General features: G+C 38.6%; 7 protein-coding genes and 1 long non-coding RNA gene across 18 annotated transcripts in view; 3 read left to right on the top strand and 5 right to left on the bottom strand.

The window, feature by feature from the left end:
• itgb2 (integrin, beta 2) overlaps nucleotides 1-21,730 on the top strand; it is a 27,695-nt gene extending 5,965 nt beyond the window's left edge. Inside the window, exons 3-16 of the mRNA XM_067516388.1 lie at nucleotides 123-220; nucleotides 4,492-4,693; nucleotides 4,955-5,125; nucleotides 7,646-7,887; nucleotides 9,687-9,845; nucleotides 12,788-12,883; nucleotides 12,988-13,077; nucleotides 13,780-13,917; nucleotides 14,308-14,501; nucleotides 15,070-15,293; nucleotides 15,498-15,717; nucleotides 15,854-16,068; nucleotides 18,577-18,743; nucleotides 20,475-21,730. Coding sequence (XP_067372489.1) covers nucleotides 123-220; nucleotides 4,492-4,693; nucleotides 4,955-5,125; nucleotides 7,646-7,887; nucleotides 9,687-9,845; nucleotides 12,788-12,883; nucleotides 12,988-13,077; nucleotides 13,780-13,917; nucleotides 14,308-14,501; nucleotides 15,070-15,293; nucleotides 15,498-15,717; nucleotides 15,854-16,068; nucleotides 18,577-18,743; nucleotides 20,475-20,540 — 2,282 coding nt within the window. The 3' untranslated portion in view covers nucleotides 20,541-21,730. The remainder of the gene's footprint in view (nucleotides 1-122; nucleotides 221-4,491; nucleotides 4,694-4,954; nucleotides 5,126-7,645; nucleotides 7,888-9,686; nucleotides 9,846-12,787; nucleotides 12,884-12,987; nucleotides 13,078-13,779; nucleotides 13,918-14,307; nucleotides 14,502-15,069; nucleotides 15,294-15,497; nucleotides 15,718-15,853; nucleotides 16,069-18,576; nucleotides 18,744-20,474) is intronic.
• Nucleotides 21,731-26,606: 4,876 nt separating this feature from the next.
• Nucleotides 26,607-55,420, bottom strand: ubxn4 (UBX domain protein 4). Of its 3 annotated transcripts, none has more exons than XM_067516392.1 (13): nucleotides 55,264-55,420; nucleotides 54,678-54,780; nucleotides 52,881-52,909; nucleotides 52,467-52,585; nucleotides 49,778-49,916; nucleotides 45,686-45,785; nucleotides 44,960-45,014; nucleotides 40,495-40,659; nucleotides 33,122-33,246; nucleotides 31,400-31,502; nucleotides 29,299-29,430; nucleotides 28,868-29,079; nucleotides 26,607-27,339 (listed from the first exon to the last, which is right to left on the bottom strand). In XM_067516392.1, the coding sequence occupies exons 1-13, from the start codon at nucleotides 55,343-55,345 to the stop codon at nucleotides 27,201-27,203; spliced, it is 1,503 nt and encodes a 500-aa protein (XP_067372493.1). In that variant the 5' UTR covers nucleotides 55,346-55,420; the 3' UTR covers nucleotides 26,607-27,200. The 3 variants fall into 3 exon arrangements, with proteins under 3 accessions (XP_067372493.1, XP_067372491.1, XP_067372492.1); XM_067516390.1 differs by having other exon boundaries at nucleotides 28,868-29,082; nucleotides 55,264-55,419; XM_067516391.1 differs by having other exon boundaries at nucleotides 28,868-29,082; nucleotides 45,686-45,782; nucleotides 55,264-55,419.
• Nucleotides 55,421-57,006: 1,586 nt separating this feature from the next.
• On the bottom strand, nucleotides 57,007-62,110 carry LOC137133140 (uncharacterized). Its single transcript, XR_010915210.1, has 3 exons — nucleotides 61,780-62,110; nucleotides 59,066-59,199; nucleotides 57,007-58,319 (listed from the first exon to the last, which is right to left on the bottom strand). It is a non-coding gene; the product is annotated as an uncharacterized lncRNA (long non-coding RNA).
• A 31-nt stretch (nucleotides 62,111-62,141) lies between these two features.
• Nucleotides 62,142-76,294, top strand: nmi (N-myc (and STAT) interactor). The gene is made up of 10 exons (XM_067516393.1): nucleotides 62,142-62,439; nucleotides 62,519-62,560; nucleotides 62,643-62,690; nucleotides 64,386-64,544; nucleotides 64,654-64,770; nucleotides 64,935-65,097; nucleotides 65,333-65,439; nucleotides 72,438-72,624; nucleotides 75,117-75,220; nucleotides 75,507-76,294. Exons 2-10 carry the CDS (start codon nucleotides 62,522-62,524, stop codon nucleotides 75,696-75,698), a joined length of 1,116 nt encoding a protein of 371 aa, XP_067372494.1. The 5' UTR covers nucleotides 62,142-62,439; nucleotides 62,519-62,521; the 3' UTR covers nucleotides 75,699-76,294.
• A 12,056-nt stretch (nucleotides 76,295-88,350) lies between these two features.
• On the bottom strand, nucleotides 88,351-100,513 carry mmadhcb (metabolism of cobalamin associated Db). Of its 4 annotated transcripts, none has more exons than XM_067514770.1 (9): nucleotides 97,812-100,513; nucleotides 97,619-97,660; nucleotides 97,184-97,233; nucleotides 95,868-96,018; nucleotides 95,505-95,725; nucleotides 92,908-93,016; nucleotides 92,296-92,426; nucleotides 90,853-90,939; nucleotides 88,351-88,646 (listed from the first exon to the last, which is right to left on the bottom strand). In XM_067514770.1, exons 3-9 carry the CDS (start codon nucleotides 97,190-97,192, stop codon nucleotides 88,452-88,454), a joined length of 903 nt encoding a protein of 300 aa, XP_067370871.1. In that variant the 5' UTR covers nucleotides 97,193-97,233; nucleotides 97,619-97,660; nucleotides 97,812-100,513; the 3' UTR covers nucleotides 88,351-88,451. The 4 variants fall into 4 exon arrangements, with proteins under 4 accessions (XP_067370871.1, XP_067370873.1, XP_067370870.1 ...); XM_067514772.1 differs by having other exon boundaries at nucleotides 95,868-95,978; XM_067514769.1 differs by lacking the exon at nucleotides 97,812-100,513 and having other exon boundaries at nucleotides 97,619-97,805.
• A 390-nt stretch (nucleotides 100,514-100,903) lies between these two features.
• Nucleotides 100,904-108,789, bottom strand: LOC137132412 (acyl-CoA-binding protein-like). Of its 2 annotated transcripts, none has more exons than XM_067514779.1 (4): nucleotides 108,654-108,789; nucleotides 102,767-102,884; nucleotides 102,132-102,194; nucleotides 100,904-101,180 (listed from the first exon to the last, which is right to left on the bottom strand). In XM_067514779.1, the coding sequence occupies exons 1-4, from the start codon at nucleotides 108,666-108,668 to the stop codon at nucleotides 101,107-101,109; spliced, it is 270 nt and encodes an 89-aa protein (XP_067370880.1). In that variant the 5' UTR covers nucleotides 108,669-108,789; the 3' UTR covers nucleotides 100,904-101,106. The 2 variants fall into 2 exon arrangements, with proteins under 2 accessions (XP_067370880.1, XP_067370881.1); XM_067514780.1 differs by lacking the exon at nucleotides 108,654-108,789 and adding an exon at nucleotides 107,968-108,086.
• A 5,757-nt stretch (nucleotides 108,790-114,546) lies between these two features.
• On the bottom strand, nucleotides 114,547-122,761 carry c9h2orf76 (chromosome 9 C2orf76 homolog). 5 transcript variants are annotated; one of them, XM_067514773.1, is made up of 5 exons: nucleotides 122,487-122,745; nucleotides 122,338-122,388; nucleotides 121,331-121,368; nucleotides 117,093-117,174; nucleotides 114,547-115,984 (listed from the first exon to the last, which is right to left on the bottom strand). In XM_067514773.1, the coding sequence occupies exons 1-5, from the start codon at nucleotides 122,614-122,616 to the stop codon at nucleotides 115,887-115,889; spliced, it is 399 nt and encodes a 132-aa protein (XP_067370874.1). In that variant the 5' UTR covers nucleotides 122,617-122,745; the 3' UTR covers nucleotides 114,547-115,886. The 5 variants fall into 5 exon arrangements, with proteins under 5 accessions (XP_067370874.1, XP_067370879.1, XP_067370876.1 ...); XM_067514778.1 differs by having other exon boundaries at nucleotides 114,547-115,417; nucleotides 117,097-117,174; nucleotides 122,487-122,742; XM_067514775.1 differs by having other exon boundaries at nucleotides 114,547-115,417; nucleotides 122,487-122,739.
• An 8,221-nt stretch (nucleotides 122,762-130,982) lies between these two features.
• On the top strand, nucleotides 130,983-133,858 carry LOC137133556 (complement C1q-like protein 2). The gene is made up of 2 exons (XM_067517279.1): nucleotides 130,983-131,894; nucleotides 132,229-133,858. The coding sequence occupies exons 1-2, from the start codon at nucleotides 131,313-131,315 to the stop codon at nucleotides 132,406-132,408; spliced, it is 762 nt and encodes a 253-aa protein (XP_067373380.1). The 5' UTR covers nucleotides 130,983-131,312; the 3' UTR covers nucleotides 132,409-133,858.
• The last annotated feature ends 10,321 nt before the right edge of the window (nucleotides 133,859-144,179 follow it).

The following is a 144,179-nucleotide window of genomic DNA, read 5'->3' as shown; positions in this document are numbered from 1 at the left end:
TGCTAGATGCATCCAGATGTTCGAATTAAGTCAGACATTTCAATATTTTAAAGATATCAGTTTTTAAATTATATTTTTACTGATATTTTTTGAGACTTTGTTGCATGGACATTTCTTTGCAGGATTGTGCCAACAAGAGGAAGGATGCTCAAAGTCTGTGATCGAGTCCTGTGATGACTGTATCAAATCTGGGCCATACTGTATGTGGTGTAAACAGCTGGTAAGGAAAAAACTTAATGCAACATGCATTATATACACCAGGTCCCTACGTAATGAAAGTAGGGACCTGGTGCATATACGAAACAAAGTTGCTTTGTTGTAAATAAGTTGCCCTTCAATATCAGTGGGAAAAAAAATCTGGCAAGTTGTGTTCTATATGTAATAATTCTGAAAACCTGTACATAGCCATAGTACATAGGAGGACTGTTGCCTACCTTTGTGAGTACAGCTGTATTCTGGCAGTTTGCTGGCTTGAGACTGAGCAAATCTTGCACTGAGCCACTAGAAAACTGTATTTATCATTATTAGGTTTTTAAAATAATTACAGTTTTCCAGATAGGGTACCTTTTTTCATGTGGAAATAACCTGCATTTTCTCCTTTGTGTTTATGGTCACACACAGCACAGAAGCTGCATTTGCTGGTCTGATAATGTTATACTCCTGCAGTGCTGTCAGAGTAGACATTGTGTTAACGTTACATTAAATATACTGAAGCTCTGCACTTATATAGTGCTTTTCTACCTATTGGCTCTCCATTGTCCTGTTTCACATTCTCCTTACCTTAATCTGAATTTAATCAGAACCTGTTTGCTGAGGCTGCACCTAGGGATGTACACATCCCTACCAGGATGACTAGGCTGCGTAACAGTGGCTGTGGCTCAGGTAGTAGTCATCCAGTAGGGTTGGTGGTTTAACCCCACAGCTTTTCTTGTCATATGTCAAAGGTTCACTGGGGAAGACACTTAGAGTGGGTCCTTGCTCGGCAACTGCACTGGTGTTTAAAAGAGTAAATGAGAAAAAACATTGTAAAGCAGGTTGGGTACCAATCTTGTAGAAAGGTGTAATGTAAGTTGTAGACCATTCCCCATTTATTAAATCTTGTCACAATAAGTCCAACTGCTTCACCCCAAATCCTTCATGTTTACTACTGTAATAAGAATAAATTTCATTAGACAAACAAATATCCTCTCATACCCCTTTTCCCTACATTACTGTGGTGCTGAAAAGGCAGCAGGTGCCAGGTCCAAATGTAAGGCCATTTCATTAAGTTCATCTGTCTCCTTTTCTTATGTTATAGTAAACTACTGGAACACATCTATCCCGTTTATGAGCTGCAGTATTATAGGAAATGAAGGGATTCCTGTGCATTAGGTGTTTGATTAATAGTTAAACATTGATTGTTGAACTTAACTAGAGGTCAGGGCAGAGCACTCTGGGCCCTTCTCAGGCACAATATGGCTTGGCCTATGATCGGGTGTAAGTACAATATAAGAGTAGGAAATGGCACGTAACTCATCAAAAAAGTTTCAGAGTGATGTATTTTTGGTCTCACCTTAGCACAAGTAAGAACAATTTATTTGTAAAGTAATCACTACAGTCTCAAGTAAAAATTAGGAGAGTTCCAGGGGTGTCCTAACTGCTAAATAGCTACTAAGAAATGGCATTTAGACAGTGATAAAAAAATTTTTGGGGGGTGGTCCCTTAGTACCTCATCAGTAACCAAAAGGCTTTACAATTGCTTCACATACATACACTAATGACGTATGTGAGCGAATCTTGCACTGAGCCACTAGACAGCTGACATGCAAAATGTCTGACCTACCAGGAGCAACTTGGGGTTCAGTGTCTTACCCACTTCAACATTGGACAGGATAATCTGGGAATTAAATTACCAAACCCAGCATCACCGGAAAACCTAAGTGAAAATTCCTTCATTTCTATTGCAGTTAAAAGAACATAACATAGTTCCCTTAATGAATGGGTTAGGTTAAAAGGTTTATAGAAATAGTGACAATCAATCATTTCTTCTTCTCCTTCTGATGCGATTTACTGGTACAGCTGGTAGAGGGAAAGGGGCATGTTTAGTGTGAAGGCTGCAGATGAACTCTACCAGACAAATCAGGCTAAATGTTAGTATATCATACGATTTGTTATTTGCAGCTTTGAGAAAAAAAAAAGAAATCACACAATTAGTACCTCTCCCCTTATATTTAACTTACATACTGACAGACATGACCTTTAAGTATGATCCACATATTTTCAATTGAGGTCGGTAATTTGTCCTCGCTAGTGTGGAGAGCTGCTTCTAGCTTAAAAGATGGCTAAGACCCAGAAAACACCCAGTATGTAGTATCTGAGTTTAGAAAAGTTACTGAAGAAAGCACTGGGAGACTACAATACAAAATAAAGTATGTGTTACAAATTGCTTCTCATTTTTACATAAACACAAAGTAATCAAAAGATACAAATTAGGCTGGTTAAACATGACTAACTAATTACTAATTAACTAACTAACTAATTACTTAAAATTACCCCGATGCTAAAATACATCACACGTCACACATACACCCCCTGACAAAATCAGGAGAATGTCAGAATTCCAGCGCATGCCTGAAAGGGGCTTTATACAGTTTGGGTCTTCTTCTTCCATACTTTGGAAAGTGTCTACAGTTCCCAATAATTTGTAAAGATGTACAATTGTTTAACTGATCATTTTGGAATCTACAGTTGTTTAAGAATGGCCCCAAGAGACATCCCAAACTGCTGGTTGGACTTTCCCATTGTGCTGTGTGTTCTCTGTTCTGTCAAACCTTTTTCATGTTGCCTCGGAGAAGTCGTTAAAAGGAAGTTATGATGCCTTGGGCTTTCCAAATTAAAAGACATTTTGAGCAAATGTTGGTATCAGAAACCCTACAATAACTTAAAAGTTGTGGAACAAATTATTTTGGTGTTTTCATCTAATGTTGCAAGTTATACAATCATTCTGCCAGTGGTGAGAAGAGTACAAAATTATTATACTGTGGTATAAGTAACTTTAATCTGCTAAAATTGTATTTAAGTACAAAATTACTTTAATTAAGTAAAGTTATTTGGGCAGCTGTGGCAGCTGTGGCGCAGGAAGGTAGAGCGGTTGTCCACCAATCTCACAGTTGTTGGTTCAATTCCCGGGTCCTCTGGTCACAACTTAGTTGCTCCCGGTGAGTGTTGGCCAGCTCCATAGAAGCTCCCCCAACAGTGTGTGATTGTGAGTGTGAGTGGGTGAATAAGAAGCTGTGTAAAGTGCTTTGACTGCCAATTGGTAGCAAAGCGTTATATAAGTGCAGAATGTAATTTTTCAGACAATGCTCTCATGGAAGGAGCACTTATATAACATATAATTTCTATGTTCAGATCATAGATTTTTGTTCCTTTCGGTCAGCTTACTTACTTACAAGATTACTCACGTAATGGTTATAGCAGGAAATATTCGATTGTATTGGAATGGTGATTCCCATCTGCCAGTAGGTATAAAGATACCTACACAGCTGTACATCCATCAGGTCGGAGGTCTGGTAAATGCAGGATTAGTCTCTTAATGTAGCTTATGCTTATAAGCAAAACTAGAGACATAACATTTGTTAGACCACCAGGTTTACAAATCTACAAAACATTACTTTGCTGCCAATACCCTGTGCCCCTGAATCAACATCACAAAAGCAAAAAACCCTAAACTCTAAAATATGAAAGATCAGTGGTCACAGTTAACTTATATTATTTTAAGGGATGAAAACTGATGAAAATTAAAACTTTAGGCTAATTTACAGATCTCGACTGGTCATAAGTCACAGACTCCCAGTGGCCATGAGTGTCACGCCACTTCACCTCCATGGTCTATTTCCATCAAGCCAGGTCCACCTCCAGAACCTCCACACGTTACAATACACCACCATGTGGATTACCTGAACAAGCTGTTCCTCCCACACCAGGCCCTGCCCACAGCTCGGCCAACATGCTTACCCTAGGTCACACCAAAGCTCAGAGATCGATCGACACCCTGTCTGCTTGTGTTCACCAGCTGGTCAATGACAATGCAGCCACAGCCTCTGTTCACATGCTCTTCACTAGTCTTGTTCATGTTTATCCCCTAGCCCATGTCTCGGTCCACACGTTTAGATTCCTCATTTCATTTTCTAGTTCATGTATCCGCCCTGTAATATTCATCCCCTGATATATGTATCACTGCTCATGTTATAGTCTGCATTTTACTAGTCTTGTTCATGTTTATCCTCTAATTTACGTACCCCTGCTAATGATTATATAAATATTATATTATTATGTTTTTACTTCAGTTAATCAACCCAGTAATCTGTTATCTCTACCATCTATAGAGAAGGCCAGTATTGTCATTATAGTCCCATCCATGATGAATCTGTATGATTAACGGCTGTATTTATGTGGAATAAAATACAACCTGTATCTATTTTAATACATTTTTGCCTTCCTTTTTTACAGAATTTTACCAAAGCAGGTGAGCAGGAAGCAGCACGCTGTGACACCCAGGCTCAGTTGATAAAAAGAGGCTGCGAGGGAGAAGAAATCATCTCAACAAGAAATGAAATGCATACTGAGGAAGACAATCCTCTATCCAATGCATTTAACCAGCAGGAGCCCATCCAGCTGAGTCCACAGAAAATTAGGCTGACACTGCGTCCTGGTTAGTGGAATCGTTTATTGATTACTTTTGCCAACTAAAGCAATGCAGTATCCAGATGCCAGAGCAGTTTTGCTCTTAGGTCACTATCTGGATTTGGGATTAAGAGCCCAAGCTTTATCTAGTATCTAGGCATATTTCAAACCCATCATGTTCTAGTTGGGAGGTAATAGTGCTAACCACTTTATCATAATGAAAATTGTAATATTTATTTTTTTCTTCTTTCTTTTTATGGCTTTGTCTCTATGTTTACATTTTTTGCAGGCCTTCCAATGACATTCCCTGTTTCATTTAGAAGAGTTCAGGGTTATCCAGTTGATCTCTACTATCTGATGGACCTGTCTTACTCCATGAAAGATGACTTAGAAAATGTCAAAGATCTGGGACAAGAACTTTTTGCAGCTCTGAAAAAAATCACTGATTATGCTAAAATAGGTAATGGTATTGAAATCTTAATCTGATCATCATCTAAAATAAGTATAGACATAATTTGGAATGTCTTCAGAATACAGCCAAAATTTACACTTTAATAAATATTTTCTAATATATGCATTAATATTAATAATCTAATATATTAAATATATAAAATACCTACAGTACTGGTTACAAATACTATATACTTATCACAGAAAAGAAAGGATGAGAAAATGATTGTTTTTAAGAGAATGATTCAAAAGATTACACAAATATTTTTCAAACAAACGTATTAATGTAATTATTACTAAGGTGGCACTAATTATTAAGGTGGTAGTAGTTTTATTTGTTCACAATAGAGAAAAGTGAAATTGGATGACATTATCTTCTTTTTGTTTCGGCTAATCCCTTCCAAGGGTTGCCACTGTGACCTCACCTTCCCCCATCCAACCCTTTTCTGTGTGCATCCTCTTCTCTCACACCAACCAACTTCATGTCCTATATCACTGCATCCATAAATCTCATCTTTGGTCTTCCTCTAGACCAACTCCATGACAGCTCCAAGCTCATCATCCTTCTATCGATATTTATATTCACATTCTTTCCTCTGAAAATGTCCAAACCAAATGAATCTGGCCCCTCTGACTTTATCTCCAAAACATCTAAAGCTGTCACTCTAATGTACTCATTTGTGATCCTATCCATCCTTAATTCCAACGAAAACCTCAACATCTTAAGCTCTGATACATCTCCTGTCTTTTCTTCAGTGCCACTGTCTCCAAGTCGTACAACATCGCTGGTCTCACCAATGTCTTGAACACCTTTCCTTTCATTCTCGCTGATACTCTTTTATCCCACAACACGGCTGACACTTTTTCTTACCCATTAAAACCTACTTGCATACTCCTCCTTATCTCTTTTCCACGCTCACCTTTGCTCTTAACCATTGACCCTAAGTACCTGTGCTCCCTGTAACCTTACTGTTTCACTTGGGTCCCTCTCATTCACACACATAATTTGTGTCTTTCTGCGGCTAACCTTAATTCCTATGCTTTACAGAGCATACCTCCACTGGCTCCCTTCTATGATAAAGATCACAATCTCATCTGCAAGCATCATATTCCTAACCTTATTTATCAGCTTGTCCATCACCAGGGCAAACAGGAAGGTGCTCAGAGCTGATCCTTGATGCAGACCCACCTCAACCTTGAACTCTTTCACACATACAGCACACCTCACCAATGTCTTACAGATTTTTTTCTGCCACTCCTCATACAATACCACAGCTCCTCTCTCGGCACCCTGTCATACGCTTTTTCTAAATCTACGAAGACACAATGCAACTCCCTATGACCTTCTCTGTACTTCTCCATCAGCATCCTCAAAGCAAATACTGCATCTGTTGGACTCTTTCTAGGCATTAAAACATATTGCTGCACACAAATGCTCACCTCTGGCATTAGCCGAGCTTCCACTACTCTTCCACAGAACTTCACTGTGTGGCTCATCAGCTTTATCCCTCTGTAGTTGCCACAGCTCTGCACATCTCCATTGTTTTTAAAAAATCGGCGTGGGTACACTTGTCCTCTATTCCTCTGGGACTTTCTGGCTCTCCAAGATCTTGGTAAACTAAATAGTCAGAAACTTTACTGCCACCTCTCCTAAACACTTCCATATCCTTAACGGTATGTCATGAAGATCAACTGCTTTTCCACTCTTCATCCTCTACAACACCCTCTTACTTATCTTTGCTACCTCCTGTTCCACACCTGTAACATTTTCTAGTCTTCCTTCTCTTTAATTTTCCTCATTCATCAACTCTTCAAAGTACTCCTTTAATCTTAGCACTTAGCACCTGTCAATAGATTTCCATCCTTATCTTTAAGGACTAACCTGCTGCACATCCTTCCCATCTCTATCTTTTTGTCTCACCAACCTGTACAAATCCACCTCTCCCTCTTTAGTGTCCAACCTATCATACAAGTCATCATATGCTCTTTGTTTGGCCTTTGCTACCTCTACCTTCACCTTATGGTGTCTACTCTCTTCAGTTCTCTCAGTGTCAAATGTCTTAGCTAATCTCTTTCTCTGTATAGACTCCTGGACTTCCTTGTTCCACCACAATCTCTTGTCCACTGACACACCAAGTACCCTCCTATCTGTCTTCTTGATCACATTAGCTGTAGTTGTACAGTCAGCTGTTGCAGATTGATCACAGTGTGACAGGCAGTTTTACGTAAACTCTGCTTCCTGAGTTAAACAACAAACATCTGTTGCAATATGCAGAACCTTCAGTATTTTCCATATCACTCTCTTAGAGTTCAGTGACCACTTAGAATTAGAGACTCTTCACTAGCCTGTCTTAGACATAATACATGCTGAGAAATCAGGCAGTTGTAAGTCTTACATGCCATAAAAAAAATTATTATCTGGTGATAGTTGATTCTGCCATTTGTTTTTACATATTTATAAATTTCAGTGGTCTGAAATGCTTGATTAAGTGCTTAACTTTGAAAGTAATAGCAATTTCTATAAAAACAGGGTTTGGTGCCTTTGTTGATAAGACAGTCCTTCCTTATACTAACACCAACAAGGAGAAACTGCAGAAGCCATGTGATGAGAATGACCAGCAGTGTCAGGCTGCCTTTGGCTATAGACATGTACTCAGTATGACACCAAAGGAGGTTGAGTACAAAGAAAAGGTGACAGCACAGTACATTTCTGGTAACTTGGATCCACCAGAAGGAAGTCTTGACGCCATGATGCAGGCTGCTGTATGTGGGGTGAGAAGTGTTTATTAAAAAATTATCAAATCGAAAGCCTAGTATCTGAAGGCAAATGTAGTACTTTAGTAATTCTAATACTGTCACAATTCTCATCTCAGACTTTGTTTTTGCATTAAGTTCTTGCCTTCTCTTCATAGTATCATGGTACATTTGCTATAGTACTATACTGAACTGCAGATTTTTTTTTTCAAATGCAGAGGCTTAATATAATATATAAATCAGTTACTAAATCATTGTGATTATATATAACATTATTACATTTGACTAATTTCAGTAGGCTACAGAAGTGCACTCATAAGAATTTGGTTTGTGATTAGATGCCAGTAGGAAAAGCTGTGTCTCTCTCTCACACACACACTAACACACAAACACAATGCAGGGACACAGACCAAAACTTGCAAGACATCGTTCTTTGACAGCTGTATCGATTTTTTAACAGAATGTACTTTGAACCTGTTGTTTTTATGTGATGCAGATGTATCTCTTACTCATGTTTTGATTTTCCATTATAAATCAGTTAATGTGCACCCCTAGTTTTTACACATGCGCAGCCCTCAGTCTGCCTCACACACCTAAAATCACCTTTAGCTCCAACCTACAACTTTGTATTCACTCCTACGTCTGTGATTTGTTAATCAGGGACCCTTAAAAGTAAGTAGTTTAGATAACAGATGGAAGAATGAATGTCATTACTTGTTAGCAAATATAGTAAATATTGATATGACTCATCATGTTTTAAATGAGTTGAAGACCGTATCATTGAGTGGATTATCTATGTACCTGGAGTCCCTCTGTTGTCCTAACTACGCAGTTGACCAAGTAATTAATAAATAAGACAAAATCTAGGCAAGCTATAAAAATTTTAATGGATAAATAAATCAGCATATAGGAATTATAAGCATTATTGTCATTCTATATCTTTTTTTATCCTATATGATAGACATAACAACAACAGGATTCAACAACACATGTATTTCTTTCATTATTATTTCATACAGTATTTACCACATTTAGAGTCATTATTGCACAACACAATTTAAGATGGTGGCCTGGTAGCTTAATAGGTAGGGCGTCATGTTGGGATGCAGAAGTCTGCAGAACAAATCCCTGCCACCTGGTGCATACCAGGTGTGTCCTTGAGTAAGACACTCAGTGCTAGCTTCCTGGGTGCAGCTTGTGGCTGATATTGACAACAACTTTAAATGGAAACTAGAACAGCCATAGTAACCAACTCAAAGCAGGAGCCAAATGTGCCCACAGCACTGCCCTTCTCTCATGGTGCTGTCTGTTTATCCTTACACTACATTAGCAATCAAAAATCAATTTAGCACTCAGATTATGTAAACAGAAGAAGGTTTATATTGAACAGCACACTTGCTTCAAACATCAATATCTGCTTATGGCAGTTTAAATTGTTGCTTTATGGTTTGCTTACAAAAGTCAAAGCTTCGTTAATGTGAAGCACCGATGTCTTGTTTAAATATGAAAAAATGGTTTCTTAATAGGCAATGAGGGCATTTTTCTGTTAAAATTAAAAACACAATCTCTGCCTATCCCTAAGCAAATATTCTGGTAAACTAAACCTAGTAGGTGGGACACAGGTCATTAACGGTCTCCAGATTTTGAACTTATAAATGTCTTACAGCAAAAGATGACAATCTACTAGCAATTGTATTTTTAATCAAAAGTTTTTTGTGAAGCGTGTTACTTAGATATAAAAGTATTTTACATGATAGCACTTTTTAGCCAAAACGTTTTTTATGATTAAATGGCCATTAACACATATTGTTGACTAGGACAAAATAGGTTGGAGGAATAGCAGCACTCGACTGATTGTGCTGGCCACTGATGCTGGATTCCACATGGCTGGGGATGGAAAGTTGGCTGGCATACTGGAACCCAATGATGAAAAGTGTCACATGGAGGAAAACCTTTATACCAAGAGCACTGACATGGTATGTGAAGAATCGTATGAAGGAATCAACCAGTAATATGGATTTGGCAAATTATAGCAAACTACAGCACATTACATGGATTTTCTGTCTTTTAAAGAGCAGCTGAATATGTCAGAGTCATATCTGAATGAGCACCCTGGTCACCTTTCCATTAAAAGTACAGTGGCAATCTACTAGGTTGAACTTAATATTTACAAAATGCGTCACTTTTACCACAACAAACTTCTTAAACTTGTGCACTTGCATTAAAGTGAGCCTATTTTTGCTTTTCACTTGCATTGCAAGTTGTTCACTTGCAACAACACCATAATAATAACAATAATAATAATAATAATAAAGAAATTAACATAACAGTAAAAGATGAAAAGATTTTGTGGAGTGAAAAGGGTGGGCTGTGAGTATATAGTACTGAATAGTTGAAACTGTGAATGTGTATGGACAACGATAAATAGAGCTGCACAGAGGAGATGGGTTGAGTCTTGGGTAATCTTGGTTCTGGGGACTACAAAGCTACTTTCGTTTTTTTTAAGGTGTTTTTGAAATGGGTGAAAGGGATTAGACATGTCCTTTGTATAGGCAAACTTTTGGTAATCTAACAATTATCTACTCCAGAGATTGTTGTATGATGAACACTGAACATTGTTTGAAATCCACATTTCTAAACTGAGCCGATAACGGAGTAATCCTACAATACACATTTACGAATGGTAATTTCACAAATACATTTACAATGTGTAAATGTGTTTGTGAAAATTCAATTCCACTGAACAAGGTAAGAAACTGCGTGCCTCCACACCTACACACTGAACCTTTCACTTCTACCTTGTTGTGGTCCCCGATACCTTGTAGTCTGTTCTTTCTGTCAGCTCTAATACCTGAACTTAAATCTGTAATAGCTGTATCTTGTTGACCCTAGAGGTGCAAATACAGCTACAGTGAGGGTGGAGTGGTGGACAAAAGGTTCTTTCCTGACATCGCACTACATGCTGCATGCCATCTGTGTTTGGAGTATGATGATACAAAACCATATATATCATCAAATTACCTATTAAAAAGCAGAAAAATGACAAGTTGTACAGCAAGTAGTGTGATAATATCTGACATAAATTACACGTTTTGGAAATGTTTACTTTTCATTTTAAATTTGGCTCATGTTCTATTCACTATCATTATCTAGGCAGGGTTTACTGTATGGCTTCTACTGCAACCAGATAGCAGGCACCTCTTTGGCTCTCCCTATCTGGCTCTCTGCCTCTCTCTCTCACCTGCCCAGTCTTCCCTGTTTCTCACACCCACAGGTGTTCCGTGTCGTTTTATTGCTCTTCCTCATTTCTGCACCCGCTCAACTGTTGTTTATCCTTTTGATAAGATCTCTACTTAAAGTTCCCCGCAACATACACTTCCTGTGATTACCCATGAATTCTCTGTTTTCTCTGCCTGCTTTCAGCTATTTAACTTTGTTTTCTTTGTTTTCTGAACGTTTGGTTTATGGTTTTCACCTTGTTTAATTTGTTCATCCCGGTCCTTTTATGTTAATGCATCTGCCTCCATTCTTGGTTTTGCCCATGTATATTTTAACCTCTTTTTTAGTTATTTTTAGTTATCCTTGTCGTGTGCTCCTTAATTTGGTGCCTCTAACCCTTATTTAATTCCCTGTCCCTACCTTTACTTGGGTAAACTCTAACATACAGACCTTGCAGTCTATGATTTAGACTGAAAGAAGTAGTCTACATCAGGTCCATATTGTACTTTGATACCACATTTTCAATTTTAGCAATATGTTGTTCCAGAATGTTTACAGTGGGGCCTGGTAGACAGGGATGCCTGGTGGATGAGTGGTAGAGCAGTGGGATGGGATGCACAAGACCATGGGTTTGAATCCTGCCCTGCCCAGCCCCGAGGTCCACCCCGGTGTCAGACCCAAACCTGGATAAAAAATGGGAGGGTTGCAGCAGGAAAGGCATCCAGCGAAAAAACTCATGCCAAATCAAAGTGCGGAACAGCTTCTGCTGTGGCAACCCCTGAAGGAACAAGCCAAAAGCCATGTTGATCTAGCTCCATAATGTTAGAGCAACAAATGTTTGTCCAGGAACCCTATATTGGTCTAAACCTAAGATTAAGATTTTCAGCCTCTACCTGCCTAAACTATAAAAAGGCCAAAGTCAACTGTAAGCGTTGCAAGGATTAAATAATTCAGAAAGGAGTAGCCTGAAGATTATGCAAGTTAGAAGCACCAAACTTCCAACTTCACTCCACTAAATCAGCCATGCTTTTTATTTAAAATGGATTAAGAAAGAATTACAACAACTCATTGACAACTCAACTTTGACAATTTAAAAGTACGTGCTTTTATCCAAAGCACTTTACTATGTTGCTTTTTATTCACCCATTCACATGCACACTCACCAATACTTGTGGCTGCCAGGCAAGGTGCTCACCTGACCCACCAGGAGCCAGTTGGGGTTCAGTGTCTTGCCCAAGGTCACTTTGACATATAGCCAGGAGGGCACGGGAATTGAACCATTGACCCTCTATGGACGATCCTCCTTGAGCTAGCCCAATGCAACGGTATAGAGGAAAAACTCCCCTTAACAGAAGAAACCTCCAGCAGAACTAGGCTCAGGCTGGGTGGCCATCTGCCTTTAACAGTTGGGGTATGTGGAAAGTGGAGAGAGAAAAGAAATAATTAACTGATGAGATTATTCAAAAGCCTCAAGAGAATAATACCACTCGGACATTTGCATTCTTGCATACACACCCTGTGGACAAAGAAAGGGGCTCTAATACTGACCTACTAGGTGTGACCTAGTAGGATTACTGTCAATACCTTTACAGAAACATGACATGGGTGCTCATTCAGACATTTAGTGAACCCTCAGAATATTGGAAAACAGTACATGCCTGAAAGGAGCTTAATTATATTCTGTAATGGCTGTGTGCAGGACTACCCATCTGTTGGACAGCTAGCTGTGCAGTTGGAAAAAAACAATATTCAGCCAATATTTGCAGTAACAAAAAATGTGGAAAATGTGTACAAGGTAAACTAACTTTTAACTTTTGTTTTGCTAATCTATAAAGCATATATTTTTACTTATGCATTATGACTTCTATATTCTTTTAATTTCACCTAATTTTTGCCCAGCAACTATCTAAAATGATTCCAAAATCAGAGGTTGGAGTTCTGTCGTCAGATTCTAAAAATGTTGTTCAGTTGATTGAAGATGCTTATAATGTAAGTATGCTATTATTATTCTTTTGAGAGCAGGTATTGTAACACTTTAGATTACAGCCTGGGACTTATACATAAGAAGGGTAGAGGGGTAAGAGGCTCCACTTTAAATTACAGCTCTCATTTGTTGTACCAACTATATAAGAACCGTTAACCAAGCGATTTATATATATTAATTTTGGGGAAAATAAACAGCAATTATGCTTTCATTTGCATGGAAAACCAAATTAAATCAGTTGAACTTTAGTGTTTTTAATACCTTATTGATAAGCAATTAATATCACATGATAGGTGTAGGTTAGCGCTTTATTAAATATAAACCCCTGTAATTTAAAGTGGAGCCTTTTACCTTCTTCCTATCAGTAGTTTCACAGTAGTTACACAGTACGTATTTTCACCTATAATCAAATTAGTTAATAAGTACCCCTCAACTACAAAATACTTAAACTGTAGGTATTTTTCTTATTCTGATCTTGTTACCCGGGTATTCCCCAAAGTTTGCTCATTGTTATCAGAAAACAACAAATATATATCCATAGGTAATGTACACCATTGTTACTAAAAAGTTCCTTTAAAAAGTTACTAAAAAGTACACAGTATGTTCACTGTACTTACCCTGTATTCTAAAGCCTTAATGCATGTACAATCATATTTCATGATTTTTCTGCTGTTTTACACTGTTCTCAAATGTATAATCTATAACAGAAGTTGTCCTCCAAAGTAACTGTGACCCATGACAATCTCCCTGATAATGTGAGAGTTGTCTACACCCCTATATGTAAAGAAGCAGGACCAGCAGGAGGCAGCGAAGGGGTTTGTGACAATGTCCTTGTGGGACAAATGGTCAGTTATTTTTCTAATTTAAAAAAGCTTTCTGTTTAATAGTCACATATTAAGTGCATTGAGTTCTTGTTACATTGTTGGATACATATTAAAAAAATCCCATCACTTCATCAATGAAAGTCATGTCAGTGGAAGTTCGGATTACCAAAAATAGATACATAACAAAAAGCAGTTGTAGCCACCATAGAATAATTTCATATACATACTAGTATATAGACATTATTATTACATTAAGAACTGTTTAAAAACTTAACTTTTTGTTATAAATTAGCGGGTGAATGAAGTGAATATTACATTTATATTATTAGATGAAAATGTTAAGTTTTCTGAACTTTAAACTTAATACTTGACACCTCCATTTAACCTTCTAATCCTAACTGCCATCCCCAGATATCTTTTAATGTAACAGTAACAGCACACTCATGTATGAAAGACAAATCTTTTACTATCAAACCACTGGGCATCAAAGATACATTGACAGTAACCTTATCTACAAACTGTGAGTGTGAATGCGGAGACCCAGAGGACAACAAAAACCACCAACACTGCAAAGACAAGGGCAAAGTCAGCTGTGGTATTTGCAAGTAAGATTTACTACTTACACAATGAATATTTTTATTCTTTTTTGTATTTTCTTTTTACAAATAATACCAATACAAATAATACAAGCACCAGAGGGATTCTGTTTGGTTGTAGTAAATGTGAGAAAAGGGGGTAGGGGACAGGATAAGTGGGATTAGCCTGCACACAGTGATCTCTGTCCTTTAAATGATAAACGGTCTGCACTTATATAGATCGCTTTTTACATATATTTCTCATTTACCCATTTGCACTCACAATCACACACCAATTAAATAACTACTGCATAGCAGCTCCCCCAGAAAATCGAAAGGTATTATCCTTACTTCAAAACTATTTAAAAAGACAAAATGAGATTTCAGTTTTATTTTCAAGTTGTATGTGCTGGAGCCAGATAGGTTTAGGCTAGTTTGGAGCACTATGTACACATTGTTTGTGTGGAAATCTTTAAAGTGGGGTTTGGTTCAAAATCTATTGTCTATTAAAAATTGCTAGGTAGAGACAGATGATGCAAAATAAATCTAAATCTTTTCCAAATTTTTAAGTTTAATGAGCCTTTCTCTCTTTATTCAGGTGCCATGATGGCTTTGTCGGTCAATTCTGTGAGTGTTCCAAAGAAGAGCGCTCCCTGAGAGCATCCTGTCAGAGGCAGAATGGCACAGAGTGTGAGGGGCGAGGAGACTGTGTGTGTGGCAGGTGTAAATGCCACAAAACAGATAGTGGAAGCAGTTACCATGGTGACTTTTGCGAGTGTGACGATGAACACTGTGAGAAGTCTCAGAACAAACTGTGTGGAGGTAGAGCTTTCTAATTGCAATTATTTCTCACCACAAGATATAACATACTCATTGAATGCATTTTCTGCCCTACAACTCTATGATAAAATAATACAAGCAACAGGGACATTCATTAGTAAATGTGAGAAAAGGGGTGGGGGCAGCATAAGTTGATTAGCACAAATGCGAGTACTGACTGTCCTAACTATTCTTTACAACTTCCAGGGAATGGTAGGTGCAATTGTGGCAAATGTGAATGCAATCCAGGCTTTGAGGGCTCAGCTTGTCAATGCATAGTGTCTGAGGAGGGCTGTCGTACCATTAACAACACTGTGTGCCACGGCAGAGGGACCTGCAAGTGTAATCGCTGTGAATGCAATGAGGGATACCAGCGTCCACAATGCAAGACTTGTCTTGGTTGCCCTGATCCATGCCAGACCAAACTGTAAGGAGTCCAAACTTACACTACACCTATATTCTAATTATATTTAATTAGTTCCTCTTCCTTAGTAGTTCCTCTTCCGGTCTGCGACCTTAAGATGTGAGTCCAAAGTATTAACTTTTATTTATTGTGTTTTCAGGAACTGCATTGAATGCCTAGGATTTAACTCAGGTCCCTATAAAAAAAACTGTAGCGAGACCTGCAGCAAAAGCATTTATTATGAAATGGTAGACCAGATGACAATATCAACCAAAGTATGCCAGCAGAAAGACTCAGAGAGCTGCTGGATCAAATTTGCCCTGGAACAGCTGGTTGGAAAGGATAACTACAGGGCTCAAATTCTGAAACAGAGAGGTAAGATGATGATGAAATATGCACACTTTAGTCTACCATGGTGCCGGCACAGATGTTTCAGTACACTATGCCAGCCACTTGGCTATGGTTATAGGTATTTATGTTAGTATCTTGCACACTGCTGTTGTGTGCTCGATTGTCTCAGGGGCATCTTTGCACAGCCTGCCCCTAGAGTCCTGGTAGACCCCAGCCTCAACCGCCCAAGGGCCTGAGCCCCTTCTTCTATCTGAAGGTGGTACATGCCGAGTAAGGGTATGTCCTTCCATAACGAATTCTGCTCTTTTTTCCCTTGCTTCTTTGGTTTCTGCTGCCTGAGGTATTCCCTAAGCATGTCATCACGTGGGGCTATCTTCCTGATGTATTCATGGATCTTGGTTGTTTCAACCTGGATAGTGGCTCTGATGCTCACTAATCCTCGGCCTCCTTCCTTACGCTTAGTGTACAGTTTCAGGATGCTGAATTTGCAGCTTATTATCTTTTCTCAGCTTATCTTTTGGACAGCTTATTATGCCAGCGGGGTACCTAATGACCTGTAACCAGTGCTTATTGGCATCACCTCATGTTTGTCACTTAGAAAAGAAATTGTGGTACACAGTAGATTTCAAAAAGGCTTGCCGATGGATACACATTATAGTTTTTTCTTTGGACTGGAGCCAAAGAATGGGAAGAGGAGGAAAATGTCTGCTGACATTCGAAGGTTTGCAGCTTGTTTTTAGGCAATCTTTTTAGGTCAGTACACCTTAACGTTTCTGAACTCTTTTTTGCTGATCTGCCAAAGATCTCAGAGGCCAATGCAGAGCTGGAAGCTGAGATATCTACAGAAGAACTGATTGCTTCAGTTTTTGGTCTGCAGAGTGGTTAATCTTCAGGCATTCATGGCCTGTCAAGTTTTATAAGTTCTTCTGGGCGTCAATAGGTGAAGATTTTTGGTTAGTCCTTATTGACAGCCTGAGAAAGGGTCCACTGTCTCGGAATTGTAGGAGAGCTGTTCTTACCTTCTCCCTAAGAAGGGGTGAGTTTCTTGATATAAGGAATTGGTGGCGCTTGTCTCCTCTGGACCAATTATAAACTCCTGTCCAAGGTTTTGGCAAATAGGGTGAGGTAAGTGATAGGGCAGCTCACGACAGACCTACTGTGTACCTGGCTTAATAACAGACAATATACTGTATCTCTGATTTGGTATGTTGTGGATCTCTTTAGTGCATTGGGGTTAGTGGTGGTTGTTGTTTAATTTCCATAGACCAAGAGTTGACAGAGTTGAACATTTGTACCTAAGAATTAAAGCTCTGGTAGTGGGAGATATAACAGACAGACAACTCAGCCTGCCTGCTGGGCTTTCTTGGAAAAGAGCAGGATAAAACTATCTTGGGGAGTAGCTAGAAGATCCTACCACAGTGTCAAATAAACTAGGAGGAAAACGGTAGTATTCTACCTATTTACACTGCTTCTCATTCAACCATTTGCACTCACAATCATAGACACACCAATGGTGAAGCAACACTCACCAGGAACAACTTAAACTGGGGCTAAGTGTCTTACTTAGAAACACTGGTGGACAACTGCTCTACGCACCACAGTCACCCACAGGGTGTTTTAGCTAAGATTGAAGGAAAACGTACAAAATGAAAATCCATTTTGTCTAGTGTGTCTTTTAGAGGACATGTTTTAATAATAAATAATCTCATTGCATCTATGTTGTCTTAATTGTGTGGTTCCTTTCGTCCATCGATCCCACAGTTGTTGGTTTGATCCCCAGCTTCTCTGGTCACATGTCGAAGTGTCCTTGAGCAAAACACTGAAGCCCAACTTAGTTTCTCCTGGTGAGTGCATAGCAGCTCCCCAATAGGTGTGTGAATGTGAGGGCAAATGGGTGAATGAGAAGCAGTCTAAAGCGCTTCGAGTACCAAAAGGTAGTGCAGGCCATTTACCATTATGGTTTGCATTTTAAAACTGTCAGTGGACTGAGACCCTCAGTAATAAAAACATGTTGTCAACTCACAATAGGTCATGTGGTATACCTGTGTGGACCCAAGCTGGAGGATGTTTGCGCTCTAAGCTCTATGGTATCTGGTATGCTCAGCAAGGCTTCTCTCCAAACAGCTTCGAGTGTAGAAAGAGCAACGCAGAACCTTCTGGTTGCTTTTTGCACGGCCTCTGTTTTACCCAAGGATTTAGATCCTTTTCTCTTAACCTGAAGGATTACACTGCTTCTCATGCACCCGGTCATAATCATAATCACACACACACAGATGGGGGAGCTGGCACTTGGCAGCAGCTGGATTACACTCACTGGGAGCAACTAAATTGGGGTTCAGTGTCTTGCTCAAGGACACTCTGATATATGATCAGAGGACCCAGGGATTGAACCAACAACTGCGGGATTGGTGGATGACCACTCTACCTCCTGCGCTGACTGTAGGGTTTTGAAAAAGGGTTTAGAAAATTTAATCCCCCCTCTCTCTTAACATTTTATAAATGTATAAATGATTCTGTGAATTGTGTTTTCAGACTGTCCCGAACCACCAAGCGTCATAGCTATTATTGGAGGCTCTATTGCATCTGTGGCTCTCATTGGCATCATACTGCTAATGCTCATCAAGCTACTTATCCATATAAAGGACCTGAAAGAGTTCAGGAAGTTTGAAAATGAAAAAAAGAAATCCAAGTGGGCAGAGGTGAGATGATTTTAATATTACTGGAAACAATAATAAACAATGTAGATGTGTTTTTGTTATCTTTTTTGTTACCTTCAGTTTTTTTAAGCATTGTGCAAAGTAGCATTCTGACCTTTATTTGAATGGAAAGCTGCTTATGAAAAACAATTAGATCAATATAAATAGTGAGTGTGTACAGTATATCTATCCACTACACAGTGATCAGCATTTACAAAGGTAGTCTTAATAATGTCATGGAGAACAAAAGGTAGCATGACCACCTTAGCAGTCTATGGCTGCACAACCCCCATATGCACTAAAATATGATTCACTGTAATTAAGCTGTATAGTATAAAAATACCTGATTGATATAAACTACTTCTCTATGTCAGCTCAGGGTAAAAGCATGAGCCTCTAAGAACACTATGGACATTTTCAATCTATTTGTCTGTTGTTGTTTTTTTGCAGTGGCAACACTGGTATCTAGTATGTAGCCACATGATGGCAATGTTTATGACTGACCAATGTGAAGTGATTCATGTCTGTTTAGGTTTCACTTTTCACACAATAATATGATGATTATAATGATTATATTAACAATATTAGTACAATATGTAGCACCACCATAACTATCTATATAAAGATCAGGGTTGCAACTTTAGAGATTTTAATATATTGTGACCAGGGTGACACCATTTCCTGTTTAAGAAAAGGAGCAGACCTTTGGAGATAATGCCTCATATCTTCTCTTCTCCATCAGTCTCTGTTGTTAATATATCTATATCTTTTCCCTCTTTGTTATTTGTACAGTATAAAGTATTGGTATTGGTATTAGCAATACCAGCTTAAGTTTTATTCGGTATTGGATCAGGAAGGAATATAGCACGTCACTAATTCCCCGCTCACTGATCTGATGCATAAGCAAATTACCACACTCTCTGCTGCTCTGAGGAAGTGGCACAAATCCCAAACCCTCTGCTCGAGCTGAATTTCAAAGCCCACGTGTCTTTCGCTCACAGCACCACTAACACAAAAACAGAAGAAGGTTAGACCGTAGAAGGCTGTTGTCCACTTTCAGTTCATCCCTCCCCCTTAAACACCTGTCACCGAATATGACTTTGCCATTTTCTTCACTTAAGAGGTGGCAGCTTCCAGCTTTTGCCACAAGATGAGACACCCTGACCATTTCAATAAAACACTGTATCACTCTCCTTGTTTTCTACCCCGGATGAAAGCTAGACATCCATCCCCTCTACAACGTGTACATGTGGTCATAGATGTGGTCAACATCTCCTCTATTTCTCAAGCATGCAGATTTCTTTCTTTCTTTTCTTTCTTTCCAATCTTTCCTTTTTTCTGGTGCTTTATCCTTGTGAAACTGAAATATCTTGTACTTGATTTAAAACACTTAAGTGTCTTGAAACATTGAATATTACTTAATCTTGTTATGCTTTATTATTTAAGCTGGTTCCAGAATATATTACTGAATAAGTCACAAACACTTTGGTTTATCTTTTTAAATTTAAATCTTAAATTTAACTACGATGAAAATGGAAGCGATTGAACTAATGTGTTACTGATTGGTATATCTGTACAATTTTAGTAATACAATTTGTTCAGGAACTCTAGAAATGTGGCTTTCATGGTACAAATAGTTCCTTTGTTTTATGTCTATGTCAGGTAATGTCTTACATAAAAAAAAAAACATTGTAGATGGACACTAACAAATTACTGGGTTTCCTCTATTACCAGGCTGATAACCCACTGTTTCAGAATGCCACCACAACTGTGGCCAACCCAACCTTCACTGGAGAGTAATGAACACACCTGCAAAGCACAGTGCTAACACATCTCCTATGTATCTATTTTATATTTGCTGATACAGTATTTCATTCATAATGATCAAGTTATTTGAAATAATTTGCATTCACGGTTATATTGCTTACTTTCTTTTTAATTAATTAATCGCACATACTGTCTACACATGATTGCAATTGCATTTTTTTCACTGTCATCATGTTGTCTTGTCTAACCATTATGGACACTTATGGAGAATAAGACCTGTCCTTTGCTCACTGTTTTATTACTAACAGAAAATACACTGTGATGTAGTTTAGCCTCTAATATATACAGTAGCAGAGTTGATAGTTATACAGTATGCACTGGATTGCCAGACTATAACAATACTGTATGTAATTTCATTAATTTCATTACATTCAGTACTATGCCAGTACGTGTACAGACCCCTTCACAGTTTGTGTTGTAAATGTAATTTGAAATGAATGTGAGTTGTCGTCTCTGGAGGGACTGGCGACCTATTGAGCCTCTCACTGACAGCTACTAAAGGATGTCAAAATACTTGCCTTTAGAAGTATTTAGGCTTAAACCATTTTGTACAAGCACATTTGGCAGCGGTTACAGTTTCAAAGCTCACCAGACATAGTGCTTGGTGTACTTCCATAGGAGTTTACATTACTTTTGGTGTCATCTTCCTTCATAAATGTCACTTCGCAAACTTCCATCAGGCTGTGGTTTCTGTCTGTCAATGAGTCCTAACACTCTTGTAAACTTGTGATTGATATTTAATAAATTAGCAAATTTGTTGTCTTGTATACATTTCAAATTAAATTTATAACAAAAAGTTGAAGGGGTATAAATAATTTACAAAGTGATTATAGAAACTTTCAATGTAAAAGATGAGAACATACAAAACAAGTTGTGGTTCATATCGTTAGTGATACATAGATATAGTAGTTTGTCAGTAGTATATCCAGGCAACTGACAGCAGTAAATTGCATTTTCAAGCTCTTTTTAGATTTGTTTTTCGATCTCTATAGGAAAATATATTGTTCAGCTTCACTATGTTCTAACACTGTACATATATGAATGCTTTTTGTTAAGAAGTGCTCTCTGACACTTGCATCTGCCAGTAATATCAACAAGCATATTTTGCTGAATTAATTCTATACAATTATGTACAGTTTGATTAAATATAATGTGTAACATCATTATGTTAGTTTTAGTTTCTAAATTTGCATTACCTTACCGTGAAACCCCATGTAGGGAATGGAAACTTAAAATTTTGCATAATTTACTACAACATTTTAAATACATAGACCATTTTTGATATTTTTTGATGATGAAGTAATATTTGTATCAGCTGAATGTATATTCAAAGTTCATTTCAAAAATTTGTATTCCATATTGAATGAAATTACTTTGTCTAGAAAAAAGCATTTCCAAAACAAATAAAAATTCAATTCTAAATTCAATAATTTTCCAATCAATGCTGAAACTATCTTGATGAACCTGTTTTATCTGAGATGGCAAAGATGTTCATTTTCCAAATGTTCATAAAAAGCTGAATATTCTAAAAAGTAGGAGAAAGGTAACATTGAAGCACATGTATTTTAAAATATCCAAAATTTGCCTGCAAGTGCTGTAACATGAAATTTAAAATCCTGAAAATTGTAGAAGATAACAATTAAGTGTGAGACTTAAGTAAAGTAGCTAGGTTTGTTAGAATTTGTGTAGAATTAATAACTCCAACTAATCTGAAAGAAAATCCTGTTTAAATTTGGATTCTAACAATCTGTCTGATCAGGACAACATTTAGAATTGAGGCCAGACAGTTCAGTCTTGGTTTCATCAGATCAGACAATCTTGTTCCTCAATGTGAGGAACTGAGTAAGAAGTCACTGAGTAGAGGCTTCCATCCAGCCACTTTGCCATAAAGCCCAGATTGTTCGAGGGCAGCAGTGATTGTTGTCCTTCTGGAACTTTGTCCAATTTCCACACAGGATCTCTGGGGTGACCATCGGGTTCTTCTGGTTAATGGTTTGCTCTTATATAGTGCTTTTCTACCTTATTGGTACTCAAAGCACTTTATACTGATTCTCATTCACCCATTCACACACACGCACACACAGTTCTGCCATACAGCTGCCCTACACTTACCGGAAGCAACCAAGTTGGGGTTCAGTTACTTACTCGAAGACACTTGTCACACAAGATGTGACCGTGGAGCTGGGAATCGAAGCAATGTCCCTGGGATTGGTGAAAAACTGCTCTACCTCGTGAGCCACAGTTGCTCTTCTACCCTGATTACGCAGTTTGGCTGGGTAACCACCTATTGGTAGAGTCCTGGAGGTCACTACATTCTTTGGAACCTGCATACATTTTTTGTAGCCTTCTCCATATCTGTGACTTGCAATAATCTTGTTTCTGAACTCTGTAGGCAGTCATTTTGAACTCATGGCTGTTGCTCAGTATGCATCGTCAGCTGTGCAGCCTTCTAAAGAGAGTTGTGTGCCTTTCAAAATAATGTCCAAACAATTTATTTTACAACTGGGAAACTACAGACAAGGTGAAGATACATCTCAGCAATGGTCAAGAGAACTAGGAGTTACCTGAGCTAAATTTCAAGTGTTGTTGCAAAGTATCTGAATACATACAGTTTTCAGTTTTTCATAAGGGGTAGTGAGTGTAGATCAATGAGATAAAAAAGAATTTGAATGTTATAACAACTTATGAGCATGTCTAATTGTGTGCAGTCTTTGGCTATGCTGCCTAACAGCTTAGTAAGGGCTTGTCTTTTAATAGTAACCATAATTTCAGTCAAGTTCATAAACACTGACAGACAATTCTCAAGATAAGTCAAAGCTTGAAACTGTTGAAGCTAAAGGCACTCTCTTTGACTAAGCAGAGTTAGCCATTTCCACCCGTGGTATGATTGATGAGTTTTGTTTATGAATAAATGTAATAGGCTGTAGCTCAGTTGGTAGAGCATAAACAATGAACTCCAGATTGACAAAATACTGAAACCCCTTTAGTAGTAGCATCATACAGTATGGCTATTTCACTGTAGGTTACCTGGCTACTAAGTAATTAATCTAAAAGGCTAGTGGAAAAGTGAAAGTAAGCATGAAAGAAAATATACAGTGATAAGGCACAACATTAGGTACACCTCTTTAGCTACTGTATTGGAACGCAATACTTACTTTCTACTTTAACAAGGTTAGATTTTCTCAGTTCTTGGGTTGAAACTGTCAGAACGGTTTTAATTCTACTATATGCTTATTATGGAGGTCAAAGTGGTGGTTCCAATTTATTTTGGCTGCCATATTTAAAATTGAAGAGGGGTCCAAAACATAAGAACCCAGTATGTAGTGAAACATAAGGCATTGAGATATAAAATATAATAATACATTGTAAGGATCAACATCTAAATGTTGTAATACAGCACGGTAGTGGCTAGTGCTGCTTGGAGGTTGAAGGTTCGCATTACAGACTGACAGTGGCCTTTCTTTGTGAAGTTTGCATGTAGTCTTTGTGTTTGCAGTCCAAAGACATGCACGTTAGATTAAATGGTGACTGGTGACCCATAAGTGTGAATGTGAGTGGTGAAAAGTTTTATGTATGTGAATGTCTCTATGTGATAGTGGCCTGTCGAGGATGTGTCCTTCCTTTTGCTCTGACAGCTGGGATAGGCTCCAGCACCCATGCAACACAACACAGGATAACCCATTAGAGGAAATCACTTATGGAAACTATTTTATTATTCACATACATATACTATACACTATTATGCACATTTTTTTTTTGTCCTTTCGGCTTATCCCATGAGTTCATATTATTTCATGAAATTTGGAACATACTGATGACACAGTACTGTATTGCTGCTCTTCTTTACTCGCCGAGGCCGTAGTTTTTACAGGCTGCTAATAATATTGTTCAGTCTCATCTGCAGACACTGAAATTGAATTTAAATGGAAATAAATCCAAAGTTATGGTATTTTCACGCTCGTGTGATTTACATGAGAATACCCCACTAATAACAACTGCCCAAGGGAAACCGATTTTTCAGTTAAAAGTATGTGGGCTTTTTACTTGATCAGGAGTTTTTTTTTTTTTGAAGCACACATTACCAAATTGGTTATCAAATTGAGGGTGAAGCTCATGCTTTACTATCATAACAAATCCTGCGTCTCTGTCAGAGCACGTAAATATCTTGTATCGGTTACCTTTGCTTGATTATGTTGATGTGCTATACATGAGTGCCTCAACCAAAGGTCCTCTGAATACAGTCTATCACAATGCCTTAAGGTTTATTATGAGTCGTAATTGCATAACACATCACTGTATGCCAAAGCTGAGTAGCTTTCTTTGAGCATACGAAGGTTTACCCACTGTATTATGCCGACTTATAAGGCTTGTGTTGGCTTGGTTCCATTATTTTTATGCTCCCTTCTACAAAGAACCAAAAGCCATTATGCTTTACATTTGTGTGACATTTATCAACTCACTGTTCCTCAAGTGCGGATGGAAGCATGCATTCAGTTTTGCTGCCCCCCTCTGGTTTGAATAATCATCAAACAGAGCTAAAGATAGAACAACTCATTTCACTTGAAGCCTTCTGCTCATTCCTAATCACCAAACAATGAGAGTCCATTGGACAGTGCTTGCGTTTTTAACTTGTTACCTTGTCCAAAACTACTGCTTTTTGTAATAACAAACTGTATGCAATATCTAAATTATTATTTTAACCGTTGTGAAATGTCAATTGACTGCTCACTATTGATTAAATTAATTATTGTACATTATATAGGGAGTAGGAAATGAGTGAATAGGGAGTGATTTCGGACACAGACCTAGTGTCCACATTTCTTCCATTCTGGATTATGGTCTTGAAAGTAAGTACTGGTATCCCCAAATGCAATGAAATATTCTTATATCCCTCTCCAGCTTGATAAATGTTTAACAGTTTAATTTTGAGGTCTTTTGAAAGGTATTTTCCAAATCCCATTGTTTGTGTTGCTCTCAGGAAACCACTTGAGACTGTCCTTGGGGATCTACCCACTGCTAAATTAAAATCCAAGTTCAGTTTAACACACCTAAAACATCGTGAGACATTTATTATCTTTTATTGCCTCTTTCCCATTGACAGCTGGAATAGGCCCCTAAGACCCTGAACAGAATAGGCAGAGTACACCCTGGACAGGTCACCAGACTATCTCTGTACCAACACAGACTGACAACCATCATCACTCAAATTCACACATATAGCAAATTTAGAGTCATGTATGTCTTTGGACTCTGGGTGGAAACTGAAATACATGAAGAAAACTCACAAAAGAATCGGGAAGAACATGCCAACCTTACACAGTACGGGTGCAAACAGCGGGTAGATTTGTACTGAGAACCTTCTAGCTGTGAGGTGGCAGCGCTAACCACTTCACCACCATGCTGCCCTGATATTACATATCAAAGATTACCTAGGTTTATCAAGAGGGATACAATCTTTTGACTTATTTTACCAAACTTTTCAATATTTTACTATAATAATCATAATCTTTAACTACTGTTGTTACTTTTGATGAAGAAAGATTTGTTCTAGCTAAATGTGCAATATGTTATAGGAAAAAGATTTACATGCCTTTTCCATGGAAGATGCAAAAATCTTCACAACTTCTTTTATTCATCCTTGGCAAATGACTAAGTAGGTAGGTATATTGTGATATACTTTGTTCATTATACTGAGGCCTTACTAAGATGTTCATTATTACACATTTGTTGAATTATTACATTGGTACACAAGGGATTATAATCTTAGGTTTTTATGTCAGTTTCAATCATACATTTATTAAGGGGGTGTGGTCTTGTGCTTGTTCTGCAATGCAGTTTTTAGGTGGTCAGACCATCATTTGGGTGACTAGGAGCACCTGGGCCTTGTACTTATGTTTTTCATAATACAACACTTCTGCCTGGTCATATTTTTTTTTTATCTTATTTTGTATATATTTCATTTTTTCTTCGCTGTGGGTGTATGTGCATCTGTCTATTAGGAGAAGTGGCAACAGTGGGAAATCTACAATCCTCTGCAAGCAGTTTGATAACATTTTAATATTTTATTTAATACATTTAAAACAAAAACATTTGTTAGATGACAATCCAGAGAAGACACTGGCAACAAGCCAAAATCTTCAAAAGAGAAACATTTTCAGAATGCTGAGAGCCCATAGCGTAATATAAATCCAAGCTCAGATTGCAACATTTTCAGGTTCAATGTCTTCTATTTGCTCATTTCCAAAAAGTTTGATGTCAAAGACAATTTACAATTGTCTGACAGCAGTAATGAAGAATTTTTAAATGTTATTTAAAAGTATTATTAATTATTAGTATCATGAGCATAAACCGAAAGATAGGGAGGTGGTATAGCCTTTTACAGTCTTTCAACCTGTTGCAATCTCAGCCTAGGTTAGAAGACACAATCATGTAATTGCCACTAAAACCCTAAGGTCAAACCCAAAGAAGGTTTTATTGATTATCTCACCATGCAGGTGAGGTGCAGGGCATAAGCCTGGGACACAATAAGACAAAGAGAAAACAAAAGAATCAACAGAAGTGGAGCAAAAACCTTTAACTGGTCAGGCTTAACTAATTCACAGCAGGAGAGCTAGAGGAGGTGCTGTCACTGAATTACATCTGCTGGGTCGAGTTCCCATTCCAGGTGTTGTTGTCATCCTCACTGTCTTCCTGAGTCCTCAGCCTGCAGATTTTACCCTCTTTCTTGAAGTCCTCCGGCCGCTTCTCCAGAGTTTTCTTGGAGAGAGGTTCTCTAAATGAATACCAGAATTCAGCATAACATAACCAAACAACAAACAAACAACTACAAAAAAAGTGATTTTGTTGCATATAATCTGCAACTGGTTTCTGCATTAACAGAGCTAAGATTATCAGGGACCCTTAACAATGATCTCACTGTAGATTTTCCCTCCTGCCTGAAGAAAAGCCTATACGCCATATGCAACAGGATGCTAAACAGACAATACTGTCCAGAATCATCAATGGATTGTGCTACCTTTCATTTGCTGGCAAGACATTTGCACCTCTTTATTAGACACTTACACCTCTTTATTCAACACCCAATAATTTAAATTGTTATTGATATGTCTGCAATGTGAAGTTGTTAGTTATGATAGTTATTTATTCCTATTTATTGTAAATTGTTTTTTGAGTTAACAATAAAAAGACACAGAAAGCTAGCAGCTAACCAGGGTCCTTCTAGGTGTTAGGTGGCAGAGCTAACCACATCGTCCCACTCAATATCTCCCTACATAAATAACAGACAGTCACTTAGTGAAGTTTAAACAGAATCAAGAGTACACACTGATCATTGATTCTCTGTCGCCCTCTCATATGTGATTTCCTGATCATTATAGGGAGACAAGGGTTTGTGTCTCAGGCAGAAGGTCCAACACAACTTGCTCAAATTAACCAGTTGGTATACCTTACAGCCAGGTTTAATTTTAGTGGTTCTAACAATCATTGTTTATCTACAATGCGCTGTGGTTAACACTTGGATAACAAGGTGGATAAGGGACTACAGGGAATGCCGACATATTTTCATTTGCTTCTTACTCCATTGGAAACACTTTAACACGATGCTGTCCCTATATTCTCTTACTGTGTAAACAAGCAGCAATCCTTCCTATATTTTATGGCTTAATGCAGGAGCAACTGCAAAATCTATGCCCTACATATCAGGCCTACATACAAAGTCAATTCCAGTGATGCGCCCAAATAACTTCTAAAATGGAATGTTTGTTCAAATATTAATATGAATAGTACAGGTAATGTTATCACTAGAATTCTGTAAAGACCAACTCAAAGGTGCATGACGAAATTGACACGTTTGCATCACTGAATTCAGAGAGCACTTTAACCAATAAGTACTGACACAGAAACAACCTGCATCAGGTGACATACCCAACACTGGCTAAAAATAGGAAGCTGCTTGCTGAATGAGTTGGACACTGTTATTTTGTTGTAATAAATAATTTGAGTTTACCATAACAAGCTTTTAACCTAGTCACATAATACTGTGTCCATTTGTCTTATTAACACACCAGTTTTTACTCAAGAGTTCAGCGCTGAAACCTCTCATTGCAACAATTTTTTATTTACTCATTTGCTCAATGCTTCCTTCTCTACAACATGCATATATGTTCTTCATGCACAGAGCCACTTTAGACAGTTTCTATTAAAAAACAAACAAACAAATGCCATTCACGTAAAAATCTTTTCATCCATGCTCTGGCTGATGAGTGTGCAAGCTACTGTTGTGGACAGCGACTGTCCCTCACCTTTTTGATTTGTCTGAGCTTGATGATGAGCTGGAGTAAGATGAGGACAGCTGAGCAGGGCCTCGGAATGGTGCTTCAGTATGGGTTGGGGCTGCAAACAGGAAGGAGCTCAGGAACCGCCATACGGCCAGCAGAGGGTAGAGAAGTGTACCCACAATAGTCCAGAAACCACCCCTCAGGTAAGAGACTGCAGTGTTAGTAGGCCTGCCTGACTGCTGTAGGAAAAAACATCCAAATAAAACCAAATCCCAATATTTAAGAAAATGTCAACAACTGGAAGAAAGCATATTTCTTTAAAGCCAGCCCATCAAGCTATATTGAGCAGTGAGAAGACTTGGAGGCAGACACAAACAACACTAGTCTTTATTTTGTACTGGTGGGTGACTCTAAAGTGACTCAATGATAAGAAAGCCGGACTGTGGTCTACTCACTGGAAGAAGCACAATGGAAGCACTTGGAGCAAGCTCTAGCTCCACCAAAGTTTTATTTAGGTCTTCACTGGTGAACTCCCGTCGAGGGAACATCGTTGCTAGAGAGAAGTTTCCATAGCGATTTCCCACCTCCTGAGAAAAAATAAGGACACAATTTTTTTGCAATGATTCTGTTACAAAAACACACCATAAAATTGTATTATTCTAAATTATTGATTTTACTCAAATTATAACTAAAAACCAAAAACCATAACCAGTGAAGATCACCCTTTCATTTACTTAAATGCTAAAGTATAAACATGACTGTGTAGCAGAAACTCTAGCCAACTATTTACTGACAGGTTCCCACAGCCTGTTTCCGACTTTTATTCACTGCATTTCCTGAAAATGTCAGGGCAAACAACGAGAACAAGAAAAAAATACTGCATGTAGTAGGTCTAATCTAAAAGAGAAACCACCTATATTTGTGTTGCACTGACACGCATTCTAAACCACAAACATGAAATGAAAAAATTATGCATTGCAATGCATTTACATCTAGCTCCTAAAAATAGACAAATATAAAAGAACAGTAAAACAAACCATAGTTAAATAAAACTAATTTATTGTTACAAGAAAAACTATGTAATGCAAATAGCCCAGCTTGATTTGCCGTTCTGTTTAGTTAGACCACATGATCGCTTTTATAGTTTATAGGGGTATTCGAGAAAGCTGTCTGACTACCCAGGAAAATAAGCTTTAGCAGATTCAGGTAGTCGTTGTACTGTATGCTGGAGTCTTTGTCGGGAGGCAAAGGGGTCAACAGGCCATGGTGAGGGTGGGTTGAGTCTCCATACAGCATTGCAGTTTTCACCACTCTTTCAACCACCTAGAGATGCAGCCTATGTACAATGTAGTAGGAAGAGGAGGTTGGAAGAAAGCTCTTTTACTACAAGAAGTGCAGTTGCTGCTGATTGACCAGAGAGGTGTTCAGCTTCTATTTCAGGTAGTCTGATGTTTACACCCAAGAACATGGTGCCTCTGAATAATTCTCTGATAATCTCAAGTGAGGTGATCTGCATTTTATGTTTAAAGTGATCTTTGTTTTGGAATGAAATGCTGCTTACCAGTGTACAATGTACAGTAGTGAGATATTGCCCTTCGACCATTACTTTTTTGATATACGTTTTTAATTTACACGTTTTCCTCCCATTCTCAAACCAGGGAATATATCAATAGGAGAACATCATCTTTTTGATATAACAAATATCCTCACTATTATCGTGTGTATTGCAATACCAAAATACATAATCCACAGCATATAAAATAAATAAATCATGCATCTGTTACAATAAGAAAGTGTATAGTCAAAAGAGTATAAGCAGAAGGGCCAACCTGTCTTTTTATAAAGGGGATCATGTGCTGCATTCCATGTGAATGGCTAGGATGCACTACTGAGCAGTCAGAGAAAGTAGAGAGGCAAAGATATCCTCTATAAATCCTCTATTCTCCCCTGGAACTTACTTAAAAGAAAATGGCAAACTTATTTACCATGTTTCAGCTTCATTTTCATCTGGACTTTTGAATGCATTTTATCCACTATTTTTCTTTATTTTTTGCCATTTTATCATCATTTAGATTAAAAACAGAAATTAATCTATAGTATTATTCCCAGGGTAGAAAAAAAACTTATAAAGTTTATGTTGGTTCACTTTTTACCAAACCCATACACCCAAAACAGACTTTTACGGTCCTGACCATATGCCATTTAATTTGTTGATTTTTTTAGCTGTGTTTTCTGTGACTGTTTGTGTGAGTGCTCTTTGTTTGTGTGGATCTGTGTGACAGAGATATGTCTGATTCGCTGAATTGGGGGGTGGTGCTGGCAGCTGATTGGTCCATCCTGCACTTTTTAGTCTGAATCATAATGCATTACTATTGTATCAAATTTTTACATATTTTTGTAGTAATGAATTATACCCTTATTTGTAAATCTTGGAATCCACCTTGATTTGGTGACCAGTGAGGGAACAGCCTTTTTGTTATCTTGTATACCTCACTCCTACCCCTAAACAGGGGCATAACACAGTCATTGTACAGACACACATCATTGTAGACAAACCTTAACAGCAAAGTGTTGAGCCTCATGCAGTGTACTCTTTGATGAAAACTGGGTTGTCAAGAATGAGCCATCTGGGAGGCGGAACTGTATCCTTGCAACGTTACTGATAACAGACAGAGTTAAAATTCAACACATTTCACAGAAGCAGGAGTGAGCTGTAAGCACATTATTTAATAGAACTCATAAATGTATTTAGAACACCTGACAGACTATGTGAAGAAAAAACATTTACTTCAGTAAATTTAAATGACGGCTCTGTTCCATTTAATTGTTTGGAGTCAAATAGGCCCTACAGCATTAACCTGGTAGTGACAACCTAATTAAAAAGTCGTGTATGAATATTAGTGTGCTTATCTATATCCCTGTTTACACTGCTTCTTAGCATTATTGTGGATGATTGGTTATACTTCATTTTTTTCTTATGAGTTGTGGTGGTGATGAGATTCTGTGTTTAACTTAAAACAGAAACAGACTTTGACTGTCAGACTGTATTTTCTGGCAATTTAGGACTACGATAAGTATAACATTAAATTCTTTGAAAGCTTGTATTTCACATAATATTTAGTCGGACTGTGTGATGTTGAGATGACAACAAATAATTTAATCAATCCCTTGTCAATTTGGCAGAACTTTGCAATTTAAAACATTATAAAAGCATTGCAACGTGCATTACCGATCGTTGACATTTGACCATTTTAGACCACTTGCAAGTAGCTGAGCTGAACATACTTGTCCAAAATAGAAAAATTAGACAATGTTTAGATTTAATTTTACAACCTCTACATTCAACTGGAGAAGTCATGTTCAACTCTGCCACAGCTGGCAAAAACGATCAACCACTAATATCAGGGTTATAAAATAGTATGAATTGTTATTCCTGTGACATAAGATAATTTAGTTTTGAACCAAATACTGAATTTGGTTCAAAATTCATTTGCCAAATTTCACCTTTAATTTTGAATAATACCTCACAGGGTCTACATGTTTTTTGACCGAGACAGCTTTGACCTTACTTCTGTGAAAGCAATTTTCTAAAACTGCAACATGCCTGTTCAGTGTGACCAAATGCATCCTTTGAACTGTGCTTTCACACCTAAGCAGACCTTCTGTGCTTCTGTCTTTAGACCAGTGCTTACTCAGGAAGCTGAAAGACATACTGTACCAGCAGGGAACACATAGAACATGAGTCACAAGGACTTGTTCATTAGAGTAGATTCCTGATCAGTGTGTATTCACCTGTATGCATGTTCTGTAACCCTTGTTTTCATTTACTCATTCCTTTGTTGTTTTATATAAAGTTGGCTATTGAGCTAAGCAGTTTAAAGGCCAAACACAACCTTTAAGGCTTGTCAATATGACTGACCCACTTTATTTTTTGCCAAAACAACTTCTACACTTGGTAAGGCCCAAGTGTACACTTGGGTGGAAAGGTTTGCATCCCCTTATATTGAAATGATAAAAACAGAGTAAAACCATGTAAAACAAATGATTTTCATCACCGTGATATTTAATGCATATTCAGATAGCACCAATATTCCTTCCCCAGAAATTAATATTATATTAAGTCAGTGGAAGAATCATCAACTACAAACATACTCATATTATAACCTTATATTATAACGTATCACCCAAAACTATACATTCTCTTGCATTGCTGGCAGCCTAAACATGTACTTTCTCAGCCATATACATATCACTCCTTAATCATCATGGACTTCTTACCTCCTCTCCCTGACTAATGCCTCCTTCTTGGCCTCCTGCTCAGCCTGTCTAGCCTGTAAAAGGGCCTCCTTAGCAGCCTTCTCCTCCTGGATTTTGCTGTATCGGGCTGCTTTGTCAGCTCGGTCCTGCAAGACAGAGGGCAGACTTGTTGGAAAAGAAGGCGATGTGGCTATTGGAAGAAGTTCAAAAAAAGAATATGGCACAGAATATACACAAAAATAGCCACCTGGTTGTTTTAATATAGAAATGTGATATGGTGGAACAACTGGAACAAATAAATGCTGGTGAATAATTATGGGTTGCTGTCAGGTAGAGATCGTAGAGATCTCGTTGTCCATCGTGTGGACCATGCAATCTCCTGTGGCAACCATAACCATGTCGATGTTTTTCCATAATTACCATAATCTTTATTGTTTAAAATAGTGTTTTCTAAGTGGAATTATTTTTGTAGTTTAAATTACATAAACCAAAAACGACAAAAGGAGTTAATTATGATAACCTAACAAAAGCTAAGACTACTACTTTTACAGAAGAAAACCCCAAAACAATTAAATGTGCATTATTAAATATCAGATCTCTTTCTCTTCTAAATTTGTTAGTAAATGACTTAATAAGCAATCATCTATTCGATGTATTTTGTCTTACTAAAAGTTGGATGCAGCAGGAAGAATATGTCAGTTTAAATGAGTCATCCCCCCAAGTCATAATATTTTCATGTTCCTAGAAGCACAGGCCGAGGTGGAGGAGTAGCTGCAATCTTCAACTCTAACTTCCCAATAAACCCTAGACCTAAACATAGTTATAACTCATTTGAGAGCCTTACTCTTAGCCTTTGACACCCCAAACTGGAAAACTCAAAACCTGCTCTATTTGTTATTGTGTACTGTCTTCCAGTCCTTTATTATCTGATTTAGTGCTTATTACAGATAAAGTCATCATAGACGGTGACATTAACGTTCATGTAGATGCTGACAGTAACTGCCTCAACACGTGTTCATTATTAGATTCAACAGTTTTTTACCAAAATGGAAATAAACCCACTCAGTTTTAGTCACACCCCAGACCTTGACCTTACATTTGGCATTGACACTTATAATTTAACAGCATTTCCTCATAATTATATTCTCTCTAATATATATTCTTTCTAATAACATTTGAATTTAAAACAGCAGTTAGAAAACATTTCACTACACCAGGTGCTTAAGTGAAAATACTGTAAACTAATTTAAAGAAACGATTCTCTCATTAATTGCTTCACCATATGTCAATTCAATTGAGGGTAGACACCTTAACTTTAGTCCTGCATAAGTTGATTAACTTGTTGATAATTCTGCAGCCTCACTAAGTAAAATACTCGATAGTGTTACCCCTCTGAAAAAGAAGGCAGTAAACCAGAAGGGGTGATCTCCATTGCAGTTCACAAACTCGCAACTTAAAACAGGCAACGCTAAAGTTAGAAAGGAAGTGGCGTTCCAAAAATTTAGAATAATCTAATTTAGTCTGGAATAACAAAAAAGCCCTCGGTGATACCAGAACAGCATATTATTCATCATTAATAGAGGAAAACAACTGTAGCCACGCTGACTAAGAGCCATAGTTCTGTTCAGTCTAATATTCCGTTAACTCTGTGCTGCAATGACTTCATGACGTTCTTTATGAATAAAATTGTAATTATTAGAGAAAAAATTCACCAGATCCTCCCCCCAAATATTACAGATAGATAATGTACAACAGTGCTAGAATCATCATAGATTACCTCATCTAAATTAACAACCATTCTGCTAGACCCTATTCCAACTAGACTGCTCTAAGAAGCTTTATCTTTAATAGGTGTGTTCTTTAGAAACAGGCTATGTACCACAAGTATAACGTATCTGTAAAAACCCACTACTCTTGACATAGGTGTTTCAGCCAATTCCAGACGAATATCCAATCTAACCTTTATTTCTAAAATCCTTGAAAAAGTAGTTGCAAAGCAATTATGCGACCATCTGTACAGGAATAATTTGAAGATTTTCAGTCAGAATTTAGAGTTCATCATAGTACAGCAAACAGCACTGGTGAAAGTCACCAATGATCTTCTCTTGGCTTCAGGTAACAGGCTAGTCTCTATACTTGTTCTGCTATATCAGAGTGCTGCATTCAACACCATTGATCACAACATTTTATTACAGAGACTGGAACATGAAATTGGGATTAATGGAACTGCAGTAGGTTGGTTTAAATCTTATCTGATAGATTCCAATTTGTTCGTGTTAATGATGAATCCTCCATGCACACAAAGGTTAGTTATGGAGTTCCACAAGGCTCTGTGTTAAGACCAATACTTTTTACTTTATACATGTCTCCTTTAGGCAATATTTTTATTTCATTAGAAATCATTCCATACATTTCCATTGCATTGCTAATGATACCCAGCTATATCTGTTTACCCAGATGAAAAAAAAAAATCAGTTAATCAAGCTTCAAGCACACCTACAAGACATAAAGGCCTGGATGCCCCACAATTTCTTACTTCTAAACTCAGACAAAACAAGTCATAGTATTTGAGCCTAAGAATCTCAGAAATATGCTTTCCAACCATATTGTTACTCTAGATGGCCTGATTCTGGTCAAAATTAACTCCAAGAACCTTGGAGTTATTTTTGACCAAGATTTGTCCTATACCTCACATATAAAACAAATCTCTAGAGCAGCCTTCTTCCACCAACGAAAAATTGCCAAAATTACGAGCATCCTGTCTCAAAGTGATCCCAAAAAACTAGTCCATGCATTTGTTACTTCTAGGTTGGACTACTGTAATTCCCTACTTTCAGGATGCCCCAGTAACTCCCTAAATAGCCTGCAATTAATCCAAAATGCTGCAGCAAGAGTGCTGACTAAAATTAGCAAAAGAGATCATATTTCACTTCACTAGCTTCTCTCCATTGGCTTCCATAAAATCTAGAATAGAATTTAAAATCCTCCTTCTTACATATAAAGCTCTACGGTCAAGCTCCATCATAAATAAAGGCCCCATAGTTCCATATCATCCCAGTAGACCTCTTCGATGTCAGAATGCAGGCCTACTTGCGGTTCCTAGAATTTCCAAAGGTAGAATGGGATGCAGAGCCTTTAGCCATCAAGCTCCTCTCCTGTGCACCCAGCTCCCAGTTCAGATTAGGGAAGCAGTAATCCTCTCTACTTTTAAGTCTAGGCTTTAAACCTTCCTCTTTGATAAAGCTTATAGTTAGTTATAGTCATGGTCCTATAAGCTTAAACTACGCTGATAAAATTCCTTTCTGAAGTACTCTTCATTATATTTTTTTTTTACATGAATTACCTTTCAATGTTTTTTGCAGGTATATTGTCGCCTATGCTCCACAGAGCTGTCGTACATAAACAGGACCAGTTCATCAGTGCTGCAACAAAGGATAGCCCAGCATACAAATGAAGAATCTGTAAATACTTTCGCCTCATCTGTATCTTGGCCCCAACAAGCTACAAAAACGTATCTTAAAAAAAAAAAAAAATGTGTAAACCCCTGCTTTTTCTCCTCACGTACAAGTACACTTTCTCAAACAATTATTTTTCAAGCAATTATTTTTCATAGAGATATTTTTTTAACAAAAATATCACTTTGATTTCACATCTTTTTTACTTGTACTTCTTTGCAAAAACATTTTTTATTATATATATTATATTATATTAGTCATAGTCACCATATTTTGGTTATATTCAGACAAATTGGAATGTTCACTCAGTTAGCACTTTTTTTAATCACCTGATTATGTAAACACGACCATTTATCTATATGTCAGAAGGGGTGAACCTAGTTCAGTCTCCACACACTTTCTTTCACCTTGCCTGCAACATTACTGATGATTAAACACAGATGATTAAACTAATCCAGATTGTGAACTGACGGACATTACCCTTGAGAAGAAGCTAAAGTGCCTTCACACCTGCAATTATTAATTTTCAAAGGATATCCAGCATAGCTGCTCAGTACATCCCACTATGTGGAATAGAGACAAAGGACCACCCAATGCAACTACGAAAAGTTCAAACTTAACTTGGAAGCTCAACTTCATGCCAATATGTTGTGAAGGAGAGCTGATCAGCACAGAGCCTATTTTAATATCTGACATAACTTTAAACAGAATTGCTGCCTACTTAGTTGACTAATTTTACATAAATAATTTAGATCTTAAGGCCTTTGTAATAAAAATGACATGGTTTTATATTGTAGGAGCCTTACTCACAGATGCCCATCCCAAGATCCAATCTGCATTTTATTCCTTAGATTCTTAGCTGACACAAGCTCAAAACTAAGGCAGAGAAAACCAAATCCAAGCCAGTCAATAATTTGAAAAAAACAACAACACCAGAGCAGTTGGTAATTTGACAATTCAACTTTCAAATGTTAAAATCTTGTAAAAAGTAATCTTATTATTATTTTAAACATTAAAGTTGAGTATATTAATAAACAACTGTCACATCAAACATGCTCCAAGAATGCAAATTTGTTGAAAAACCTATTCAGAACTGTGGATTCTGTAACTATAGCCTTGAAGTCTTCACGTCAGCTCACACCTTCTGCACTGTCAACCTTGTGCACTTGTAGGTGGTGTGTTTTCATATTAATAAATCAGAGGCATAGTGGCAGACAGTATATTGTAACTCCGCGTGACCATAGGGTTCAGAACTTAAACTATATCTGATACATTAAGCCAGACTTAACAGCTATCCAATTCAGGTTCTTTGCTTCTCTCATCATTTAACCACAAGCACATGTTATCACAGGGGTGTTTATAAGCAAGTGTGCTAGATGGCATGGCTAGGGAATATAAAAATATTGTTGTGATTCTGGGCAGCAGTGGTGAATTGGTTAGCTCTGCCACCTCACAGCAGAGGTCCCTGTCAGCTACACTCTCTGTGTTTGTGTGGGATTCCTCCAGGTACACTGGTTTCCTCCCTGGGTCCAAAGACTGTTGTTGTTCGGTGACCTGCCGAGCATGTCACTTCCTTCTTGCTCAGGGACAAAATGGATCAGCTCCAGAGCCGACAAAATGACCCTTAACCGGATAAGCAGTTCAGATAGTGGATTGATGCATTTATAATTCATGGTTCATACAATATTACTGACAAACCTCTTGAAGGCACAGTTTGGGATTTTTCAAACTGGTCTTAGTATTATTAATTAAAATATCTATTAACAGAATTGTTTTCCTGCTTTCCAGTGTCTCTGAATGTTTTCTACTTGAATGCAACTTCCCAATAAGAAATGAGGGCCACAGTATAAACCCAATAAAAAAACTCTAGGCAGCCACTGAATCACTGTACTTAGCCTAACCAATAAACAGTGATAGTTAACTAACATTTGAAACTATTTTTTAGTAAACATCTGCATAAAAAAATGGAGGTGTGTATAGTAGAGGATCGCAAGCATAAGCAGCATGCAATCCGCTGTCAATAAAAAAGTTGTACTAGGCTGCTAAAACGCATTCTGTCTGTTTAGGTTCTTAGACAGATGTATAAATATAGTTAAAATTTCTATTTTAAAAACCAGCTTGAAAAACTAACTATGCCTTTAAATTAAAGCCAACAATAAGCACATACTGACTGTCAGTTGTGTTGATGTACAGTTCCAAAGAATTGTGTCACTGTACAAATACTAGAGAGCAGTGGTGGGATGAAGTACTCAAAACTGTACTTACATAAAATTACAAATAAACAAAAATGTACACTAGTAATAGCTAATAACTCCGTGGTCATAGACATAAATAATTGGGTTTAAGCTATTTCAGGTTTTTAGTTTTATTTCTAAACTACTCATGTTGTTAAACAAATAGTAACAGTAACAGTCTAACGGTACTGTGATTTCAAAAATAAAACACTGATACAACCACTGGGAAAATGCCCAGAGCGCTTTAAATAAGCTCAAAATGCACTGAACAAAGACCCCCAAAAATCCATTAACCAGGACAAAATATAAGAGTAAAAATGTACAGGCATGGCCGAAAACATCAGCATCCTTGCAATTAAAAAACAAAACAAAAACAAAACAGAGAAGAACAGTCAAACTTGATAAAAATTCACATAGAACTCACAAATGGACAAATCTTTTGGCACCTTGTCAAAATCTTAAGAAATAATTGTTTTTCAAGCATGTGATGCTCGTGTAATTTGTATTTAGACACACCTGTGGCAAGTAACAAGTGTGGGCAATATAGTAATCACACTTGCAACCAGTTAAAATTGAGAAAAGTTGACTCAACCTTTGTGTTGTGTGTCACACTGAGCATGGAGGAAAGAAAGAAGTGTAAAGAGGTGTCTGTGGATTTGAGAGAAAAAAAAATTTGGTCGTAACCCCACTGTGCACTAGTAAATGTAGCTGCTTCCTTCAAAAGGAGATGACAACAATACAAATCACTTGGGTCAATCAATCGTATGAATGTGTGAATCAGCAGGGACCAGTTCTGTCCCAGTTCTTAGTTCAGTAACACCAAGAACTTGTATATCTCAGCTTTATATCTGCTTCTTTCTGCGAGTATGGCAGCAAGATGGAGTAGGAGGCAACACCAAGTTGAGTTAACAAAATCTTTTGGGCGCTGTTCATTATAATGTTTGATCAACTTAACACCGTGTTCACTGATTCAATTTGAAGGCAAATTTGACAATAAATTTAGCAGCTTCACATCTGAAAATAAACTATTATTCTAGGAATTTTCACACCTGCTCAGTGAATGCACAACTCAGCAGACAGGCTAAACTCAGCAAACCACACCAAAGAGTAAAACTGTGGTTACTTTGCTACTTACTAATGCTAATATTAAAAGTCAGTCTTATATAAATAAAGCTATGGATGTAAGGACTAACAGCCTACCTGCACCTTATTTAATTAAGTGATTCCTGTATCGCTTGTGACTCTTTTGCATAGAAAACAGACAAATTGGTTAATTATTTGAAATTTGAAATTTGTAAATTAAAGACGTGATAGTAACATGTAACAAAACTTTGATTAGAAATGTAGTGGAAAAAGTATAGACATTTGCTCTGAGATGAGTAAAAGTCAAAGTAGCCATCATTAAATCTACTTAAGTACAGTACAGTTATGTGAAAAATGTACTTAAGTACTGTAATTAAGTACTTGCAATGGAAAAATACTTGTATTTTGTTAGGTTCCATCACTGTTATGGACCAGAATGTAGCCATTTACTAAAAATGTATAACACACATGTTGTAACCAAGTACAAATGATGAAGGCTTAAGAGTAAAAGGATTCATCATCAATTTAATTTTATACTTGAGTTTGCAAGCACAAGCAAAAAAAGCCCATAGACTACGAACACCTTCCTTTCACTTTTAGGGATAAAGAAATTTGTTATTACCATGGCAATCAGCTGTTTGACCCTCTCCCTGGCAGCCTTTTCCTCTGCCTTCTCTCTGTTCCTTTCCTCTAGGAGTCGCTTGGTCTTGTCTTCTTCCTGTTTCCTCTTGAAGTCTTGCATGTCCTTCCCCATCTTACGTCGTTCCATTTCCTTTTTGGTGTCATTCTGCATAACATAAAACAAACAGAACAAGACTGAAGTAGGCATTAATTGTGTTACATATCAAATTGTGTTACATATCAAATTACAGTACAGTACTTCTCCAGTAGTACAGCGTTTTGTTTGTATTCAAACATCGCATCCAGCCTGCCTGCAGGTAAGTGTCTGTGACCCATGGGTATTTGCCTGCTTAAATGCCAGAACCAAACCAAAAAATTCTACATGAGGCTCTCTAAAACTCCCAATGCAGTGACCTTTTCCAAACAATTCTGCCAGAGAAATCAATGATGTTTTTTTACCAATACTGCAACTTCCACTTATTTCTCACATAGCGCTGATTTTTTTTGTGTGTGTGACTGCACTTATTATTAAGTAAGAAAGTTATTTACTGGAGTGTAGTGGTGGTGATGCCACAATATTACTATTATTACAATTATTTTCCAGCAAATAAAAAAAGCAAATACGAAAGCAATAAAACTCAATTTCTTTTTGCCCAGACTTAATGACTTTCAACCAAAGTTCACAGATATTATGTTACCCTCTATATTATTATCCACATTCATTTTCAAAACTCCTTATTTAATCTGAATTTTTTTCAAATCCCTTATCTGGCAGCTTTTGAGGATTCAAAACAACTTTTAATTGCAAGACATAGCGATTTGACTTTCTGTTTGCTTTCTAGGAACAACATTTGCTGTTTGGAAAGCAAAGCATAGACAAACTGTAAATAAACATGTTCAATATAAAACCTAAGATTTTAAAATATAAAAATGTACAAGGTACCCAATTTAAGGTAATAAATTAAAATGTAAAAAGTACAAGTACAAGTACATCTAAAAAAATTGAAAATGGTGAAAAAACATATGTTTTCATTTTCCTCTTGACTATATCCCATAGAGTCATTAAACAGAAGTATAAGGAATTCTAAAAACCACTGGTAGACAGCTGTGTTGAATTGGGACTTGATAAAACACAGTGGACCAACACCTGGGGATGACATGGAATAAGTCATCACCAACTGTGTAAAGTTTATACAAGACTTCAAGCAACTTGGCTTTTGCGCCTAAATAATAAAAAAAATATTTTAATTTTCATGAGCTGTAAGTTCTAATCATTGGAATTAAAACAGAAAAAGGCTTAAAATATTTCACTTCAGGTATAGTCAATATAGAATGAGTTTTTTAAAAGCACCTTCTGTATAACCTTTGCTGAGAAGCAACAATGGCACCCAAATTTGCTGCTATTGTCATCTTGTCATCTGTCTCTTATCAAATCTGCTTAGATTTGAAAAGATTTGATCAATCTATCTTTAGAAACTGGCTATGTACCAAAGGCCTATAAAGCTGCAGTAATTGAACCTCTGCTTAAAACACCAACTCTTGATCCAGGGGATTTACCCAATTTTACCATTCACCGCAACATTTTATAACAAAGACCTGGAACATGGATTTGGGATTAAAAGCTCCACACACTGTGTTGGTTTAAATCTTATCTGTCAGACAGATTCCAATGTGTTCATGTTAATGATCAATCTTCTATATGCACAAAATTTAGTTATGGAGCTCAACAGGGCTGTGTTAGGACCAATACTTATCACTCATATGTGTCACATCTAGGCAACATTATTAGAAAACTATCCATAAACTTCCACTGCTATATTTATCTGTGAAGCCAGAAGATGCTAACCAATAAGTCTAACTTCAAGCATGCCTAAAAGACATAAAGGACTGGATGTCCTACAATTTCCTAAAACTGAATATTATTGTATTTGGGCCTGAAAATATGAGAAATATGTTCTCTAACAATATAGTTGTCTTAGATGGCATAACTTTTGCTTCCAGTACTGCTGTGAAAAACCTTTGGGTCATCTTTGACCTCGCACATAAATCAAATCTCTAAAGCCTTCTTCCACCTACGGAACTTGGCCGCATCCTGTCTCAAAGCGATGCTAAAATACTAGTCCATGTATGTGTTACTTCTAAGTTGGAGTACTGTAATCACCTACTTTTGGGTGTTTTAATAACTCCCTAAAAAGCCTTCAATTAATTCAAAATGTTGCAGCAAGAATACTGACTGAAATTAGCCAGAGAGATCATATTTCTCCTTCATTAGCTGCTGTCTATGGGCTTCCCATTAAATCTAGAATAGCATTTAAAACCCTCCTTCTTACATGCAAAGCTCTTAATAGTCAAGCTCCATCATATTTAAAAGACCTCATAGACCTCAGGTTAAGACAGTTGGGGTCAGAAAAAAAAAAGTACAATGGCATCACTAAACATTTGGGGAAATCAAACTAGACAATCAACAAAAGAACTCAAAGCTATGTTTAAAAGTGAACATAATAATATTTCCACATGCACAATACAAAGAGAACCCAAGGGAGTGGGAATAACCTGTTGTGGAGAAGAAGAGAGAAGAGAAAATGCACCCATAATCTATATTGCCTACTGTGAAAAAAACCTGTGTGAACAGTGTTATCTGAATGTTGTCAGGTTTGAGAATGTTTGGGATGTGCTGAATTAGTGTAAACGCAGTAAACTCCTGTTATCAATACAAGAGCTTGGTGAAATGCAGCTCTGGAGGAAATTACATGTTGTGACATTGCTTGAGATGACCTAAAGTGATGCCACAGCAAACGCATGCTGTAATAAAAATGAAGGCAGTAAACAAAATAGAGTGTGATTTTATTTTTTTGGGGGGGGCGACTGTGGCGCAGAAAGGTAGAGCGGTTTGTCAGAGTTTGAGTGCCAGGTAGAAAAGCGGTATATAAGTCCAGATCATTTACCATTTTGGCCAGGCAGTGCATATCACATGGGAGATAGCACCGAACATCAACAAACATCAAAGTCCTTGTCAGAGATCAACTTTGGTGATCTCTAGTTTATACATCCTGCCCTTTATATTGCTACCAGCATGAAAGCTTCCATAACACCAGGCATTTAAGGTTTTTAGTTTCAATAGGTCCAAGGGGCATTGGTGGTCTGAAGGGTAAAGAAGCACGTGAAGTGAGGCAAGGGAAAATTCTGCCTTTCAACCCCTATATCAGCCCCACTGTAATGTCCGACTGTTAGGCCTAAAACTTGCAACCGCAAGGGGAAACAAGCCAGTGTCTTCTTGAGGAGGATGTTGAAGAGGATGAAGAGTGCAAAGGCAGTTGGTCCGGATGTGATACCTATGGAGGTATGGAAGTGTCTAGGAGAAGTAGTAGTAGAGTTTCTGAATAGTTTGTTTAACAAGATCATGGCAAGTGAGAGGATGCCAGAGGAATGGAGGAAAAATCTGCTGGTGCCCATTTTTAAGAAAAAGGGAGATGTGCAGAGCTGTGGCAACTACAGAGGTGAACATTTGTGAGCAGAAGTATGGTTTCATGCATAGAAAGAGTCGCACGGGTGCAGTATTTGCTGTGAGGATGCTGATGGAGAAGTACAGAGAGGGTCATAGGGAGTTGCATTGTGTCATTGAATATTTAGAGAAAGCGTATGACAGGGGGCTGAGAGAGGAGCTGTGGTATTGTATGAGGAAGTCTGGAGTCAATGAGAGGGTGGTACGGTGAGGTTACAGGGAGCAGAGGTGAAGAAGGTGCAGGACTTTAAGTACTTAGGGTCAATGGTTCCGAGCAACTGAGAGTGTGGAAAAGAGGTGAAGAAGCGAGTGCAAGCAGGTTGGAACGGGTGGAGAAAAGTGTCAGGTGTGTTGTGTGATAAAAGAGTATCAGCGAGAATGAAAGGAAAGGTGTTCAAGACGGTGGTGAGACCAGCGATGTTGTTCGGTTTAGAGACAGTGGCACTGAGGAAAAGACAGCAGGCAGAGCTCGAGGTAGCACCGCTTAAGATGTTGAGGTTCTCTTTGGGAGTGACGAGGATGGACAGGATCAAGAATTAATACATCAGAGGGACAGCTCATGTTAGATGTTTTGGAGATAAAGTCAGAGAGGCCAGATTGAGGTGGTTTGGACATGTTCAGAGGAGAGAATGTAAACATATCGATAGAAGGATGCTGAGGTTGGAGCTGCCAGGCAGGAGGTCTATAGGAAGACCAGAGGATATTTATGGATGTAGTGAGAGAGGACATGAAGTTCGCTGGTGTGAAAGAAGAGGATGCAGAGGAAAGAGTAAGATGGAGGCACATGATTCGCTGTGGCAACCCCTGAAAGGGAACAGCCGAAAGGAAAAGAAAAAGAACAAGATATTATAGCGCTAAAATCATAAAGTCAGCTAGAAAGTACATATACATTTAAATAATTGCACTGTCAATTTGAAGAAAATCATGGCCTAATATTAAGTGTAGAAAACAAACATGTCTTTACCTCCTCTTCTCCCCTCTTCCTTTGGTCTCGTTTCTCCTCCAGTTTCTTGGTTAACCTGACGGGACAATACAATTTCACATTTCCTTGAAAAAGACAACATATCAGTTAATGGTATTTCCTTAATTTCATTTTTATTTGTTCTAAATTTTTACAGTCTGAGCAGCTAATAGATTCTAAATTTTAGATTTGCTGGATAAACTTGAATCTTGTTGGTAAAGTAGCCATTCTCACCTTATTGGGATTCAGATGACTTTATAACTTAAATTAAGAGTATTAAGGAAATCATGTTAGTAGATGTCAGTTTTTTAGTGACATTTGTTTTACTGCCCATCCTTCAGTAACCAGAAATCTTTTTAAAGCTAATTGTGCTGTTTTTCTTGAGACACTAAAAAAATGTTGTTACATCTTTACAAGGAGGTAAACAAGGAGTATTTTAATTGTAAACTGAGGTACCCTGTAATGAAAGTCTTGTTTGTGTAGCTGCTAATGTGATGTCAGATTTGTAGAGAAATAATTTCTGCTCCTTAGCAGTTTTTTATGGATTTATACTTGGTTCCATTATAGTTAAAGCTGTCAGTATAATCAATGGTCTGTAAGAATAAAATGTGTTTCTTCACATTCCGCTCCTTTTTGACCTACAGAGTTCACATTTTTAATATCATTTCACTATCAACTCAACACAGAGCGCAATTCTGGTCTTAAATATATATTTATGTAAGTTCCTACCTCTCCACTGTAGAATCCAAGTTTTCTTTAATCGGAGTGCACTCCCCGGCATCATCTGATGAGCCATGATTCACTGCCGCTACTGTGCTAGAGAGAGCTGCTACACAGAAATGGAACAAAAAAGGAAAGCGCTAGGTAAAGTGCTTCTTAACACCTTGCCAGTACATAATAAAAAAGCCATAGTCCATTATCAATTTCCATATATAACATTATGTTTCGACAATATTATACTGTAAACTTTACTGAAAGTAAAGATAGAACAACCCAAATTAAGATTCTTACCTATTTTTGGTATATGTAACCAAAAATAGGTAAACTTGACATACGTGATGATACAGATGGGATGAACTGACTGACCCCCGATGTTAGGTGACAGGTTTAAAAAAGTCAGAACTTAAGGTATCAGCACACACACTTTTCCAATATTGGACAAGGTGGGTGGGTTGGGGGGGTCTGTGACTGCCTATCTCTGGCTTACATTCATTAGTCAGACAAGTAATTAAAGAACTACCACACTGCTAAGTTTGCCCTTCCTGAAGCAACCCTTCCCAATTTCTACATGGCTTGGATCGGCACTACATGGCTGGGGATGGGTTGTTGGGGGTTCAGTGTCTTGCCCACGGACACATCAACATGTGGTCTGACTGAAGGGGCCACGAACCTCCGGCCCTATTGACGGTATGTGGCCACTCTACCAACTGAGACACTGGTGCCCCTTTTCACTAATTACTTGAAAAGCTCAATTTGGAAAGAACTGATAATACAGAATGACTACATTGAAACAGAACTGCCTGTGCTTTTTAGACATTGGATGCATAATTCAATTGAATTCAAATTTTATACAACATCAATTCACAACAAAGTCATCTCAAGGCACTTTACATATCTCCTTTTTCCTTTAGCTGTTACCTTTCAGGGGTCACCACAGCGAATCATCTGCCTCCATCTTACCCTATTCTCTGTATACTCTTCTCTCACGCCAACCAAGTTCATGTCCTCTCTCACTGCATCCATATATCTCCTCTTTAGTCTTCTTCTAGTTGTCCTGCCTGGTGGCTCCAAGCTCAGCATCCTTTTACCTATAATATTCATATTCTCTCCTCTGAACATGTCCAAACTACCTCAATCTGGCCTCTCTGACTTTATCTCCAAAACATCTAACATGAGCTGGTCCTCTGATGTACTCGTTCCTGATCCTATCCATCTTCGTCACACAACCTCCTCCTGTCTTTTCTTTAGTGTAACTGTCTCTAAGCTGCACAATGTCACTGGTCTCATCACCATCTTGAACACTATTCAGCATACAAGAAGGGGCTTGATGGAGACCCACCTCAACCTTGAACTTCTTTACTCCAGACTTAGACCAGAAATAAAGTTGAATTGAATTGAACTTCTGCATATAATACCACAGCTCCTCTCTCAGCACCCTCACATACTCTCTTTGTAAATACACAAAGACACAATGCAACCTTCTCTTCACTTCTCAATCAGCATCCTCAAACCAAATACTGCTGTTGTACTCTTTCTAGGCATGAAACCACATTGCTGCTCACAAATGCTCAACTCCTTCCTCAGGCATCCTCTCACTCTCCATCACTTGTTAAACAAACTAGTCAGAAACTCATCAGGACCAAATGCCGTTCCACTCTTCATCCGCTTTAAAGACCCCCTTTACTTTACTTTTACTTATCTTGGCTACTTCCTGCTCCATACCAGTCACCCCTTTTAGTCTTTGTTCTCTTTCATTTTCCTCATTCATCAACTCTTCCAAGTACTTCTTTCATCTTCCCATCACACTCCTGACACCTGTCAATACATTTCCATCCTTATCTTTAATCACCCTGACCTGCTGCATCTTTATCTCTCTGCTTGCCCACCCTGTACAAATCCACAACAACAACTCTCCCTCTCTCTCTCATACATTCAATTCAATGTCATCAACAGAACCTGAAAGTTTGTAAACAAAAACTAAGTTTTTAAACTTTAACTTAAATTTATAGTGAGTGAGACAGCAACACTACCATCCTCTGAATTTTCCTTTTTGGCAAATATTTTTAGTAGCTTCCATTATACCTCCAAAAATGGTTATTTTGTTAACAATTTATGGACAAGCATACAGGCACACATTATTTTTACACATCCACATATACAGTGCAAGTTTTCAGACCCTGTTTACTTTTTTCCATTTTGTTATTTTGCAGCCTGATATTACAGTTGTTGTTTAAAAAGGGCACTGGTAGCTCAGTGGTAGACCATTGGGTTGGGATGCAGAAGGCTGCAGTTTTGAAAACCATCCCACCAGGTGTGGCCCCGCCCATCCATCAAGGGCCACCCTGGTGCCAGTCCTGAGCCCAAAATTGGAGGGTTGTGGCAAAAAGGTCATCTGGCATTAAAACCTGTGCCAAATCAAAGTGGTGTGGTGACCCCTGAAGGGACAAGCTGAAAGCTGGTGTGGATACTACAGTTATTTCAATTATTCTTTGTTTCATTAATCTACAATCAGATTCCCAAAATGACAAAGTGAAAACCTAATTTTAGAAATGTCTGTAAATTTTGTACAAAACTGAAACATCACATGTACATAACTGTGCAGACCTTTTGCAACAACACTTAGATTAAGCTCAGGTGCTTCCCATTTCTCTTGATCATTGCTGAGATGTTACGACACTATGACTGGAGTTCAATAAATTTCATTTACCACAGGTGGACATGATTTAGAAAAGGCACACCTCTCTATAGAAGGCCTCAAGAGCTGAGAACACTCAGTTCTCCACAGAGAACAGTTGCTTGCGTACTGCGTCAAATAGATTAAGTGTGGCGAATCCAGAAGTCTTCTAAGAGCTGGTCACCTTTCTAAACTGAGCAATCGTAGGCCTTATAGTGAGCCCATTTTGCAGTAAAAAAGTTAACTAGAGCACACAAATAGAAGAACTGGTGTTCTGACTTCACAGCATGTCAACTCTTCACACACAATTGCTCTCTGCAGATACCGAGGTGTTTTCTGTAAATTACCTTGTATACTAATATAGTAATAATAAATGCTTGACTGAACTATACTGATCTGTTCTTGTCCTTAAATCTGCCACCACACGAAGCAGCTCTCAGCTCAGTTAAGTCAAGGCTGCCCACCCTGAGCTTGGTTCTGCTGGAGGTTTCTTCTGTTAAAAGGAGGTTTTCCTCTCCACTGTTGCCTAGGGCTTGCTCAAAGGGAATTTGTTGGGTTTTCCACATGTATCTCTATAGTTCTGAATTTATTTTGTAAAGTGCCTTCAGATGATTTTCTTGTGTATTGGTGCTATATAATAAATAAAAAATAAATGTATTTTTTATGACATGCACTTGTCCACTAAGCACTCCTAAAATCAGATTCTACCCTAGTTATTAAAACCATTTATGATCTTGCTTATATAGCTAACATTTCAGCTATGCAGAAAAATTATTACTTACTTAGGACCAGGGTAGTTAAATTTGGGACAGTTAAATATAGAATTGGGGAAACTTGGGGGCACCGACAAAAAAGTTAAGCCCTGAGAAGGGCCTTAGTAAGAGAGTTGACCCAGAACCCAATGGTCACTCTGACTGAGCTCTAGAGATCCTGTGTGGAGATGGGACAAATTTCCAGAAGGACAAAGATTACTGCAACCCTCAACTGTTCTGGGCTTTAGAGTACAGTGGCTAGATGGAAGCCTCCCCTCAGTCCAAACACAAAAAATCCTGCTGGGAATTTGAAACATTTGAAAATGGCTGTCCACCTACAGTCCCCATACAACCTTACTGAGCTTGAGGGGATTTGCAAAGCAGAATTGAAGAAAATCCATGAAGCAAAGTCTGCAAAGCTAGTTGTTACACATTTCTATGGGGTACTGAGTGTAGATTAATGAGAAAGAAGTTAACTTGAACAACTGTAGTATCCCAATGTACTCTCTACACACATGCACAACTATTAGATAGTCAGATTAAATAAGGAAATTAAATCACTAAAGTGCATATACCAGGTTTCACTCAGCAGATTTAATGTGAAGTAGGCCTATGTCACCAGAGAAGCAACTTGCATCTGCCTACCAGATCAATGGGTAGTACAAGGTCACTCACCAGAAGCTGTTTCTGGTACTGCTGTGGGCTCAGTGGCTACAGTTGTTGATCTTGTTGCAGGTGAGGCTGGAGGTGGGGCAGATACTGTGGTTGGGTTTCCAGATAGGCTACTGTCCACTGGAAAGCTTGCAGAGTTCAACTAAAAGAAGACACAATAAGATTATTACAACTCAAATTCCAAAAAAGTTGGGAAGATGTTTAAAATGTAAATAAAAACAGAATGCAATAATTTGCAAATCTAATCAACTCAGATCTTATTCGCAATAGAAAAGAAATAACATCAGATGTTTTAACATTTAATGGAACATATTAGCTTATTTTGAATTTTCTTGCAGGAATCTCAAAAAAGGGGGTGGTGGTTACCATTGTTTAGCATCCCTTCCTCTTATAACAACTGTCTTTTAATGTCTGGTAAGTGAGGAAACCAGTTGAATTTAAGGAGCTGAATGTTGTCCCATTCTTGTCTAATGCAGGATTCTAGCTGCTAAACAGTCCTGGACCTTTGTTGCCAGATTTTTCATGTTATTATGCGGCAAATGTTTTTTAATGCTGAAAGTTCTGGAATGCAGGCAGGCCAGTTCAGTAACCGGACCATTCTCCTGCGGAGCCATGCTGTTGTGATGGATGCAGTATGTAGTTTAGCATTGTCTTGCTGATATATGCAAGGCTTTCCTTGAAAGAGATGTCTAGATGGGAACATATGTTGCCCTAAATCCTCTGTGTACTTTTCAGCATTTATGGTACCTTTCCAGATGTGTAAGCTACCCACAATCACAGACACCAATTCACCCCCAGAACACCAGAGATACAGGCTTTATGTCCGCTGATTACACCCACAAACCCCCATCAACACATATGCACTCAGACTCATATAGACAATTCTATATACAACACTCATGGTCAACCCTTGCATCCAAAATGAGGCTGAGCTGGAACTGAAAATAAACAACTGAAATGGCGAGGGAGAGAGCAGTGATTGGTGCAGATTTCAAAGGAAATGGAGGTGAAGGGAACAGGGGTGATGAGAATGTAATGGGCAGATTTGGTCTTCAAGACAGGAACATAGAAGAACAGATGGTGATAGACTTTGCAAAGAGGATGGAAATGGCTGTAGTAAGCACTTTCTTCCAGAAGAAGCAAGGAGAAGGATAAGGTCATAGAAGGAGAAGGTCATAGGGAGTTGCGGTGTGTCTTCGTAGAGTTCGAGAAAGAGTATGACAGGGTGCCAAGAGAGGAGCTGTGGTATTGTAGGAAGTCTGGAGTAGCAGAGAAGTATGTGAAAGTGGTGCAGGACATGTAGGAGAGCTGTATGACCGAGGTGAGGTGTGCTGTAGGTGTGACAGAGGAGGTCAAGGTGCAGGTAGGTCTGCATCAAGGATCGGCACTGAGCCCCTTCTTGTTTGCTCTGGTGATGGGCAGGCTGACAGACGAGGTTAGACAGAATTTTCCATGGACTATGATTGCTGATGACATTCTGATCTGTAGCGAGAGCAGGTGGAAGCAGGCTGGAGCAGGTGGAGAAAAATCTCAGGCATATTGTGTTGTAAAAGACTATCAGCAAGAAGGAAAGGTGAAAGTGGTGAGACCATCTAGAAAGGGGCAGCTCATGTTAAGATATAAAAGTCAGAGAGACCAGAATGAGGTGGTTTGGACAGTTTCAGAGGAGAGAATGTGAATATATCGAAGGATGCTGAGGTTGGAACTCCCAGGCAGGAGGTCCAGAGGAAGACCAAAGAGGATATTTACGGATGTAGTGAGAGAATATGAAGTTAGTTGGTGTGAGAGAAGAGGATGCAGAGGATAGGGTTAGATGGAGGCAGGTGATTTGCTGTAGCGACCCCTGAAAGGGAAAAGCCGGAAGAAAAAGAAGGAAGAAATACATCAATTAATTTATTTTGTTCCCTGACCCCTTATTGGCCATTGGAGTGGCACTCGAGCTGACACAAAGACATACAAATATGGTCACTCACAAATGATCACAGCTGTTCTAAGTGAAAAAAAGAGATGATTAATTCAATGATGCTGCCTCATTTCAAAACCAAGCCTGCATAAGACCAACAGAAAATATAATAAAAAGTGCCTCACAAAAGGTCGAAAAAAAGTCACTTTACCCTGCAGATATTTTTAAATTCAGAGTAAATAGACCATGGCAATATGACTACATCAATTATCTGCAGTGGTCTTATTTTTTTATACACACAACTTTTCAGTTTAAGTCCACTACCACACTTAACGACCACTTCTTAGGAGCCCTACTGGAAAGACTGCACATGTGCCAGAAGTCAAAGTTTTACTTAAAAATCCTGGAAACCATTCTAGACAACCAGTTACACACTATTTCTATCACCTAATTTTACTTATTAAAATACAAACAAAAATAAAGCAGCTCTTCTTTTCATGATTGCTACTGTCCAGTGCTTCTGATGTTTTGTGCAACACGTGTATGCAAATAGTATAAAAACAGACACAATCATCCATAGGTACGGATCCATCTGACAGTTAAGGGCTACTATGACTTGATCTTAAATTTAGGGCTCCAAACAAATTTTTCCTAATATTGAAATTTATATCTGAATCAGGAGCAGACTCTTTTAAACCTAACAAGAAGGAAGTCAAATTACCATGCTTCAACTTTTGGATTACCTAAATAACTGAGAATCATCACACAATCCCATGTTTAGGTCCTTACCTGCGTAACGCTGTTGATTCTTTTCATCAGTTCTTCAGCAGACACACTCCCAGCGATTACCTCTAATGGAATCCCATTCTCTCCAATAAAGAAGCTAGAGGGTATACATACCACTGGATCTTCACACAGGGTTACAGTTAAGGAAGAGGCTGACATTTTGATGACATTTCATCACTGCACAGAACTTTATTGCATTCTCCACTATGTCCTCTATACTGCTATCAATTATGTGGGCAGGGGTAAACAGTACCTATTGGTCCCACTGAAAGCAGCAACAAAATGGGCAGTGCAACCACCAACTTACCTCAAATATAAATCAGTAAATATTAACTTTCTAGTTAACCTTCTAAAGAAGCCATATCCCAAATTTATTTCAAGAAGAAATTGTTGACATTTAGAACAACAAAAGGATACAGATCTGGGAGAACTGTAGACATGTCTCACTGTGGAAAAATTATACAGTACAATATGATTAAATTACATGCAAAAGTCTTGCAAGTTTCCCTGTAAATGAAAAAAATAAAGGACAAACAATGTTAATGTTAGGTGGGGAGGTGTGGAAAGTCGCAGAGGTGTGAATGTTTAGAGAAATTATGAACGTTTATGTAAATGTTTAGAGATATTCAGCTAACTAGCAGTCTTTTAGTGGTTAGAATGAGAGTGATTCAATTATTGCCTAGCAATGATAAAAATCAAAGATGCATCAAGTCGCTAAAAAGCATTGCGTGACTAGGGCCTTTCCACAGCTTAAAGCACATCCTGCCTGATTAGCCATTAAACATGTTTAAAATAATGAAATACGAGAATATCTGAATGAACTGAATCTTAGGACTTTAGCAGAGCAAAGTTGTTTGCTTTAACTTGTAGGAAGCAGACTAAATGCAGGCAGACTAAAAGTAGGCAGAGCTAAATAAGACACATTGCAGTCTGAACAATCATACAACCATAGTAACTGGGAGCTTTTAGATAAGCCTTTTAGGGTAGACGTTTCCGGTTAACCGCAATTTAGTTAATCATCAAAATAAGGGTTACAATATGTATCATTTACAATATCTTAATTGTTGATTTAAGGCTTTATAAGCTGACAATATCAAGTTGCCACCAAAAACAATAAAAATAATCGAAAACACACACAAACTGCGTTTACATGCACTTAAGTAACCAGGATACTCAAAGAAATCAGCTTCCTCAGGTAATCAGAGAACAATGTTTATGTGCACTTTATCCTTCACCTGACTTATTTAAAAGCCTGGCTCACAGATTTTAACTATAGTGACAGAAAAGCTTTCTGACTTTTCTTTCTTTTGTGTATTTTTGTGTATTTATGTGTGTGTTAATGTCATATCAGCATGAAAGTGCAGAGGGAGAGAGTGGCAACACATATTCAGCTGATCCAAAACAGTCTGAATTTTTAAAATCAAGTTTTCTGCTGGAGCTTAGGTGGATGATTTAAAATTAGGCCACATCACCCATTAACAAGCTTATTCTTTCACTCTGCTGTGTGTAGCTTACTGTCTGCAGCCTTTTGTTACAAGAATGTGCAGTTCGAGAAAGCAGATTAGAAACCTGGTTAGACGTATACACGGCAGAGAATTCTGCATTCTCTGACAGAAATATACCTGTCCATGGTATATTTGGTAACAAAAAAAGTCCATGTAAACGCACTCAGAACCTATGGATACAATGAGTCATGTAGTTGCCTAGTGTGTGTGCATGCAGTATTAAGCTAGTTTAGCTGCCTAAAATAAATTACTTAAGATATAATGAGTAAACAAAAGGTATCAGGAGAAAATATGCAGGTATCAATAGCCTATCAATCTACATCATTTAATGTGATTTCTAGACAATCATTCTCACTCAGGTGAGGTGGGATAGTTAATTTTGCAAAACAGGGTGTTATGACAAGAAAAGCTAAAGAGCAATTTTTCCTTGAATGTTACACTTTTAAAAAGTTAAGTAAGAACTGTTTTCCTTAAAATATTGTTTCCATTTGCATCATTAGTAGGCAACAATGCTTATCCTATTAACAAGACTGTGCCAGAAGACTTTTATAAACAAAATCGATCTACTCCTCAATAACAAAATATTTTGTCCACACACCCCTACAACCAAAGTATAAATTAAGACTAGAGTAAAACTTTAATGTAATTTTACAATTATTTGTTAAAAGATAAAACACAGAAACCCACTGGAGCTCCTGTTGTACATTACCTTTTGGCGTCAACTTTTATTGCCACACAGCAACTATGTGCTATCTCTGAGACTTCGTCGTTCTCCCAGCTGGAAATCAGTTGTGCTGATTGTTCATCTTCCCCTTAAAACAAAGACAGTAATGTAACAGCAATGTGCATTTTAATAACAGCTTAACGCCAATAAATAAAACTACCCTGTCACAAAATGGTGGAACAACATCATTCGTACTTCTAGTCCTAGGACCTAATGTTATTATGCAATAATGACCAAAGTCAGACTGGTGACGTTTTAAGGTCTGTAGCTAGCATTAGCTTAAGCGTTATCATTCATTAGCGTTATCATTCAAGCTAACTTTACTGTAATACCTTTGTAGTTTCTACTAAGCTATCAGCTACCACGAAGAGCTTGTACATAATTTTTAATTATATTTAGGTTATTACTTCTCAGTTTTGTTTTTAAAGCAACGCCTACTTCTTTTCCAACGGATTGGCTAACGTTATGCTAGCAGGCCATTGGTTACTACGATAACTAACATGGTTATCTGGCGAACGCTAGCAAAAACAGCTACTCTAACTAAGTGGCAAGCGAGTCAACACAAGGTTACCTATAATGACAACGACAAAGACGAGACTCTGCTGCTTAGCGGAGTTAATGGCATCAGGAATTGAGCCATCAAACCAGAGCATGTTTGCAAGTTGTGTTTTCTGCCTTTGCTTTGGTGACGCTGTTACACAGCTTACGTCAACTGGTGCGTCGTTTCACAGCGCATGCGCCCTGCTTCTGCTTCTTTTTCTCCTGCAATGCTTTACGGTAGCTAGCATACATTTCTTTCAATTGCTGTGTCTTTCTGACATAGGTAAACGTTAGGTAATTTTTTTTAATTCGTTATCGACACTATATAATGAACAGTATGACAACAAAAGAATTCACACATTCATAAAATGACATGACCAACCACCGAGTACTCCTCGCGTAGACGCGTTAGTTTGTAGTCACTTAGCTGCTGATCATATTAAGATGAATCAGATGCAGTATAATGGAATTCTAATGTCCTCAAGTGACTACTTTCTAATTACTGACACACTAGCTTATTATTATTGCTAAAAGTTATTCAATTTGTGTGCCACGTCAAAGTAGTTTAATTAGTAAATTTAAATTGGATTTTGTCTTACCACCAAATGGCAAAGTGTCCACATATGAGGAAACTTACTCCAACAATTATCTACGCCAGAAGTCATATGGTTTAGCCCTAAATTATCACAATTGTGTTATCATTTTATTATTATTAGTGGGAGAGCTGTTTTAGATTGAGGCACTTTTTGGTGATTTTTCAACCTGTCCATTAATATGTATTGTGGAATGTTGGCGCAGCTAGAGTAGGTGACATCACACACTCTAATCGTTTCAGCTTCCTCTTTTATCAGCTATTTTCTTAAATCAAATTTTAGCTTAAAAATTATACATTAAAATGTAGGTATTTTTGTCTTCTTTCAGGAAATGTAACTCTAATAGGGACAGGGCTTACTGTTCGTTCTGAAATTTGGCAGAAACAGAGAGAGTGCCATCTGAAACTCTCATTGGAGCCCATTATAATGGAGGTCCCGAAATTCTTCTCAAATCACAAACGGGGGCTGTTTTAAAATCACCACTGTCCCAAGAAAATCCTACTCAAAGACAACAGAGTCACTGGAGTCTCGTTTTAAAAGTTTACTTGCAGCAAGGAATCAACATGTACTTACGGAGTACAGTACTGACTACCTCAGAGCAATCAACACTCTTCCTTTATACTCGAGATTACAACTCACTCCTTTAGCTTTGTGAAACAGACAGCAATAGATCATACAAAGGACAAGGCTGCTTCAGCCTCTTGGTTTTCTATCAGTGGAAACAGTTGAGATGGTTGCCAGTCTCTGTGGAGGAATGCTTCCTACCTTCATCCTGATATAAAAGTTAATGACCTTCAAGCAATACAGTTTTGTGTAACAGTTTAACATGGTATTTTTCTAACATGTACCATGCCTTCATTTTATGGAGTATCTTCAAATAAAGTATATAATCATGTTCACTGAAGCCTTCTGTCACTCACAGTTTTTAAATCTTTTTGACAGGACTAATACTTTGTCTGAGCACTTCACAACCCCTCTAGCAATTGTGAATGAGTCAGCAGGCTGGCAGCAGTCTTTGTCATGGAATTGGATCAGGTCATGTGATCAGCCTGAGAGCTGCATCCGAGCTGTTCTCCCTCAAGATACACAGTTGTCCCCCCCATTTTGCCCACGTCTGTCTCCACCCTTTTTATGAGTAGCGGTACTCAACAGAGAGAGTGCTGTGCTACTATCATATAAAAACAAAAAAGGATGTAGTCCACAGTTTGGCTCACATACTAAATTTACATAATCTTTTAAGACATAGTGGGACTACAGGAAAAAACTAAAGTAAGACTAATATAGAGAAAACTCTTGTTGGCTCAAACAAGGACATGAGATTTAAGTTAAGCAGACTCAAAATTTGCTAACATTTTTGTAAATACTTTAAACGTGCTTTTTGTTTTACCGTTAATGTGAGCTGCTTAACAAGTGAATTTTCCCTCTGTGGTAAGCATACTAACATACTGTGTGTGTGTGATAGACCAGCTGCACAGTGGCTCAGAGGAAATTACTCCAAAGGGTTAACAACACGGCCTATTTGAAAATCAAACATCATTCTACACATGAATGAAGTTTAGCTGAATCAAGGTCAATCTCATCTCTAGAAAGAAGAACAAATTGTGAAATAAAAGATTTTAATGCCTGTGAAATCCTACATTTAACACAACAGGTCACAGAAGTAAAGCGTAACAGCATCACAGGTACTGTACCAGCAGCAGGAAGACTCGCTCCACAATTATACCTGGTGGTGGATGCTGGAATGGTTACATTGTGCTCATCACTGCCTTCTGGTGCAGAATGAAATCATAATACACAACATAAAAAATATGAAAAACCACAATGTCTCCCTTAACCCAAAAAACTTTGGGTATCTGTATTCCATTGGTGTCCAAAACATTACCACTGATGTCTTTTCATCAGTCTCTCAAGCTTCTGAAATGTTGGTCTGTAGTCCTGTGCCATGTTCCAAATGTCAACTGCCCATTTAACCACATTTTTAGAAGAGAGCAATTTCCCTTTAGGGCCTCCTTCTTGTCTGCATCTGTCCAGGGTCCGAAAATAAGCTGAGTGCCTAAAGCCACCACCACTTTGTTCAGTGTCACGGTGGTGGAACTTGGGGCTCCTTTATCCTCCTCCCTCTGGTCATCAGGGGTGGCTGTAGTTCAGTTGGTAAGGCCGTTGACCATGGACCACAGGGTCAGTGGTTCGATCGGTGGGTCAGGTGAGCACCTTGCATGGCAGCCACTGCCATCGGTGTGTGTGTGTGAATGGGTGAATGGGAAACAACATTGTAAAGCGCTTTGGATAAAAGCGCTATATAAGCGACTATTTACCAGTTACCATCATGTCTTGCCCCCTTGTTTAGTGTAAGACTGCATCATTATGGGGTTGAGTAGTATCAGCTTGTACATGCAGGCTCTCATCTGCCTCAGCCAGATGCTTCTGGTGTCCCTCAGGGTGTGCTGGGTTGTAAGGTGGTGGAGCTCAGGGAGAGCAGCCGTTCAGATCAAGACTCACCGATTAACAGGCAAGAAAGGATACAATGGGTCATTGTGCATTTGCATGTCATTTACATGATCAGAATTTGAGTTATTTTGTAATGTTTTCCATTTTTTATTTACGGTGTTCAGTTCATATTCTTCGTATTGCCTTCAATTTTGCCTCTCCTTGCGAAATTTCCAATTTTATTTACTTTGTCTTTTTTATTTGGACGAGGAAAATGCCTGTTCTGAGCTCTCTTCCACCTTAGAGTCAAGCCTTTCTCCTAAAAGTGACAATTGTCGTTTACTAAAACCAATTTAACCCACTCTCGAAATTGATTAGATAATTAGATTACCTGGATATTTTTCTTTTATTAATGAACAAACCAGAGATGAAATTTCATACATGTCCTCTGCACCAGACTCTGTCTCACACTGCGACCAGCTGTAAACATTACCTATGTTGTCACTCTCTTTCTTTCCCTATAGTAGCAAGCGTCTTTCGCTTGCAAAGTTTATATTTTTAACTGGCACTAAAGTGATTCTACAATAGCACAATATACAAACACTACGCTGCCAGGCCTTCTTATCTGTAGCTTGAAAGGGTCATTCATTTGCGCACCTTCCACTGGCACTAAACAGTAGTGCAGTACACAAACTGAAACAACGCTAAGGCACGTAAACCAACTTACTGTTTCTAGAAGCTACTGGTTCTAGACTCTTACATAGTGAGATGCTTACTCTCTTGTGGCTGTGTGTATCTCTGTGTATAACTCACCTCTTATTTCCGCTGGCTGCTCTCAGAATCAGATCTGCGGGTGGTCAGGTTCTCAACCCTCAGGGAGGAATCTTTGGTGAATCCATGTTTACTGGTGTCCCACCTTTGAGCCTGATCCCACTGACACCAAGTTTCTATGAATGAAATAAAACTAATTTCTGTCAAGACAGTCTTATGAGTGTTTCTTTTTTTAAAATAAAGTATAAAGAATAAAAGGCACAAAGAAGGAAATAAGACAAGTTATAGAGCTCTACTCTCATTAGAAGGTTCATCAAAATGAACAAAGAACTATTGCTTACTCAGCTATCTATCAGTGTTTTACTCTCTTTCTAGCTGAACAATGCTCCACTATGCCTGTATTTGCGATCTTCACTGTCAGGTTAAGAGGCACTTATCTGAATATTCTCACATATCTGCATGTCTGTCCCTTCAGACAGTAAATACAATCAAATAGTTAAAAAAGTATCCAATATTTTACAAAAAGCAGAGTAGAAAACAGTAGATGAAGGAAATTTGTGTTGATTATTTTTTATTTTGTCTTTCCCCTATTATTAATTAGTTTACCGCTTCAGAGCCCCCCTACCTCCACCACTGACTACTCCAGACAAAAAAAAAATATGTCACATTACATGAATACATATGGGACTTATGACAAAATTTAATCTGAAGGAAAACTCGATTTTTCCAAATAAATAAACGACATTCGGCTTGTCCATTTTAGTTGCCACAGTGTTCTGCACGTTGATTTGGCATGAGTTTTCACACCCATTTGATCTGGACTCTGAACCAGCACCAAAGTGACCCTTGGTGAATGGGCAGGGCCACCTTGGAGAGGTGAGATTTGATCCCTATGCATCCCAACACGATGCTTTACCCAGAAAGTATTTTCCAAGCAATGCTGAATATACCTGAACTGTTTTTGCTGAAATAACTCGACTTATTAATATATAAAAAAAGCTGAAATTTAAAAAGTACAAAATGAAACTATTTGAAAGTAGCTGAAGTGTTTTACTTTCAAGCATTTTTTACATAAAAAATGGAAATTGTGGAAATTCAAAAGCTATGTAAGAAGCTTAAATGAGAAGCCTGACTAATATTTTTTTTAAGTTGAAATATCAGTTGATCAAAATATGCAATCGTAAAATTTATTGAAGATTTTAACAATTGTCCTTTTCCTTTTGGCTTTTCCCTTTCAGGGGTCGCCACAGCAAATCATCTGCCTCTAACCCTATTCTTTTCTTTCACACCAACTAACTTCATGTTCACTCTCACTACATCTATAAATATCGTATTTGGTCCTCTTTTAGGGCTTCTGCCTCAGCTCCAACCTCAGCATCCTTCTGCCAATATACAGTCTCTCCTCTGAACATGTTCAAACCTGCACTTATATAACGCTTTTCTACCCATTGGCACTCAAAGAGCTTTACACTGCTTCTTATTCACGCATTCGCACTCACAATCACACTCACATTGATGGGGGAGCTGCTATGCAGCAGGCCAACGCTCAACGGGAGCAACTAAGTTGGGGTTCAGTGTCTTGCTCAAGGACACGTCGACATACAGTATGGACGGAGGAGCTGGGGATCGAACCAACAACTGCAGGATTGGTGGATGACCGCTCTACCTTCCTTTGCCCGGGTCTCATCTGCTCCATGAAAACTACACAACAGTCTTCCTTTTTCACCTTCCATCACTTTGTCCTCTGCTCTGTATTAGTCCTCTTCATCTTGCTCCCCACCACAGTCATTTTACACACCACCATCCTGTGTTGTCTGGTAACACTCTCCCCTAACTTTGCAGTCACTGATCTCTTTCAGATTGCAATGCTGACACAAGATGAATGTTTCACAACCCACTTGAGGACCCCCCAGATTTTGAGACTCTTACAGTTTAGACTAGTGCATTAGAATTAATCAGTTAAACAGAGAAAAAGACATGGCTATACTATGGCTGGGAGACCATCCAGCCACCAGTAAGGGGCTGGGAGTATCTTAAATGTGCATTGACCAAATAACAAACAAAATAAAAACATATGAAAAAAGGACACTACAAACCATACAACAAAATATGCAATACAAAAGTGAGCAAGCACTGTTACAATATGCATAACAGGTAGTAAACAACAGGTAGTAAAACTAATCACCTTGTCGACCCATAAATGGCAGACCCATTAGAAATATTTTAAAAACAACACCTAAGGGTATTTTAACCCCTACTTTTAATCCATACATTAAAATACAAAACACAAAAATAAACGGTTCAAATCACTAAAACCACCAGCAGACAAAGCTCAACGCAATCACAGCAGAATGAGCAGCAACCATTCTCACACACGCTTCACATTTGTGTCTTGATCAGTTTGGTGTTCCTCTTACTGGCTGCTGCTCCTCTCTTGCCACCACCCGTACATGAGTCCTAGTGTCTACCTGCCATATTTAGTTTTCAACGGACCACGCGTTAAGACCGTTACTACACGGACTCAATAGTCACAGGTTGATGTGACTGCAGTAAAACAAAAGAAGCTGAACGCTGTAGGAGCTGAAGATGTCTAATGTCGAAACGTTGATTGTGGACAAAGGGTATTGAATCCCGTAGGATTCTTCATTATTTTATTTTATTTTCAAAGACCGGCAGAATAACTTAACATTGAATACGTTTACTCAAAAAAAGGCCCAAAGACAAAAGAGAAACGTTTAGATCCCACATTTTATTACCAAGAAAATTCAAGAGCAGAGCCCCTCACTGTTTTCTTTTGTCGTGGTGCAAACTGCGTCCGGTGTTGATTGTAACGTTTACTCAAACAAAACAAGTCTCAACACAACAATACATTTTTTTTTATGTAAAACAAACAAACTAGTATAGACGAGGGTTGCTGATGTGTTGTCTTCCTGGTTTCAACAGCTGCCGTAACTACGAGTAGCCACCGCCGTATTCGGAAGTCAGTCACCAGCTAATGTTGTCACGGGTAATTTTGAAACACCTGCACTTGGGTAAAGGGATCGCTGGAGTGACTTCGGGGCGGCTTTTTTTAGTTATTTTAAAAATAACCCATAAAGAATGGCTAGCTGAACACCAATGCGTCATGGTTAATGTATAAAAATGGCATCAGGGTTGACGTAGAGAAGAGTGTCGTTGTTTTACAGTCGATAGTGACATCTGCTAGTCAACCACCCTTGTTTTCTTGTTCTCTGTGTAGTATAGTCCTTATGAAAGTTGACATTTCAGACCAATCGAATTGCATCCACAGCTTTAAGTTTCACTTTTGATTTTGATTTCTGTAGCACTGCAGCTAAAAATCGTGTGGCTTATCATTTAATCCTTCTTCGTTAAAGATCTTGTACAACACAATAAACCTAACCCAAAGTCTGAAACAGGTAGATACTTTTATAACAAGTTTTATTAAATCGACTTTTTTATATTCTTATCTAACGGAGTTTCGTTTTTGTCGAACAGGTCATGGCTGACATGCACAACAACCAACTGTTAAATGACAAGGTAAGAATCGATGAAGCCATTCTGAAATGGCTGGTCAGTGATCTAGCATGTTTTCTTTAACTAGTTGGTTATTTCATGTCAGGTGGAGAGAGATCTGGAGGAGGCCAAGAAAGAGCTCGATATTTGGAAGGTAAGAAGTTGATGTTAAAATAACTTCCATAAGATTGATTGTAAACAAAACAAAAAAGTATAACAGAACTCATGGAAAAACACCCACGTCCAACAAAAAAGTTTGGAAAAATACAGTTGTGAAATCTGGGCTAGTTTACCCACACTTAGCACCATGAAATACATTAATGGAATACAAGTAGGCCAGCAGTAGGCTAACAGTGTAAAATAAACTCCAATATGGTTTATAAATGAATTTATATCCTGGTCTGCAGATTAATACTTTAAGTGATATCACAATTATTCTATATACTGTTATTTTACATATATTCTATTACTTACTAGTAGGGATAAAGCAGTTTCAGTGCTTATGTGCAATAATATTTCTAAACCTTGATTTTTTTAAAAATATGTTTCAGCCATTGTGGATGTAAATTTACTGGTGTACTGTGCTTGACAGTGGATATGACGTGTTTCTACTGAAAGGCTGTGTTTGATTTTCATTAAACAACTCTACTATGGTTTCATCTGTCCATAGGACATTGTTCCAAAAGTCTTGTGGTTTGTTCAGATGCAGTTTTGTGAACCTCAATTGTGCTTTTATATTAGACAGAATAGGCTTTCTTGTTCAGTCTTCTTTTAATCATGCAGTCATGCCCTCTTATATCCTATGGAAGCAGTAAGGGTACTTTGTGTTGACCAAATGGCCATTTTGTTCTTTTGGATTAATATTTGTTAAATAAATATTGGCATTGGGAAACAAGTTATGCCATTGTATTTCCCTAAAACTAACAACTGCTATGATCAGATAATCGTTCTTAAGTTCTTACACAGATTACACATCGAGTAGGTAAGTAAAATTTATTTTTATATAGCACCTTTCACAGATAAAATCGCAAATTTTTTACAAAATGTAAAAAAAAAAAATAGTACAGACTATAAAACTTCAAATATAAATTTAAAACACAACTACAACAAAGATGCAACCATAAGAGCCCAGTAAGCTAAAAGCTTGTCGAAGGAGAGTGTCTTCAGTTGCTTTTTAAAAGAATCAGTGGAATCAGCCACAAGCAGAGTCAGAGTCAGGGGCAGGGTGTTCCACAGTCTGGTAGCCACAAACTGAAAACAAAGATCCCCCCAAGTTTTAAAATGGGTTTTAGGGACCACAAGCAGATTTTGAAAGCCTCATTCCTGAGTTCTGAACAATATTAAGCCGATTTATAAAGTTTTTTTAAGACAACGAAAGAGTAAATTACAATAGTCTAAACGAGATGAGATAAAAGCATGTATGATCATCTCTCAATGTACATTGGACATCATTTACCTCATTTTAGAAATATTCCCTAAATGATAAAAACAGATAAATCGGGATAAAATGGGCTGTACTAACTTTAGAGCATGATTGTAGTTTTTCAGTTGTACACAGGAGGTGTAATTGAGTGGAACTTTCTACTACAGTTTAGTGGATGAAATTTAGTGGACTAGTAATTTTTAATGCTTCAAAGCATTATAATGTTTTAAAACAATACAATTATATTTGAACAGAAACATGCAAATGAACAGCAACATCTGTCTTGTAAAATTGCTCTTGTTATGAATGTGGTAATCTTTCATTATCAAGAAGAACTGGAAGAACTTCCTATAAGCACAGTTAAATAAAAACTGCACATGTAGGTCTTTTTTTTTCATCTGAACATTTACTGGTTTTGTCTTTAAGACTAAAGTAGAAAAAGCTGATGATGCAAAATCCAGGCTGATAATGGAAAAACTTGAAGAAGATGAAGCCAAGGAGAAGAACAAGCAGGAAATGCTGGCTTGGGCCAAAAAGCAAGAGGAGTGTCGAAAAGAATTTTCTCAAAGCATGAGTGGAGTGAAGGTATTGTTAACTGTCATCTCCATAGTATCAGAAGGAGGAAAACTGAGATTGAACAAGGAACTAAAAAATCTCTGTGTTTTTTCACTTTTTTCTTTCTTTTTTTTTAAAGGATGAAATCCTGAAGCTTTGCAATTGCAAAGAAGATTTTCTTGACAAACTAAGAAGATGCAAGGCTGAACTGCAAAACAAGAAAGAGGAGTCCATCAAACTGAAACAGAAATTCAAGGTAAAAAAAGCCCTTAGTACACCCAGTCATCTCAAATCTTAGTCAGACTGTTGGAGCACCACTTTTAGTGTATTGATTAGGGACAGTATTTTGAACAACCAATAAATGTTTGATATATCAAAATATTAAAATGATAATTGTTCTGTATATCTCCACCTGTCCAGATTTATGCAGAGATTCCAGACACAGATGTTAATTTTACCAGTCAGCTCAAAGAGGAGTGTGACGATGACAGTAAACCAATTAAAGGAGTTTTCACCATTAGCCAAAGACCCACTATGCTTTTGGATGGAGGGCAGGCACTCATCACCTTTGAGGAAGAAAAAGGTACACATTACTTGGGTATTAGCAAAAATACAGATACATTTTGTACAGAATAGATTTTTTTTTCTTTCCAAAATAAAACAGTCTTTGTTAAAAATGCCTATGATTGTCTCTTTGAAATATAATTGGGTGCATGGACAAAACATTATGTGCTCAAGGCTGAGGCACATATGATAATTTGCAAATATACCTTACTGTGATGAGTGAACATACTTTTGTCATGTTTTCTATTCTCCAGTGGCCTCTCAGATCCTGAAAATTACCAAGTGCTCTGTATCCTGTGAGAACCTGAGTTTGGAAGTGAAGCCAAAAAGGATAACCATGGATCCTGCTATGAACTTTGAGGTACATTCTGATAAAGTGAAGGTGATGTTCAGCTGTCAGACTGTGACAAGCTGTTATTTATAAATCCTTTGTGCATTGTGTTTTTTCATTTGTGACATGATGCAGGTATATATTTCCTGAACTAAACTATGGACTGGAGGCTAACAAACACAACACACACTGTCTGGGTGGCACAAAATCATTTGAAGCCAATGCTTTTCATTGAAAAGTCATACATGGTATCCTAGATATCTGAAATGTAATATTGATGATTTCTAATTGTTTTTTTTTTTAAGTATTTGAAATCATTACACCCAAACGTGCCTCTTCTTCTTTTACTTTCGGCTGTTCCCTTTCAGGGGTCGCCACAGTTATGTATTCAGTCTCTTCTCTGAACATGTCCAAACGACCTCAATCTGGCCTCTCTGACTTTATCTCCAAAACATCTAACATGAGCTGTCCCTCTGATGTCCTCATTCCTGATCCTGTCCATCCTCATCACTCCCCAAGAGAACATCAACATCTTAAGTTCTGCTACCTCCAGCTCTGCCTGCTGTCTTTTCCTCAGTGCCAATGTCTCTAACCCGAACATCGCTGGTCTCACCACCGTCTTGAACACCTTTCCTTTCATTCTTGCTGATACTGTTTTATCACACAACACACATGACACTTTTCTCCACCCGTTCCAACCTGCTTGCAGTCACCTCTTCACCTCTTTTCCACACTCTCCGTTGCTCTGAACCGTTGACCCTAAGTACTTAAACTTCTGCACCTTCTTCACCTCTGCTCCCTGTAACCTCACCGTTTCACCTGGGTCCCTCTCATTCACACACATGTAGTCTGTCTTACTGCGGCTAAGCTTCATTCCTCTGTTTTCCAGAGCAGACCTCCACCTCTCTAGATTTTCCTCCACCTGCTCCCTGCTCTCACTACAAATAACAATGTCATCTGCAAACATCATAGTCCAGGGAGATTCTTGTCTAACCTCATCTGTCAGTCTGTCCATCACCAGAGCAAACAAGAAGGGGCTCAGAGCCGATCCTTGATGCAGACCCACCTTCACCTTGAACTCCCCTGTCACACCTAGAGCACACCTGACCACGGTCTTACAGCTCTCATACATGTCCTGCACTACTCTAACATACCACTCCAGACTTCCTCATACAATACCACAGCTCCTCTCTTGGCACCCTGTCATACGCTTTCTTTAGATCTACAAAGACACAATCCAACTCCCTATGACCTTCTCCTTCTATGACCTCTCCTAGACACTTCCATACCTCCAGGTACTGACTGGCAACTGACTTTCCACTTTTCATCCTCTTCAACATCCTCCTCACCTCACTCTTACTAATCTTTGCTACTTCTTGCTCCACACCTGCTCCCTCTCATTTTCCTCAATATTCATCAACTTCAAAGTTCTCCTTCCATCTTCCCATCACACTCCTGGCAGCTGTCAATACATTTCCATCCTTATCTTTAATCACACTAACCTGCTGCACATCCTTCCCATCTCTATCTCTTTGTCTGGCCAACCTGTACAAATCCACCTCTCCCTCTTTAGTGTCCAACCTAACATACAAGTCCTCATATGCTCTTTGTTTGGCCTTTGCCACCTCTACCTTCACCTTACGCTGTATCTCCCTGTACTCCTGTTTACTTTCTTCAGTCCTCTAAATGTGTCCCACTCTCCTTATCTATCCTCTTTCTCTGTATAAATGTCTGTCTCAGTTCATCCCTGAAAACTACATTCATACAACATTCTTCCTTTTTCAAGTTCCACCACTTCTTCCTCTTCTTTGCCTTCGTCCTCCTCATCTTCCTTACCACCGGAGTCATTTTACACACCCCCATCCTGTGTTGTCTGGCTACACTCTCCCCTACCAATACTTTGCAGAAACTAATCTCTTTTAGATTACAACAACGGCATAAGATGTAGTCCACCTGTATACTTCTATCTCCGCTCTTATTTGTCACCCTATGTTCCTGTCTCTTCTGGAAGAAGGTGTTCACCACAGCCATTTCTATCCTCTTTGCAAAGAAGATAGCACCATCTGTCCTGAACATCACGCCTTCAGTTTCCAGCTTCAGACTCATTAACTTGTCTGATACGCTTTTGCTTCCCCTTAATTGTCCATCAGCACCATCCTAACATGGCTGCTGTACTTGTGATGGCAGTATTAGTCAAGCATCAGACACTGGATGTTATTATTAGCTCTGTCGACCAGCGGGTACTGCTGATTTCCAACAGAGCCAGCCCCCCAATTGTCTGCCTTGACATGTGTATTCAATTGGATAGCAGGTACTTCCGTGTTTTCCTCTGATAGTTTAGGAAGCTGAATTAGTTGGGCAACAGGAAATACATATATTATCTCTAAGATTTACTGAGGCTATTTGAACCTGTCCGTCTGGTCCATAGAAGGTTTCTGTTACAATACTTGCTGGTCAGAAGGCACGTGGAAGTTATAGATCTACCATGAGTAAAACTTAACCCGTAGTAGGTTATCTGGTATCAGTCCTCTATTTCTGGCATTACTGCGGATTTGGCAGGTAATGTCTTATAAAAGCCATCAAGAAGTTATCTGACAATACCTGGCTGTGCTTCAATCATCTCTTTCCCAGTAGATTGTGGGAATCATAGAAGATTTGACATAACAAGGAGTCTTTGCGTCTCATAAATAGTAGGTTTGGTGTTGTAGGATCAAGATCAATATCTGATGACGCATATCCTAAAGATTTGGTATGTAGAATGCTTTCGATTTCAAGTAGAACAATATACAGGGCTGATTCTTTCTTTCTCCCAAAAGAAAGTCATCTGTATCAAGGCTTTCCAGAAGATCTAAGTGCACACACGTGGTAGTCATGCATTTGAAGATCTCCTGGCCACATCAAATGGGTCAGGGGCTTTCAGCTTGTCTCTTCTGGGGTTGCCACAGCGGAAGATTTTCTGTCCTTTGATTTGGCATGAGTTTTTATGCCCGATGCCCTTCCTGCCACAACTCTCCCATTTTGCCCTTTGTGCGACACAAAGGAAACATCCTTGATGGCTCAGCAGGGTCACACCAGATCAGCCTTTTAGGTAATATTTGGGTTTGCATGCCAGTGCTTACAATGCCGCAGGCATGCTTGATCTTCCAAATAGCTTCTTGACCTCTTAACACCCAACATTGTCGACAAAAGCTCTGCCAAAACCTTATCTGGACCTGAATGGATGAACTTTAATCAAAGTTCTGAATCAGTAGCTTTGTAGTAGAATGCCTTGCATCCAGTACAATTGGGTGGATGGTTTCCACTTCCACTGCCTGTCTCGGGCCTGTTGCCTCGTTGTATTCTGGTGCTAAGGAAGCCAAGCAGGTGTCAGAAGAAACACATTGCTTGGACTTGAGGGCTTTGACTTCATCAGGGAATTATTCTTGTATAGCCTTTATTAGGATGCACCTTTCTGCTTCTATAAAGTCTGCAGCTTCACATTGTGTTTCAGCATCAGAGGCATCTGCCAAATGAAAGGACTGTGCAGGGTTCTGGACTAGCGTCTTCCAAGAATGAAACCTGTCTGGGTCTGGAAGCTGAGCATTTGATGCCAGTGATATAGAGAAAACAAATAATGACCTCTTTAATTCACCCTTCTCTGGTTCTGCTACAGTGGTCGGCATTCCTGGCAATACTGATCATGTGGCTGAAGCAGGAGCAATAAGAGTTCCACCTATGAGAGAGTGACAACTGTTCTAGAGTCAGACCTCTGGTAAGATCATCTGTTGGGTTCTGGACTGAGTCTACATACTTCCAAGTCAGGTCAGTTAGGCTCTGTATCTCTACCACGTGTTCCAACAAAAAACATATACCGGCAAGATTTTGACCTTAGTTGGTATATGTAGTTGAGTAACAGAGTAAAACCTGGTTGATGGTCACTGTAAACTCAGTTTGTATTATACTGGCTATCTGGGCACCAGTGAGAGCTGCACTCAGCTCAAGGCCGTCTGGGGTTTCGGTGCAGCATGAACAACCTAGATCTAAACGCTCTCAAGACAGTGGAGATGATCGTGGATTTCAGGGAAGCCCCAAGCCTCCTCTCCCATGTCACCCTCTGCAACACTCCAGTGACCTCTGTCAAGTCCTTCCAATTCCTGGGCACCACAATCACCAAAGAGTTCAAGAGGGAGCAGAATATCAGCTCCCTCACCAATAAAGCTCAGCAGAGGCTGTACTTCTTATGGCAACTGAAGATAGGGATAGGTAAGGTAGTGATTGGAAAGTCTTCAAAGCTCCAAAGGCTATCCTACTGAGAGGCTGTAGGATGTGGGTGCTTGAAATGGCATTCACGATGATGCGAACCTAACCCTAAACCAACATAATATAATGATGCAGATTCAGCTGGTACAAATGCTTTTTTTCTTTCATCTGAAGTAACAGAAATGGTATATCAAGAGTATATAGTTACAGTAAAATAATAAAAAATTAGCAGTGCAACAGTTTGGAAATTCTGAAGTAGTGGAATGTTCATTACATTTCATGGGAGGAAAAAAAAGTTTCATTCTTTTTGTCTTTTCAACATGAGACTAAGCAAATCTTTGCACTGTATGTGATGGCAGGCACAGGAAATTACCCCAATACTTCTGTGCTGCCCAGACCAGCTCTAGATTTGAAGGGGCTAATTTCCGTTCATTCATGATTGAAGTTTCAAACAACTTTATTGATCCCATAGGGAAATTGTGTTGTTTCATTACAGCTGGTCCCCACTCTCCTAACAGCCACAATATGCAGAGGGTCCAGCTTCTCTCTCAGAACAAAAGCCCTTCTTATTAGTTTGTCCAGTCTGTTACTGTCTGCCACCTTCATATTGCTTTGCTTTGTTTTACAGATGTTGAGCTGGAATTGGAATTTGCTCACATCAGTTAACAAATCTGTCCACCACTAATCGATACTTTGGGATATCTCTATCCTGCAGCAACCGCAGAGTCATCAGAAAACTTCTGAAGGTGGCAGGTGGCAGCTGTACCTGACCCTTTCTCTTCACCCTGTTAACTGACAGAAATGTCCCTTGGGAAGCAACTGTGCTGTGGGTCACAGTGTCAGACAAACAGTTCTGCAGACGGACATACTGGGGTTGGTCAGTGAGGTAGTACTAAATCCAGGCACTCTTGGATAAGCCTTCCCCTTTTTGAACCAGGGGCTTGTACACAGATAGGAGGTGGATCAGGCTGTGATCACCTGCCCAGGAAGGGAGGGTAACCTGGCCAGAGAGGGAAGGGCAGAAGAGCTGTAGGCCATTATAACATCAGGTCCAGTGTCTTGGGAGAGGGTTGCATGATTAAAGTCACCGGAGATCATAAAGAGGGCTTCAGGATATCGGGTCTGAAGTCTGGCTATGACCGAGTGTATGACGTCATGTGTGGTCTCTGCGGAGGAAGGGAGGGTATGTAGACGGTGATCAATATAGCATGTGAGAACTCCCTGGGCATATAGTACGGATGAAGGCCCTCGCCAGCAGTTCAATGTCCGGGCAACAGACTGAAACCACCTGCTGCTGATGTAGACGACCATACCCCCTCCTTTCTTCTTTCCGCTTTTATCTCTCATCCAATCCACCCGCTTATGTCAGGCATACTTTCCTGCAGCCCTGTCTCTGTGAAACACCTTAGACTACACTCTCGAAAGATATTATCCTTCCTAACCAGTGCATTCAACTTGTTCACCTTATTCTTTAGAGACCTTCCCTGTTTTCTTTTCCAACCCTATGCTCTTTGCCAGCTCTGTGTCCTCTTGCTGTTTTCCTCCTTACTTCATCCGGCACGCCTAAAGTCTGAACGAAACTTGAATTCAGAGTGGAGGTCTGCTGCAGCCCGATCAGCTGTTCCCAACTGTAAACAAATGAGCTAGTTCCAGCTCCATACAACTGTTGCATACTGGCCACAGCTTGAATCAGAAAAAGTTCTGCAATGATAAAAACAAAGATAAAAACTCCCTCAAAACGCATTATCAGAGAGGGTAAGCTTACACAGCAAAATGGATACTTCACTATACTAAAATTGTACATTGCAAGTAGGAAAAAGGAAGAATAACTTAAAAGAAAAGGAGAGCAACTGCAACAGCCTGCGGCTTGGGCCACGCCTGTGCATTGATCATAAGCAGTGTTGGTTGCTCCTAGGCTGGCTTTTGAGCTGCCAGAATACAAACCATACTCCAAGCAATTCTCACCTTCAGGGATGAGAAGTTTTCTCTGAAATGTGCTCAATCAGAGGAAACCTACTGCTGACTTTCTCAGGGCAACAGATTAGGGACTCAAAACTGATCCTGCTGTCAGGATCCCACTCCCTTCTCAGGGACGCATTACCACCACCTTTTTAAACAGGACTCATCACATTAAACAAATCTGTTCAACAGGCTGTGTATGTACCCACTGCCTTTGCCTCATTTATCTCTCTTTTCTCACTCACCTCATCCAGGCTCTCCAAGTGATCAAAGAGAAAAGGTTTCTGAAAAGAGATTGCACCCTAACATTTTTTAATTTAAAATGAGGAGAAAGTATAGGTTTAAGATAAAGAGAGACTAGGGTTGGCTATAGCATAAGCAACAAGGTCAACAACGTATTACACATTTGCACGTTTTTTTCTGTAATGAGCCTAATGTAATGAGTCATACAGCACTTAGCTGAGTGTTAGCTGACCACCAGCATCAGAGTGCAAATAGGGACATTTTGAGAAGGGTAACAAAAGGGTTTTGACAGATGTTATTACTAAATCTAAACCTGAACCTAAAATTAGGTTAGTCCATTAATAAGAAGCTTTTACACATTTATCTATTCAATTACTGATTTTTTTTAAAGTGGACTGCATTTAAATACTTAAATATTAGTTTTTCACACAGTCTTTGTTTTGCAGAGAAATCCAAAACCTTTTCTAGCCCACATGCCAAGTTCCAAACACTTTAGTGTCACTCGAGATATTTCAACTCTGCTAAAGCCGATTAAAAATGGTATATTTATACTGTACTGTAATCACTGTGTGCTGTCATTAATATAGGTTCAGCTCGAAGTTTCCAGAAAGAAGATCAAAGTTTCTAACATACCCCCTTCCATGCCAGAGGAGAGAATGAAGGACAAACTGGAGATTAGTTTTTCCAAGTCCAGCAGAGGGGGAGGGGAGGTGAAGGAAGTGGAGTATGATAAGAACACTGGGACAGGATACATCACTTTTCTCCATCCAGGCGGTACAGTACTCTGTGGCACATTTACTAAGACCATGTGAAAAGTGACACACTGTGTATTTAGTTCCCAAGCTTCTAAAAGAGCACATAATTAGACACCAAGATCCTGGACTGATGCTGGAACTTTCCAGACACATTCTGCATGTGTGCATGTGGGGGAGAGTCATTCAGCTTTTTTTTTTTTCAACCTAAAATTGCAAGTATAATTATTTGAATAAACAAACAATAATATTTAAAATTAAGCAAAACATTCACATTATTGGGTGTGTCTATATAAACCCTAATTTCAAAGAAGTTGGGAAATGTCTAAAACATAAATAAAAACAGAATGCAATGATTTGCAAATCTCACCAACTCATAATTTATTCACAATAGAACATAAACAACATATGAGATGTTGAAACTGAATAATTTTATTATTTCATGGAAAATATTACATAATTTTCAATTTGATATATCAAAAGAAAATTAGAACAGTGCGATGTTTACTATTACCTACTTCTTTTAACAACTGTCTGAAACATCATTAATTAATTTAAGCATTAATTTAAGCATTTTAAGCATTAAGCATTAATTTCTGCTCCTGTCTCCTGACAGAAGACCAAACTATCAGAAATTAATGCTTTTGAACTGTCCGCTGATAAGAAGCTGGATGGTCCCTCTCCTCTTTAGTCCACAGGGCACGGCATCCATGGTTTCCAAAAGAATTTCAACTTTTGATTCATCTAACCACAGAATAGTTTTCCATTTTGGCTCATAAATTTAACTTACATTTGTGGCTTGGATAGCGAACTGTGTTCACAGACAGTGATTTCTGGAAGTGTTTCTGAGCCCATTAGTTGATGTCCAGTATATCATTCCAGTTTTTAATGTAGCACCACCTGAGGGCCCAAAGATCAGGCACATCCAGTTTTGGCCTTGTCCCTTGTGCACAGAGATTGTAAATGGTGGGATCTTCAAAGTTTTCACAATTTTAAGCCGAGGAACATCAGAAATTGTTCCACAATTTTTAGATGCAGTTTGTCACTCCTTTTATACCCAGTCATGTTACTGACCTGTTGCCAATTAACCCAATTAGTTTACAATTAGTTGACATTATCTTGACTTTTTTAGGAGTGTGAATAATGCTGCCGATTATATATCTCGAGCCCCTTACTAGAATTTCAGTATTATGCGCATGAGCTCTTGTTTGTAGCATGCTGCTCTGTCCCGAATTGTTTAGAGGATTAAAAAGTTACCTAGTTTGTATCACTCAACTGCTGCAGTAGTCTAGTGATTGAACCTTTTTATTTTTAGTTGCACTACTCCGATGTGCTGTAAACAAAGCACAGTTTCCCAGAGTTCAAATTTATCACACTGCGCCTCTTGTGTACACTGATTGAGCACAGAAATAGAGTGGATTTTCACACCGATCTCCCGCTGTGAGTTACATGTCTGAAAGGACACTCTGGACAATGTTCGAGGCTGGATTCTCCTAACAATTTCAAGGGTACATGTCTGAAACGGGCTTAGGGTTCTAAATAATCTTCTAAAATCTGTCTTTATTAAAAAATACATTATATTCTCTTATTATCTTCTGTTATCTCATGAATATAATGAGAGTAAAACAGTGCTAAAACAACGCATTATTCACATTTTTTTTTTCTTTCTTTCATTTTTCTTCTATGGAGAGAGGCTTTGGAAAAAGAAAACACAGTAAACTACAGATAGTCTTGAGTCTGCCATATAAACACTGAAAGCAGCCGTCATGTCTGAACAGTAATTATCTGTGCGATTGCTTGATAATGTCAGATTAACTGTAACATTTTTACGCTCCTTGAAACTTTGTTTGGGAAAAGTTTGCTGTTTTCATGCCTCTTGAATAATACTGGATTTATCTTTTACTCCAGTACCTTACAAATACAGTACTACTAGTACTATATGTTGTGTTAGGGACGATGATGGTCGGATGCTCTGAGGAGCTGTAACTGTGGGTGTAAACTTAGCGCTACCTCTAGACCATATACTGTCACCACATGCCATCCAGTGGGTCAAGAGTGAAGAACTCACGGGACAGAGACAGACACTTTCCATGGCTATATGTATAGATCAAAAAGGTATAGGCTAAGTTTGAGCTTATTATGCATACACTGTACATTTTTAGAAATGCTGTCAGATGCATTATATATTAAAAAAATCCTAATACTTGGTCCTGTTAATATTTCTTACCGCTCGATTTTGAACTTGATGAATATGATTTTTTAGTATTACCTCCTATATCCTGTATGGAGTTATGACTGAGCTATACAACATGCATATATGCAGATATTATAAATTGCAATGTATTGGACATCAATTTTTTTTTAATATGCAATATTTTAGTTATGGTCCTAATATTGACCCTTGTTAAACCCCTCACTGAGTTTTACCAGTCAATATCATCATGCCTAAGACAATTGATGGCAAAGCATCAGTGATCTAGAAATGCTAAAGTGTGTTTGTGTGTGTATGTGTAGATGTGGAGAACCTGACTCTTAGACGGAAGTATCTTGTGGATTTGGACTCCGAAGTGAGCGTGCAAGTTGGACCCATTTTCGAATACAAGCTGCACAAGTTTCAGGTATATATACAGCAATGAGACTGGCAAAAAACCTTAAATGATACTTCAGCAATGGCGTTCAGCATGTACCTTTTAAAAAAAGGTTAACACCAAAATGGATTCTCTGGATCAGAGTGGGACATCTCTAGTAAATAGTAAAAAAACTCAGCTCAGCTGTGACCTGTTGCTTTAGATCAATAACTGTCGGCTGTATATATGACTTGTATGAGTCATGTATGAGTATGACTTGATTGTCTAACAAACTGAATAATGAAGACAAAACTAATGTTTATTATTCAACTTTTAGACCTTCTGTGGGACTCTAAAGCGAACTATCCTACTGGATGACATCAAGGACATAGAGGATGAAGAAGACCTGCAGGACCACCTGGAAATCCACTTCCAGAAGCCGAGCAACTGTGGTGGTGAGATTGACAGCATCAAATACATATCTAGGGGTAAAGCTCTACTGGCCCTTTTCTGTGAGGACACACTGTAGACTTTAACCAAAAGCTAAAGCTACTGTAGTTATGAATTGTAAAGAAAATTAATCCTGTGATTGCAAGAAACAGAAAATCATATCTTTGCAATTTTGATCAATTCATAGCATGTACAGTAGTTTTTCATCCCTAATCTTTCCACTGGTATGAATGTCACAGTCTGGTTGTATCAAATTTTCTGTTTGTATGTTGTATACATTATCACATGACATGTCACAAAGTGTTTGGTTGCATATTGTAACGCAAGTACCATGGTTTTGCTTCTATAATGCTCACTCTACATTTTACAAAAACTATACATTATACAGAGACTTGAATGCTGGTGTAGGAACGTAATTCGTGGTTCACACAGATGCTTCTGCAAAGAGGCATGGGTTGCAGTAGCTCATTTGCATTAAAAGCTACAGTAATGTTGATTGCAAGAATGGTGATATACATAATATTTTAGCTGGAAAATTGTAAACACATTAATAGGGATTTTCTGAGAGCTATATAAACTTGTAAAAAAAGGATATAATATGGGACTTTTACAGTTATTCCTGAATTGTCAGTTTTTCTGTCTACACTGTGCTTAATAAATGATCTAAATCAATAATGGGTGGTGATTTGTAATGACTCAGAGTAATTACACACGTACATTATGTGCAGTGATACAGTAACAATTTATTAACAACTGAACATGTGGTTAGAAATAACATTTACAACAGTAACCTATCCCAGAGGGAACTATTTCAGCCATGTCAATTGTAAAAATGTGAAAATTCCTTAAAGATATCTAGTATTCTAAACATGTGTACAGAAGTTGCTTCCAAAGGGAGGTATTACATCAAGCATGTTTGCCCAATATGGACCGCAGTCCTTGAAGAGTATGTTAGATTTCTGTTGTAGAAATGTTCTTCTTCTATATTTGAGTATTGCTAGATCTTAGAAGAATTGAAAAAGGACTCACCATGGTGAACACATGTCAGTGTCTTCCATAAAACTATTTCTACCTCACAAAACAATTAGGTGATGTATTCAGGGAAAAGGTTAGCTAAGAAGAAGTGGGACACTGAGAGGACAGAAAACAGTAGACAGTAGTACGGGGAGATGTCGTGTAAAGGCCAAACAAAGAGCATATGAGGAGCTGTTTGCTAAGTTGGACACAAAGGAGGGAGAGGTGGACTTGTACGGGTTGGCGAGGCAGAAAGGGAGTTGGTCATCATGACATAATTGTGGAGGTATGAAGGAGAAGTATCAGAAGAGTTTCTGACTAGTTTGTTTACCAAGATATTGGAGAGTAAGAGGATGCCTGAGGAATGGAGGAGAAGTGTACTGGTCCTGATTTTCAAGAACAAGGGAGATGTGCAGAGCTGTGGCAACTAGTGGAATGATTGATGTGCCATACAATGAAGCTTGGCTAAGAGCAGAGGTGAGCATTTGTGAGCAGCAATATGGTTTCATGCCTATAAAGAGTGCAACAGATGCAGTATTTGCTTTGAGGATGCTGATGGAGAAATGCAGATAAGATCATAGGGAGTTGCATTGTGTCTTCGTAGATTTAGACAAAGCGTATGACAGGGTGCAGAGAGAGGAGCTGTGGTATTGTATGAGGACGTCTGGAGTGGCAGAGAAGTATGTTAGAGTGGTGCAGGACATGTATGAGAGCTGTAAGACAGTGGTGAGGTGCTGTAGGTGTGACAGAGGAGTTCAAGGTCGAAGTGGGTCTGCATTAAGGATCAGCCCCTCCTTGTTTGCTCTGGTGATGGACAGGTTGACAGATGAGGTTAGACTGGAATCTCCGTGGACTATGATGTTTGCTGATGACATTGGGATTTGTAGTGAGAGCAGGGAGCAGGTGGAGGAAAATCTAGGACTTCAAGTACTTAGGGTCAACGGTTTAGAGCAACAGAGAGTGTGTAAAAGATAGACATGTGCAAAGAAGGTTGGAATGGGTGGAGAAATGTGTCAGGTGTTTTGGGTAATAAAAGAGTATCAGCAAGAATGAATGGAAAGGTTTTCAAGATGTAGGTTATACCAGCAATGTTGTACGGCTTACAGAGGGGCACTGAGGAAGAAAAAGGAGGCAGAGCTGGCGGTAGCAGAGCTTAAGATGTTGAGGTTCTCTTTGGGAGTGACGAGGATGGACAGGATCAGGAATGAGGACATCAGAGGGACAGCTCATGTTGGATGTTTTGGAGATAAAGTCAGAGAGGCCAGATTGAGGTGGTTTGGACATGTTCAGAAGAGAGATGGTGAATATATGGGTAAAAGGATGCTGAGGTTGGAGCTGCCAGGCAGGAGTTTGATGAAGACCAAAGAGGAGATTTATGGATGTATTCAGAGAGGACATAGAGTTAGTTGTTGGGAGAGAAGAGGATGCAGAGGATATGGTTATATGGAGGCAGATGATTCACTGCGGTGACCCCTGAAAGGGAACACCTGAAAGGAAAAGAGGAAGAAAATAAATGTTTGTTATTCATCTAACTCTTACATTTACATTACATTTACATTTAGTCATTTAGCAGACGCTTTTATCTTAACCGACAAGTGCAGCAAAAATCTAAGTCAAGGAGAAAACATCAAAGCAAAGTCCTATCAGAAAAGTGTTCACAGTTTACGAGATGCAAGTGCAAGAGAGCAGAAAGGTTTTTTCTTTTTTTAAAGATTTAAGTGCATAGGAAGATGCGGAAGAGTTCAGTTTTCAGCAGTTTTTTGAATATTGGGAGAGAGCCAGCTGAGCGTGCAGCGTTTGGTAGCTCGTTCCACCATCGTGGGATCATTGCGCTGAACAGTTTTGCTTGGTGTCTTCTATGTGGTGCTGGGACCACCAGACGTCGTTTGTTGGCAGATTGCACTGGGCGAGAAGGATTGTAGACTTGAATGAGTGAGTTGAGGTAAGCGGGAGCTGTCGAGTTAACAACCCTGTAAGCAAGAGACAGAGCTTTGAACCTGATGCGAGCAGCTACAGGAAGCCAGTGTAGAGATCTGAAGAGTGGTGTGACATGGGTCTTTTTTGGCTGATTAAAAATTAGGCGAGCTGCCGCATTTTGGATCATCTGCAAGGGTTTGATTGTGGATATTGGTAACCCCATCAACAAAGCGTTGCAGTAATCGAGACGAGATGTGACCAGCGCCTGTACAATGAGTTGGGTTGTATATATTCCGTGATGTAGGGTCTGATCTTCCTGATGTTGTAGAGGGCAAATCTGCATCCCTAAGAGACTGAGGAGATGTGGTCCTTAAAGCTCAACTCTTATGACTAAATTTGCTGTATTCTCTCAGCTGCTCTCTCCCTTTTAACACATTGTCAACATAGAAAATGTAGGAATCTTTAAAATATGTCTATTCATTATATTTTCACCTATGCAGTTTCTACTAGTGTTTTAATGTGTAGTAGTATGTTGAACCACCTAAAAAACATTACAGGGCCCCTGCTAGACCCCCTGCAGTTTGACTACAGGGTAAACAGTTCAAATGCATTTTGAACTGTAATGCATAGGACTGCATTACATCCTGGACCACCTCCTGGGACATACACACAGTTTGTGTTAGTATATTTCAGCTCAGCATTTAAGACCATCACTCCAGAAATCCTGTCCTCCGAACTTTCACAGCTCTCTGTATCCACATCAATCTGTGAGTGGATCACCAGCTTCCTCACCAACAGAACACAGCAGGTAAGGATGGTAAAGTTGACATCCAGCATATGGATGTCAACTTTACCTCCTGAGGGATGTCTCCTTTGCCCTCTTCCCTACTATTTACACAAACGACTGCACCTCAAGCGACTCAAATGTCAAGCTCCTAAAGTGTGGAGGTGAGACAACTGTTATCGGCCTCATCTGAGATGATGATGAGACTGCATATCGAAACAAAGTTGATCCCCTGGTGCTTTGGTGTGAGCAAAAAGACCTGGAACATAATATGCTCAAGACTGTAGAGATGAGAGTGGATTTCAGGAGAAGTCCCCCTACACTTCCTCCCCTCATCATATCCTCCATGGCTGTGCCAACTGTGAAATCCTTAAAATTCTTCCACTATCTCTCATGACTTGAGGTCGGAAAACAACATTGACTCTATCCCCAGAAAGGCTCAGCAGAGGATGTATTTCCTTGCCACAGGAGTTGCTGATCCAATTCTACACTGCTGTCATTGAGTCTGTCCTGTGCTCCAGTATGGATAGAATTTTGAGATACTACTGCAATTTTGTCAAATCCCCAAGGTTTGGTGCAAGATTGTATCTTGATCATCTTAATAATTTTTGTGTTTCAAATGCTATGAAATTCTCCTCTTCTTCCTCTGAAGTCCTGATTCTAATTGCCAAAATAAGGTTTATCCTGTCTCAAAGTGATGCTCCATTAACCCCCTAAAAAAAACAAAAAACAATTCATTAATTCAAAATACTGAAGCAAGAAGGCTGACTAAATGAGAGATCATATTTCTCCTTCATTAGCTCTCTCTGTTGGCTTCAGGTAACATTTAGAATAGAATGTAAAACCCTCTCCTTATATATAAAGCTCAGTCAAGCAACGGTCAAGCTCAGTCATATCTAAAAGACCTCTTGGTACCATATCATCCCAATAAATGTGGGCGCCTGTTGCACAGGAGGTAGAGCAGTCATCCACCAAACCTCCCAGTTGCTCGATCAATCCCCGACTCCTCCAATCACACGGTGGCCTTGAGCAAGACACTGAATGTTGGCCAGCTGCATACCAGCTCCCCCATTGCCGAGTGTGCACGTTGGAAGCATGAGCATGGGAAGCAATATAAAGTGCTTTGAATACCAATAGATAGAAAAGCGCTATATACGTGCAGACCATTTATCATTTACCTGTAGAACACTTCAATCTCAGATTGCAGGCCTATTTGTGGTTTCTAAAATTTCTAAAAGTAGAATAGAAGGCCCTTCTTCTTTGGAACCAGCTCACAGTTCATATTCAAGAAGGAGACACCCTCTCTACTTTTAAGACTAGGTTTAAAACATTAGTCTTTAGTATTAGCCTTATAGTTAGGGTAAACTTAGATTGCTGGGGGACCAACCCCCTGATGCACTGAGCACATTTCCTTCTCTCTTCCCTCTCTCCTCTCCCCCCACATTTACTTATCACAACTGTATGACATAAACTTTGTGTCTCATTTCTGTTGTTATCACTTGATGCAAAAGTGTATGTGGCTTTGTAGAGGCCACTGTCCTCCCCTTGATGATCCTATCTCCACATTTAGATGATAACCCCTGTTCATCATCATTCCAATGATGAAGGCTGCTGTAAGGCATCTCGAGCAAGGCTCCCAAGTCAGCACCTTGACCGAGGCATTATTTGGAAAATTGGAATTCACGAATCCCCGTGTCCCTTTCAGCAATCAAACTCCAGTTGGGGTGCTCAGCAACACTTGATCTGGTCCTGTCCTCTGGAGCTCCTGCCAGTTCTTTCTTCTTAGATCTTTTACTACAATCCAGTCACCTGGCTGGCCGTCATCCACTTTCACACCTGGGAAAAGTTTAGTACAACAATTATTTCAGGATATTTGTTTACCAGTGTCATCTCCTGCTTGTAACAAAGATACACCATAAAGAGAAGATTTTCTGAGCAGCAGAAGAGAAGGGGGCATTTTCAAAATTGGCGAGCCAGGAAAAAAAGAGAGCAGCTGCTTCTGCTGCTAAGTTTGAGGCGAGATTCCCCAGCGATACAACTGTATTTTGGATTTAGACAGAAAGTTACGATCATCATTCAATGTGCAGAGGTTGCTTAAGGGAGTTGACAAGAGAGCTCTGCTGTCATGTCATTGTTGGGGATACGACCTAGAATCAATCAGAAAATTCATGACGCATCGAAATTCTATTTCAGATCAGCTTTAAGCTGCTACTTCTGTAATATCTACAACTAACTGTGACATGGGACAGATAAAGCTTTTTAACTAAGCTCACAAGCAATGGTAATTTAATTTGTGAAGTCTGCAATAAATAATTATGTTTAATATGATTAATTTATCCATCAAACAATAGAAAATGTGTCATGGTCACGAGCTTTACTTGCTGACTACTTTGTAGTCCTTCCGTCCCACTTCCTGGTCCTCAGTAATTTCTGCCACTTCATTACACAATTAGTCCTGGTCGCTTTCACCTGTGCCTCATCCTTATGAAAGTTGACAGCCTTAAAAAAATTATAGTGCAATAAGAATGGGGGTTATTTTGACAATATCTTTAAAAAGTAAAGTTAAGTAACATTTTAAGCAAGAAATACTCAAGTAAAAGTAAAGGAAAAAACTCAGCCATGTAATGTTTGTGTTTACACCTGCCTGAAAAAAAATCAAGAAAACTTCCTTATTTTTTACAACTTTCATTTTGATTGATTACATTCAATTGAGCTTTATTTGGTTATAGCACCATCACAGCAAAACCCCTCGTTTTAGTCATGTATTGATTAAACTATTAAGCGTGACAAGCTCCGTATTAAGAACATGGTTAAGTGATCACTGTTGTGGATGAAATAACTATTACCAAAGAAAATACAAATAATTTGCACAGTTCCTAGGTCATAAGCACAGAAGAGGGGAAACAATTAGTTCATACTTTCACCTAGAAAATGGATCACCAGAATCTTTTTTTTTTCAACTTACCTTCAAGGGCTTCTGTAGAACACATCATAGTTGTAGTTGCATTCACTTGCTGGCAGTTTTTTTTTTTACCCACTCCTTGACAATAGTGTCCCTTTAATTTTACTTTGCAAAGTTCAACAAGTCAGTTATTCAAATATATCAGGCTCCTCCAAAAGTATTGTAATTGCATCACAGTTAAAAAATAATGTTAAAAAACTACATTTTTAAGTTAGTTTTCTGGGTATTTCTTTTTTTTTGGGGGGGCGGGTTCAAAACTGTACATCTACAGAGGTTTTCTGTGAATTAACAAATCAACTTTTATTTTAAGTTTTATGCCAATAATTACTCATTGTCACTCTCTTTTTAGAAAAATTGTTATGGCAAGAAAAGAAAATTCTCTCCTTTTATTGTAACCCTTTTCAGCACTTTGATAAGCCCATGTGACCATGGAGTTACTCTGGGTCACTACAGTGTCATATAATCTGCTGTTAGACAATAACGGACCTTGAACCAGTTCTGCAAAAACTTCAAGAAATACATGTATATGAGACAAAGTTTGAATAACAATTTAAACATCCTACAAAAGTACACTCAATACAAGTTGCCATTACAACTAGATAAAACATTAATATTAAAATGTAATCATACTTGATTTTCCATCACATAGGCCTTCAGGATTTGGATAATTTATCTTATTAAATATTGTTATGGTTAATAAGGTGTAAAATCTGCTTACAGATTTTATTTTGTGTCAGATGAACATTTAATCATTAATGTTTCCTGGATTGTTTGGTTTTGTCATGAACTGTGATCACTATTTATGATTTCATAAAGCACTGTAGGTTTTCTGCTTTCTCCATCAACCAATAATACAGATATAACATTAACCGTTATGTTTTTTCTAAGCTACAAAAAAGCACGCTAAAGAAACAATGAAAAATATAACACACTTCAAACTGCAAAATAGCTGGACGGGTCACCTGACGAAGCTAAAGTACTAGTGATTAGTAATATCTCTGATCTGGACAAATATCAGTGACCCTCTCCGAGCACCAGCGATGAAAAGATGATCACTTTGCTACATAGGAAGAAGTGGTAGATGCCGGCCTTCCACCCTGAATGGTGGCCACCACGTGGGGCGAAAACCCATTTGGTTAGGCGCTCCGTCTCAGGTGCCAGACCCACAGGTGCTGGAGCAAAACTGGGGGGTGCGGATCATCCCGTTGGCCTGAGACACCACTTCCCCACGCCATGGGAGCTCCCAGGGGAGGCCGACCAGCATCTGGTAGAGTGCCGAAAACCTTGGTGCCCCTACTCACCTTGGGACCACAAGCATGACAGTGAGACACTCCTCTCTCACGCGGTCCAGCAACCACGGAATCAGAGGAACAGGTGGAAAAGCATAGAGGAGCCCCCTGGGCCAAGGGCAATGGGAGAATGCATCCACCCCAAGGGGAGGAAATCTCGAGCTTGGGCTGCAAAAAGGTCCACCTCGGCCCTGCCGAACCTGCTTCAACCCTCTTGGACCAGTTCTGTGTGTAGCACTCACTCCCCGGGCCGGGGGCCCCCCGTGACATACTGTCCGCAGCCGTGTTCAGAAAGCCAGGGTTGTACACAGCTCTGATGGACCGGTTACAGGCGTGCTAACAGTTATTTCTAGAGTCAGGAACAGAAACACTGTTTGGCTGAGTAGGAGAAAGTCAAGAGCAAAACACCATGACCAACTTAATGACAGGTTAAGGTGAGACTGACCTGAGGGACTGTAGCAGTGACTCTGAGCTCCTCCGTTAAGCACTGGCTTTACTGACCAGCCTCAAGATTCAGTGTTCTTCAAAAAGCCTGACCACGGACTGTAAGGCACACTTTGAGCTGAACCAAACACGTCATGTAAGGCTAGCCTTGCAGCCCGAGCTGAGGGCAAGGAAAACCTTTTAATATAGACAAATTGCTTTACGCACACACAAATCTTGCAGATGGCAGAACAGTATTAAAATTCCACTCGTAACAAGACAGCCAATTGTAAGGCTTTCCAGCACTAAGTGTTTTCTCAGATAATTAGCTATTTGAGTGAGTACATTTGCACATTATTTTACATACACACAAATATTATTTAAAGTTACAGATTTCTGTACAGACTGAGACACGAAGGAGTCACACACAAATCCCTGTACACATACGAATAATTTCACTACTATTGTACTTCCATAGTTATGATTTGAGGGGAAAACTAAAATTCAAAATCAAAAGCAATCGCACGACTAGAAGATACTTTTGTGTAAGTATGTGTGTGTTCTATAGGTATAAATGATGTATTAGTAACTATGTTTCGTATTGTATTTTAGATATATTGGATATTATAATCATAAAGGAAGCTGATTTAATAATTATTCATAAATTACTTAGGAAGAAGGGGTGAGGGTCACTTCTTTTGGAATGTGTTGATAAATGATTTTGCTTCATGTTTGTTTTATGTAAATATTGATTTTCTTTTGTTTTGTGTCCTTTTTGGACTAACAGCTTGTATTATCTTTTTTCTTTTGCTTTACATATTCAAAATAAATGTCAATTCAAAATTCAACCGGAGTTCCAGTATAATTTTACAACGCTCTTGTCAAAATTGTCAGTTTTGTTTAAAATGATTGTTGATGGTTGATCTGCTTGCAGTGCAATGCTGACAAAACATTTCCTGTTGATACGCCTCAGGTTAACTATTCCGTTTTTAAAATGTGCGAAAAAAAAAACCCAAAGGAAATGTCATTACCTTCCATTAATGAGGTCTCCTTAATCTGGTGTATAACAGGCTCCCCGGTATACAGATGTCAGATTACTAGGCCTTAAAAGTGTGTCCAAAACCTTAGCAAAAAATGCCAGTCAGATGTTATTACTGCAGAAAGTGCCTACTGGCTCAAATTTAAAAAAATAGAGTGAAATTATTATGATTTAAGACAGGATCTTTTGATCAGACCATACATGAGCAGTCTTCAAAGTTTTACTGTATGGTTACGGTTTTATTAGTTCTAGTTTCAGTAGCTAACTACACAAAAACAATTGTTTAACTACTTGAATAATTTAGCAAATGTGTATATAGTTAAACTACCAGCAAGCCAACAGCAAAATGGAGTTAAACTACAAAATTAATTACTGCACATGTTGTTCACTACTTTAACAGTGGTTCTCTAATTTGTTGGATATTTTCATTTCTTTATTGCATTTATTTTGCTGTTGTTGATGTGGAGATGTTCGGAAATCTTTAACAAAATAATTTCTTTAAAACCGGTCTCCTAGTGAACATCCCCTCCCATATATAAATGAATGATGGCCAAAGTTAGTACAAACCTTATACAAATGTTAAAACAATTTCATTTCAGGCCAGTTCTAACCCACTTCTTTTTGCTAGTCAATTCATAAATTGTTTTCCCATTTTTAAATATGTGTAACTTATTTTATAAATGGTTACATTTTATTTAGATTTTTTTAAATGAATATATTTGACCTCTTGACCTTTTTTGCTGTCGTCTCTCGTCACTGAAATATGAAACGTAAACAGAGCATCAAACAGCACTTTAACAGGCAGTGTGGACACAGGTTGGGCTCTGTGGAATCCCTGTCCGTCTACCTAAACTGTAAAGCAGCAACAGTGTCACACTGAACAGTTTGACTGCCACTGAAATAAAAAAAATATTTTCGACATACTATGTTTGCTTCATGTGGTTAAAGCATAACACACATACAATATTAGTTTGTACTTACCATGTACCATGTACTTACCAGGTACATGCAGTTCAGCACAGACAGAATGATGGAGGAAAATATGGGGAGGCTGTAGTGAACTCGATGCGACATGCAAAAGAAGCCCAATCTGATTTCTCCTTCACGGCCGACATACTTTAGAAGCGTGACATACAGAATTTAACTGTATATTCACAGAACACGCTTTCTGAGCATTCTGACTTTTCTTTCTTGATTCTTTGTTTGAGTTGTGTTCGTGTTGAGTGACAGAGCAAGGGGAGAGAAAAGGGAGAGAGAGACACACACACAACGGACCTGAAGCACTATAGCAACTATATAGATATAAAAAAAAAATCTGCAACATATTTAAACTTCTGAGGCACTTTTTGTTAGCAGCATTTTCTGTTGGACTCTAGGCAGACTTGGTTTCAACAATGAAGCAATAAAACCAGCTTTATCCTTTTAGTGAGAGTTAAGAAATCACGATTTCCTGCAAAGCCAAAAGTTCTGCCAAACACAGTGCACCAAGGTTACTGTTACATAAATGACAAAATAGAGATAAATAGACTTGGGCAATATGATTGCATCAATTATTTCCATGAATTAAAAATTTTAAAGCTAATTCAGACACATCGTTTATAGGTCATGGATTAAATAGTTTATTTAATTTGTAAACACAGCTCCATATTTATTTGATGCTATAGCAGCTAAAGGCTGAATGAGAGATCATTAATAGAATAATGCCACTGTAAGTCCACTAAAATCCAACTGAAAACTAAATTAGTCGATTTCTACTTTGCCTGTAGCTCTCCCCTCCTAAACTTTATCTCCAGTAACGTGAACGGAGCATTTTCTGTCACTATATAGTTGAAATGGGTGAACCTTGCAACTTGTTTGTAATTAATTAGAAAATATATTATACTAAGAGATAAGCCCAGATAGGTTTGAAGCAGGTAGGTTTGAATCCTAAATACAAGTGTTTTGCATACATACAGACCTGAAACTGGATTTATATAGTGTTAGTGTTCATAATGCAGATCCCTGGCAGAAAATGAGCGAGCCATAATTCCCATATTATAATGGGCATTAATCAATGCCCGACCTGGCAGATCAACACAGCATCGTAATAGGCTTCTGAGGAAGTTGCTTAAAGCCGCATGGAATCCACATGGAACTACGTCTGCATCAGGACAAATTCAGGGACGGATCACAGCAGATTTACACTTCTACATCTGTACCGCTCTGATTAAATGTCCGCACTACAAAATCTACATTTGATGTTTACATTCAATACTTTCGTTCATGATTAATTCTAATTAAAATTTTGCATTTGTATAGTCCGTGGGAGATCTGCAAAGTGGTTAGCAGCCTTACACTTGGTAAGTCCGTCAGATCCACCTGCAGGCTGTGGCCTCCCTGTTTGGGATTTGTAATGTTCTTCATGGGCTTTCTCCAAGTACTAAAAGATTATATACATGCAGCTAGGTTATATGGCAAGTCTAAATTCTGAGCGTGATACGTTGTCTGCCTCTCTGTGTGAGCCTGTGATAAACTGGCGACCTTCCTGGGTACATTGCCTCTTGCCCAGTGACAGCTGCGATGAGCTCCAACAACCCCAGGACCCCTGACAGAATGAGTGGTTAAACTAATTGATGGACTAATGTATACTTCATGTCCAACATATTTTACTTCAAATTTTGTCATTTCACCATAACTATTAATGTAAATTGTAAATTGACAATGTCTATTTTGTATTTTGTGCATTTGATTATTAGTATGTTGTTTATTCACATTCGTAAATCTAACACAAGAATACAGGCATACAAAGAATATAAACTTTGCTATAAAACAGATACACTTTTTACTTTTTAATTGGCTTATTAAATTAATTGTAATCTATACATTTACTTAATTGTGCTTGCAGACGTTGTTTTTCAAAACATTTTTTAAAGTGGGACTAATGCTCAGTCAGTTTTTTTAGTGGTGTATTGTATACTGAACTTGAATACAATTTTAGTTAATGCACATAGTATTTCAACTTAATGTTGAATTATTATGTCTAAATACTTAATTTCGAAACACTTTTAGTCCTGAGTTTATGTACTTCTGCCTCCTCCATTTGCACTCACAATCACACACACACCAAGAGCTGTTATGCAGCTGACCAATGCTCACTGGGAGCAACTAAGTTGGGGTTCAGTGTCTTGGTTAAAGACACATCGACATGTGACCAGTGGAGATGGGACTCAAACCAATAACTGTGGGATTGGTGGATGACCGCTCTACAGTTGCCCCAAAATTAGTAGTAACAAATTCTAGAATTTTATAGTTTCACACTTGCACTGTTGGAAAGAAACACTTTATTGTGTAAATAGGAGTCACTACATGATGAAAAGAAGTGCTATCACTTAAAACTCCAGAAAGGTTTCCAAATAATTTTGTATTCATCTGCTCAGCAATTTCTTCATGATAAGGCTTCTGGGTGGTGCATTGGTGAATATTGTCCCCACAAAAATGTGTGTTCCCCACAGTGAGTGCCGAATCACTCTGCAGCAGCCCAGGTCCTCAATTTGGAATCCGAGGTGGTGATACCTTTCATCAGTCTCAAACAGCATGTTGTTGGTGTATGAACCAAAGAACTGAGGGAGGAACACAAACAGTCTTCATACATGACTGAAATTAGACCCATCACGAATCATTTTGCTTTTATATACAAATTAATCCTCAACCCACTTTTTAAAAAATCTGAATTTAGTACATCAGCAGCTTTTGTTGTAGCAACACAAATGAGGCATACATGTCCTGCTGTAGAACAGGGCTGCAGAAAAATAAAAGCTGTCTGACCAAAGAATTCTTTGGACTAACCACTGTGGTGCTTCCCATAGAACTAGCTACCTTCAGGGGCTTTTTTCTGTTTGCATTTGCACATAATCATATCATAATTTCATAATATTATGACCACCTGTGCAATTTAATGCAAACCTATACAGTGGGGCTGCCATTAATTCTACTTTTTCTGTTTTTTCTGCCCAAAACATTAGAACCCCTTCATCTAATACTGCACTTTAGTACAATTCAACTACCTATTTTGACCTCAATAATAAACACATAGTAGAATTATCACCTTTTTGACATTTTCAACCTAAAAACTGAGAAATTATAACCTTGTAAAAGAGCTGGTTCCATAGGAGAAGAGCTTCATAGCTAAGGCTCTGCCTCCCATTCTGCCTTTGGAAATTCCAGGAACCATAAGTAGGCCTGCACTGTGAGATCAAAGTGATCTACTGGGATGACATGATACTATGAGGTCTTTTACATATGATGGAGCTTTACCATTTAGAGCTTTATCTGTAGGAAGCAGGGTTTTATATACTATTCTAGATTTTTTGGGAAGCCAATGGAGAGAAACTAGTGAAGGTGAAATATGATCTCTGTGGCTAATTCCCGTAAGCACTCTTGCAGCAGCATTTTGGATTAATTGTAGGCTTTTTAGGGAGCTACTGGGGCGTCCTGAAAGTAGGGAATTACAGTAGTCCAACCTAGAGGTAACAAATGCATAGCCTAACTTTTCAGCATCCCTTGGAGACAGGATGCTCATAATTTTGGTAATGTTCCACAGGTGGAGGAAGGCTGGTCTAGAAATTTGTTTTATATGTTAAGTAAAGGACAAATTCTGGTCAAAAATAACTCCAAGGTGCCTTGCAGTAGTACTAGAGGCCAGAGTTATGCCATCTAAAGTAACAATATTGTTGGACATCATATTTCTGAGATTTTTGTCATATATTATGACTTCAGTTTTTACTGAGTTTAGATGCAAGAAACTGAGGAACATCTAGCCCTTTATGTCTTGTAGGCATGCTTGAAGCTGATTAATAGATTTTTTTATCTGGTTCCATAGATAGATATAGCTGGGTATAATCAGCATAGCAATGGAAATTTATGGAGTGTTTTCTAATGTATGTAGGAAAAGAGCACAGTCCGAGGAATGAGACTTTTGGAGAGGAAGCGATATAAGCAGCGTCTCCCCTCCGGTATCATGGGCAATGTGAGATCACTGGGGAAAAAGATAGATGAGCTAACAGAGTCAGAGTCTGATGGAATTCCAGGAGTGCAGTTTGATGGCTACACATGACTATTCCTGACCTTAACATCTCCATTGAGGGATATTAGACTGTTCTGAGTGACAGAGACTCCACGATGAGCAGTAAGCGCAACGTAGGGGGGCTTGCTGTTTTTCTTAACAACAGATCTCAGACATTATGTTTTAACCAGTGAATTCTCACATGCTATTGTAGACTCTTTCCCCAGCTCCTAAACTGATGCCGTCATGTTACGTCATCGAGGAGAGGAAACTCGAGCAGAACACCACGAGGGAGGTCTGGAGTGGTAGGCGGACCATCACAGGTTTTAAACCAGCTGGCAGATGAGCTGAGGGAAGTGTGGCTAGGCCAATGACTTTAACTTGTTCTATAAGAGGTTTGATACTGTGGCCCCTGCCTCTGATGCCTGCACTGACACCTGTCTGCGACCACCGCCACGCTCCCTTCTTTTCCCCCCGATAATGTCTCCAACAATTGTAGTGGGTCTCCTTACACCTCTTACAATTGCCCTCTCTCAACTCTAAATGTGGACTACAGCTGTACAACCCCGTCACCCCCCCCCCCCCCCCCCCACCCCCCCCACCCCCCCCACCCCCACCGCTTTAGACTCATCTTATTTACAATTTATTACACTTTTTGCACACACTGTCACAAAGAAGTGGCACACACACGGCCTGTTCAACAAATTCTGAGTACAGGTTCCTTAATCTTACACCACTAAGTGAAAGTGACTATGATATCTTACCGCTAGGCCGGATGATGGATCAATAAAGTCAGCCCAGAATTGTTCTCTCTGAAGGATGTAGCATATTTCCTTGGCTCCTTCAACAAACTGAATGATATAACAACAACTGTTAACAAAAATATAATTAGCAAAATTTTAACAAATCAAGTATTTTCTCAACAGGTTCTCTGATCTGTACAAACTCTGCTAACTGTTTTTTTTAATCATAACTGAAAGACCTCATTTAGTATTTGGTCAGATGATCAAACAAAATTCCCCAAATATCAGATTTGCATAAATCAGTACAGCCATTAATCATAATACTTTAAAACCACTGTAATCGAGACTGGGAAATTAACACCCACTAGATCATTGTCAACAACTTGTAAATACACACTTATCTGTACAACCCAGATATCCAGCTAAAACACACCCCTTTTTTAAGGACACACATGGGCAGAGAAAGTGACAGGATCTCCTGTTTCAAATCACATATGGAAGACATCAATTTCTTAAAAAACTGCTGAAATCTATAATCTAATCCAAAACTGATGTTTACTGATAACAAGTCCTACTTCCAGTGTTCTAATCCAAGTCTTTATGATCACATTAGTTACGAGCAGGATATCAAATTACAATAAATGATGGAAAATGTACTAATCAAGCAGAAATAATTGTAATTTTGTGACTGGTTAGAAGAGTGAGCTCAGAAACCAGTAATAGTGAATCTCTCTACACTACTGCTGGGGCTGTTCTGTGAGTGTAATGTCCCTGGAGGTGTACACAGCACCTCTTGAATATACACATTAATAAAATATAGGAAAAAGCAAATATTGTGGCTTTATGCAGTATGTTTAGATTAAGTCAGTCAAATCGGTGGTTGCTCTTAAATTTGTTGTGTTTAACAAGGAGCTTGCATCGTGCAATGTAGCCAACTTATTTCTGTTCAAAAGGTCTTCTAAGAACAGTGGCCACTGAAAATTTCAAACTGAAAACTGCTTGAATCCTGAAAACCCTGAGAAAAGGTAACCAGGCACTCCTCATAACCTGACTAATACATCCTAAGAGTTAAGCATGGTGGTGGTAGCATTATGCTGGGCCATGGTTCATCTTTCAACAGGACAACAACCCCTGTGAATGTCCTTGAGTAGCCCAGCCAGAGCCCATACTTGAACTCGATTGAACTTCCGAGAGATCTGAAAATGGCTGTGCACAGAGTCTCCCCATCCAACCTGATGGAGCTTGAAAGTTACTGTAAAGAAGACTAGGAGGACCTTCTCAAAAATAGATGTGCCAAGCTTGTAGCATCATACTCAAAAAGACTAAGGCTGTAATTAGTGCTAAAGGGGCCAATTTAAAAACTGTCATTCAGGAAAAGCAGATCATCTACACCAGCATTATCATTGCATATGTTTTAACAAATTACATGTGTTCCATATTCCATATTTTTCAATAACAGCTTACCTTGTCCAGCATCTGCTCTCTTTCCAGCTCCACCTCAGGACACCATGATGTCATATCGTTCACAGTCTTTTGTGTGACTGTGATTACCATCATACCAGAGGAAGGAGCCTCAGGAAACATGGACTGGAAATCTGTTCATCAAAATATCAGGAGACACACAGACATCATACATATATTCATCATAAAATTTTTTCATCATAAAAATATTCATCATAAAATATTGACTTCTTGCAGTATAATTACAATAACAACGTGGATGCATATTGATGCACGCTAAGGTTTCAGCAACCCATGTTCACATTTATGTTGAGGTGAATCTGTGACCAGGGGCAGTGTGAGATCTGTGTGCACTGTCCTATCCGAACACAGCTTGTGCAGACATGAATGCTCACCTAGTTTTTCCTTTTAGTTAGCAAAAGTGGAATTGAAAAAATGTTGGTAAAATTCCACTTACATGTGAATTTTATCACTTACAGTGTGTGTGACTTGTAAAACATAAAAAACACAATTTGCTTTTCATATAGATACTTCAAAAATATTTATCAACAATATGTGCTAAATATAGATTAAGGACATGAAAAAGCATGAGAGTGTAAAGTGTCAGTCCTCTACCTTTCTTTAGTAGATCAGGACAGGGCTGTATGGCACATTCAACACTGGAGTTATCAAAATGGTGTTCAGCTGTACAGACACTCTGAGATGAGGCTGGGTCATCTTTCTCCTGACACACATGCACAAAAATCACATATCTGTAATATTTATGTTTACAGCAGACTTCTGTAACATGAGACATTATTTTCCTTTACAGCTGGCTTCAAACTAATTCAAATAGTTGTGGTCAAATATGTCCAAAATAACAGAAAACAGTGGCTATATTAGCAAGACTGTCAGAAGTTTGAAAAGTTGATATAAAGATAATTTACATTTGTGTGTTGAACCACAGAGATGTCAATTTGTCACACAAGTAATTACAGCTCCCAACCTGCTTGATATAACCTGTGTTGGATTTTTAAAACGGTGGCATGAAGAGGCCAAAAATGTCCCCAAAAACAAAATCAAAAATAACCTACACACACAATTTCCTCACATTGTCAGGAAGGTATGTATATGGGAAGACAAATGCTCGTGTGTGTAGCACATTGCTCTGTCTCCAATTGAGATTCAAAAATGAGTGGGTGTGTGGATGGCATTTCTATCACTCAACTGATGTTGTAATCAGGTGACAGAACCTTTTTTAAAAAAATCTTTGATGTTGCGGTAAACAAGAGTTTCCCTTAACTGAATTTCCCATCATATTATGCCTCCTGTGCATACTGATCTCGCACTGAAATCGAGTGGAGTTTCAAACGCAAGGATGGTTCTTCCTTTGGCAATCTCCCTCTGTGTATTATATGTGTGAAATGCCCGATGCCAATGTCTGAAGCTGAATTCTCCTAACATTAAACATCCATAACCCTTACTGCTTCCACAGGATTTAAGAGTAAACGTTGCAGCCAGATCCTGCTAATCACAAGTCCTTTTTAATTGGTCATCAGCAGGTATGCAGACCTCTATAAAAGCAGACATTTTTGCAGTTTGCTGGTTTGGAACATTTAGATGTGTGATAACACAATGCCAAGAGGCAAAGCCATAAGCAATATTTTTGAGCGTCTTTTACACATGCACTGGAACCTCAAAATTATCCAGACTTTACCTGGAAGTGGTGTAAGCTAAAACGCAAATGTCCGCGTGAGATGCTACAAAACTGTCCTGAGTTTATTCTGTGAGAACAAAGTACAAAGTCCACATTATGTGGGCGAGTATGTACAGGAAGCACGCTGCTCTGTCCTGAACTCTCTGTAGGATTTAAAGTGAGTGAATGGACATGCTGACTACATTTCAACTTCAATGACGTTTCTTTTTGTTTTAGATGCACGGCTCTAACGTGCTGTAAACAAAACATCGTTTCTCACAGCATAATTTTCCAGAGTGTGTTACATGTGTGAAACAACTCTGGACAAAGCCTGGAGCTGATTTCTCCAGATATTTTCAAGAGATACAGAGTGAAAGAGAAAAGCAACTGTTGCTGAACATCAATCTGGATAGGGTTCCATCGCCAAACAACATTTTAAAGTGATGAAAATTATTCATCATTGGAAAGCATTACATTCATGCTCAGAGAGCATGATAAATGTTAATGTCACAACCAATTAAAAGCAGTATAATTTCAAGAATAATACACTATCACAACTAATCAAAAATGTCAAGAAAGCTGGAGATAAGTTCAGGATAGACAGAATAAATGAGCCACAGAAAGCTGAGCTGCTATGCAGCTGGCCAACACTTTCCTGGAGCAACTAAGTTGGGGTTCAACGTCATGCTCGACATGTGACCCGAGGGGCCAGGGATCGTAAAGATCTTTGAGTACCAATGTAAGTGCAGTCCATTAACTATTCACCTGATTTAATCCAAGTAAACACAGTGACCTCCATTTGAAGGCACATTTTACCCCGAATTCAGTAGGATTTAAATCTAAAATCATTCAGCTGTGTGCACTCATGTGCAGTAAATGCAAATCTTGATAGACAGGTCAAACTCAGCGTGACACACCAAAGAGTAAAATCACTGCATACCGGCTCTCTTGGACTACTGCTAATATGCAAAATAAGTCTTTAAAATAAGACCATGGAAGGAGGAACTGACACTATACCTGCACCAGGTTTAGTAAAGCGATTTCTGTCTTGCTAGTGGTATTAGTGGTATAATATGAATTTGATTGTTATGTGTAATCCAACTTTGATTAGAAATGTAGTGGACTAAAAAGTAAAAGGTTTTTAGGGTGTTTCTTTAACAAATATTTACTCTTAGATGTAGCGAAGTAAAAGCTGAACCTTAACTAAATCTACTTAAGTTTAGATACAGACATGGCAAAAAATATTGGCACCCGTGAAATTCAGTCAGAAAATGCAACCCTTCTCTCAGACAATTGTTCCATTTGCAAATGTTGGACGGACATGGACGGAAGAGGAAAATTAATGAAAAGTTACAACAAAGGATTGTTCGAATGGTGGACAAAGAACCCCAATTAACTGCCAAAGAAATTCAAGCTGAGCCATCTGAATGAAAAGGGACGCATTAGTAGGAGACCCAGGAGGAAACCACTGCTGACACAAAGCCATAAAAAAACCAAGACTGTTACTCGTAAAAGTTACTCGTATTAACATAGTTACACTGTCAAAGGGGTCTCCAACAAACTGGGTCAGTATGAACTCATGTTTTCCACTGCTGGACAGAGAACACAGCCTTTCAGGAACCATCTTGTGTCTGAGACTTTTCTGTTCTGCTAGCCCTTCCAGATGGCAGTCAAAAACCACATTACTAGGAAGCTGGAGGTGCTCGTCTTGTGGCCCAAAAGGTCCTATGCTTTCATTGGGCCAAACTGTCTGGAGTCCTTAAATGGGAAAGCACATTAGAAAAAAGTACACATATTCATATTAATAAAAGTTTCACACAGTATCAAATTCTAATAAAAGTGTAAAATGTTTTTATTTATATTGAAGTAAAACAAAATAAATGTATATGTAATAGCTTACTCATGTCAGACAGAGTGATGGCGACATTGGGCTCATCAGAACCAGAGGTTCCGGAAGTAGAAACTCCTCTGGCTCCAGATCTGGCTATGCAATCCATTAACACTTGAAATCCTGGGAGATAACGGACCAACTTGGTTCTATTGTACAGCACCTGAACATAAACACACCAATGGCCGTTTTAGCACACGCAATTGCGTGTGCACACACTGATCAACACAGTGTTATTTTAAGCCTTTGAGGCCTCACATTAGAAGTATGCTTGAGTGGGACTATCCTGAAAACATCCAATATTGATTTATTTCATTCACTTATTGTACCATTTCATATTTTATAAATATATTTTATATGCTATGCTCTCACATCTGTTACAGTTTCCAAAAATGTTTCCTACTTTAGTTTAAGTAGCTTTCTTGATTTTTGTATACATCTTAGAATAGCAGCCTCTCTTCAGGGTGTAGAAAATACAAAATTATGTACTTTGTATAAAATGTAGATAATATGCATAGTACTTTTCTAAAGGCCTAAAATTCAAGCCATGGATTATAGTACATTTAGATTACATAATGACTGCTTGGGGTAAGCAGGGTTTCAATTAATTTCTTAACTCCTTGATAGAGTTTGTCTAAGTTCAATAGAATATATCTTGTATGGATGTTGAGATTTGCATATTATTTTAGCAGCAAAGACTGTTAAATACTGTTTAATCTGTGAATTTTATGTGACTGTAGAGTTAAACTAACACAAAATAGTTCTCATTTGATCTACCATGTATGTTTAAAAAAAAAGTATAAAAAGGGAATTTAATTATTCTGCAGAGGTCATTTTAAAGGTGAAGATCACACTGAGTGTGTTTAAACGGACTTAAAACAAATAAGACAGTTTCTGATATAGATCAGCTTCACGTCTTCTCTTTATTTTCCATTTCTCTCAAAATGCAGCATTTTCTGTTACTACATAGTTAATACGTGTGCCGCCAGGCTTAAAAAAAAAGGTGAGGTGGAGGAGAAATCGGGTTACTCTTCTTAAGTGTAATTAAACACAGCTAAGTGATCACCCGATAAAGCTGATTTCTCTGTGTACCCTGGTTACTTAAGTGCTTACACAGTCACCAAATCAAACAGTTCTCTCCTTAGAAATCATTAGTCTTGTGGGTTTTGGTTTAGATACAGTATGATTCCTCCTGCGCTATGAAGGTGCTGACAATTGTCGTCTATGACCTGTCAGGAGCAAAAAGCCCAGTCTATTCTTTTTATGCATAATTTTTATGCACCAGTAAATTATTTTTCGTACACTGTTTCATACAATTTTTGACTTACACAGGCCATCCTGGTGTGTCTCTGTCTACCTGCAGGATCCAGTTATGTTTCTATAAGAGTGAAGAGGGAAGCAGTTATGAACTGTTTTCAAATACATTCTGATACACACACATGATTATAGCCTATAGGACATTTATGTTATTCCAGATTATTACATTTATATATAAAGTAATTAATGGCCAATTCTGAATTCCTGCTAATTTTCTAATAAGAGTATTACTATCATTCTGTACGCACTAATGTTATTCATTAGGAACAGTCACGAAATTGCGCCTTAACACACAGGACCATCTGAAGTCATTCCACAATCTTTCTTCTACACCTTCTTCCCCACTTTCTCTAAATCAGACGGTCACTGCCCAACACCGGACATGTTTTACTAAGCAAAGCCACTATCGTTAAAGTAACTACAGTTAACGTTAGCTTCGAACTTACCTAATTTTTCGAGGGTTAAACCAACGACATGGCTTAATTAGCCTGCATAAAAATCGTTAGACAAGATAACAAAAACAAAGTCATTCCATGATACGTCTTTAAATAGAATATATGTGCATGAAAAACGAGCTCAGTCAAATCTATAATTTCAACATCAAACACGAAGCTGAACTCATCAACGATAAACAATCACCTTGAAATCGCGCATGCGCTTCTATAAGGTTGAGTTTCCTCTGCTTGGGTAGATCGCAGGTGACAAAACCCCTTCAGTGCCCATTACCGCCACCACTGGCTCGGAGTGTGGCAGTTTACTCCGCTTCCTCGTACTTCAGCCAGCGAACTGGGTCCAACCGATGGGCTCGTTGAGATTAACTGCGCTTCGTCTGGAAAGCTTTAATGAAAAGGGGCAGCGGCAGGAGACACACTGGTAATATTATTCGTTTGTTAATATATATCATTGATTACAATTACCTGAATACTGAGGAGAGTTGATTGATTATTTTGTTTAATTAATTGATTAATTTAAGTCTTTGATACCATCAAAGACTTAAAAAGTATATTTAAGGCTATAAATATAATTGGTTTCGTAATGTATTTTCAGACATGTGGAAAAATACTATGTATGAATACTATACATACATATATACTTAGTATAGTATCTATTCTAATAATATGTTGGTAATTTTATGATAATTATTAAGTAACAAACTAAGTTTGTAAGTACATTAAGTAACTTAGAATGTAGGTATATTGCAAGAAAAGGGTTAAGGTTTAAAATGGTTACCTACTACGGGTTATAGAATGAACAAAACTAGAAGGTTTCTGCTATGATTTTACTTAAAGATGACCACATAGATAAACGTTTATTTCTAATGATCGTATCTGACACAGGCATATTTTTGGTATCGCTTTTGATTACACTCATCAAATTACCCTGTAATTATACTGCATTTACAGGGCACTCTTTTTGTAATAATGTTGTACCTAATTTACTGTACGTTAGTGTTGTCACTTTACAAAAATCACTTTCGACCGATGTTCGAGTTGACACCGAACTCATTGGAATTAATTTGAATGCAATAGTTAAGTAACTACTTTTTGCAGAGTCAGCAAACGGGTTCATCTTTATTTCCATCTACGGTGTAGAATCCAAAATACTGGTACACAAAGGGAATAAGGGGATAGCAATGTTTTAACTTGAAAATTTAATTAAATTAAATTTAAGTATTGTGTAACTAAAGGCTATCTATTCTAAAATGACATTGAACATATATAATAGTAATAACAGGGTCCTAGGTGAAAATAATCTAGCCAAAAAACTAGTAAAATTTCTGCAAAAATTTTACTTCAAAAGTGTATAGCACATGATCGTTCTTTAGACAGACTTCCCCAGTAAATGCAGTTGGTGCTTGATTGTTTATGACACCGTGACTCTTAACATGCCCCCATTCCCACTCTCTAAAATGCAGCGCAGTGAACAGTACAACTCTGCTATAACTTGAAGAGAGGGAGCTCTGAACATCTGCCTTATTTTTAAAATCGCATCGTCTCACTTTGCTGAATTTTGTTAGCAGCTAGCAACGCTCGCCACCACCTTATTAGTCTATTCATTTTTTAGGTTGCATCTCCTACAGAGAATGTAGTCCACCTGTGTGCACCTTCCTACAGTCTGTGATCCTCCCTCTTCTTAAAATATGTATTTATCACCTCCATTTCCATTCTTTTTGCAAACTCCACCGCTCTGCCCTACCACATTCCTCTCCTTCAAACCGTACCCATCACCTCCTCATCACCTCTGTTCCCTTCAACTGCTCCTCTGGCTATTTCTTCCTTGGGTATGCCCTTTACCACTTCCAACTTGCATTAAAAATGATCTCTCTCATCTCACACCCAACCTTTAGGAGATATGTTCCTGTTTCAGACTCACGATTTTTTTTTTTTAAGACACTTCACTTCCAATACTCTTATTTCAAGATCATCCCTACACCATTTGTCTCCCCATCAATACTATTGTAGAACAATTTGAACAGGGCCCACATTCCAAGGTTCCAAATCTCACCTCAATGATCCTCTGCTTTCTCCTTTCCTGCTACCTCTGGACATAATGACCGGGCAAAATGAAAAAAAAAAAAATAAATAAAAAAATGGTGTCATGGTGCAAAAATATACAGACCAAACTGTATGAGCAGTTCCTAAACAATCAAAGGATGATAGGTTGTAAAAAATGATGACCAATATTTCTGTGTGATTCTGTGTGGACAGAGATCTTAGATGGTAAATTTAGCTTCCATCAGGTTGGCTGATTAATAAAACCTTTATTATTTGCAAGTATAAAATTTTTTTTAGTATTCTAAGTAGAATTCCAAATGGATCTCATGTCATATAACATAATTGGAACATACTGATAAAAGTAACTCAAATTGAGCATCAACTTTTTTACAATGTGCAAATCAGTTTTTAATATCTGCAACACCACTCATTTATAACTTTTCTAGAAATTCTGAAAACAAGGATGTGTACAATTGTATTAAAAATTGTATCATAAAAAAAAATTTAGGCTAATAATATATAGTCTTTACTTTTAAAAATTAGTTCTAAGCTCATTTTAAATTTGAGGCAACAGTGGCTCAGCTGGTAGAAAAAAGCATTTCAATTAAATGGAGCCTACACTAACATTATTAACTTAAAGAGACAATTTAGTAAATAACACAAGGTCCCTTGAAGCACCAACGAGGGAGTATGGTGCATCCATACTTAATGGATGTCATTTGGGAACTTCTAAAGTTTAGGTTTAGGTGTAGATGCCACAGATATTATTGTGGAGATAAATTTAGTTTTGAAAATGTAAGCAGTACAAAGTACAAATACTTGTATTATAACAGGTGGGAGTGAAAGTACAAAGTTGCTAAAATACTCAGACACCTAAAAATATCTATTAAATTGCAATAATGAACTATTTCTACTACATTATTTCACACCTCTGATAAAGTCAGAACGTTGTGACTTTAGATTGGGAATTTGATCTAACATACTCAGACTTTTACTATGGCTTTTTTATCAGACCTTTATTTCAGAAAATTCAGACTTCAAAGTCTGTCAGAGGAGACTGAGGTCGTGTGGAAGAAGGGTTTTTGGTCTGATGGCACCTTTTTTGGCCTATCAGACAACAGCTGGAATGTAGGTCTGTCTCTCTGTGTGTGTGTGTGTGTGGCGGGGATATCTCAAAGGAAATGCATGTGTGAATCGAGTATGTATATGCATGTATGAAAATTAGAGCAGCCTAAACACAGAAAAATTGTTTTATACTGAAATGGCAGGACTAAACAGATAACAAAAAGGGAAACCAATGGCACTGGTGGCATCGGTTGTTAGTGCCAGGCATTCACGTGAGTTGTGTAAGAACATTAAAAAGGCATTCACAGCATCTAATGGGTGGGTCTCAGTCCATCCAGCAGCTGACCTGGCTGATTTATTGATTTTGTCTGAGGTTAGAATCCATATTTCTGCTTCAGCTGCTCTACCAGGCTGATGTATTCGTTCATGGCATCCTCTTTGCTCTTTCCTTAAAACATAAGAGAGACAAATTAACAAGTGCGGCTAGCCAACAGTGACTTTTGATGATTCTTGAATTCCTTCTGCCTTTAAACTAATTTTTGGCAGCTATATTTAGTTGACACAATTTCTGGTTCAGTTCTACAGTGAAAATGCTAGGGGGAAACAAGAGACTAATTGAGAGTCACTGGAACATTTTTAACCAGGTTAGATCACAACAATGACATGTCCGGCACAATTAAGTTCACAGGATCAGATCAAGACATTTCAAATAGCCCAGCTTCTCACAGTATTGATGCATTTACACTCCTATCACTGCAGCTCAGAAAAACCCCCGAGGCTGTAATATATATGGTTTTTCGCATCGTTACTGAGATGTGTGCATGCACAATATTCACATCATTTGACAAATTAATGACACTATATTTTGGAAAAGGAACGACGACGGGAACAGTAAATACTTTTTTTACTCATCATGCAAAAACACCCTTAGGCCAGCCACTGGTTCTTCCTTATCCTATTTCCTTAGTAAGGTGTTCAAGAAATGTGCAGAGGTTAGGTCAGTTCTGTTTCACCACCCAAGTCATTTAAAAAGGATTACTTCTTTCATCTAGTAAAATTTCTATATTGGAATATATCTCACAGCATAATCTTTTGCATGAAAAAACTAAATAAAAACTAAAACACACTTTAGTAAGACTATCTGTAATTTCTCTTCTTTGCTATGGTTTGTTCATCAGACAAGAAAAAAAAAAATAAAATAAAAACTTAAATAAAATTTCACTTTCATAATTACGGGAGATTTCTTTAGCTCCTTGTTCTGTCTGGTTGTTTTATCACCCATTACCTTTAATAAACAGTTGATAACCGGGTTTGTAGTACCAGTGTAGTTGCACTGCACCTATGAGTCTTCAAAACAACAGTTCTAACAGTTGTAACATGTGCATGATCACAAGTGTACCTTTCAGCTTCTCCCAGGCATCCCATTTAGCTTTCCCAGTGAAATCAAACATCCCAGGACAAGCTTCAAAAACAACAAAAACAAATGGTAAATGTTCTGCACTTATATAGCACTTTTCTTAGTATTGGTACTCCAAGCGCTTTACACTGCTTCTCATTCACCCATTCGTACACACACACACACATGCACACACACGGGGGAGCTGCTATGCAGCTGGCCAACACTGACAAGGAGCAACTAAGTTGGGGTTTAGCGTCTTGCTCAAGAACAGTTCAACATGTGACCGGAGTAGCCGGGGATTGAACCAACAACTGGGGGATTGGTGGACAACCGCTCTACCTTCTGCACCACAGTTTCCTAATAAGACATGCAAGTGATGAAGTAAACTAAACTTAATTAGAATTAGAGGTTGTTGCAAAAGTGTATGATAATAAATTGATAAATTTGTACTATTAAATTTGCATTTTTAACAATGTGCAAACTACTCAAGTTAAAAGATAATGACTTCCTCTGCTGACTGAAAAACTTGGAGGAAATAAATAAATTAATGAATAAATAATAAAAAAGCTTGACAAGTTTTCAAAAACAAAAGAAAAAAAATGAGGCAGTGGTGACAGCACTAAGAGCCGTCTTACCTGTGTTGACATCACCCACAGTGGCCTGTTTAAACAGGCCATACACCTGCAGCATCTCATCATCTGAAGGCTTCTCCTTAAGCTGCTTCACCTCAGCTGCTGCTGTATCAAATTTAGCCTAAAGAGGAGTGGACAAGATAAAAGGCTTTAAACATAATTTGTTACAGTGGAGCAAATTGACAAGGATTCAGTGGTGGTTTTTGACCATGGTCAAGACCAATGGTCCTAGAAAGACTGAACCCCAACACATTTTGTAGTGGGTCAGGGTACCCTTTTGCATGGTGAGAATGAGAGAGTGTGTGACAAACATGACATAAATGACATTAAGGGCATCGTTGAATAATAATCAGGTACATCCAGGCGTAGATACTGAGTGTCTTTCCATATGTTTATTGCATCCAAATTAAACATTATGACATTGTGAAATTAAAGAGGCAGTTTTAACATAAAAAAGCTTAAGATATACATTTCTTTATTTTTTGTCGTTACAGATATCAGTAAATAGTAGATGGTCCCTTACGTAACGCCCCAACAGGTGCAGCGATACCTGTAGGTATGATTGTGTTCTGGATGGTTATTTACACTTTTGTGCTTGTTATTGATGTGTTTTAAAGAAAAGTATTTCAGATATATAGCTATGATTTACCTGAAACAGATCCTGGATAGTAAAATCCTCATTAATCCATTGTACATTTAAGGTGATGGGAGATATTCGGCAGATACTGCTGGTCCAAATACATGTGGTGAACCTGAAAGCTAGGGACAAATCTAAAGACTTTCTGACTGCCAAAGACTGGTTAGTTTACACTTAAACACCTTTTCCACCAACTGTAATGGATTTCTTGTCTAGAACAGTCTGAAAAGATCACACATTTGACAACTGTAAGGTGTGGGTAGAACTGGCAGACCAACCTACAATTCTTCTTGAACAGAAATGATTGTGCGCACTAGTGCCACAACAAATACAGCAGCAACCAGTAACTTTAGCTTTAGCAGAGCAAAGAACAAAAAGAAAAACTAAGATGAACAAAGCACAGATCTAGGATGAGAACTTGGATGGAGAAGTGTAAATGGTCTTCACTTATATATCGCTTTTCTACCTATTGGCACTCAAAGCGCTTTACACTGCATCTTATTCACCCTTTCACACTCACAATCACACACACACTCATACACCGGTGGGGGAGCTGCTATGCAGCTGGCCAACGCTGACTGGGAGCAAGTAAGTTAAGGTTCAGTGTCTTGCTCAAGGACACTTCGACATTGAACCAACAACTGTGAGATTGGTGGACAATCGCTCTACCTTCCTGCACCACAGTCGCCCGGACGTGTGGATGACAGATTGTGGAGAAATAAGGAAATTAAAAGTAAAAGAAATTTGTGAAACAAAGTGAACTTACACGTAAACCTGCAGTCACTGTACTCCACTTGTGCTGTCACTTTGCAGCTGCATGAACACAGCCAAAATAAAGAAAGAAAAGCCAGGAAGCAGCATTTTCTGTCATTATACAGTTTAAATCTGTGAGCTATGCTTTCAAAGTGCATCAGAGTTGAGGGGCAAATCCAACTGCTCTTCTGTTGCATGTATACATGCATTTCTAGTACTATTTCTAGTAAGTGCATTTAAATATTGTTCCATGACAGAGAAAGCCAATTTCTCTGAGTAACCAAGTTACTTAAGTGCAGTCAATGACCTAAGGGGGTTATAAACACATCAGCCACAACATTAATATCACAAGGTGGTTTTAATATAATATTTTGTGTTTTTTATAACAATATTAAGTCATGAAATTTGATCTATCATTATGGGTTTACCACCTGTCAGCACAAAGTGGTTAAAATCAGCTTCATAATTACCAGTGATCACTGACCCTTATGTTATTAATTACTGTACATTATTTTTCATAACCATATCATTAGAAAACACACTCTCTCTTCTCATTGCTATGCAGATGACGTTCCATTATAGCTATCATTTAATGGCTCATGACAAAACTCTGGCCAGATGGTTCTTGATTGTCTGGTGGACTGTGGTTTTTTTAATGAGGGAAAATCTGAAGTTATTTTATTTGGATTTAATGGCAAAAGGGAAACCCTGTAATATTAATCTTTGCTGCGGTTCGATAAACAAATTTGCTCTTTGATTAAAAAAGGTTTTTCCAATTGCGCTCTCTCACCAAGGTGAAAGCCTTTTCTGTTACACAAGGACTTGGAAAATGCTATTCATGCTTTTATTTCCTCAAGGCTGGACTACTGATGTTAACCATTCAATTCTTTAGTGGCTTCAGTTGGTGCTGCGGCACCCTTGCTTACTAATACATTTAATCGTAACCACATAACCCGTGTTGCCTTCTCTTCATAGGCTTCCTATTCACTTCAGGATCCAATTTAAGATCCTGTCTTCACTTTTAAAGTCCTTAATGGTCTGGCACGTTCTTACTTGGCTGATCTGGTGACTATTCGTTTGGTAAATCGCAATCTCAGATCAACTCAACAGCACTATCTAGTTGAGCCCAGATCTGGGTCAAAGCATTGGGGTGAAAGGGCCTTTGCAGTTATACCACTAAGCTAAGAGTGAGACTCGCTTAAGCAGGCAATTGATATGTAATAGGTGAGCTTAGACTGGTGGTTTTTATTATCAAATTTAGACAGTGTGCTTAGTACTTTTAGTTTGTATGTGTTTTAGTAGTGTCTACATAGACTTACGTAAACAGGTTACAGGAAAGCTGATTTCTTAACTGTCGTGTAAGCTCGTGGTAGTGGTGGTATAGTTAAAAGCTTTTCTTTTAAAAGCAGCTCAGCATTTAGCAGGGCGTTGACTGTGACAATGACATTATACAAACATTTGAAACAAGATATTAAGCTGTATTATCAATGTAAAAAATAAATAAATAAAAAATTCTAGACACTAAACCAGCTGCTGTCATCAGTGTATGTATATGGGTGAATGTGAAGCAACAGGACTTACTAAACCCCGAGTCTGGCCTTACTCAAGGTGTGTAATTTTCAACTGCATCAATGAGATTCAATGCTGCCCGTAAAGGGAATCCAAGCTTCTACAAACCCGATTCCAAAAAAGTTGGCACACTGTACAAATTGTGAATAAAAAAGGAATGCAATAATTTACAAATCTCAAACTTATATTTTATTCAGAATACAACATAGATGAAAATTTATCATTTTAAAAAGGGAAAAATAAGTTGATTTTAAATTTCATGGCATCAACACACCTCAAAAAAGTTGGGACAAGGCCATGTTTACCACGGTGTGGCATCCCCTCTTCTTTTTATAAAAGTCTGCAAACATCTGGGGACTGAGGAGATAAGGTGCTCAAGTTTAGCAATAGGAATGTTGTCCCATTCTCGTCTAATACATGCTTCTAATTGCTCAACTGTCTTAGGTCTCCTTTGTCGCATCTTCTTTATGATGCGCCAAATGTTTTCTATGGGAGAAAGATCTGGACTGCAGGCTGGACATTTCAATACCCGGATCCTTTTTCTACACAGCCATAATGCTGTAATTGATGCAGTATGTGATCTGGCATTGTCATGTTGGAAAATGCAGGGTCTTCCCTGAAAGAGACGACATCTGGATGGGAGCATATGTTTTTCTAGAACTTGGATGTACCTTTCAGCATTGATGGAGCCTTTCCAGATGTGTAAGCTGCCCATGCCACACGCACTCATGCAACCCCATACCATCAGAGATGCAGGCTTGAGCGCTGATAACAACTTGGATTGTCCTTGTCCTCTTTAGTCCGGATGACATGGCGTCCCACTTTTCCAAAAAGAACTTCAAATTTTGATTCGTCTGACCACAGAACAGTTTTCCACTGTGATTTCCATTCCAGTAGCATTCCTGTATGTGATGCAGTGCCGTCTAAAGGCCCGAAGATCACGAACATCCAATTTAGTTTTCCGGCCTTGACCCTTACGCACAGAGATTGTTCCAGATTCTCAGAATCTTTTGATCATATTATGTACTGTAGATGATGATAACTTCAAACTCTTTGCAATTTTTCCTCTGAGAAACTCCTTTCTGATATTGCTCCACTATTTTTCGCCGCAGCATTGGGGGAATTGGTGATCCTCGGCCCATCTGAGAGGCTCTTTTTATACCCAGTCATGTTGCCAATTGACCTAATAAGGTGCAAATTGGTCCTCATGCTGTTCCTTATATGCACATTTAGCTTTTCCGTCCTCTTATTGCTACCTGTCCCACCTTTTTTGGAATGTGTAGCTCTCATGAAATCCAAAATGAGCCAATATTTGGCAAGGCATTTCAAAATGTCTCACTTTCAACATTTAATATGTTATCTATATTCTATTGTGAACAAAATATAAGTTTATGAGATTTGTAAATTATTGCATTCCTTTTTTATTCACAATTTGTACAGTGTGCCAACTTTTTTGGAATCGGGTTTGTAATAACTAGGCTAGCACTGCCCCTTAAATCTATACTGCATCTATATACCGATGGTTTAAACACTAAACATGGCCTGAAACGAAAAGGGAAAATGTGTCACTGTGCTGTTAGTGTGTATCCAAATGTACAAAACAAGTCTTACACAACCTTAGGGACATAGAATCCACAGCAGAATAATAACACACAGTAGCATTGTGTAAGAGCAAAGGTCAGGCTGTTGGAATTGTTAACAATAGAAAGGAAAGTCATACTGCTAAAACACTCAACCTAACTTTTATTGGTCAACTGCCAAATCTGACTTGGTGTTTAATAATTAATGGTGGAACGCAATATTGGTAGAAGATGAGAGTGATAATGATAAAAGTGTGTTTTAACAACAAAAAAATGAGCTTTTTTTTTTTACCTTTGAGACTTTCACGGTGACCCACATATTTGAAACAAGGGATTAAACAGACAACCACGACTGTGTACCACAGAATGAATGTAATCTCGAGCAAAATAGTAGTAAGTACTGAATCTGAGACCAACATGATGTGGAACTGAATTTTCTCATAATATCTATAACATGGAAAATGTGTAAAAATCAGACAAGCCATGTTGACCATGCACGAATCCCATTTATGTCACTACTACATTTTCTTTCTCATGTAACTGTACTTCTTCCTTCGATTCCCTCTCTCTGTACTTTTCTGCAAGGCCCCCCAGCTTTGGAATTGTATTTTTAGTGCGCAAACCTGTTTGTTAGTTCGGTTGCTTCCTATTGTTTTTTTACTCACCCAAACAGTCAAGGCAGATGGCCGCCCACCCTGAGCCTAGTTCTGCTGGAGGTTTCTTCCATTAAAATGAGTTTTTCCCTCTTCTCTTTACATAATAAAGTCAAGGGTATAAAAATATGTAAACTACCTTGAGCTCAATTTGTTGTTAATGGCGCTACATAAATAAAGTTGAATTGAATTGCACGCACTTTAGAGACGCCCCTAACCACTGCTTTTCAAAGCACTGCATTTTAGAGCAGCTGATGATACTCAGTTATTGACCTTCGTAACTACGGGTGGGGTAGGTGCAAGGTTTGTACTTTTGACATATATAACAAACCAAAAACGGTAAATACCATGCGAAATGAAGCAGAATCAAGTATACCGATCAATTCTCACCACCACTTTACTCGGCTATACTACTCGACACCAAGTACTCGACACCAAAAATGCACAAATTATTAGCTCGCACATTAAACGGTGCTGGTTGTCAATTAAAACATTGTTTTTAAGAAACAACGTGTGCTTGTTGTCATGTTCTATTTCGAGCAGGGGCTCTTTTTATCGTCAGCAACACTAGCATGCGTTAAACCTAACGGTAACTTTGCATTACTCATAACACCAACTGCCTTCATCTGCGGCTCGTTAAACGAGACACTGTGGAATATGAACGAGCAGTTAATGTTGCTAACAAAACCCATACATACCTGGAGATCAGCCATCTTTAGTTAAGCTATCCGGACACCAGGAACACGTCTCGATGGTGAAGTGAAGAATGAAGTACCCATCATACACCAGCTCGACCCCCGTGAACACGCCCTCCTCTTAACACCATTGGCTAATTCCAAGGTTCACGCAGTACAATGGTCCACTGCAGTGGCGTGAATTGATAAGCCAATCATGTCTCTACACATATAAACTGAATGATACACTGGTTCAAATAGGCTAAATTAAAACGGGATTCTTATTCATAGCAGAGGTTGGATTTGTGGTTGTTAGAGGCGAACCTCTTTGGTTTCGTTCTTTCCGAAGAGTTGTTCAAAACAATGGGTCATGTTTTATATTCACATCAGATTTTATCTTAAACATCCCATAATATAATTTAGTACTTTTAGCCACCCATGCATAAATAAATAATTGGTATTGCTAAAGCGAATACTAAGGTCAGTGTTCTGTGAATATGACATGCATCGAGTTCAGCTCTGTGCCTCTGACCGTGGGCTATGCATCTCTCTCTCCCTTTCTTTCACTCACACTTACACACACATATCCAGACAGAGAAAAATCACAGGGGCTGCATTCACACATACACACAAAGTCCTTGTTTATTTGTGTGACGGATGTGGAACAATCAGAAAATCTCATTGCATTTGTCTGATTTACTGCTTTGTTCACACCAACAACACTCCTCCTCATTCCCTCACTATGTTTGGACTCTCGATTTACGCTCCTCTCGCTCATAATGTTAAGCCAGGAACAACGGGCAGCTGAATGATGTGATTAGGTAGAGCTCCCTCATACTACAAGTACCTTAGTTAACAACGTTTGTAATTGTTGATTCTAATTGTCGACGTAAAGGGGAATAGTTGTAAAACACGCAATGAAATATGGCCAAAACTTAAAAAAGAACGGCCATCATGTATCCTTCGGATGCCTCAATTTCTACCCACGGGCCGTAAAGGACCGGATCGTTCGTGAACGTCCACTAATGGGATAATAAACACTTCGTTCATGGGCTACAGTGGAAATGGCAGGGCTTTGAACAATACATAATTTAAACTTCAGCACCTTCCTATGCACTTAAATTTATTAAAAAATAAATATCCCATCTTCCTTACAGAAAAACTTTTCTGATAGGAGTTTGCTTTGATGTTTTCTCCTTGACTTCGATTTTTGTTTGCCTTATACCACTTTGGATAAAGGCGTCTGCTAATAGACTAAATATAAATGTGTCTTTGTTGTGAATTGGCGCTATATAAATAAAGTTGAATTGAAAATATAAGACCAATATTAAAGTGGCCTTCCAAGTACAGCATGAATATGGTATGCACACTTTACATTTAATCAGATAATATAAAATACCATTTAGTAAAGTAAATTATCATCCCAAACTGTGCAGTGCCGGTCCAAGCCCGTTAGAAAGTGGGGAGTGTTGCGTCAGGAAGTGAATCCGGCGTAAAAACTGTGACAAATCAACATGCGGACAATGATCCGCTGTGGCGACCTTCAATTCACGGGATAAGCCGAAATTACAAAAAAAACGAAAAAGTAAGTAAAGTATATTATCATCAACCTTAAATAATGCAACCGCAAGGGGGCACAAGCCAGTGTCTTCTTGTGCCAGTCCCAAGTCTGGATAAATGCAGAGGGTTGTGGCAGGAAGGGCATCCGACGTAAAACACATGCCAAATCAAACGTGACAAAGACTTCCATACCAGATCGGTCGGGGCCCGGGTTAACAACGACCGCCACCGGTGCTGTTGACCTACAGGGTACCGGTGGAAATTGGACTACTGTTGGTCGAAGACGAAGAAGAAGAGGAGGAAGGTGTGTTCGTAGGCAGAGAGAGAAGAGGAAAGCTAAGAATGTAGGACTGACAGTAGGGACTTTGAATGCTGGGACTATGACAGGGAAGGCTAGGGAGTTGATCGACATGATGCAGAGAAGAAAGGTGGATATACTGTGTGTCCAGGAGACCAGGTGGAAAGGTAGCAAGGCTAGAAGCTTAGGAGCAGGGTTCAAGTTGTTTTACCATGGGTCAGATAGGAAGAGAAATGGAGTAGGAGTTATATTGAAAGAGGATTTTGTGAGGAATGTTCTAGAGGTGAAAAGAGTATCAGACAGGTTGATGAGTCTGAAGCTGTAGGTTGAAGGGGTGATGTTCAATGTTGTGAGTGGTTATGCCCCACAGGTAGGATGTGAGTTAGAAGAGAAGGAGAAATTCTGGAGTGAGCTAGATGAAGTGATGCAGAGCATCCCCAGAGGTGAGAGAGTGGTCATTGGTGCAGATTTCAATGGGCATGTAGGTGAAGGGAACAGAGGTGATGAGACTGTTATGGGCAGGTTTGGTGTTCAGGACAGGAACGCAGAAGGTCAGATGGTGGTTGACTTTGCAAAGAGGATGGAAATGGCTGTAGTAAACACTTTCTTTCAGAAGAGGCAGGAACATAGGGTGACATACAAGAGCGGAGGGAGACGCACTCAGGTAGACTACATCTTGTGTAGACGTTGTAATCTGAAAGAGATCAGTGACTGTAAAGCATTGGTAGGGGAGAGTGTAGCCAGACAACACAGGATGGTGGTGTGTAAAGTGATGCTGGTGGTGAGGAAGATAAGGAGGACTAAGGCAGAGCAGAGGACGAAGTGGTGGAAGTTGAAAAAGGAAGAATGTCGTTTAGTTTTCAGTGAGGAGCTGAGACAGACTCTGGGTGGTTTGGAGGTGCTTCCAGATGACTGGACTACTACAGCTAATTTGATCAGGGAGACAGGTAGGAGGGTACTCGGTGTGTCATCTGGAAAGAGGAAAGCGGACAAGGAGACTTGGAGTGTATAGTAGTTCAGGAGTGTATACAGAGAAAGAGGTTAGCTAAGAAGAAGTGGGACACTGAGAGGACTGACGAGAGTAGACAGGAGTACAGGGAGATACAGCGTAAGGTGAAGATAGAGGTGGCAAAGGCCAAACAAAGAGCATATGAGGACTTGTATGTTAGGTTGGACACTAAAGAGGGAGAGGTGGATTTGTACAGGTTGGCCAGACAAAGAGATAGAGATGGGAAGGATGTGCAGCAGGTTAGTGTGATTAAAGATAAGGATAGAAATATATTGACAGGTGCCAGGAGTGTGATGGGAAGATGGAAGGAGAACTTTGAAGAGTTGATGAATGAGGAAAATGAAAGGGAACGAAGAGTAGAAGAGGTGACTGGTGTGGAGCAGGAAGTAGCAAAGATTAGTAAGAGTGAAGTGAGGAGGACATTGAAGAGGATGAAGAGCGGAAAGGCAGTTGGTCCTGATGACATACCTGTGGAGGTATGGAAATGCCTAGGAGAGGTGGCAGTAGAGTTTTTGACTAGTTTGTTTAACAAGATCTTGGAGAGTGAGAGGATGCTGAGGACTGGAGGAAAAGTGTACTTGTACCAATTTTTAAGAACAAGGGAGATGTGCAGAGCTGTGGCAACTACAGAGGAATAAAGCTGATGAGTCACACAATGAAGTTGTGGGAAAGAGTAGTGGAAGCTCGGCTAAGGGCAGAGGTGAGTATTTGTGAGCAGCAATATGGTTTCATGCCTAGAAAGAGTACAACAGATGCAGTATTTGCTTTGAGGACGCTGATGGAGAAGTACAGAGAGGGTCATAGGGAGTTGCATTGTGTCTTCGTAGATTTAGAAAAAGCGTATGACAGGGTGCCGAGAGAGGAGCTGTTATATTATATGAGGACGTCTGGAGCGGCAGAGAAGTATGTTAGAGTGGTGCAGGACATGTATGAGAGCTGTAAGACCGTGGTGAGGTCTGCTGTAGGTGTGACAGAGGAGTTCAAGGTGGAGGTGGGTCTGCATCAAGGATCGGCTTTGAGCCCCTTCTTGTTTGCTCTGGTGATGGACAGACTGACAGATGAGGTTAGACAAGAATCTCCCTGGACTATGATGTTTGCAGATGACATTGTTATTTGTAGTGAGAGCAGGGAGCAGGTGGAGGAAAATCTAGAGAGGTGGAGGTCTGCTCTGGAAAACAGAGGAATGAAGCTTAGCCGCAGCAAGACAGAATACATGTGTGTCAATGAGAGGGACCCAGGTGGAACGGTGAGGTTACAGGGAGCAGAGGTGAAGAAGGTGCAGGACTTTAAGTACTTAGGGTCAACGGTTCAGAGCAACAGTGAGTGTGGAAAAGAGGTGAAGAGGCGAGTGCAAGCAGGTTGGAACAGGTGGAGAAAAGTGTCAGGTGTGTTGTGTGATAAAAGAGTATCAGCGAGAATGAAAGGAAAGGTGTTCAAGACGGTGGTGAGACCAGCGATGTTGTTCGGCTTAGAGACAGTGGCACTGAAGAAAAGACAGGAGGCAGAGCTGGAGGTAGCAGAGCTTAAGATGTTGAGGTTCTCTTTGGGAGTGACGAGGATGGACAGGATCAGGAATGAGGACATCAGAGGGACAGCTCATGTTAGATGTTTTGGAGATAAAGTCAGAGAGGCCAGATTGAGGTGGTTTGGACATGTTCAGAGGAGAAACTGTGAATATATCAGTAGAAGGATGCTGAGGTTGGAGCTGCCAGGCAGGAGGTCTAGAGGAAGAACAAAGAGGAGATTTATGGATGTAGTGAGGGAGGACATGAAGTTAGTTGGTGTGAGTGAAGAGGATGAAGAGGATAGAGTTAGATGGAGGCACATGATTCGCTGTGGCGACCCCTGAAAGGGAGCAGCCGAAAGGAAAAGAAGATTATCATCAACCTTAAATGAGATCCATTTTTGTATCTTAAGACAAAACCCTTTGCCATCAGAGCATAAAAACAACAAGTGAACCCGGAGGTTTCCACCTCAGTCTAACAGAAGCAACAAGGGGCAGTTTCAAAGTTAATCCTTTGCTGCAGAAAATTACTTATTTGATTTACAGTGCATTCAGAAAGTTTTGAGACTGGCTGACAGAGTGGCTGAAAAACGAAGACTCCTTTGCAAATCCACTTAAGCTCAGTAACGTTGCTGTTGGTTAATTAATTGATCACATAGAGTTAGACAATTGACATTCAAACAACTTAAATTGGTTTTAGACTAACTGCTTTTTCAAATAAATTTGAAATTCATTTGATGTATAGCTTTCATCACTTGCAGAAATGACCAGAGAGGCTGCTAGGTAACAAATCGCAACAAACTTCCTTTCATTGTAAGTAGGATTCTCCCAGATAGTTTTAAATTCTTCTGCAGCAAGCAGTTCAGTATAAGTTTACATTTAATTTTTTAACCAAAATTAACCTGTTGCCTTCATTCTTCACTTTTGCTAACATTAACTTATTACTTACTTATTTAATTATGAAGGTCCAAATGTGACACAGACCAATGCATGAATAATTTAATGAATAAGTTAATTATTAGCTGTAATAATATAAACATAAATGTAAATGTTACCAAATAAGTGAGTAAATGTGCAGCTTTTACATTTAAACCTACTTTTGGTTTAATACATTTATCTGTGTATACATTTATTTGGTGACTTTAAATTGTCTATAGACGTGAATGGGAGTTTGAATGGTTGTCTGTCTGTGTAGGTTTCTCTGTGTTGACCTGTCCAGGGTGTACCCTGACTCTCACCCTATGACAGCTGTGATAGGCCCCAGCACCCCCATGACCCCAAAAATGATAAGCAGTTAATGATAATGGATAGATGGATTTATTTGGTTCTATATTCTATTCTGTTCTATATTTATTGCTACATTTATTTATTTTTATATTTATTTTTTCATCATCCACATTTTATTCTTCTTTAGGTACGGGAGGTTGTCACAGTATTGGCAGAAGAGCTGAAGTAAATCTAAGGTCCCTGTTAAGTTTTTTATTCTAATAATTGATTATGGATTCATAACTCATTATCATAATGAATTATCAGTGGGACAAAATGGGTAGGCTACTTATTGTTTATTTATTGTTGTTAAACTGGTCAAATGTGAAACAATTAAACATCAAATACATAATCTAATAATACATAATACAAAAACATAATCTAGCATTTTACAAGCACAGAAGCAGTACTACGCCAAATACAGTTGCATTCAACGCCCATTAAAAATTAGGTTTATTGGCAAAATATACAAATTTTCAGGTGTTTGCAATCAATTAATCAAACAAGAAGAATATAAATAGGTCAACACAACCAATGTTACAAGTGGTTCCTCTAAATTCCACACAAAATGCAACCTGACTGGCTGTAGCCTCAAAATGATTCCACCCCGAATAGAATCGGAGCACAGATTGCAAATCAGATATTGTCTTAAGCCCATGTGATGCAACTAATCAAGCGTTTTATTAGTTGCACCAGGTTTGCTTGAGATAGAACAAATTAAATACCTGAACTGGCTAATGGACAGTCAGAGACTTGATCTTAAGACACACCAGTGTTGGTTTTAACAGCACCCCAATCCCTGCAGCACATTATCTAAGCTCACATTCTTGAGAGCAGGGCAGAAAACCTCACTGTGTTAATAATAATGGAAAAATAATTGCAAAAAATTGACCTGTCAGAGAACCCTTTATTTATAAAATAAAAATAAAGATTCATGCTCACAAAAAAAAAAATATACATAAAACAACTTTTTAAAAAGCATACCAGCATAGTGGCCATTAGCTTAATTTTATTCCTGGTATGCTCACCTCCTGACACTGTCCATTAAGAATCTCCTCTGCTATCACAATGGGGTCACCAGGCAGTTTTGGGATTTGCTTTATAGAGGCCATAGTCTTCTCTTCTAAAGAAGGCTAATTCAGTTTCATTTGCTGAAATGACAAAGACAAAAATGTAAATAGCCAGCATTACAATGAAACAAAGGAGGTATCCCTCTGCCAGAGCTTGGCAAAGAAGGACTACCAGAAGAAACCGAAAGAGGGAAATTTGTCTAAAATACATAGACATTTTGAAACAGTGACTTAATTCATGTCCTGTCTACACTAGAAGCATGAAGTATTGTAAGCAGCAGGCAAAATCTGCCAGATTGTTGGTTTAAGCTGTGTCTGATTCGTTGTACCTTTATTTGTAGAAATACAATAGATTTGAGGTACTCTGGAGCATTTTAAGGGTCGTGTCTGCATGCATAAAGAATAAGTGACCCACAAGCCAACATGCAGGCACCCTAGCCAAACTTAACAAACAGATAGATTTAGTATATTAGGACATATTGGATGCATTTCAAAAATATGGCTGATCCACTTCTAGTGTAGACACTGTGTTAACCAAAATGCTAAAGTTTCATTTGAATCTAAGGCACATGTTGCACTGAATGAGGGCTGAACGTGTCCTCCATTTGTCACGATGTAGTTGCGTTCCACAGAAATGCACCATGGTCACTGTGCAGAGCAGGAAAAGTTATAACAACCACATTCTACTGTCATGTCAATTTATGCACCTCCATCAACTTGATAAATCCTAAATATTTCAGCATATAAATATATACATGAAATATGAAATAATAACTTTGTAGTTCTACCAGGTGTAGCAGCTGAGAATATCTGATAGATAGATAGCATGATAGATATCAATCAATCAATTACAATGATAGATGCACTGCTATGGATCATTATCTTGAAAGAAAGAGTGATCTCATCCAAAATGAGCTCTGAAGTATGGTGCAGCATCCTTTTTAATATTGGTACCTAAGAGATTCTCCACAATTCCCTCAAAAATGAGAAAGGGCCCTGCTCCACAGTTCGAAATCGTTCCAAGACACGGAGCTTTATGGAACTTCTGTGATGCGGTATGGTAACAAAATGGGTCATTCTGACTACATTTAAATGTACTTAAGTAACCAGGTCACTGCAAATCAGCGAATAAAAGTGCAGATGACTAATCGGATTTCTCCTATATCTCAGACTCATTTTAGAACAGCAGTCTCTGCAGCACTCCACCAATCAGGCTTGTATGGTAGAGTGGCTCTCTGACTCCCAGAGACAACCTCCACATCTAAGGCTCTGCTAATGACCCGACCCATGGTAAAACAACTTTTAAAACTGCTCCTAAGCTTCAAGCCTTGCTACCTTTCTACCTGATCTCCTGGACACAGTATGTCCACCTTCCTTCTCTGCATCATGTCAACCAACTCTGTAGCCTTCCCTGTCATAGTCTCAACATTCAAAGTCCCTACTGTCACTCTTGGCTTTCCGTTTCTCTCTCTGCCTACAAACATGCCTTCCTCCTCTCCTTCTTAGACCAACAGTAGCCCAATTTCCACCATTACCCTGTAGTTTAACAGCACCAGTGGCGGTCGTTAACCCGGGCCCCGACCAATCTGGTATGAAAGCAAGATTCAATATGGAAGTCATGGTTCGAATGTTTAATTTGGCATGTATTGTAAGTCGTATGTCCTTCCTGACACAAGATTCTGCATTTATGCATAACTGAGACTGGCACATGAAACATTCTCTAAAACGTTCCTAAATGAATATGGACAAGTCTTACCTACACCAGCAGCTTTTAGAGTTTGGTTGTCTTGCAGAATAAGCGTGTTGTCGTCTTCTAAACTCATGACCAACTCATTTGTCTGGGGGAAAAAAAACATAAATAAGAAAAACAAACAAACATCTGCAATCATCTATATCACATCAGTAATACACACTGCTTCCAAAACCAGTGACCTTTTTGATTTCAAGCAAACATAGCAGTGTATGTGTATTTCAGCACTTTCTAGGTGGTGAACTGCGCATGCACAACATTTAAGGTGTAAATATGCAGCGTCCAAAGAGTGAACAATATACAAAAGTTTTGCCTTTCAGGATGATGAAATGCATCATCCAGTGAAGCAGTGTGTCTGCTATTGTATACAACAACAGAAGTATATAACTTTGAGAATGATAAAGATTTATTTTAAGCATATGTGTTATTTGTTAATGTTGTACTAGACGGGCAGTGTGAGAAATGCACGCTTTACAAGCAGCCTAGTACCACAGGACAAGTAGCAAGTGCCTTATGGTTATAGCGCCAATTCATTTTTAAGTAAAATATAAAGACTGCACTTAATGTTTTGACAGAACTGCTAATCAAATAAACAGTTGTTCCTACCAACTCGAAGCGGCATTAAATAGATACTGGAAATTGTTTATGTCATGAAGAAAGTTTGGGACTTTCAAATATGGCACTGCTTGAAAGGGAGAACCTTATTAGATTTGTAGATGTAAGTTAATGTGACACAGTTACAAAGCTACAGTAGAATATGCATTAAAACATATGCAAAATATTTTATTAGATATAAATAGAGAATACAATGTTTTAAATTACTTTTAAAAAACATTTTAAACTAAGGTAATAGGAAAAATAAGAAAATAATTTTAAGATGGGTGGTCCAGCTATCACAGCTATCGCTATATGTATGTCACTATTTAGTACGAGTTAATTACAGGGTGATGAAACGATTTCACTTCGATTTACAATAAAGCACGCCAATGACAATTCTACACCAGTAGAAGGCAGAAATGCAATAAAATTGTAATATTTTAACAGAAGGCAGAAGAAGAAATTCTGCATTTGCAGTAGCAAATGTTCAGTAACCTTTACACGTGTTTGCTGAAGTTGCGGTAACGTTAATGTTAGGATTTGGCGCGGAATCCGAATGCATGGCTGGGGGGAGAAGGAGAGACTGTTTGTATTTTGACTCTTAAATGAAGTCTCAGGTTGCTTTTTGGAGGATAATAAGGTAAGTAATCAAGTAACAACATCAGGAAGAATTTATTTTATGTTTTAATTTTTTTCTGATTGAGCATATAGTATCTAGCGTAAATGATGTTTGCAAAACAGCACTGTCATTTCTGATGTTTGCTAAATGTTACCATCTGGTATTAGCAGAGGTAATGTTAACTACCTACCACTGCCTCGTATTTCTTTGGAAATCTGACAGGTGCTTCAGCAACGTAGGCTTTAGTACACTGGAGATGAGATGCCAGTAGTATTTCATAAGATATTTTAACATAGATGAAACCAGAAGTAGCTCAGTTTTTGACAGTATTAATTATGCTACACTTAAGCTAGAATTAATTTGAGAGGCTGTCCACACTTAAAGTCTCTTTTAAAATTATTTCTTACAGATGCAGTGGACATCATTTTTTTTGTCCAAAAAAGTGTTGGAGAAACATTGTCAAACTTTGTGCAACACATTAATTCAGAGGTGCATCTACTATAACCTTGTTATGCCTTTATTCTTATAAAGTGAATTATTTTTGATGAGTCGACAACACATTGCCTTTTTTGGGGTGTTGGAATGGTAATTAAAGTCATAACTATGAATATCTGAACAAGAAGAAAAAATACTTCTAGTACAGAAACTAAACCTAAACTACAGAACAGCAAAAAGGGGAATGTGAACATAAACTAAATGGGCAAGGAATGTGACCCAGCAAATATAATTAGCTGATGGGATAATGAGAACAAGAATAAACATAAAAACTATAACTTGAGCAAGAAAAGACACATTCAAAACTTCATTTCAGATGCTAACTGACTTTTGAAAAACATAAACAGGATATATGGCACAGTAAGATGATTTACAAAAGTCAGTTTGTAAAATAACATGAGCTCTGAAGGAACAGTCTGACAGAGACTGAAGTTAAGCTGCATGCTCAGGTTCATAGCCCTCCGAGCTGAGTAGCTGCAGGTTTGAGCATACTGAAAGTTGAGAGTTTCAAAAAGTTGAGATGTGCTGTTTTTGGAATATGACGTGTACAAATTATGCCAGGTAGCGTGTGTAACGCTCTACTGTAGATACAGACTTCAAGAATGATATGGTTATGTCATGTGAAATCCAGAATTGGCTTATTTTAATTGGTGACACAGACTATTTGATCCGGTCTCTTGTTAATGTTATTCTAAACTTGCAGAAGACCTGGAATTATTCAACAACTTGTTTTTGTAAAGTAGCAAAACCGTTAATATACACTAGGAAGTTTAAAAAGACCTGGTTGTAAAATAAAAATAAAACACCCCCCAAAAAAGAAAAAAATAATTCACTTAATAATTAAATTCAAATTTGCTGCTTTGTAGGTGTACTGCAGCCGCTGAAGGCCTTATTATTATGTTGCTACCTATATCAATTTCAATATTTTAAACTACTTTTGCACATTTATAGTAGTAAAAATAGTTGTGGATTATTGCTGTAAAAACACCAAAGACTGTTAAGTTTTAAAAATCTCCTGTTGATTAGAATGTAAATGATCATTAGCGTGGTGATGTTTGGCATTAGATCCCCAATGTTTTTCAAAAGTAAATTCTGTTCCTTTTTGTTATGTTTAGTGCATACCTTTCAGATTGTCAGCCATGGGTATATCACTAAGATTCCTAAAGACTGCCAGTTTATGTTTATTCATACATGGGTGAGATCACTGCCAAAGTCATTACTTTTTCATATTGTTGTCCTTACTGAATTAATCTACTTTGCACTTGTCAGCCTATTGGGTTAAAAGCAGGTTTGATCTACACGCTGTAATATTCAAAAGTTCAAGTCAGTGTTTCGCTGTAAAATGTAACATTTCAGTACATCTATTTCATCTTCATCATGTATTTTGTTCAAACTTTAAATATGGGCCTGAGATAATCAAGGGAAATATACGTTATTTTTGCTGCCAATGCTTGTACAGTTTTATTGTACCTGAACAATATAATTTTAAACTGGTTTGACCAGAAAGTATACTGTACTTTGTTACTTGAGATGTAATTATATTAACCAATGTCAACTTGTGCAGAGCAAAAAAAGAAGGTCACACTTGAGCCTCTTCTACCTCCTCTGTTTAGAAGCACCCCCAATGCCACATTTTTGCATTGTTGCAAATGATTGATGTGAATCACAGTTGTGAAGAGTAATGTCAGTTGTCTGAAGAATCTTATCCCTAACCCAGAGTTTGCTGTTCAGAGGTGACTGGACTTGTTTTTAGTTTGCAAAAACGTTTTACTTTCCATTCTGAAGTTTTAACTGGGTAGCCAGTTAAACAGAACCAAGGAGCCTACCACACAGGAGGTGAAATGATTTTTAAAAAGTCAAAGCATGTCCAATTGCCACTGAACAGCATTTCCTGGGAGAGGAGTGTCAGTTGTTACAAAAGAGAGTTTTAAAGAACAATGTCAGTTGTTAGGAAGATAAATTTTATAGAGCAATGTAAAGAAAATTTGGCAGGAATGTCGCTTGTTATAAAAGAAACTATAAGTTTAATGTCAGTTTAATGTTCAAAATAAAATAAAAAGAAATCAAACCTGAACTGTGTCATTACCTTAATATGTCATGTAAATGGATGTTAGGAAAATGGAACCCGTTTTTCATCAGCGTAAAATACAGTTTTTGTTAGTTGTGTACACTAAATTGTGAGTTTACCACACTTAATAAGCATTTGTAAGTACAAAATACGAGCCCTATTCAAATGTACTTGTTTTTGGAAGGCAATCGATTTGCATCCTTTTTTAAGTAAGATTAACCAATTAGAATTTACAGTGTAGGTGTTTTATCTCAGGACAACATTACTACCTTACATGTCATTTATCAATTAAAGAAACATATCAAAGACACTCTATAAGCAGTTCAGGGCTGAGGGGAGCCAAGGTTTTTCTAAAGACTTCACCTTCAGACCAATGTCTTGTGCCTAAGACAAATTCTTCAGATTTTCATCTATTCATTTGGCAGATAATTTTATCCAAAGCCACTTACAAATAAGACAAGATACCTTTGCTCCATGTGGTTGGTGGATAATCTTCATTGTGTCTGGGGAGAAAAAAAGATTTCCAAACAGGATCAGATGCAGACCACATTGCCTGAAGTGCAATGGAGTAAACATAAACAAACGCACAACACAAACAAACAAAAGTGGTTTAGAGCAGAGATTTACAGCTGTGGTCCTCAGGAAACACTGCCCTGATAGTTTTCTATCTATACCTGCACTACTCACTTCTGATTACCCGGATCAGGCGTGTTAAGACAATCAGAAGTTGAGAGATACCATCTTAGATGTGGGTTGGAGAAAGACAAAGCAAACAGGTATCCTACAACTTCTGATTGACTCAACACACACGATCCACATAGTCAATAGTAGGTAAGTTGGAAAACAAGCAGGGCAGGGAAAACAAGGACAAGGACTGGCTCTGGTTTAGAAACAAGAAGTGGATGTGAATGATGTTTTTCAATTACCCAAAAAAGCTGATTTCTCCCATGGTTACTAAAGTGCATGTGAATGCAATGAATGAAAATAGCCATTACAATAAAAAATTGCCACTAGACAAATTTTCCTATCTGTAAACAATAGTCTGCTGGAAATCAGAGGCACAGCCCTGAACTCCACCTGGGTGTCATATTCAGCGTATAAAACTCAAGAAGACCTTACTTCATATAATTATCAACTGGTTTTTGGTCAGATATTTCTTTAACGTTATGTGTCTGATTCCTTAATCTTGAGAATTTCTAATTTACCTTAAAAAAACAAAAGTCAAAATAACGTGAAACAAACGCGTCCACTTCCTTTCCCCCTTCCGTGAAACATATACAGTTTGTCTCCTGGACCTCGATGTCTGTCTCTAAATGCTCCTGCAGATACGGCTTTTATATGTTTTCACTATAAACAGACTTAACATGTTTGAAAACGACAAACATGCACGTACGTTCAAAAAACACAACATGGAATATTACAAGTACATGTTGGTCATAACATTATTATCCACGTCAGACAAACTTACTTACCATAACCAAATTTCTTAAAAGGGGGAGGAAGCCCTGGTCTTGTGTCAATATCTAGAATAAATTGTAGTACATTGTTATTGTGACATTACCTACAGTTATTTCTACTGCTGATGATATGTAACTTAAACCGAATGTTGCTGTTTACACACCCTCTATTACAAACCGGATGAAGTCATGCACCGTTTGCTCCAAGTTGACTCCGTGAAATACGACAGGTTTGAAGTTTCTGTGCTCGAAGGACCTCACCAGACGAACAGTTACCACGGATCCACCTGCCATGAGTCCCGCGTGCCACTCTTCACACTCGTTTCTTGTTGTTTTTCAGAACTGTGTGTTCGTGTGTGCATCAAGGCCAGATCCGTCGAGAACTTTTGCCCATCAAGACTCAAAAGGTCGATAACAGAGCGTCCACTTCCTTTCCCCCCTCATTACAAACCGCAAATACCGCCTCCTATTGAACCGGAGGGCTGGACGACTGCAATGGTTTAAATACTCACACACAAACACACACGCCCAGACGAATTATAATCATTGTAAAAATAAACGATCCAAATTTATTTTTATTTATTTATGTATTAGTAACTCCAGCAAAAAAAATGAATGTGTATCCTATGCACAGAATATTTTTTTTAGTCTTTGTCCTTAGGAGAGAAGAGGATGCAGTATTCTCTAATTAAAGTGCATCAGCTCTGACCAAACTAAAGAAAAGAAAAGTCCAACAAAACCAAAAGCGCAACCACTGTGCAACAGCCTATGCTCCTTTAAGTTTGGGCTGTTGGTATTTGGTCTGCCAGTACAATGCACACTGCATTCGGAAAGTTTTCAGACCCCATTAAATATTTTCAATTTTGTTATGTTGCAGCCTAATACAGTACAAGTTATAGTTTATTTTAATAATTTTTTTCTCATTAGGCTACACTCAGTACCCCATGATGATATATTAAAAACAGAATTTTAGATATGTCAAAAAGTTATTTAAAGCAAAAAACTGAAATATCACATGAACATAACTCTTCAGACCTTTTACAATGCTTAGTCTTTTGCTCAAGTGCCTCCCATTTTTATTGACTGTGCTGAAATGTTTCTACATCATTTGGAAGGGCACACGCCTCTATAGATCTGACAGTTTACAAAGCATATACTGTATCAGAGCAAAGGGCATGAGGTCAGGAGCTGCCTGCAGAGCTCAGAGACAGTAATATTGCAAGGCACAGATCTGGGGAAGGCTACAAATGTTTCTGCTACACTACAGGCTCCCAAAAACACAGTGTATTAAAAAATTCTCAAATAGAAGGCATTTGGCACAACCAGGAGCTGGTCACCTGGGCAAACTGAGTAAACGTGGGAGAAGCGTGCGCAAGCAGGTTGGAATTGGTGGAGAAAAGTTTCAGTTGTGTTGTGTGATAAAAGAGTATCAGCAAAAATAAAAGGAAAGATGTCTAACTTAGAGACAGTGGGACTAAAGAAGAGACAGGAGGCATTATTGTAAGAATCACCATAATGATCACCAAAAGAGGTCATTGGTGACTCATTTACATTTACCTCCAACTCATGATAACTTAATCAAAGTGACTTAACATTTACAGATGTGATTTAATAAAAACAACTGTTGTGAGCAGAATAAACACCAACAACAAAAAGCCCGACAGCCCAAGAAAGTAGAAGAAACGTCCAGCTTTACAGCAGTGGACTCTGAGAACCATGGGTAGTAATCACCTCAGGAGCCTGGGCCAGTTAGTGCCCTACCCACTGTTGATTACTTGGTTCAGTTGGGTATTAATCAGAAGTTGGAATTTGCTTTGTTTTGCCCCCAAATCACCTTCAGCTAAGATGGTATCTTCCAGCTTCTGATTGACTGGACACACCTGCTTAATAGTCTCTGTTCTCATTGTTTTATTACAATAACAGATAAACACCAAATCAAAAAGAAAAATTACAAATTCCCTTTCAAACTCCATACTTCTTTAAGAAAATGACGGCCAAATTACTGGAATATAATATTTATATTGGTGAGTAGGGGGTGTCACCACCTCTGGGCATTTCCTTCCTCCTTCCTACCAAATAAATTCATTGGCCACAACAAAACTTTGGCAAGAACTATGAAAAAAAGAACTTACCAAAATGAAGGTTTAGTGCTTTAAGGTCTGTTAATTAAACAAAAAGGCAGAGAGTCAAATAAGCATTGGTTTAAAATCAATCTGGTGGAAGTACTGAGGGAGAGCAGCCTCTTTGTCTTTGTCCCCACCTCTGAATGCAGACTCTTTTTCTGGCCTCAGCTCTCTGAGTTTAGCTGTGAACAGCATGATGAGCACGGCTGATGGTGGTGTAGTAGTGGTCTTGTACATTAGCCTGCAGTGCGTAATCTGCGCCCGTGGAGACTCACAAGCATACCAGTATGGTTTCACGTTGTTACACACCTCCTTGATCAAAATAGCCGGTAAATCCATTATGGGCTATTATTGGTTCATATTTGATCTTGGTGTAGTTGCATTCTGCATTGGTAACAGCTCTTGATGTATATATGACTGGCAGCCCTTCTTGTAGCAAATTGTAGCAAATCTTGTAAAATATCACGTACCTGACTCCTCCACATCTCCATCCTCATCCTCATCAACCTCCATTCCTGGATTCTCATCATCTGCGACCACCTCAGGAGGGAAAAAAAAAGAAGAAAACAAACAAGACAGCAAACATGGATACAGGAGTCCTCACTGCAACTATGGTCGAAGTGACTAGCCCAGAGAGTCTATAATTGGTCTTCGGGACTGATGAAGATGTCTTCATATGGTAGAGGTCGTTGAGGAAAAGGATATTGTGGACGATAGAGAGGCAGAGGACGAGGAGTTGGAAGTGGCTGACGTTCAGTAGCTGAAGATGGATGCCAAACAGGTGAGCAAATGGGACATTCGGAAAAAGACTGTCCCTATGGGATTGATGAGGACATAGACCCAGAGATTTTCCTGAGAAGTCATCGCCAGTGGCAAACTGACGGGAGAAAAAAGATCTGGTGCCCCGAGGACAATTGCTCATGACTGACCAAAAGGAGGGAGGTAATACACCCTGACACACACTGCAATGAAGACATACAATGATTTGTAAACTGCAATGAAAAAATGCTTGCTCAGACATTCACTGACAGTTTACCAAACAAATACAACGGAAACTGCTTGATAAAGTTTACACATGCTGAAATAAATATGGATTTGATTAAGCAATGTGTTCAATATTTGGAAGCTAAATTTAAACCACCCATGGTTTAAATTCTGATCGTGAGAGAAAATTTCCTGAATACACTCTGAATGGTCAAGAGGTGACAGGTTTGGTAGAGACCAACTACATCAGTATTAAAAGCAACTGAACTTGCAAAATGAGCAGTGTACATGTTGGTGTTTCTGGAAAAATACAAAAAAGTATTTGACTCAATCATTGCCTTGTGCTAATTCTCAAGATCTATCTTTTAAACATGCATACATGTCGTCAAAATTATGCCCCATAAATGTGACATATCTAATGATTAAGTTGTGGCTCTGATGTCTACATCAGAAGTGTTCAATAATTCAAAAATTTACAAACCCACAATGATGAATTATAGTCCTGATTCCTTTTTATAGGTGTATGAATGGAAGCTGGAACTGTCTGTCTTGTTCCTCTGAGAAGGTAATTTACATTGTAGAGCGCATCTTTGACATTGCCCTGATGAGAGGAAAGGGTTTGGATCGGATGAGCTAGTTATTCTTTCCTGTGTCAATCAACAGATTTTAATATTTCACAGTAAAAGGCCATGAAGTTGTCCTTGTTATAAAGTAGTTCACATAATACACTGATGTCACAGTGAGCCATAATGTAACCTGTCATAACCTATAAATGAAAAATGGGGGAAAAAAAAAAAGCATTTAGATTCACGGTTTTCTATTTTTGAAAAAAGACATATAGCATATAATAGTTAACTAGCTTAACGGTACATCTTTTATAATAAAGCAAAAATAGTTCAGATGCTGTAAAATATCCTGAAATTATTGAGTCCAAATTATAACAGCCATTCAACGGCAAACTTCTTACGTGTTACAGTAATTTATAACATTTGCATTAACGGGAATGTTTTAAATTTACTGAGGATTTAATAGGCCTAAATCCAGACAGTTGTAATTTTAAACACTTGTATTTATGTACTGAGGGATTAAAAATCTTAGTTTGAATGTTAATGCAAATTTTATTTGAATCAAGATTTTTTTTTTGATTTGATATGCAACCTCACATGCACATGTCCACTCTGTTAAATAAATGTGAAATGTTGATACTCTTTAAAACAAAAAGCCACTGATGGAATTACATCAGTTTTTGAATTGCTGAAGAAAAGCAGCTGTAATTGTGTCTTGTAAATATTTACAGATAAAGATGCATGATAGCAGGAAGTGGAGATTTGTTCAGGATTAAAAACTCCTATCCATCTGAGCCCTCTGGAAGTATTAAATCCACAATCAAAGAATTTCTTGGTTGCTGAATTGGATAATGCACTTTTCTCATTCCTTCTTTTTTCTATGCGGACAGTCATTACTTGTTTGCTTTAAAAAATAGGACACCTGGATGAGGTTTTTGTTTGTTTGTTTGTTTTTTTAAATTGAGTTTTTGGGAAGTCCAGGTTTTTTGCAGCAGCTGTAACCTTGAGACATTACATTTACCAGCAGGATCAGCTCTGCTGCAGTATTGATGATTTTATGATCTGCAGTCTGTCTTAAAAAGCCCGCGTTAGATAAAGTGCATCTACTCAAACATTTAGCAGAAAACGAACATAAAATCAGTATTATGGTTTAGGCTGGACCCAAGTGAGGAGACTGTGCGAGGGATGAAACTAACAAAGGCTTTTATTGACAAAGAGTTAATGACAAAAACAGAAATTGCTCTTTGCAGGAGGCTACAAATAAAACAGACTCAAACAGACTAATACAAAAACACCAAAAATATGTCTGAATACTAGGGCAGTTACTAAAGAGAACAAAAACACCAAAAAATAAATAAACTAATGTTGACTATGCACTCCCATAGTATACCAAAATACTATTACGATTCAAGAATAAAACAGGACTAGGGTATCAAACATGAACTTAAATGAACACACGGGGAAAAGTAGGAAAACTAACAAACAGAAACACACCAAACCAAGTAGGACTCGGGTAAGAAAAAAGAAACAATTTAAGCTCCCAAATTTTTGCTAAACAAAAATGAACACACGTAGTAACAACTCAATAGGGTAAGGCAGAACGTGAACATAGACATACTGGAAGAAAAGGATAAACTAAGTTACAATGTCAAGGAAGGACAGGAACTAACACAGGGGAGGCAGACATGAACAGACTGAACATAAAACGCTGGCTGACTGAAGGGAACAAAAGCATACTTAAAACAAAACCAGAGACAAACAAGCGGAGACTATGAAAAACTAGAATAAACACCAAAGTGCACAAAAGGCAAACATCTGACCAAAGCTGCCAATACACAGCATTCAGAAAACAGGAGTCAGGGTTGCACTAAACCAGTCAACCAAGCATTCAGAGTACAGGCTGTGAGTAAGAAGACTGGACTTAAACAGTGAGGGGAACAGGTGCAAACAGTGAGGGACAACGAAGGTAAAGCTAAGGAACAGAACTAGGCACAGGAAGTAGGGAGAAGGGGCCACAAAATAAAAGTCCAAAGGAAGGAAGTGCACTGGGACCATGACAATCAGTCCATTTACATTAGTAACTTATTTAGGTCATGTGATTACAGCTCAGGGCATAACCAAAAAATCCATTCTCATCTCTTTAACCAAGAAAGAAATGATAAGTTTCCCAGCTATGACATCATGCTAAAAACAATGTATTCAAAGTTATCAAGACAGAAAGGCTTCAAGTTTATTGTTCCATGGAAAATAACTTTCAGCTTATAAATAATTAAATAATTTTAAATTATTTGAGCACAATAAGCAGATACCACATTAATGTTACCACATCCCTTTGTTAAGTTTGTTAACCAAGGATTTGGCTATTTGACATCTGTTTTGATACAGGACCATGATGGCAGATAACAACATATTGCTTACTTTTTAGCTAAGCTGGATGCTGTAGATGAGCTGTGATAGTTGCAGAGAAAGTGTTGGTTAGGGTGATCTAACTCTTTTGGTTCTTTGTGCAGTCTCTCATATTCTAGGAAGAGAGTTAATGGATGGGTGACTGTGGCACAGGAAGGTGAAGCAGTTGTCCACCAATCTCACGGTGTTTGGTTCAATCGCCAGCTCCTCTGGTTACGTGTCAAAGTGTCCTTGAGCAAGACACTGAACCCCAACTTAGTTGCTCCCATTGAGAATTGGCCAGCTGCATAGCAGCTCCCCCATCGGTGTGTGAGTGTGTGTATGTGAATGGGTGAATAAGAAGCAGTGTAAAGTGCTTTGAGTGCCAATAGGTAGAAAAGTGCTATATAAGTGCAGAACATTTACCAATGTAATGTTCCTAACTCATTTACAATGTCACTTTTTCCAGATGATTCTGCGTTTTACAATCCTACCACTGGAGAGAACAAAGAAGATTTTGCTGTTGTTACTTAATGTGATGTTTACCTTATTATTTAGCTTGAGAGGCTGAATTTGTGGCTCATAGAATAACAATAGACTTATAGACTTGACTTTATACTGTAAAGTGCCATGAGATGACTCTGTGAATTGGTTGAATTTAATAATCTGAAGAAAAAATGTGGGCTTTCATGTAGTGCAATTCTATAGATCAGCAGCTTTTGACTTGTCCCTTCAGCGGTTGCCACATGTGTCCTTCAGACTGATTTGGCAGGAGTTTTTTGGCCGGATGCTCTTCCTGCTACAACCCTTCCATTTTTGTCTGGGTTCGGATTGGCACCAAGGTGGCTCTTGGTGGCTGGGCAGGACCACAAATAGTAGGGTGGGATTTGACCTGTGGCCTTCTGCATCCCAACCTGATGCTTTACTCATTGAGCCACTAGGCCATGTAGTGAAATTCTGATATCTTAAAAAAAATAAATAAATAACTACAGAGCTGTTACTGAATCACCTTTGGTGGGGAAGACTAAATATGTAAATTCTTTGTGTACAAACAAAAAAAAAGGAACATGCATTGTTCATGTCTTTTAAAAATCACACTGTGAATGAATCCGTTCTATTGCAACTTTTTCTTAAGCGTATAAACATGCTAGTCACCCACATAGATTGATTTCACTTCAGCCCCGTGGGGCTCTGTGGCTTCCTGTCATTGCCCTTATCTCCGTGTGTGTGTATGGCACTCATCAGCATGGTGGGGAAGCTCCTAGGAATTGACATGTGTGCTTAACTTACTCTGCTGAGGCAAGACGATGAGTTCAATCCTGGATCTGTGGAGATAAGGATTAGCTGCTCCTGACAACAGAAGGCAAGCTGTGCCTCTAACAGGTTAGATGAACAAAAAATGGATACTAGCCAACTTTCTAAATGGCTCTGACTGTAAATGTTTTTTTTTTTCACCCAAAAGCTAAGGGTGGGAAAGCAGGGAAGGGAGGGGATTCTAGGGGCCATTGTTGTCCTCTAGAGAGGGACTCCAAAGTTGAAATAATTCAAAACCAGAAGCCAGATGATGTAAGATCTGTCAGGAGTCAAGCCAGTGTATGACAAACACACAAAGGGATTTCCTACTTGTACAGGCGAGCTTCCAGCATCTGCCACTAGTGAAGAGGAAGAGCTGCAGGCTCCACATCAAAGTTTTCGGTAATGTTCCTCACATGAGAGAAAACTGCTCACTGAGCTCTCAAAGCGTTACAGGACGCATCCACTCTAACCTTAAGGGTCACCTTTTACAGGATCAATTTCTTATTGAGTCTTAAATTAGAGGCAGGAGGCAGAAATCTTCCAGAGAGATAATATAAATCTGGACAAATAAAACCATTAGAAATACAGGTAAGAAAAACATGTATTTTCCTATATTTCAATCAATCAGTGCTTTAATAGAAGTTCTGACTTGACGAGAAGCTGATTCTTTAAACAGGGTTTCATAATATTTGGTGGATCTGGTTAGTGTAGGGAGAGGGTGAAACAAAATATACTGTTTGTTATACCAATAATATCAATAATACTCACATCTTTTTACCCAGGCTTGTAGTAAAAACACAAATATGTTATATGATAACGCTGATGATCATTAAGAGTTTCTCAGTTAAATGATAAGCTTTTTTGTTGAGGGCGATTGTCCCTCTCGTAGACATTGTCTATTAACAGATCATTGAGTGAACAGAGTTGACATTTAAACACAGACATAAACTAATTACAAAAGTCCACAGTAAATTGTAATTGATATAAGATGAATGACCATTTTTCCTTTTTCATTTGAATACAAGTTCAGCTCCACCTGAATAAAATGACTCGGCCGACTTCTTGACTTGAAAGATTCTTTTGTAAATTAGGAAGATAACAGAGAATTTGTTTCAGTCTGCTAGAGATTCAAAGTGTCAAAGTAATGCTTCCTGATCCTATTTCCCTGAAGAAATACAGAGGGATTTATAATTCATACATAAAGATGACATGATTATTGTAGCAGTCTTAATCCAAATTGCAAGACTTTCCCTCAAATGTGTTACGTCAGCGACTGTCGTCTCGCTTGTTGCCGAAGAACTAAAACCGCTGGAAGACTTTTTCTGCTCAGAGACCCGCCTCGTCCGACCATGCCACAACGAATATTTCCCCTGTCAACTGTGCGACGCCAATTGACAATGGCACTGCGCTAACCGCTGCAGGGTTAAGTCGGAGGCAGAGTTTTTCTTCCTCTCCCCTCTGTTCTCTTTACACGGTGACAAAGTGTCTCCATTTTGGTGCACTGTCTTTATTGCTGTGGCTTTTAGCGCTCTCACTACCTTTCACCATTACGTCCCAAAGCAAAACGGACTTTTTAGCGCTTGCTTCTCTGACTCTCCAGAGGAAGAGAATCGTCGCTGCTGTGGTTAGCATCGTCATGGTTTTGGCTCTTATCATCGCCATTCCCCTGCTGGTCCAAACGTCCAAGACCGATGCGCACTATGAGATGATGGGCACCTGTCGGATGATCTGTGACCCGTACAACCCCAAACCAAGCGCCACGGCTCTGGAAGTAATACAGGACTTGAGTGCCATCCCTTCTCCGAACTTTGTTCAAGGGACCAGAGGTGAGCAGGGTCGGCCGGGGAAACCCGGGCCGAGGGGGCCGCCAGGCGAACCTGGACCCCCCGGTCCAAGAGGGCCACCAGGGGACAGAGGAGCTACTGGAAAGCTCGGGTATTCCGGGGTAGGGGGCACAGCACGAACCGAGACGGGTGGAGAACTGGGCTCTGCCATCGGGGGGGCGAAGATAGCCTTTTATGTAGGTCTGAAAAACCCTCACGAGGGATACGAAGTTCTACGGTTCGACGATGTTGTCACGAACTTGGGGAACCACTATGACCCCACAACGGGCAAGTTCACATGCCAAGTATCTGGGATTTACTATTTCACGTATCATGTACTTATGCGCGGAGGAGACGGGACCAGTATGTGGGCAGACCTATGTAAAAACGGCCAGGTAAGTATTCTCTGTTCACTTTAAAAAGTGATATGCTGCTAATTAAACAAATTAACATTCTAAGCTTAGATGTCAGACGCCTCTCCACTGCCCAATATGGCAGAGGGGAGAAATTTCGCCCTCAAACGAACCAAAATCCCTGATTATGTTTAGTTTATTCCATTGTCTCCAAAAAATTAATAACATGCAAAATACTCGTGCTTTCTTTTAAACCGTGACATCAGTATCAGAGGTTTTGTGGTTGGATAATTTCAGGTTTTGCGCAAACTTCTGTTTTGCTTCTGGCGCAGGGGGTATTTACTATTAGGTAAAAGCTCTCTCTCTTAATTTGCAGGTCCGAGCCAGCGCCATAGCGCAGGACGCTGACCAGAATTACGACTACGCGAGCAACAGCGTTGTCCTGCATCTAGATTCCGGCGACGAGATTTATGTCAAATTGGACGGCGGCAAGGCGCACGGCGGAAACAACAATAAATACAGCACGTTTTCCGGATTCCTGTTGTACCCGGACTAAAATAGTATAATTACAGCGCTCCTTCCCTGAACTGCCATGACAGAACAAACTCATGTTTAATCTAATTAACAATGATTATGATCCTAAACATGATGCTTCACTACCACGAAACCCTTTGCTTCATATACAATATTAAAATCTAGATACAGTTTTATAAATAATACGAAGATTTTTTTTTCCAACAGCGATCAAATAATTCCACTTAATTTTTTCACACACTTTGTTATTTTTTTCATCAAGTTCGAGATAAAGCTGATGTAAACCACTAAGAATAAAATAACACAAACAATGCAAATGTAAGTGAAATATTTTATGGATGAAAGTGTTATGTTTGGCATGAAAGGTCAAATTCATGACGCAACATCTGTACAAACAATAGATTGAATTCCATGTTTTGTGTTTCCGGTGTTGGCAGGGAGAGGAGTGAGGGGAGTTAAGCATTAAAAATATTAAGCATGCCTCAGCAGGTAGTAATACCAATTAGTTTTGTTGAATATTTCAATAAAATGTCTCAATGAGAGTTTTCTGTTAAGAAGGAGGTGGTTCAAATGGAAACACAAGTATAGGTTTGTTCCTATATTTTCAGTGGTGTATCTGGCTTGTCCCAATGAGAACTTATGTCAACCTTTTTTTTTTTAAACTTACTTTGTAACAGGAAGAAATATAAAAGCTGTGTGCCTGGCAAAAGGTGGAATTGAGTTTATTCACATATCCAACATGTGTAAAGAGTGTTTTTGCATTTAAGAATGCAAGCATGATTCAGATAAATGGTTATAATGGGTTTGTTGTTTACCTGTATTTGATGACACCAGTGATGCGCCCCTAGTGCCTCGTATTTGAAGCACTGGTGCTAAGAAAAGGACCCTGGTTTGCTTTTCCTTGAGCTGTCATTGAGAAGCTGAAGGCTTTCATTAAAGCATAATTTCATCAGGGCATTTCTTTCACTTGACATCTTACCTTTAAGTCTAAAATGTCTTTAGTGAAGGGTCTGTGTGAGCCTGAGAAAAACACATTCATTACAGGATTGACCTTAAATTCTCAAGCAGAATGTAGGTTTATTTTCTCTCACTGTTTTCCAATATATCTAAGTGATCATATTTAAGGTATGGAATGTGATTTTGGAGTTGGGTACAGTTAAATAATTGGTATAAGACTCAATAGGCATGTGTAGACTTATCTGTCAATCCTGAACACTGAAGTAAAATGCAGATCTGTGCTCATTAAGGGACACTTCTTAAAAGGTTTCTTCTACTTTGGAAATAAGAAAAATTATTATAATAATTATTTTCCTTTATAAATGTATCTACACATATAATTATATTGATCAGTGAAGAATTGAGAACCTGTGAGCCCATATAAGCTCTTTGCCTAAATTAACTGTCCAATGTTGTTGTTTCTATGTCTTTTTATTCCAGTGGTCAGTAATTTCAATAAATAATTATGTTTTCTATTCTGGTGTGGTATTGGCTGGCTGTAAGAGCATCAAGGTAGTAATGGAATTTGAACTGAATTGAATAATAAAGTAATATGATCAGGAAATCCTGATTGTACTGCAGGATGTGGTTTGCACTATAGAAAATATTTAATAGCAGACCTACAGGCAACTTATTCTAAAAATATAATTTGACAGTGACTTTAGGAAGGTTTGTTGTCAGACTGCTAATGTCATTATCTGAGATTCCTTTTACTGTACATTAATTTGTGAATACTTGTTTTACATGCAAACCAACAAAGTAACATGCATTGCATGCACTTAAAACACACTTTTGGACTGCTTTTATTACCTGATCAGTATTACTTCGCGTTTAATTTCAGAGGAAAACACTTGTTATTTTTTGATAGCACCTTCAAAAATAGAACGACATAATCCAGTTATTAAAACCAGTGTTTCCAAACCCCTTTCGCCTGTCACCTCTTACAAATAGATTGGATTCAGCTTATCACTTTTTAGATGTATGTGACTTGAAGTCACGAAAAAACATTTCTCTAATTGTCTCTTATGGTCTAATTTAAGTAACAGATTAAAAAAAAAAATTATTTCTTAAAAACATATCATCTGGAGCAGGTTTGTTTTCTTTTACTTGTTTATTTCTTCTTTAATAAGCCTCTTTAAGTTATAAATTACTGGACTGAACTATGTAACTGTGTATGAGGTTATTTAAAACAGCTCTAAAAACAGCCCCACCTGAAACAACTGCATAAGCATTAACAGCCTAAATTTGCTCTGTATAATAATGTCAGCCATTGAAACATCTGTATGCAGTATTTCAGCACTTCATCAAAGTAAATGTTTTAATTCAGAAGTGTGAGGGAAACAAAAAAATATTTGGTGTTCTATTCAGAATAGTTTACAACACCAAATATTGTTTTAATTTTTTACTCCCTTTCCCTTGGAAATTGCATATAATGTGTTTCCAGTTGTTAGATGCTCTGTTATAAAGTCTGAGTAAAAGTACAAAGCCCAAAATATCAATATCTTAGGCTTAGGTTAAATTTAATACTTATACCTTTGTCAGGATGCTGTATAAATGATGACTCAGTTTGGTAAGATGTTAATCATCTCTAGAGTAATTTAACCCTGAAAGCATGAGTTACAGTGCATCCAGAAAGTATTCACAGCACTGTACAAAAATGTACATAAGTATTCACCGCCTTTGCTTAATACTTTATTGAAGCACCTTTAGCACCAATTACAGCCTCAAGTCTTTTTGAGTATGATGCTAACACCTTGGCAGACCTAATTTTAGGCAGCTCCCATTCTTCTTTGCATAACATCTCAAGCTCCATCAGGTTGGATGGGAAGCGTCAGTGCACAGCTATTTTGAGATCTCTCGACAGATGTTCAATCAGGTTCAAGTCTGCTTTGGCTGCACCACTCAAGTGCATTCACAAAGTTTACCCATAGCCACTCCTTTGTTATCTTGGCTTTGTGCTTAGGGTTGTTGTCCTGTTGAAAGATGAACCGTCGCCCCAGTCTGAGGTCCAGAGCACAAGCCAAGCTAACATAGGTTATCATTAAGGATGTCTCTGACATTGCTGCAATCATCTTTCCCTCCGTCGTGACTCTCACAGTTACTGCCGCTGAAAAACATCCCCACAAGATGATGTTCCCACCACCATGCTTTACTGTAGAGATGGTAGTGGTGGCCAGGTGGTGAGTGGTGCTTGGTTTGGTCTAAAGATGACACTTGGCATTCAGGCCAGAGAAGTCATTGCCCTGATTAGGGCCCTTTTCTCTCGACCACTCTCTCGACCACTCAGTTGGCCAGCCGGCCGGGTCTAGGAAGTCTCTTGATGGTTCCAAACTTCTTCTATTTAAAGATGATAGAGGCCACTGTGCTCCATAGGACTTTCAATAATGCAGGAATTATTTGGTAATGTTCCCCAGATCTGTACCTCGGTACAACCCTGGTTCTGAGGTCTACAGACAATTACTTTGAGTTCATGATTTAGTTTGTGCTCTGACATGCACTGTGGGATCTGATATAGACAGGTGTATGGCTTTCCAAATCACGTCCAATCAACTGAATTCCCCACAGGTGGGCTCCAATCAAGTTGTAGAACATCTTAAGGATGATCATTGGAAACAGGATCTACTACAGCTTTTATAAATTTGCAAAGATTTCAAACAATCTTCTTTCAGACAATAACATAACAAAATGTGGAAAAAGTTAAGTGCTGTGAAAACTGCACTGTACCACTGTGATCTAATACAGTAGAAAGTGAGCCAGTACGTTAATGACTCGGTCATACCTAAGTGTTTTGTTTGGGAATTGTTTGTGAAGTCCTTGTGAATTTTCGGCAACAATTGTTAGCTGAGTGTCAAAATAAAACTAAAGACTCTGTAGAATTGACCTGTATTGCTGCTTAGTTTGTAATGACCCTGTTATGGTGGATACAATAGATACTTGTACTATGCATTTGACATCAGCTTTTTAACATCTTTAAGATGTTAGACTTTTATTTATAAGGCAGTTTTTTTATTGCCGCTTTATAAATAAAGTTGAATTGAATTGAATTTAAATAAGAAATATTATACCGCAGAAAGATGTTCATCTCCTTATTCACATCCCCCATCTCCTCCTGCTTTTCCAGATGTCCAAGACCTGTTTCCATGGGTGACCCCAATCACCCTCTGAAAGACGTTCTTGTTTGCCAGTTTATCCACAATATACAGCAGAGGTCTGGAGTGTATTGCCTTTGTAGGGGAAGGCATGAAGGGGGGTCGGGGGAAAAATTAGCCTACATACAACAAATTGACAATGCACATTCAGCTAGTACAACTTTAAAGGGGTCGAGCATAAAAAAAAGGTTGTATAAAAATAACTGTAATGAAATTAGTACAAAGGTTTTCCTTTATTTCATGAATGAGGGGGGCCAAACCTTTAGAACCACCTCCTGCACTCCAATACGACTCCACTACCCACTAAAACCTCAATGATAAGCATGTAGTGGAGTTATTACCTCTCTGACAGTTCTGATTTAATAACTGAGAAATTATAACATTATAACTGTAGAATTTATGGCATCTAATGCATGGATTGCATTCGATTCTATCTAGGTATACCTAATAAAGTGGTCAGTGTGTTTGTGTGTGTGTGAGTCTGTGTCTGTCGAGAGATTTTATTGTCTAGAAAACCAGACTAGAAAGAACTAGTCTAGAAGTAAGACTAGATTTAGTTTTAGAAACGTTGCCCCTTTAAAAGTACATTTTTGTGAGATAAATACTTTTACAAATCAGAGCTCTGAATAAGATGTAATCCTTTTGTGAGGTGCAGTGGGGAAACAATCTCTATCTTTGCTGGCAGCTGTCAGACATGCTTGTTTACTGTCACCTCTTCTTTGTCCCAGCAGCCACTCTACTAAATTAAAGGCAACAGGTTTTATGGCAAACAAACAAACAAGCAAAAAATTCAGTGATGGGCTACCAGAGCGGCTGGGCTAAAACTTTGCTTTGCTTGTTTTGCTGCCTCTCTCATTTAGCTTGCTTTCAACAACAGCCTTAGAATGACAGGTACATACTTTTGGGGTCTGATTGAAGCCCAGGGTCTGACACAAAAGCTACTTTCCCTCTGCAGCACTAATAAAACAACAAGATGCTCTCTGTCACTTGTAGAAACAAACAGGGTAGCTGGACGGTGCTGCTGGCAAGTACTGGCTGTCACACTCTAACTTTTTCTGACAACAGGCAGTAATTTAAAATAGGTTTGTCTCTCCAAGAGCAAACAGTGGGAGTATAAGGCAAAAAGAGCACTTAGGGTAAAATTTTCACTACAAAGAAATCCAATGTACTCTAAGAGGGAGGAAAAAGATGGTGAGTTACTACAGAAATACGGTTTTTATTTTCGTCTCCCTGCAATTCTTCAAGAAAGAAAAGTCCATGCTAATCATCAGTGGCTCACACACCTACCCAGTCAGCTCAGTGCCATTGAGATGATTAAACAATGAACTACTGGCCAGGAGTATCCCTCCTGCCCCATTTGAAGTAGCTCAAAATGTTGCTTCCAGGAAGGGTGGCAGTGAGGTCTTCCTGTAGTAAGAAGGTTGATCCATCTGCAGCCTGATGAGCCACCCTAATGTGAAACCATCAAGGCCAAAGCCTGGAGGGAGACTAATGAAGGTAATGAATGTAAGGGGAGAAGAAGGTGAGGTACCATTCAGAATTTATTCAAGCCCTCCCCAGCTGTACAGTGCATCCAATACAGGAAGGGCATCCAGCGTAATAACTGTGCCTAGTCAATATGTGGATAATGATCCACTGTGACGACCCTGAACTCATAGGATAAGCCGAAAGGACAAAAAAAAAAAAAGATTCTCTAATAAAGATGTAAGAATAGAACTTAAAAAATTAGAAATGAGAAAAGTTCCTATTAAATTTCACTAAGCAACTATTGTGTCATTTTTAAACCCCTGTTATCCATTAAATCCATTAATTTTATGCAAACATATAACATAACAATAAAATGAGTGTGTGGTTGTAATCTTAAAAATCAGGTTTGTGGATATTGTGTAATACCATGCATGACATGCAAAGATTTAAAATACAAGACATTCTCCAATTTCACTCTTGTGGATCAGATGGCTATGAAACATAACACACAATTGCAACATGCTCTATTGTCCAAAAACTATTGAAAACATATCAATAACCCACGCAGGTTTTAATTACCATGAACACACTGTAGTTTAATTTTGCTTCTTATAACCTGCACACAAAATATTCACTAGAGCCCCAAATGTGGATAAATCCACAGCTTCTGCCCATTTGAATATTGTTTTTGAAATACTGAAGTGCAGCTGTTTTAGAAAATTATTATTTGTTTAGAAAGCATAGCCTTGAGTAAAAATGACAAGAAAACAAACACAGAGTAGAGAGATAAATAAGGTACACATTTTGCTATTTTGAGCTTTTCATACGAGTTTATCCTTCACAGGATTCTTTTATCAGACTGATCTAAACCTTTACAGGAAATGTGTTGAGGGACTGACTCCAGTGTAATACAACATCACCACAGTTCTGAAGTGGGACAAATAACACATTCCATTCAGCTGTAATTTAAACACAAAGTCCAGATTTTATTCAATTAACAGATTTTGTCCATTTATTATAAATTACTATAACTCTAGGTCTAAATAATAACTAGAGAAATAATTAATTTTCTGTCATTTTCCCATTTAAACCTGTACTGTGGATACGCTTTTTGTCAAAGAAAGGAAGACTGACAACTGAAAGACTAAAATAATATTTTACATAATTTACATGCCCATTTTCTATTATTTTAATAACTTATACAAAACATTTTTACAAAGTCATTCTGATCATAGAGTGAATAAAAACAGCATATACTAAAATATGCTTTACCGTAAATATGGTATTTGCCAGGTGGTGACCCGTAACTAGTTTCCTCCAGACATGACACTTGGCATTCAGGCCAAGGAGTTCCATCTTTGTTTCATCAGACCAGAGAATTTTATTTCTTATGGTGTGAGAGTCCTTCAGGTGCCTTTTGGCAAACTCCGGGTGGGCAGACATGTGCCGTTTTACTGAGGAGTGGTTTCCTTCTGGCCACTTTATCATACAGGCTTGATTGGTGTAGTGCTGCAGAGATGGTTGTTCTTCTGGAAGTTTCTCCCCTCTCCATTATTAGATTATCCTCTTCATTATTACATTCAATTGTTTTTTCCCAAAATGTAAATAACTCACTGTTTTAGTCACACCTTAGACCCTGTGCTTACGTATTGAATTGAAACACATAATTTAACAATATTTCTTCACAATTCTTCTGTCTGACTAACATTTGAATTTACAATGACGGACTATACAGAAATTGCACTATAGCAGGTGCTTAAGTGAAAAAGCTTTCATCATTTTCAATTCAATTCAATTCAATTCAACTTTATTTATATAGCGCCAATTCACAACAAAGTCATCTCAGGGCACTTTACAGAATAAAGTCAAGATTATAAAGATATATAAAGAGAACCCAACAATTCCCCCTGGAGCAAGCCATAGGCAACAGTGGAGAGGAAAAACTCCCTTTAACGGAAGAAACCTCCAGCAGAACCAGGCTCAGGGTGGACGGCCATCTGCTTCGACCGGTTGGGGTGAGTTTGCTTCACCATATGTCAATATGATGGGAAAAAAGGGTCAAAGGGTCAAATAACGTACAAAAAAGCTCTCAGTGATGTCAGAACAGCATATTATGCATCATTAGCACTGTAGCTAGGCCTAAGAGTCAGATTTCTGTTGAGCCTAGTATTCCCTCAACTCTAAGCAGCAATGACTTCATGACTGTCTTTATGAATAAAATTGTATCTATTAGAGAAAGAATTCACCAATGTAAATGCGAGGGGACACAAGCCAGTGTCTTCTTGTGGCAAATCTAGATAAATGCAGAGGGTTGTGTCAGGAAGGGCATCTGACGTAAAACACACATGCCAAATTAAAAATCCAAATCATGACTTTCACATGAATGACTCCCATACCGGATCAGTTGGGGGCCGGGTTAACGACCGCCACTGGTACTGTTAAACTACAGGGTAATGGTGGAAACTGGGCTTATGTTCGTCGAAGAAGGAGAGGAGCGTGTTTGTAGGCAGAGAGAGAAAAGGAAAGCCAAGAGTGACAGTAGGGACTTTGAATGCTGGGACTATGACAGGGAAGGCTAGAGAGTTGATTAACATGATGCAGAGAAGGAAGGTGGATATACTGTGTCTACTGGAGACCAGGTGGAAAGGTAGCAAGGCTTGAAGCTTAGAAGCAGTGTTAAAATTTGTTTTACCATGGGTCGGATAGGAAGAGAAGGGTAGTAGGAGATATCCTGAAAGATGAGTTTATAAGGAAAGTTCTGGAGGTGAAAAGAGAATCAGATATGGTGATGAGTCTGAAGCTGGACGTTGAAGGAGTGATGTTCAATGTTGTTAGTGGTTATGCTGCACAGGTAGGATGTGAGTTAGAAGAGGTGAAATTCTGGACCGAGTTAGATGAAGTGATGCAGAGCATCCCCAGAGGTGAGAGAGTAGTGATTGGTGCAGATTTCAATGGACATGTAGGTGAAGGGAACCAAGGTGATGAGAATGTGATGGGCAGATTTGGTCTTCAGGACAGGAATACAGAAGGACAGATGGTGGTAGACTTTGCAAAGAGGATGGAAATGTCTTTGGTGGACACAGAGGCAGGGACATAGGGTGACATATAAGAGTAGTACATCTTGTGTAGATGTTGTAATCTGAAAGAGATCAGTTATTGTAAAGTATTGTTAAGGGAGAGTGTAGCTAGAAAACACAGGATGGTTGTGTGTAAAATGACTCTGTTGGTGAGGAAGATGAAGCAGACAAAGGCAGAGCAGCAGAAGTGGTGGAAGTTGAAAAACGAAGAATGTTGTGTAGTTTTCAGGGAGGTCAGGAGGTGCTTCCAGATGACTGGACCACTACAACTAATGTGATCAGGGAGACAGGTAGGAGGGTACTTGGTGTGTCTGCTGGAAAGAGGAAAGTGGACAAGTAGACTTGGTGGTGGAACAAGGAAGGTCAGGAGTGTATACAGAGAAAGACGTTAGCTAAGAAGAAGTGGGACACAGAGGACTGAAGAGAGTAGACAAAGGCCAAGAGCATATGAGTACTTGTATGCTAGGTTGGAAACTAAGGAGGGAGAGATGGATTTTTACAGATTGGCCAGACAAAGAGATAGAGATGGGAAGGATGTGCAGCAGGTTAGTGTGATTAAAGATGTGGATGGAAATGTATTGACAGAGGAGCTCAAGGTGGAAGTGGGTCTGCATCAAGGATTAGCCCCTTCTTGTTTGCTCTGGTGATGGACAGGTTGACAGATGAAGTTAGACAGGAATCTCCGTGGACTATGATAAGATCTCTTATGAACCGTCACCCAGCCGGACTGGCTTCCCAGCTGCTCAGGAACTGTCGGGGGACAGCTAACAGGTGCTACGCTAGGTTTGTTACCGGGGTCTGACCAGCTAAACTGTTTTCCATGGTGCAGAGCCGTGCTTCCAATTCCGTGAGCCTCGCCTCCAAAGCTGCAGAAACCTTACATTTATTACATATACCATTATCACTAAAGGAGGCAGAGGAAAAACATGAGACACACCGAGCAAGTGAGAGAAGGAGAGACAGAGGGAGACAGAGAAGCCATTGCTAACGGATAACTGCTAAGCTAGAGAAGCTAATATAGGTGAAATGTGGAATTTGTAAAAATTAGCTGGTTATGTTTTAAAAGAGCAGGTGCTTGTGTAATACAATCGTATGTTACGACTCAATTAATAATTATTGTGTGAAGAAATCACTTATTTGAGTAAAATAAGAGCTACAATTAATCAATCAATCAAAAAACCCAAGAGTGTGCAGAAACAAGAATTGACGATTACCGCACGAGTCCGCCAATGTACCTGCTTAGCTCTTCAATTTGTTCATGTTAATGATGAATCCTCCATGTACAAGGAGGTTAGCTATGGGGTTCCACAAGGCTTTGTGTTAGGACCCATACGTTTTACTTTATACATGTCTCCTTTCGGCAACATTATTAGAAATGTTGCCTTAGAAAAGTCCCTCTCTCCTCACAATTGTCACCACTGTATGACATTAACTCATACTGTTTGTTTTCTCCCATAGTTGTCTTTCTCCTTCTCTGTCTCTTTCTGCATGTGTCCCTGGCTTTGAAGCTATGTGTTTTCCAGTGTGCAGCTACTGGTCCTACAAACCTGCCAGATGTTTTGTTTTTGCTTTTATTGGTCTTTTCTTTTCTCTCTTCACTTTCCACTCATCCCAACCGGTCAAGGCAGATGGCTGCCCACGAGAACTAAGCGTCTACATAAGGGGAGTGAACAAAGAACTAGTGAGATTAAGGCTAACAAACTAAGGAGGAAATGAACTTATGAGGGTCTGAACAAAAACAGCGGACACTACACGAAAAGAAACAGACTAAACATCAACGTAACACTGTTAACAAGGTGAAAACAATCCAGAAAACACGCCCACAAAAAATGGCTAGGACACTGAATAAAAACCAAACCAAACCTCAAACCAAGACACAGATTACAGAAACCCACATGAACACCAGCCAAGAATCAAAACCATGAGACAGGTGGACTTGAAAACCAGTAGTTGCACAGATGACAGAACCAATGACCTGACAGAGAATCAAGGGGAGAGCTGGGTTTTTAAAAGGCAGGGGAACAGGTGAAAGCAATTGTGACTGATGATGACAGTAAACTGGAGAAGTTATCTGGGGACAGGAAGTGGAGAAAAAAAGGGGCTTTCCTGCCAGCCTTAACCATATCAGGGGACTCTACGTGGAGATGTCCACAGCTTCCCAAGACTCATCCGTAGTAACAATAAAATTCATGAGCAGTAATTACAATTTAAAAATGATCTTCGTGAAATGGCATGTTTTTTTTTTTACCTTCAGGTTAAGATGCAATATTTCAATTACCTGCTTTACATAAAGTCAAATGCCAGTGACTCAGGCCTGTTGTGTCTTTCATGACAATTTGGCAGAAAAATAGAATGTACATGTGAAAGATGGTGATAGAAGCCTCTGTGTTGTTACAGTGGCCTGTTGACGATAAAGGCACTTTGTCCCCAGAGCACTGCAGCTGAGCCCACATATTCTAAGGCCTCAGGATGAGTTTATATTTAAGCACCTCAGTGTGCACCAACTGACACCACAAGTGTCACCCTTATTTTTACCCAATCTCATCTTTTAAAGAAAAGCTTCTTTAATTAAAATCTTATTGCCAATTTCCTATTCTCCTTATTATTGAATGCCTCATTGATCAGACATCTGATTGCATCAGGCTGACCCAAACATTTTCTTTTCTGCCTTGTTTCATTGTGTACTAATAATAACATAGTAGTACGATATTAAATAATAACAAATGATTCTTTCAAGATTTTATCAACCTTTCAGTCTCAGTCATTATTATTATTATTTTTTTTTTTAACTGTTCATTAACTATACTAATTTATGGATTGACAGTATTAAGTAAATGTATTATGTACTGAACTTAATACTCTACAATTCTCAAAACAAAACAATGCAAATCTAGATGACTTCAAGAAAAAACACCTCTTTGAAATGCATGAGTTTGCAAAGCCATGATCAGTCGTGATAAAGCTTCTTTGTTTTAGGATAAAGATGCAATTCTCAACAAAGGGAAAAATGAAATGCACTAATTAGGATTTTCCAGACAATGTAACGCAGAAATCAATGGAGCAGTGACTGAAACTTAAGCACATAGAAGGGTCCAATTGTATAC

This window comes from Channa argus, chromosome 9, assembly GCF_033026475.1.
Source record: "Channa argus isolate prfri chromosome 9, Channa argus male v1.0, whole genome shotgun sequence".
Taxonomy (NCBI): Eukaryota; Metazoa; Chordata; class Actinopteri; order Anabantiformes; family Channidae; genus Channa; species Channa argus.
Note: the sequence above shows the minus strand (reverse complement) of the source record. Positions and strands in the feature narration are given on the sequence as shown.

Bases quoted from the DNA above. Each gene is read 5' to 3' on its own strand.
- LOC137132412 (XM_067514779.1), bottom strand. The intron at 102,195-102,766 runs GTAAGACGGCTC...TTGTTTTTGAAG, and splicing joins TGTGGGTGATGTCAACACAG to CTTGTCCTGGGATGTTTGAT. The intron at 101,181-102,131 runs GTACACTTGTGA...TTATGTTTTAAG, and splicing joins TGCCTGGGAGAAGCTGAAAG to GAAAGAGCAAAGAGGATGCC.
- c9h2orf76 (XM_067514773.1), bottom strand. From the start codon at position 122,616: ATGGCAGGTGGATCCGTGGTAACTGTTCGTCTGGTGAGGTCCTTCGAG. The intron at 117,175-121,330 runs GTATCTTGTCTT...TTTTTCCCCCAG, and splicing joins ACCAACCACATGGAGCAAAG to ACAAATGAGTTGGTCATGAG. The intron at 115,985-117,092 runs GTAAGACTTGTC...TGCTCTGCACAG, and splicing joins TCTAAAAGCTGCTGGTGTAG to TGACCATGGTGCATTTCTGT.
- ubxn4 (XM_067516390.1), bottom strand. From the start codon at position 55,345: ATGCTCTGGTTTGATGGCTCAATTCCTGATGCCATTAACTCCGCTAAG. The intron at 45,015-45,685 runs GTAGGAACTTAC...TTGTCCCGTCAG, and splicing joins TTGGATTCTACAGTGGAGAG to GTTAACCAAGAAACTGGAGG. The intron at 40,660-44,959 runs GTAAAGACATGT...TATGTTATGCAG, and splicing joins GGAAGAGGGGAGAAGAGGAG to AATGACACCAAAAAGGAAAT.
- nmi (XM_067516393.1), top strand. From the start codon at position 62,522: ATGGCTGACATGCACAACAACCAACTGTTAAATGACAAG. The intron at 64,545-64,653 runs GTATTGTTAACT...TTTTTTTTAAAG, and splicing joins AAAGCATGAGTGGAGTGAAG to GATGAAATCCTGAAGCTTTG. The intron at 72,625-75,116 runs GTACAGTACTCT...GTGTATGTGTAG, and splicing joins CACTTTTCTCCATCCAGGCG to ATGTGGAGAACCTGACTCTT.
- mmadhcb (XM_067514770.1), bottom strand. The intron at 92,427-92,907 runs GTAGAGGACTGA...TTTGATGAACAG, and splicing joins TCCTGATCTACTAAAGAAAG to ATTTCCAGTCCATGTTTCCT. The intron at 88,647-90,852 runs GTAAGATATCAT...TTCCTCCCTCAG, and splicing joins ATCCATCATCCGGCCTAGCG to TTCTTTGGTTCATACACCAA.
- LOC137133556 (XM_067517279.1), top strand. From the start codon at position 131,313: ATGGTTTTGGCTCTTATCATCGCCATTCCCCTGCTGGTCCAAACGTCC. The intron at 131,895-132,228 runs GTAAGTATTCTC...CTTAATTTGCAG, and splicing joins ACCTATGTAAAAACGGCCAG to GTCCGAGCCAGCGCCATAGC.